Here is a 106,146-nt window from a genome sequence, read left to right on the forward strand (position 1 = left end):
CCCTTAATTGTGCAGAAGTGGGTTCTCTATATATGATGTGTTCATTTATTTATTTATTATGGAATTCAGGGGTGTTTGATTCATACTTTTGCATACAACAGTATTGCTATTTTGTGACTGTATTATTGTGGGTCATCACGGATTTCTAAGCAAGAGCCCTAATGACTAGAACTAGAAGGCTTGCCAAAGGTCATCTTGCCTAAGGATTTTTAAATATGAAATTACTGGTATGACTGTGAATACAGTAATATAGTTTAAAGAGCACAGTAGTGGTTGTTAATAAAGCAATAAGCCACAAGAGGTCGTGGCTCAAGTAGATTGCTTTTATAAAACGGAGGCCAACATAAAATATAAAATACAGGGTTTATTTATTAAAATTATTTAGTTATTGACATAAACAAGTATTCCGCCAAGAAATGTTCCTTTAGAGTGCGTGGTATCGTTGCTACGCAACCATGTATGGAATGAGGAGAAGCAGAGCCGGTTAATGAGGAGCCTGGCCACTCCCCTATTCCTCCCGTTATATCAAAAACAGGACTCTTAAACAGCAGAGGGCGCCCGCGAGTGAATCCTTAATGAATGGGAGTAAACGGAGCTCAACGGCTAAAAACGAAAAGTTATGTTTCTTATCACTCGCCCAGAACTTTCCTTTAATTTTAGAAAGTAGAAGGAAGTATTTCACTAAAAAAAACACAGAACACTCACCTGTATACTTCCTTTTTTCTACAGCAAACGGCTTTTGGGCAGCAGAAGGCGGTCATTACTGCTAGAGCGTGATGATTAATTGGTGAGCGGAGCAGCTCATTGGCTGTTCGCGCTCACTGACGTCATGGACCTGCATGAGGCGGTGTTTTAAACTCCTATAACTCGCTGTTCAGGAAATTATTGTATTATTTTACATTAAAAATGTTTAAGCATTTGTAGACTAAGATTTTGCTCAAATGCCCGAGTGGACTCACTCGGGGGCGTCCTTTAGCAGTTGAGGAAACCGGAAGACATCACAGAGTGGTAATTCTCCTCTCTACAAGTTCTCTGGGAGAATCTGCATTTTTCTTTTTTACTTTTTTTGTCCAAAACAATGAACATATGATAACACAGCACTGCTTAGTGCAAGAAACTGTCGCTTTATGAGTACGTGTTAGTCACCAAATTACCTCCGAGTCATAGTAAATCCCAATCCAGCAGTGCCCCTTTTCTCATGCAGGGGCTGAATCTCAAACGGCTCCCTGCTCCCTGCATATTGCACTACGTAGGAATTTAAATACTGGATCCGGCACTCCAAGGGAGCAAAATATAGCTAAGAAATAGTCATTTGGGACTCAGACACATCTGTACTGGATAAATGACGCGCTACATGGCTATAAGTTTGATGCTACTACTGACTAAAACATGAACGCAAAGCGTGTGATCCATTCAAGTGATATTTTTAGACTTTTATGGTAATTTTATGGTAATCGTACAGTAAGTGCTTTAGTTCAAGCCTGTGATGATGGAGTTGTTCTTTTAGCCTGTTAGCTAGCTGGCCAGCCTATTCTAGCATCAGATGAAGAACAGAGAACTGCAGGGAAACCTGTTGATTTTGTTCATCTGCCCTCAGCCTGTACATGGAAATGTACACTGACAAAGCCTTATTAAGGAGGCTGACAGTCTAATGACGTGAATTCAGTGCGCAGTAGCTTTAGCTCACATGTAGCAATATTCATATTTCAACTCTTTAGCGACCTTGTAATTCAGAGGATCCAATGTTATTCGAGAGAAAAATGTACACAGGACAAAACGTAACGGGTTCTTAACAATTTTATTAAACACAAGCTGTGATAGAGGCAATTTTTCGAAAGCCCTATTCATTCTGGCCATAGAGAAATGGAGCTTAGACCCGGAGTTCCTAATGTGGGCTTTACGAGGACTACAGAATGACGCAGGACTTCAGTGGTCTATATTGTGGATTTTACAACGGCTTTGAACGTGGCTCAGCCAATCAGATTTAGGACCAGAACTTTTAAAAGTGACATTCTTTTAAAAACTCTTTCTCTCCAACAAACACACACTTTGACTCATGAGCTCATCAGAAGAGGCTTTATTTTAGATGCGTTTTTGTTTCAGATGGAGAAGGGGCGGAGCAGCGCCTCCCTCTACCCCGCCTACTTCCCCGCCTCACTGGACATGTCTGAGTTTCAGAGGAGCGCACTGTAAACACGGACTTCTGTACAAAAACCAAAAACAACACCCAGAGATCGTAATTTACCCGCTTTTAAAAAAACTAAAAACAAATTCCAACTAAACCAAATACATGCTGTACAATTAATCAATCGCAGATAGAAAACAACAAAACAAAACAACCAAAGAAATGCAACAAAACCAGAAGATATATACAAGTCATCCACTATGGATAGGAACAAAATCAAAACTGCAATGCAACAAAACCAAGAAGATATGCTGTACAATTTTTTTTTCATTGCGGACATTAGACTCCGTCTCAATCTTAGTTTTTAAAATGTACACATACATTTTTTTCCTCAGATTTACAAAACAAATATTCTTCTTGAGTGTCCATCTCGTAGCTCATACATAAAATAGAGTCTTCATATTTATTTAGCTATTTACATGGCGTATGTACATTGAGGCTTCGCAGACCAGCCTCAGCAAAGGGCTCTGACCCAGGAGGAAATCCTGAGAGAGTCGCATCCAAGACAAGCTACCTCACACGGAACGGGCAGCAACAGTCAATTTGTCCCTGTGGCCATCTGAGATCAGTTGTTTTATAGCTTATGACGGTTTAGCAAAGGATTTGGGGTTAAATGTGATTTGGAGTAGATTAACAAGTTAACATACACAAGTTGTTCCAAGTACTAGTTCAAAAGAAGTGTTATATAAATACAAATTAACCAATGAGTCAATTAATTAATCATGTAATTGAAAGCAGATCCACAGGCATGTAACTTATTAATATACAGGAGGTTGTTCAACTACTAGTTCAAACAGAGTAGGTTGTAAACAAACAGTTAAATTAATCAATTATTATTTAATTACTGTATCAATTACAATCTTAATTAAAGGCTAAGGCATTTGACTGTAATTTGTAAGAGTTTTTGATTTGTAACAGGTTAAAAAAGCAAACAACAAAAACAAACACTTCTCATATACAGCTAGGATGAACGCTTAGCCTGCCTTACCTTAGGGGGTTTACTTGACGAGTTCAGCACTTGATAAAGTGTGCATTAACTCTTAGTGCACAAATGAAAAAAGTAGTCTAGGGCTGAGGGACTGACAAAAATTGCTGCATGAAGGAGCCGGTCTTGGATTAGAGACTTTCATTTATAATTTTAAATTAAATCATGGCTGAGAGTGTCTGTTTAAACACAGAGCTAAGGAGGGGGTGGTACAGTAAGTGCCTCTGTTGGCTGAGTTGGAGGGAAGGAAATAAGGGGATTGGGTAAAGTTCAAGAGGTCAGATTGTCTTATGTTGTAGTGGGTCTTTAGTGTGAGGTAAAATAGGTGAAGTCGAGACACAGTCAATGTTTCTGAAGCTTCTGGAGGAAAAGCAGGAGTGATGGGATTCGCTCTGATCACCTGATCCGCTATGATCGCGCTTGGTTCAGTTGGGCAGTGCAAACTAAACAGAGCTTGCAGATAGAATAGAAAGCAAAAGATGCAAAAGAGAGAAGGTAAACGTGGGGCAGATGTAGCCCATCAACGTCCAGGAAACTCTTGTTCACACTGATGCACAACACTGTGGATCGATGCAGATAGATATATTATTAATAGAGTGGATTGTAATGTAAGAAATGAACAAAGGTGCTCTATAACATTCAGCTCTGTCTGAATGTTTCACAGCGTCCTGAAGGTGTCCAGACTAATAGCAGCAAGTATTCCTGCTGTTCCTCCATCGTCACTGAGTTAAGGGCCAATCCAGCAGTCCAGCTGTGATGGAGCAGCAGAGACAGAGCGAACGGAGCTTCCAGATTGGTCAAAGTGCAGGTCAGGGGCGGGGTTTATGTAGAAGAGGGAGGGGCTTCAAAGGTGAGGATGGGAGATGATTGGCCCCGTTACATGTCTTTGGGCTCCAGCTTGCAGGACATTTCGAAAAGCAGGTTTTGATTGTCAATGACCTGCAACTGCCGCACATATGCCTTCGTCTGGAGGTGAGAAGGGGAGGGCTCTGCTTCCATAACTGCGAGAGAGAGAGAGAGACAGACAGAGAGAGACAGAAGATTCATTAATTAGAAGAACTATAACCATAAATGTACAACTACTATTCAAATATTTGGCATCACATCATTTTTTCAAATGAAATTTCCTTTTTTTGTAGAATTCCTACCATCCAACCTGTTATTCCTGAAATCCTACCAATTACCTGAAACTTGTTAAGATAGTATATTAAAAAGACCACAACATTAGAATTGTTTATAAGAACAACAACACTGATAATAATAATAATGGTAACACTTTGTTTGGATGGGCCACTGTAGATGCTTTGTGGCTGCTCAGTGTATTGACATTTAACCCAATATCTATTAAATGCAACTGAACTTAAAGTTGCATGTGAACGATTCCATTAAATCTGTCCCTAGACCTAACCTCAGGGCAAAACTTACACCTATTTTTAAACCTAACCCTAATTCAAATGTTGGTAAATAATATCATCTGGGGACCATCCAAATAAAATGTGACCTTTTACACGTTTGCCCTTGTACAAGTGTTCCTATCTCAATTTTTTTTTTTTTGCTGTTTTTCTTTTTTTCTTTATTTAAAATGTCTTGTTAAGGACAGCAGTGAATGAGCTATGCACCACACCAGCAGGTGGCACTACTTCACCTCTGAGTGATGCACCTGCAATGACTAGGAATGCTCAGTCTCACCACATGGTGGTGATGTTGACATTAGACTGTTTCAACACACACACAAACACGCACACACACACACAAACACACACAGGTCCAACTGACTGCAGGAGCTCAGCATCCGTTTCTAAGACATGCTCAGAGAGAGAGAGAGAATGGGCTGTGGCTGAGAGGAATGATGAAGGGAGCTATGAATAGCTTCACATTGTCCTCCCCTCATCTCCTAAAAAATACCTCTGCAAATCCATCTCTGCATCAGCCCCTGTTCAGACTTCACATACACTCACATGAGGTTTGGTCAGAAGTCAGCTACTTCAGAAGCTGCTGATTTACTTTATTCAAATGTGACTAAAATTTATGAGATATATTTAGAAGATACATTTTAAAACTGGTCTGAAAAGCTCAATCAGTATTCCCCAACAGCGAAATCTCCCTTTCTTTGTTTGCGGTCAGCAAGTGCACATTATAGAGGTGATTACAGAGCTATTAACTCCCACATCTGAGTCACAATTGAAAGTTCAAGCTCACTGAGGGTGAGATACAGCTTGGAAGTGCCCAGGCTGTCTGAAATGTCAATGGCCACAATTGCAGGCTTTTGACCGGTCTAATTGATGCTCTCTGACTTCCTTGCATCAATAACGTGCTATCAGCGGGTGCTGAAAATGTTGTTTGAAGTGGGCTAGTATGGCAAGGTGAAAATTCCCATGAGTGCCACAGAATGCTAACTTACATTCAGCCATGCGTATCGTACATAACCAAAAGGGTAATAGTTATTACACCTGTATACGGCTACAACCAATCTGAGCCTTAGACCTTTGACTTTGATACTAATATTAAGTGCAATGCCACAAAGCATGAACCAAAACAATACTATTAGTGTTGCACTGATCACTGAGTTGTATGACTGAATTGCAATTTCTTCAACACCAAATTAGCCAATTTTTGTTAGCAAGGCTTAACATTAAGCTTTTTCAGGGATTTGTCTGAAGGCCAAAATCCCTTGTCCACAGAAAATGTTCTCTATAGAAAATTAAGTTTATCATAAAAACACAATTATAGCATTGTGAGCAGATGCTGTGATTTGGGAATTACTTCTCAGCTTACTTCTTTGCAAGGTCTTTGGCAGGTACTTCTCAACCAAATTGTGGAACACATGACAGGTAAGGCAAAAACATCTCTTGTTCTTCATCACAGTCGACAAATGGACAAGTGTTGATGCTGAGTCATGGTTAGGCAAAGTAGTTTTTAAACAATAGGCAATAATGCAATTAAAGGTTACCTGGGTTTACATTTTACCAATTAATGCGCTTATCACTGATATAAAATACATATAATAAATAAGTGGGTAGCCTTATCACACGGACGGATGTGCACACATAACACTCAAATGTAGCAAACGTGTACACATTATTTATGACATCAAATCATAAGTCATATCAGCCAAAGTAAAAATAAATCGTCTACACATATAATCTGGCTAGGAGTAAATACTGCCTCATTGATCTTGGCTGATTTCTGTGGTGCACCCAAGATACTGTGGTAATTAAGTGGTAGATAAGTCACTACACAGCATTTTTCAATTCTTTGTAGTAGTAGTCATCCATATGGTTAGCCAAGCTGAAGCTACTGCTTTTAAAGGACTTGTAACACCTTGTGAATACTAGTTTTGTTGTGTCTGACGTCTGTCTGTCTTCAGTAGTAAGCATGGCAAAACCTTATTCACCATTTTCTTTGTTTGTTTTTTCATTTTTATGCTTGAACAAGTCTCATATCAGTTCCCTGCCTCTCTCTGCTCATCCATCAATTTGAATCTTCAGTAGGCACCCTACAATAACCCCACAATGTCACTGCAGCGCTGGCCTATTTGAAAAAGAACAGAGATTATTTGTTTACCATGCTGTAATTTTTCAAAAAGGCACAGAACTTAAAATATATTGTGAAACTGCAGAACAAACAGTATTCATTTCAGCACTAGACTGGAAGTGACTGCCTTTCTAAATTACCAGCAGCTCCCTTAATGAAAAGCAATAAGTATAATCCACTCAGGTGGATGAAGTGGGGGAGCACTCCAATAATTAAGCCAAAAGAACGCTGTGCTCAGTCAGAGGTATAAGGCAGTAATGAGGACAAATCAATAGAATCAGCTAGGTTCTCAGAAAGAAATGAAGTTTAGACCTAAACTAAACTATGCAGTCTTTGAAAAGATCATTGCTAATACAACAAAAAGCTTAATGAGAGAAAGTAAAACTATTCTTAATTTATTACCCTAAATTGATATCTTAATATTTTAAATGATTAAGGGGTTACAACACTGACACTGGAGAAAGACTGATCAGTGTTTGTGGGACCGATACTGATCGCCAATTGTCTTTTAGCACAATCATATGACACCTGCTACTGATCGAGAGCAGGGCTGGATGCTACATACGCGCAGTAAGTAATTCTGGAGAATTCTGGTTTTAGAACACTTTTTAGATTTTTGTGGCCAAAAACATCACATCACTGTTGTACAGATATAATGTCAAAGCGAACAATGACACAGTTTGTAATGTAACTAACATTAACTAGGGTGTGGGTTACCAGCGGAGCTAATTAGTTGCTATCACAAACATTAGCAACAACACAAAAATAAGTTAATGTTAGCCTTGTCAAACAGAAACAGACAAACCTTCTCTTTTTTTTTCAAACACAGTGAGTTTGCAATGAAATAGGAGCCAAATGTGTAATGCTGTAGTTTAATATTTTCAACTAGTGAAATAGATATGACGAGGCTGAGGATGGCTGACTATTTGTTGGGTTCTTGTTCAAATTTTTAATCTCAGATGAAATAAGCCACATATGTTTTATGCCACTTATCAGCTTTCAAAACCGGCTACGTTAGAGAAATACCAATGCACAGCCCATCAATCCTTTCTTTTCTAACTGACACTATACTGAATTTGTTGTTGGGAAATGAGCAATATGATCCAACTGCAAACCCGCATCCAGTGCAATGCAATGAATGTGATCCACTGCAAAGACAAATGGCAATAATTTGTGCGATTCTCATTTGTTTGCTGACTTGTTTATTGTCACAGCAGACCCATTCACCCTTCTACCAAACATATTATTAATGTGTTTCATTAAACAGTGGAAGGAGCACATCCCACCATCTGCCTAAAGTGGCAACACATAAAACAGACTTCAGCATCTGACTCACAGCGTTAGCCTGACTTACAAACCATATGACCCAGAACAGATTACAGTATTCAGACTTAAAACAACTACACTTTGAATGAAACCAATCATCATCTTGGACATTAAATGTGGATTAGAAAGGTGCTGTTTGAAGAAGTGGATCACAGAGTTTTCATTCTAAACACCTGAAATTACAGCTGGTCTGTCTTGTGTTACAGCAGATGATTTAAGAGAGATTTAAGATTAAAAGGTTTTGGTGATGCTAATAACAGCCTCTAAACCTTGAGAGGACTTCCATGGATATATTCTTAAAAGAAATATTTACTATGGGTGTGACCTTACAAAGGGTCATTATGGTGCAGTGGGCAGATTCAGCAGACAGTGTGACACTGTGGGTGCTGATGACTAGTTTCGACATTTCTGCCAGCGGTGATGTCATGGTTGCCATGGCGCCTCTACTATTGTTTGTTTGTCTGATTGGTTTGATTTCAAACGATGATACGAGAGTCAGAAATAAAGGTATTGAAAGCCACGCAGCTGCTCCAGATGCAAATTGCTCCTTCAGGCTTATCTAGAAATAACTTCCTGCTGCTAAATCCCACAATTAAGCATTACAAAAGAAAGCTGCAAAAAGGCATCTAACTCCAGAACACCCATAGTCATAAGAAATAGGTAATGCTAGGAGTAACTGACGATTATGACGATCAGATATGTGTGACAGCCGAATTCAAATCATCCGTGTGTGCATGCTAATGTATTAACTATGAATGTGTTCATGTGTGTGTGTATGTGTGTTTTGAAGGACTGCCTGCAGTTTTTCTGGCCCTAAGGGCTGTGCTGTTCAAAACAGATGGGATGTGGCAGGGTGGAGCAGAGCTCCTCCAAAATTAATACACTCAGACAGGTGTGTGTGTGTGTGTATGTGTGGCTATGTGAGTATGTGTGGATGTGTGTGTGTGCGTGCAGGTGTGTACATATTTTGGTGGGTGGAGTCTTCTACTTTTTGCAGTAATTCTTCATGACAGGTTTGAATCTGTCTTTGTGTGTGCGTGCATGTGTGTGTGTGTGTGTGTGTATAAAACCCTACCTAGCTGAGTACTCCTGTACCGCCTGATGCTCCGTACCATTTCTGCCACTTTATGCTGTGAGAAGAAAAGGAAAAAAAAAAACAAAATGTTCAAGACTTCTCACAAAATACTAAAGACCTTCTGCTTCATCAATTATGATATAAGTATAAATTAATGCATGCAGATAAGTTATATGTGTGCAAGTTGTGTGCATGTTTGTATATGTGTGACAGTGTTTGTTTTCCTTTTTGATTCTGTAGGAAATTCAGAGAAGATCAAGAGTAATCTACTTTAGCAGGACTAGCAAGTTGTGTCCTGACAAGATAAGATGCTTTTACAAAATGTTTCATTCTTTAAAACTGAAAATTCTTTCAAACCATTTTGAGTGGCTAACGTTAAGGTTGAGTGGTAGGTTTCGAAAATGTATATACATATTAGGGCTGTAACTAACAATTACTCTAATCTGTTTTTTTTCTGCATAACTGACTAAGCTAATTACGTTCATGTGTGTGTTCATCACTGTTGCACTTCTGTGAAATGCTACCTCCACTTACATAGTGTGCATTGATTGCACGGTGTGACCTTTGAGTGTGAGTTCATCTAACTTAGATGCTGACATCGTTCAGCCAAAAATTATTAATTTTTTAATGATGTAACAAGACGACAGAAGCCAAATGGCCACTGTCTAAATAGCATGTATAGAAATCCACCAGAACTGCTTCATGTGAACAAAATGGGGCTTTTTTCCAGTAAAGGATGTATCTAAAAAACACCCACCACAATATTTTTTATAATCAATGTAATCCATTTTGTTGGCCAGTCATTGCAGCCCTATATATAGAGAGACACTAACATATATAATACAGAAGGGACATATATGAGACCCCATGTGCTGATGCTGTATATAAACAAAATTGTGTGTATTTGTGCAAATTATGCATTACATTTACTTGACAAAAATGTGTACGATTTCAACATGAAGAAAATAACACCAACAAAGCTTTGCCAAATAAAGAAAAAGGCAAAACTTTGTTGATGTAATGTGTTATTCATGTGACATATACAATACAATAAAGTGAATTCAATGCATCAATTTTCCAGGGTGTGTGTGTGTGTGTGTGTGTGTGTGTGTGTGTGCACGTGTACACAAACAGATCTTGACACTCACCATCTTCTCAAAATTAACCAGCTCCCCATGGAAGGTCTTACAGCTCTCATGAAGGAAGGTCAGGTCTGCAGAGAGAACGGAGGGATTATGGTTAAAGGAATGGTTATGTAATGACATGTCAGCACTTGCTTAGCTGTGCGGCTTCTCCCCTGCAGAGCGTCAGCATGGCACTCACACACCAGATGAAAAGAGAGAGAGAGGGAGAGGGAGAGGAGGGAGACAGAGGAGGCTGGGCAGGTTTGATGGCTGCAGGGAGACTCAGCAGGCTGTGGTGTCTCTTCAGCATGACTACATTCTTCAACTGCAGAAGTGAAAACAGGAAGGTGAGACAGAACACGCTGAAACAAGATGCTGCATACCATTAGCAGGAAGACTCTGAATACAGGTGGTTCACATTAGAGGAAGCGTGGAGTGGAGGGTTGGGGGTTTTGCACACAGACAGAAAGGTCATTCAGGTTATAGGTAACTTCATGACCCTGCAAGGCCAGAGGTGGTAAACAAGCATTAAAAATGCAATGCTGAGTCATAAAAACAAGACCAGCAAGTTCCCAAAAGACCAAAATATCTGGAACAGCCACCAATAATTTAACAGCATCATCTGAGGGTGACTGCACAGGACACTCCAGAGAAAACCAATTTCTTGAAATGCTACTGATGTTTCTACTGATGTTGTCTGATAGAACACTTTAGCATGCACTTGCAACATTTTTAATTATATTACACTGTGATTAATATTAACAAAGGTATTTTAAAATACACTGATGCAGTTCAACTCCTTTTATATGTAATTATAATAACATTTAACAAAATACAGGCTCATTTTGGATACACATTACATTCTATGTCGTACCAAAACTCAGACTGAATCAAACATGAAATACGAGATTTCATGTTGCATTGAATAGTTTCTTAAAGAATCCTAAATGATCAGAATGACTGTAGATCCCTGTATAAATGTGTGTCTAGATGCCATTAAGTTAACAATGTGACCACTGGTCTCAATGACTTTGCTTATATGTCAGCGACTCAAATTTAATTTTCGTATACTCCTACATTCTCCCTCTCTCTCACCCTCTCTATAGCAAGGTCATAAAGTTTAGAGTTTGTGGAGAATAAAGTGCCCCTGACTTAAAGCGGGGATGAAGTTTGTAGCTGCCTGTTAAGCTCACTCAAAGAGTGGTTTTTGCAGTAGCAGCAGCAGTGAGAGGACAGCAGGACCAATGGTAACAGTTGCAGTATGCAGTTCACTGCCAGGTACAATCAGCAATTTCAAAAATATATTTTCAATATTATATATTTTCAATAATATATATATAAATATATATTTTCAATATATTTATATATTGAAAATTAAGATTATTACTGTATTACAGGTGTATAAAGTGGTATTTTACCCCAGCATGCATTTTCTGTTTATCAGCTCAAAATTTTGGCAACAAAGCAAAGTACTGTAAAATCCTATCTGAGATACTTTACCTCTGTTAACGTTAGTGTGTGAGTAGATTGAGCAGGTCATGCTTGGGTTTCAAATTTAGCAATACCAGTTGGGCCTGTTTGGGTCTCAAAGTCATTGATCTTGATTGGGCTTCAATTTAATGTCTGAGCACTCCTCTAGGCTGCTGACCACTAACACAGTTTTCCTCCATCTGCACTCCCTCACACTCCTTCAGCTTTCTCTGCTTCATTACTAACGCAGCTGTAACCATGCCAGAACAGTGAAACAACGTGTAGCTCGACTTACAGTTAGCTGATGTGTCAGCTTTAAAGAGCTACTGAAGGAACAATTGGTTGAAAAATCAAATATATACAACTTTTCCCATAAAAAAACATGTATAGTGTCTATAGTTTGTCTCTTTACACTAATACTAAAGCTAAAGGATGTAGCATAGTTAAAAACAGTAACAGCTGCCGTGTTCATCATCAATCATCAAACGTGAATTTCACACAGGACTTGTCCATTTTCACAGATAACCACTAAAGCAAATTAGTTTAAAATTTAAAAACAATTTAATGTGGTGTGTGGTACGTGATGATGTCTGTATGTAATCTGCATGACGCTAATTGGCTTCCACTACTTGTTAGCTATATTACTCTCACAGCTGGAGAGCAAAACTAAGAAACAAACTTTGGACACTAAACATACCTTGACTGATCAAATATATTTGGCCTAAGAGGATTTTTCTTTTTTTGCTGAACTATTTCTTTAAAAGGTTACATGCAGGTCACACTGATATGATAAGAGAACACACAGCACCAAAACAATAACCAAACAACAATGTTAGTGCAGAGTACAGTGTACACAGCCTGCATTTTCAAGCAGTGTAATGTCAGAGCCTGACCGAAACACTGTGCTGTTGTCAGCGCTGATCAGCTCTGATTAGAGTTTGATGCTAGAGCTGTACTGACAGCGTTCTGGAGAAGAGTCAGAAGGAGCTGAAGGGGAGGTGAAATGAGGCAGAGAGAAACAGAAAAAGAGAGATGGAAAGGGAAAAAAGCAGCAAAGTCACATCACAAAGAGAAGAGGCAAAAAAGGGAAAAAGTGGTTTGATTGATGGGAAGATGGCAGCTTGGCTGTGTAAGGGTCAGTGTAGAAGATGGAGAACGACGTGCACAGTAGGAGAGAAGGAGTGGAAGTAAAATTGAAGCACCAAAAAGAAGAGGCACCTGGAAATATGTGTGTGTGTGTGTGTGTGTGTGTGTGTGTGTGTGTGTGTGTGTGCGTGTGCGTGTGCGTGTGCGTGTGCGTGTGCGTGTGTCAATGGCATCCATGCATGCAGAAAAGCACGTTGTGCATGTGTACCGAATCACAGTGTGAGCACAGTAAACACTAGAGTACGTGTGAGTGTTTGTGCAATCAATGGTTTGGTAACTCTAGTTTTTCAAAATCTTTTCATTAAATAACCATGTTTTATTAATTAGTTTGCAATAATTTATCAAATTAAACAGACATTTGTTTTGCATTTTCTTTACCAAAAGGTGCATTTTGTGCACTAGTGTGGTGTCAGCACTCATTAGCACTCAAATGTTTCAGGTGTTCAAACGTGCTTTTAACAACTGTTTGGAAAAGAAACCACTTGAATCTTCATTAGATAAAACCTACCATTCATATCAATCAAGACGTTTGATGAATCAGAAGGTATTGGTTGCAAAATATGCCCTAAGTATTACTATTATTAGTATGTATTAGTAAATAACTGTTTTATGTTAACAAAACCTTTGTATGTATTCTGGAAGGGCTATATAATGAACATTACTGAGCTAAACTGTAACATTGTTCTAAACATACTCTGGATATTATTAGTACAGTTTTAATGATTTTGCATAACTGAATCATTAAGATGTAAAAAGTAATCCAGAGCGTTTTGATTTGAAATGCACCACTGTACAAACATAACAAGTCAGAACTGTTCACAGTGGTGGTGATACAAAACAGATGTCTGAAGTGTTTAAAGTCTGTAAAAGCTCCCTCACAGAAACTCTGATCATTTTGGACAGCATAAATAAAATGGCCATCTTTGCATTGTAGACATTGTGAGCCCTGGATTCTATCACCACCACTGAAAAGAAAGTTTCTCCACACTACACCATTTCATATCAAACACTAAGACTTCGTTTACATCTCAGTGATGAAACTGTGCAGCAATTTGAACAGTCATTGTAATTAACCTTTAATGAAAGCTTCAGAAGAGTCTCTTAAGCAATGTAGCTATTTAAGGTTTGCTTGACTGTCATAACGTAATTACAATGAATTTAACATGTAACTGATTTGTAGGAATATTGAATCAATGCACTCATATTTTTGTAGCATTTAAAAAAAATGGGGTGCATTATAAACAGAAGGGTGGTGTGTTTGTGTGTGCGCGCTGTAGCAGTAGTGGCCACTGTGAGGAGAAACGTGCAAGAGCAGAGTGCGTATTAGGCCAGAGGGGAGGGCGTCCGGACTCCTGCCTGCACAGTGAGCGGAGAACAGAAGGGTGTTGATTAGCCTAGTGGGGCCTCTTAGCCTGCTTAATAATCAGGCGGCAGCAGGACGGACGCAGCAGGAGTGGGCTTTATGGGAACACATCTGGACAGCAGCTGCACTGGGATTACTGAGGCAGGACCGCAGAGCTTCTGGACTACTGCACTCATAGTTGATGTGCTTCTGTATTGTGCACAGTATATAATATGTACTGCATAGGTGTCTGTGTGATATATAACATATGTACATATATGAATCAATAATGTGCATACATACTTGTAAGTGCTCATCACAGTAATGGGATATTTGGAGTAATGTTTAAATTTCTATATGAAATTTCTAAATGTCTGCAAAATATATTTTCTTAAAAAATAACACATTTGTATTGAAACCTTGAAAATCAACCAATATGAATCTGGTAATTCTTCTTTAAAATGAGCCATATAAGTCACATATTAATGTTTGGTTACATGTCTGATAAGTGCTTACAGATTGAAACTGCATTCTTAATGAGCTCACACACTCACAAAATAAATCTCAGTGACTCCAACAATAAGAAGCTTTGTGCATCTTTTAGACACTGACAGAAAACATTATAGCACACAGAACACTCCCAATTTTACATACAGGTATGTTTCACTGCAGTCAACGTGGACATGCACGTGCTGTAACTCCTCTGAGAGCAGATTTTTTTGCTATGAGCACAAAATCTTTTGGCCCAAAGGTGGTTTAACCGTTTAGGGTTGATACAAAAAATGTCTATTTCTGCCACCTAATCTACTCTTTTAATCTATAGTCCATCAAACAATAAATGAAGCCTCCTGCATATTTTATGTAGAGACAGAAGAAACAGAAATCTCCAGTTCTGCACACTGATATGCTGCACTTTGGCCAACATGGATGTACACATGCTGAAACCTCTTCAGTCACAGATTTAAACTAGTTACTGTCAAATTGCAGAATTGATTGCCAATAAGGTGGTAAAAGGTGATGAAAGGTGACAAAACATTTTGAAAAGCATGATATCGACAAACATTCAACAGGCAGTGTATTTTCGGGGGCTTACCTTTGAGCAGCAGTGGGGTGAACGGGATGAGTGGGGCCCTCAGACTAGCTAGCAGGTCCCTGTATGACTTGTGGTTTCTGGAGGGGTCCTGAGTTACAAACAAGCACATACAAAGTTAGAAATATGGTCATTCTAAGCCAATGTTCATAAACTTAGTGTAATATATGATGACACATAAAACTCACCGCAATGCTCTCAAACTGCTGGAACTGCTTTCGGAATTTTCCTGGCAAGCCCTGCCAAATGAAAAGTCACACTTAATGTCCACTTTTAATTAAAAAAAAGACATCTTTCTCAGTTAAAACAAAAAAAAGTGTATGCAATGTGAGCGGTATGTAGAGACCTGAAGCAGTACTTGTCAGTTGGCAGTGAAATAAAAAGGTGGGCTTGGGAAGTGTTTCCTTCTGAAAGGTGCTGCTTAGTCAGTTCCGTTGCCATGACAACAGCTAATAGGCTGCTGCCAGGAATAACACTCAGCTCTTACCAAACGAAAGGAGGCAAAACAGTGTGTGTGACTGTGTGTAGGCGTGTGTCTGCATGTGTGTGTCTATTCAGGCAAGGGAGTGAGAAAAAAGGAAAGACAAAATGAGTGAGAATGCAAGAGAGACAGCTGGTGTGTGAGCGCACAAGATCTACAGAGAGAACTGAGAGAGAAAGACAGCACTGAGAGAAAGAGGGAGACAGAAAGAGAGATATAAAACCAGAAAGCAATGAGAACAGAGAGAACAGAAAGAAAAATAGAGAGAGACAGAGAGAGAGAGAGAGCTGACCTCCCAGGTAAGGCGCAGGCGGCTAACTGCAGGGTTGTCCAGCCCCAGAACAACAGCAAGGAAAGACAGCAGGTCCTGCTGCTGCTTACACCTACAACATACCCAACACAGTCCATTAACACATGGGCTAAAAACCTAACATATAATAATAATAGTAACAACAGTGTCTCAGTTAATAGGGGAAAAATACTGTTATTCAAATAAAAAGACTGCAGCTACGTATTGCAGCCTGCAGCTGTGGAGCCAAACCTCACACTTCATTTTTCAGTGGTTCTAAAACTTGAAATCACAATTTAAAAGTCAAAGGTGTCAGGATGAATTTTGCAGTTTTTCGGATCACTTATTGCACTTTTGTATTTATGACACATGCACTGACTCAAAAAGAAGGTCCTACTTGATTAATTTGACACACTAATAATCATCAGATTTATTTTCTCAGAGAAGAGGTTCACACACAACCCATGCTGAAAGATGTGCTTCTGTATGTTGTGTGCAATTACATATTCACATTTTCACCAGAAATGTCTCCAAACCCCCAAAACTTACAAAGTGTAGCTTAAAGCTTCTTAATGCCTTGTTCATTGTTTTATATATGTTGTTGCTGGTCATTCTCTTCTTATTTTACCTCCAACTGTCCCAAGAATTAGAGCAATTATTGTCTATTCCATTTAATTGATTCATAATATGTCCAAAATTGGACATATGTCCAAAATAAAATTTTCGTTTGATTCTTTTGAGCTTTAAGTGAGAGATGAGAGTGGATTCAGTCGGGAACTGTTTGCTGCCTTTGCTTTCACCAAAGTTTAAAGTCATCAATATTTTTATTGTCTACCTTTTTTACTGTCCAGCTTTCATATCCATAAACACCCCAGACAGTTTTGATCTTTGCTTGTACAGACACACCTTTGCATTTGAAGATCAAGTGACCACATTGTTCACACTAAAATCAGAATTACTCAATTTGAGTCACAGGGTTAAAACTTATGATTGTACATCTCCATTTACTCTGAATTAGTCAACAAAAATGTATTCAATGTGTAAGACAGTCTAGCCAAATATACTTAACACACCCACAAATATGGAAACACGTGTGCTTGCACACACACAGGTACTCACAGAGCTGCTATCTTGATGAACTTGCGCAACAGCTGCACCCTTTTTGGCAGCGACTGACACTGCAGAATCTCCGTGGCGACCCAGTGCTGCACTTCACTGCATCGCTGCAGTACCAGCTCCAGGTTGAGGGGGCGCCAGCGAGCCTGCTCCCCATGGAACACGTAACACACAAACTCCACCTGTGTAAAAAAAACACACAACCAAAAACATAAAGCTCACATTGTCAGCTGCTTTTCTGTGACCAATTACTAGCAGACAGATAATGGCTAATAAGAGAACAAAAGGAAAGGAAATTAACAAGCAAATAAAAATGTAACAATTATAGAGACAGCGAGACAGCGCGCGAAAGAGAGAGAGAGAGAGAGAGAGAGAGAGAGAGAGAGAGAGAGAGAGAGAGAGAATAGCCCAAAATGCCAAAATGATAATTATAATAATAAAAAATTGTTTGTTACTAGTGACTACAGTCAGTGACTTCTGAATATCTACACTTTTTTACCTCATGCACACAGCTGAACAGCTCCCAGTCAAACACCACCAGCTGGTTGGCCACTTCCTCTGCACTCATGTCGTGAAGTTTGCTGTCCCCCGGTGACCAGTGAATCTCCTCGGGGAGGGGCATCTAATAGACATACAAACAGGGGGTGAGAAGCCTGGGGCTCTGCTAGAAGCCGCTAGTTTTTCAGGCCAAGCCAAACTTCATGGTTTCACCTGCGTTATCTGATTCTTAACAGCATAGCAATCACTCACTGTATGCCTCCCTGACTGATGATTATTGGAAAGGAATGTGTTAAGACCGAAAATCACAGGACATTCCAAGCATTTAGTTGAACAATAGCAATGACAAACAAATACACGATATCAGACCTTTTAGCACCAGTATGTACCTCAATCCTGTAAGTCCTGAAAAGTTTCTAAACGCCTGACGTGCGGCACGCTCTTATCAGTCCTTTACTTTGGTGCAGTATGGTTTTAAAGAAATAGTTCAGCCAAAATACCCACAACCCCAATAAGATGTCCTAAATAGTGTACAGTAAACTGCATGAAGTTATTTAGACCTCATGAGTGGCCTTCACTCAACTAAATTAGCATGTGATCTCATTTTGACATCTACTGTTGCAAGAAGTGATTTTTCAATTTTTCCAGTTTAACCTTATGTTTAAGTAAGTCATTCCACTGTTTCCAGTTATGGACTCTTAACACAACCTTTTTATGGGAAAAAACCTTCAGACTCTTTGTGAATGACCGTTCTTTAGATTGACCTATTTTTAATTTTTTCAAACTCCTAATTTAACACACCTGATTCAGTTAATCAAGCCTTCAAAAGCATCTAAAACGGGACAATCAGGTGGATATGATTAGAGCTGCAATAAAACCCTGCAGGATAATCACTGGGAGCAAAACAAATTAAGAATCAGTTACTTGTATACTACTGCTGCAGACATTTAGTGAAACCAAATAAAATTTTCTGGATTATTTTACATTAGTGTTGCCTGCAGCGTACGGTATACCCGATTTTGGTTGAACTACTCTTTTAAGCGAATTTCTTCAGAGGCGGCACTGTTTCCCCCTTGTAGTGTCCCATGCCCACAGCACTTCTCACCAGGCTCTCCAGCTCCGAGGGCTCACAGGCAAACAGGTGGGTGTTGACGCCAAGGGTGGTGAAGACAGCCTCATCACTGGGACGAAACACGGCCTTCTCTGCGCAAAAGCACAGATTGCAGCAGGGCACAATCGTTAATGTGGCATATGCAAATTCAACCCATGCTGATACGCGTACCTACAACACATCCCATCTACATTCCACTGCCTGCAAGGGCATGCTTGTGTCATTAACTGTATTTCTACATCTGCAATACAACAATACTGTGGGATTCCTGAACATCACCTCAGGACAACTAGTTGCAATGAATTAATGCCTAATGCAACTTTAGCTAACTAATATGAAACTCAATTGTACTTGAGCTACATAATACAAATCATCCTGAAACTCTACCACAAAAGTAGCAAGTGTCAGAACTTCGTAAATTATTTTTAATGAAACAGACACAGCCACAACACTGATAACAAATCATATGATCATTTCAAATGATACCATTTAAAAGAATGAATTCACCTGATCAATGTAATGGAAACTAAAACAGAATATGGTTACTGGACAATATAAATGGAGATCCTCCTGATCAATTTTCTGCAAAGTTAGTATTTCATTTTGTAAGTTTCCTAAGCCATGATAGCAAAAAAAAAAAAAAAAAAAAAAACTTTCTCTAAAATAGCGCTTCTGTGCACAACTGGTCAATGGCTGGTAACAAACAGCTGTTTAAGCAGCTGCCTAGGCCACCATTTATTTTCATATAGCTTGTTGTTATCCTGACCTACGTTGTTAAATTATTAATTAAAATTATTACAGGGAACAGGATGTGATCCTCAAAGAACTTCTTGTGTTTCTAAGATAAGACAAGTAAAACAGTATAACGCTTAATGTGTGTTTTACATTCATTTTTCAAAAGGCTTAACATGTGCACAACAGATTAATACATAGTAAAGAAACCTACATAACACCCCAAATAGATAAAAGATGCATATATAGACAGTGATAGCTTGGAAAAATGTATGTTTTATGGGGGTTATAGAATTCATGACATGGTGGACGTTATATAGCAAGAAGGATACAGTTAACTACTGGAGAAATCAAATGTGTTGCTTTGATAGATTTTAATTGTATCACATAACTGTCAAGTTGCATAGAATTATGAATGAAAATTTCACTGTATAAACCAGCCTTGAACTGTAGGCTTATTGCTCACTTCATAATCAAAAGCCTTATGATTCAACAAGTACAGTAAATAGTCATGTAAATACCATTAAGCTATATGTTAATTATATAGTTATGAGAGTGAGCTCACACACTGGCTTTTGCAGTTTTAGAAGTTATAGTATAGTTGTACGGTACGTGCATCTGTACACGCCTGTCTGTCTGGCAATGTGAGCCATGTTACCTCCAGAAGAAGTGACTGCCACCAGTATGAGGTTAGCAGGCTGGGTAGGTTGATCTTCACTGTACTGCAACTTCTCCCGCACCAGGGCCAAAATCTCTCCCACACGGCACGACAAGCGACTACGGATGGTCACATACGAGTGGTCCGGTGTGTACACCCTGCAAAAGACTATAAACAGATGCATTAAGTCTTAGAAGTCCCAGTTATCACCAATGATAGCAAAAGTTTGCTGCAACTTTATATATTTTTAAGTGGAACAAGTGGAGTAATTCTGTCGAAAATGTAGATTCTAAACTTGCAACTTTCAATCGATGCCATTTTTATGTTAATAAAGAGATATTTCGTTGACATTTCAATTTGCTACGTTTTTTGCAGTGTTTCGACAATGAAACAAACAGAAAAAGCACAGACTCAAAGCTGTTGATACATAATTTAAATTTAACTCATTACACAACAATGTGGTTACATCTAAGTAGTTAAATAAATGTGTAGTAAAACAACAGTAAAAATTCTAGGCCTCTAATAGTTAATGTCTTCATTACATTATCGAAAAAGTACAATGAGAACAGACTGAGCATCTTTTATGTGGATTCTTTTTCCGGTCACTAAGAAGAGTTCAAAAGAAACAAATTTTTGATCAATACATTGACTACCTGTCTGTTCTGCTGGACATGTGTCTACTCTAAAAATACGCTACACCAGGTCAGCAAGGGCAGTGAAGTCACCAGCTATTTCCTCTTTTGGATTAACTATTGATTACAGTCTGGAAAACCACATGGTTTGAGTCATTGGTTCAATAACTTAGGATTGATTCATGTGAATATGGTGCAATAACAACGTGGCAGACTTTAAGACCATATGACCTCATCATTGTTATAATTTTCTTAGCAATGTGAATTACTTTTACTGTTACTTTTTAAATAAATGCAAAGGTTTTATTAACTTCAAACAGTGACGCACTAATAATTTAGATATATTTTTAAACTCACACTGTCTTACTTCTTATGAACTGTAGGTAGTACCTAAAAATTATTTAACAGATGTCTTTTGTAAAAAGAGTTCTGTTTAATATATAAAAGTATTGCAAAATGACAAAGAAGGAATAATCATTAGGAATAATAAAAACGATAATTTTACAAATATGGATATTTTTTTTAAAAAGCTAGGCTAGAAATTTAATGCACATTTCATCACAGATTTCAGCAGTGATCAGTATATCTATATAATCTGCCAACTGGGGTGTTAACTCACTCTCATCTGAGCCACGAAAGGCCTCTCGAGGCTGCAGGCAGGCGTCAATGCGTCTGAAGTGGCGAAAGAGCGGACGCACCTGTTTCTTCCGACTCTCCTTGTCCTCCTCCGCACTGGAGACAGACAAAAAGCAGGTCAGTTAGGTGAGTGTACCCAATATATGGGGACACAACAATGCAGGGTACTGTTGACAAGATCGAACTATTTGCTGCACACAGTGGAATATATCCAGGGTCAAACAGCTTTATGAAGAATTACACAAGAAATAGCAGAAAATAATATGCAAACATTCCCTTAAATATAAAACAACAAACAAACATTAAACCTGAAGTGTTTCAGGTACATAACTTTTGTCAAGAGTTGCAGGTGAAATTCTCGCTGTCTCACAGTGTTTGATTGTTTTTAATTCACACCGTTTTCTTGTTTTTTCAACCAGTAACATCTATGAGTTTCAACTCAAATAAAAAAAAATAAAGGATTTACAGGATTTATTGGATAGCAGAGGGGATTTAACAACTCAGTCAAAGCAAAATCACATAAGGAAAGCATCAATCGCCGGGTGCAGTGATTTCCCCAATTAGCCACTTCACAGAGCCATGGCTTTGCACTTCATAATAGGCTACAATTTGTCCCCTGTTACAGGATTTATAGCTCGCTACCATTTTCTATTGAAAGGACTCAGGGACGTATGGGGAACTGCTCTCTACTTAAGTCTCTTTAGAACCTTGTCACGGCCTGGGGAAAGCCCATAAAGCTGGATTCAGGAGTTAACAAGCTAAATTTGTTTTTGGGTTTTGACTAAATTCACATTGCCATATGTGTGCCTGGTGGAATGATGCTTCGTCTGCTGCTAACATCTACTCAAATGAACAGAAGTGATATGATAAGGCAACTCACGGGTTATGAAGGATCTCGGTCCAGCGCTGGAGCTTTAGGACATCCTCCACTAGCTCAGGGAAGCGGCTGAGCTCTTGCACAGCACAGAGATACAGGTCCTGTATTAAGAGTAAGCAGGATAAGGAAAACAAATCACTCATATAAAACAAAGAGCAACCAAAACACTTGGCACAAAAAATGCATCTCCCTCGCTGAAATAAAAAAAAAAAAGATTACTGAAGATTACTTTAATGGGTGTGGATTACCTGGACAGAAAAGAATGCAATCTATATGTTTGCTGGAGGACAGTTGGACTGGGAAATACTTGCCAAAACAATTACCACCTTGAATAGCACTGCTTAGTCAGTTCTGTTGCCATAGCAAGCCTAATAAGAATCCCACCAACATCAACACTTGAAAGCACTAGAATGCTCTTCTGTTGGATGTATGTTTGTGTGTGCACCTTGGGGAAGCTGTTGGACCTGTCCCCCTCCTCCTGGAGCAGTTCTCTGTATGTGTCCAGGTAGCGGAAGGCCACACTCAGCACGGCCTGCTTCCTCTCCACTCCATCCCAGCTGGGCCAGCCTTCACCCTGCCTGCCCTCCGCTCCAAATCTGAGTGCACGGTCAAGGAACACAAAACTCAAGTACAGCATAACCTGTGCTATATATATATATATATATATATATATATATATATATATATATATATATATATATATATATATATATATATATATATATATATAAAAACATTTTACTGTGATTTGAATTTGATGAATAGTTATTTTCATGCACACAGTCTTGTTTTACCATGTGTTGCAGTTTTTGGATGTAAATCACTTAAGGTAGGGAAGTGGACTTGCACTGCACTGGAATGCTACATCAAATGCAGGAATGCTGTTACACCAAAATGGCTGACAGAAAGTGGCAGAAAGTGCTGCTCACACAGTGCGAACTAAATAAATTTGACCATCCTCCATTTTAGCTGTAAAAAAGGGTAATTAGAATAAACATTTTTATCAATAATAATAATTCTCAATTTCTAAGGATTAATTAGCTGTTTAATGGGATCAGGTGTGTCAGAGCAGGCAAAACATGAAAATACGCAGGAAGCATCTGATTAGAGGATGTACTTGTAAGAATAGCCTGAACTCAGTGATCGGCATGTGCCTGTATGTAACTCAATCTCAAATTTGTATGGGTTTGCCAACACACACACACACACACACACACACACACACACACACACACACACACAGGCACAGACACAAACAGGATCCAGCTGGTTTCTGATCACCTAACACAGACGCAAGGATGGAAAAACACAAACCGTAACATGTGGCCAGTCAGCCAACATAATTACAACCTCGAAGAAGTGGTGAAGCCAACGGAACACACCCAGCACATCCACACACAAACATGCTCACTCTCACACACACACACACACACACACACACACACACACACACACACACACACACACACACACACACACACACACTCCCTCCTCTTGTGTAGTTTGTTATTAACTGAGCTTTGCTATGGAACTGTGCGGGACTCCTTGCCCAACAGATTAAATGTTTTAAACAGCAAACTATACATTCCTACTGTATTTCCCCAAAGGCTTTCACACTATTTTTTCCAAGTCTAGCAGTTACAATGTTCTAGGACTGTTACTGTTGATTATATTTGTAATCCAGTGATTTAGAATTTATTTTGACAAAGGGAACTTGAGAGGTTTACAAAAAGACCAAACAATAAAAATGGCCATAACTAAGCAATAACAAACCATGTACAGGCTTTCACAAAAAGAAGACCAATAGACTAAAACAATAAGTGTCCAGGCAGAGCACATTCCACTGCCACATAGATATATGTACAATCTATGTGTTTTCTGAACATTCATGCAAAAGGGAAGTAAATTGAGGCCAGGCTGAAGTTTATAAGTCCTGTTTCTCTCCAGCTCTACTCTTCAGATCTATTTAAAGAATCCCTCCCTAACACCCCGTCCACATTTAAAAGTGCTATTCTTGTTCTAAATGGTGAGCCAGTGTACATGCACGAGCTGCCTTTGATGACATTCCACATCTAGTAACTTTATATTCACGGCCGCTGTAACTTCTGTGTTAGAATCCAAATAGGAGCCTAAGCCAATGGGCAGTTGCTGTGCTGCAATAGTGCTAGGGTTAGCCATGTCTACTGCCAGCTCTCAGCCTCCACGACAGTCTGGAGCAAGCCAGCTCACTGTTGCAGAGCACTGAGCCTATGGGCTTTGATCTCTCAGTCATTCACTGTAGAAGAGAGAGAAAGAGAGAGAGAGAGAGAGAGAGAGAGAGAGAATGTGGGTGTGGGTGTGGGTGTGGGTGTGTGTGTGTGTGTGTGTGTGTGTGTGTGTGTGTGTGTGTGGGTGTGGGTGTGTGTGTGTGTGTTGAGCTGACAGAGCCATCAGTGCTAAGTAAAAGAGAGGAGTTCTTTTTTATACATCTAATCCAATCAGAGGTGGCTGGAGGAAAGTGGGCCGAGGGGTTTTCCCTTTGTCTTCGGCCGCAGCAGGAAGCAGACGTGTTCTCACAACAAAAGGATCTGATTAGTGCTGGATTAGGGCCAGCAGCCGCCGACCTGGAGAGAGGCGTGGATGAGGTGAGATAAGAGGGACAGAAAAGGAGCGAGAGAGAAAACAGGCGCAGACACACCAAAAAGTAATGCACTGAATTTCCTTGATCCAATTGTGTACATCACTTTCACATGAAAAGAATATGACATACACATAATTTTGTCATGCAGTTTACTTATTTTCAACAATAACTGTCAAGTACATTCAATGCATTGCTTGTTTCAGTGAATGCAATGGTGGCACTCAGGGAAGCTTACTGATTAGTGGTATAAATCTCTGACCACACTATTCTTTAGGCAGTTATTCAAGGCATCAATTCAGTTTGAGTATTTTTGGATGATTCAATATGATCTACATACACAAATGTGACTCAGGAAACTATTTACAAAGTAATGGGTCTAGAGGTGGGTGATATGGCAAAAATGTCATCCCATAATACTTAAAAACATTTTCACAATACACAATTTGCATCACAATATTTTGACATGTGGATACAATGCACAGTGCCACATTTAAAACTTGGGCACAATGAGTTTTATTCAACGTTTACACTGTACTTAATCAAATTAAACTAAAATAATTACATTCTTGTTTTAATGAAATGTGGTTTCTTTTCATGGTGTTCTTTAAGTACAGACAATTTCCATGATTAAAAAATGTGTTAAATAGTAAATAATGCCATTACACTGAAGCTATTACTGTATCAGCTAAAGAGTACCTTATAAAATAATCAGATGATGGTGAGGAGGTGGACCAGCACAGCTGGGAGCACCACCACTGTCACCAAAACGTTCTTCTTAGTAACGCCTTATTAATAACGCCTTATAAATTCATACTAAATAAATCTCTTTTAAAATGATACCTAAAGGGATTTAAGCACAATGTTAACATTATGTATATACATGATAAACATGTTTCTATCATTCTGGCCACAAGTTCTACTGGTTTTGTGGCCATAATTGCCAGTGCAAATTTTGTATCTGTCTACTTCTGCAAATAATTAAAAAAAAAGAAAAAACCCAAGGATTTAATTTTGGCCAAAAAACTGCATACTTCAGTACTATTAAAATATCATAATAACTTATAATTTATTATGCACCTTCAGATACATTTTACACCCCTCTCTCTGAAGTCATGATTGCAGCACAAACATGACCCTCTCCCACACACATACACATACACACACACACACACATACGCATACACACTCACACTGAGGGTACTGTGAAAAGATGGGGTACAGACACGCCGCATTAGGAGCAGCGAGGCATGCAGGCCTCCCCAGGCACAGCTTTGTGCTGCGAGAGCAGACGAGCCCCCAGACACACTGTAGCTTACACTGAGGCTTCACTGTTGAGACCCCTCACACTGAGAATGTAGGTCATGCAGAGAGAGCGGGGGCACTGAGTACATTACTGAGGGGTGTCCTCTGTTCACGCACACAAACAAACCCCAAAAGTTAACTCTCCTAGGTCCCCCATGGCATAAACGCCTTTAAACCTCTCCTTCCACATTTAATTAGATCCCTTATGTAGCTCATTGAAACAAATGCAGAAGGTGCAGGCTCTAAACTTTCAGTCTGTGTCATGTTTATCTTTGTAAGTAGAAGAGGAGATTACAATCTGAGTTTGATAAAAAGTTTGATTGTTTTGCATACAGGCTTGTTTGTGGGGGTGGTGGGGGGGGGGGGGGGGTGTTTGCCATTTTTCAAATTGAAACAGAATTAAAAAGTGAAGTACACTCTCTAGCCTGTCAATACAGAATGAAAATAAGTATAAATTAGGCTTCAGCAATAGTATCTTGAACTGCCATCTATCACTGTCAATCTAGACAATCAAGACAATAGAGTTGAGCAAATTAAAAGAGAAAAAAAAAAATGCACCGTCCAAATTCAGTTCACGTGCACTGTGTGGCCTTTTTGACCGTGGACATGTTTGTGTATGGTAAACAATAGATAAAACTGTGTTTTTGATTTTGACATAGTGGTTACAGCGAAGTTACATCAAAGCTAATTATGGTTACTGATATCCTAAAACTAATAATAGGTGAGAATAAAAATAAAGGAAAACTACAATAATGGTAGCCTTTACAGTAAACTAACTAACTGTAATTATTTATGTATTAATGTAATTACATTTAAAAAGCAAAATGACAGGGTATAACACTAGACTTAAGAGACATGAAGAGTTAATGAAACACACCCAACAATGGAGCGTTGTCATCTGAATTTTGTGAACTGTCATATATACCCAGCCTCTGTGATCACACAAAGAAGTGATATTTAAAACGCAGCCTGCCAGGGGTAGACAAACACTTCGGGAGGAGACTACACAGACTAAAAGCACAAAAAAGCTGTTCTGCTATTGGAATGGGTGTTGGCTCCATTTCTGGCTGAAAAGCCTGTGTTTTTCTAGTCAGTGTTTTCAAGATTCACAACTGCTGCTTTAAACGCTGTTCCCTAAATGTTTAAATAACTCTGAGCCAAAGCCTTTTTTTTTCAAATATTATAACACCCACCACTAAAACTGAAAATGCTGGCCATAATAATGTAACTCCACACACAATAACATAAATAAACTAAAACTGTTGCTGTTAGCCAATCACCAAAATGCTCCTCAACTAGCAAACATACAGAGGTTTACTGTGGGTATTTCCATGGTTACACAACCTGGTTTCTAAGTGTGCCAGAAACATGGTTGATGTTTGGCACTGCGTGAAGGATACTGCTGAAGTAGAACCTGCTGAAACTTGTCGGATGCCAGGAAGATAGGGTGTGTCAACATGAAGTCATCCAGGAGAATTTCTGCAGAGGGAAAAAGAGAGAGGCGAGAGAATTAGTATTCTCAGTATTGTAAAAAAAAATGCCACTGCGATATAGCATGACTTACAGGTGAAAACAGAAGTTGTAAGCCTACAGCAAAGTCCTTAAAGGCATTACTAGACTTGCCAGACTGGTCACAAACATCCATCAATGAAATGTAGTTGGTGTTCACCAACTGTCACATTTTGTTTTTGAATCTCAAGCATTCCCAAATTTTTAATCAGCCACAGCAATCTAATATATATTAATTAAAGTATTCACAATTACCTTTGTGACTACCACTGGTCCTCAAAATAAAAAAGGCTTTTGAGCCGTCGCACATTTTACAGTGTTCGTAAAGTAAGATCTAGTTCATCAAAGAATATTTTTCACTGTTGCTGAGAGGTCAAGCTTATGCCTAAGTATCTGGGTTAGAGGGATCTGTAGCATATTAATCATTAATAAAAAATATGACTCTGACACTTATAAAGAACCAAAAAGGCAGCCTAAAAATGAACACATCAGCTCCTGAAAAAGTAGGTCAGGAGAGCAGACCGCTTCACAGAGTATGCAAAAAAACAAAGCGCTCATGAAAATGACTAGGATGGAAAGAGCTCCAGTCTATTACCCAAAGAGCAATGCACCATTAGACAGTCAACGTTCAACTAAAAGAGAAAACATCTAGTCCCAGTGACCCCACATCAGACTAAATAATGCTAGGCACTCATTAAAATTGCCAGGTCATAATCAGTCAGTGAATCTATTCCACTAATTAAGTGACTTCTCACAAATGTTAGTGCAGCAAAACAAACACGCAATGCCTTGCTAAAATTAAAGACGACTACTCTGCTACTGTGCTACTGGACATCATGTCTTGGCTCTGTTTTTTTCGTCTGTATGGTTCGTCTACTGCAGTTTTTGTTTGTGTCAGGTTTAGTCTTACACTGCGTAACAAGACTAAGCCCAAATCAGTGCTAAACAGAAATACAACAGCGCTTGTCAACATAAAAGCGTCACAGCTGACCCCAGATCAGCACTTGCTGTAGGTATGGTGGAGAGAAGGACAGAAGTGTATCAGACGTTCCTGGCTGGTCCAGGCTTGCCTTTTTTCTTTTGACGTCAAAAGGCTTCAGCTGTGCAGTTGAAAGGACACCAGTGAGCAGTTAAACACAGGAATAAAAGAGACAAAAGGATTAAGAGCTCCGTAACAGGGGGCTAAACGCATGGATTCGGTAAGCTAGGGGAAGAGAATGAACCTGTGAATTCTACATTTTTTTCTAGAAGAATGAAGTACTCAAGATTCAGCTTCATCTCAGCGTAAAGTAAATGAGTCCTGTTTTTCACGTTTTCACGTTGTGTATGCCTGTATATCTGGGTACCCAAGCATACTGTAAATGTGTGTGTGCCTGCGCCATGGTGGGTGTGTCAGCTGGGGCCTTGTCCACATCTTCGCAGCTGCAAATTTCCCATGGTTGCCAAGGCAACATTGCCTTAAGTGGCTGTGGGGTGACAAGAGACAGAGAAAGAGTGTGTGTGTGAGTGTATGTGTGTGTGTGTGTGTATATATATGTGTGTGTGTGAGAGTGTATGTGTGTGTGTGTGTGTGTGTGTATATGTGTGTGTGTGTGTGTGTGTGTGTGTGAGTGTGAGAGAGAGAGAGAGAGAGAGAGAGAGAGAGAGAGAGAGAGAGAGAGAGAGAGAGAGAGAGAGAGAGTGTGAATGAGTGAGTATGAGTGGGTATGAGTGGGAGAGAGAGAGAGAGAGAGAGAGAGAGAGAGAGAGAGAGAGAGAGAGAGAGAGAGAGAGAGAGAGAGAGACAGACAGACAGACAGACAGACAGACAGACAGACAGACAGAGACAGAGAGACAGAGACAGAGAAAGCAAACAAGCAAGAAAGAAAGAAGTAGAGAAAAGTAAGAAAAACACAATAAAGAAAGAGAGAGGGAGAGATTCAGAGCAAATCAAAGTGGTGCACACCACAGAAAAGCAAATGGGATGCAAAGTTGCAAGGACTCTCTCCCAAGTCAGTAGAAAATAGAAACAGAGTGGGTGTGAATGACAGGAACGGAGTGAGTGAGGAGGAGCGAATGAGGTTAATTACCACCTCTGATAGTCTCTTGTCCCTCAGAGTTTGTGTGTGTGTGTGTGTGTGTGTGTGTGTGTGTGTGTGTGTGTGTGTGTGTGTGTGTGTGTAACCACACACTCCCTGTAGTTCTAATTTAAACCTATCACTAGTGTTACAGTCTACTACAATATTAATGACATTGCATACAACACATAAACCACACTGCCTCTATATGAGTGTGTGTGTGTGTGTCTTTCAGGGACATTTCTGGTCACTCTTACTAGCCAAGCTCAGGCTGGCTATGAAAATATGGAAGGTATGGGTGCACTGGCTGATTGGAAGTAGAAGATGTGCAGGATTGGCACATTAAAACAGGGATGTGCACAGTACTTGAGCAGTCAGTTAACCATTCATGATGCCTGTATTCTAATACTGCTGTATTCAGGTATTTAATATGTCTCAACACAGGAAGACAGAAAATATAGAAACTCATGCTTTTAGGTTTTAACAGAACTATAAATTGTTTGTGAGTAATCACCAATTCAAAACATCAGTGACTAAACATGAACGCTGCCAAGGACGCTGTATTAAGGACATGACAGAGGAGGCAGAGATAGTACTGCTTTATCTATAACTAGGATAAGTAGTCTAGCTGATGTTAACTACGTCCAGAAACAGTGGAAATATATTTGTTTGATAAACTAACCTGTTGGCACATCATCCACTGAGGAGACAAGTTCTTGTGTAAGGCCTTGTGTATCCAGTGCTGTACCAGTTAGCTGCAGTTTTAGCTCACATCTGAAGAGATAGCATCTTTTTCAGCCAACATAAAATGTTTTCCCTTGGCATTTTTCAATTAAATATAATTAAAGTAAAAAAAAAAGGCTACTTAAAATTTGCCAAAAAATAATCCAAAATCAACAGACAATTCAGTTGTAAAGAAATTATAAATACTCACAATCAGTATATCCATGATGAAGGGGTCTAGCACAGATGTTAATATTAATGGAGGGCTCAAGTCCCACTCTAATACTGAAAGTTTAAACAATAATAAAATATAAAGTAATGTATACTTTGAATAACATGTCTCTACTTAAAAAAAAGTTAAATGCAGTTGTATAGGTTTCTGACAAACTCAAGTATCTCTGATTGAATGGTAAAAATGAACCTCACGATGTAAGGTTAGAATGAAGTAGTCTCTAAGACATAAGAAATGAAACCTTTCTGCCTCCCTCTCCGTGAAAAACCTTTTTACTGCCCCCGCACTCTCCATCTCCGCCTTTCATCCATCTCTCTCCTACCCACCAGTTCATGTTATGATGGAGCTTTAAGTGCAGTGAATCTCTTGCCCACTTTGGCACAAAGCACATCTCTTCAGGCTTCAGAAACGAGAGCGCAAGTGCAAATCCAGCCCCCACTGTTCACTTCACACATATATGTATATCACTGTTCTACAAACACAACCAAAACTAGTACCTAGCATGCACATCTTTATGTGCATTTGGAGGCAGACGTATGCATGCACATGTACTGTGACATTTAAGGCACATGAAATCCACATTCAGACGGGCTAAACTGATTTTTAGAGTGTAGAAAGAAAAAAAAACCTTCTTTTTCTCATGGTCAAATAATCATGGCCAACACACAGCACCACAAGCAAGCTACCGGGAGGTAGAACAGGGGAGGGAAAAACGTCTGAAGGCCATCTTTATGAACTTTGGAATAGACCAAGAACACAGCCTTGCTGTACTTCAAACCATAACCTCCTACATACCAGTCTATTTTACAGCCTCAAGGCTAAGCCGAGAGGTGTTCTTCTTATGAAGAGGTGCACCAAGTGTTGTCATAAGTATATGTGTGGGTGGCAGAGTAGGGGGTGAAGGAGTGCTGGTGCTTTTATCATGGTTCAACAGCAATGTCTATCTTACCCTCCTCTTATACTGGAGGTCAGAGAGTTCACCTGTTTAAGAATACAAAGACCCCTTCCATTCACACATTTATAGTAAATGAAGATCAGGATCAGTTGGTTAGCCAACATGGAGATTTCAGGGAGAGATTTCGGACACGTTGCACAGAGGACAGGATTATATAAATTGTGATAGACAGGCTGTTACCATGGAGGCCTTATCACATCTGAACCCCCTACTACCCACGCACACTCCTTTCTTTCTCCGTTTCTCTTTTCTGCATCTCTCCCTCACTTGCGTTGGAGCATTTGGCATGAGGCAGTGCGATGCGGAGACGGTAAAGCAGAGTATAAGTGAGAGTGAGGGAGAGATAGAGATAGGAGAAAGGTGCTTGTGAGGTTTCTGCAAATTCTCAAAAGCTGCAAGCTCTTGTTCATCTCATCTGGTTCATCTCAAGCCCTCTCCCAAATCTTCCTTGTTTGGAAGTTGCCCTGCACCCCCAGCCAGAAATGCTCACAAGTCAATTCATGCAAGTTGAGTCTCGAGTCTCTGAAGCCTAAGTCCAAGACCGGTCTCTGGGATGCAAGACTAGTCTCAAGCAAAACTAACCCTCTCAATCTGTCAAATGGTTTACAGAAAACCTTCAGTTTGAAGTGCAGGGCTGAAGTGCTACATGCAATAAAGAGACAAAACAGCTTCTGCCGTTTAAACAGCACATAAGCTAGATATCTATCACAATAACTAACCCAACTGAAACTTTAAAAAGTTTTAAATCAGTATGATCAATAACTTCCTTATAACTGACAATATCAGCTATAATACCTACAGTGTGGTAGCTAGCAAACCTGCTTTTCCAAACTACAAACCTTGAGAGGAACCAAGACTCAGGGACCCATCATCCTCCAGTTGACACTGGATAGCAAACAGTAACAGCACATTACACAAATGTGTAATGTGACCTGCTTGACTTACACTAAATACATATAATGATTTGACTGACTGAATCAGGGGCCTGTCTAACAAAACAAACTCAACTATGACATGATTCCTGAGTAAGTTTCAGCTTCACAAACCTAACAAATATAGTAGCAGCCAACTTATTTTACAATGGCGGATAACAACACTCGCTGTTAAACCAGGTTTAGACAGTTAAGACTAACTTTGTGTGAGTGTACAAGAAAGTGAGTGTGTGTCTCTGACAAACAGCCAATCGCCAGAAACACAAGGAAGAGTCAAAAGACTTGTTTTCCAATATAGGAAAAACAAATCATTATGTAAAGATGTGAAAAGTAAAGCATTTATAACGGTGAATAGCAACACTGACACAACTGCGTTAATGTGTACTAGAGTGAGCATTTCTAAATATTCTTTACATAAAGAATATAAAGAGTATAAAAGATTTTCCCTTACAAAAGATTACAGTAAAAGTACAACAGTGCAGAGCAATGGGATATTTTATGAAAAAGTCAGTAATCATATGTGGTTCAGCTGGTTGTTGGCATATTGACTTCACTGCAAAATCTAAAAGAACTGCTTGCTTCCATATTTTTAACAGTAGTGTGCACACATCTTGGACCTGGGCAATGTAGGTATACAGCAGGATCCTGCAGATAAGCAATGTGTGTAAATATCCAGCCAGCATGAAGAAAGTAAAAAAATCCTAAAATACCCTTAAGCTAAAAAGGCACTGCTCCTTTCTTAATATAGCAGCAGCTCGATTTTTGGCCTAACCCAGTTTGTGACAGCCTCTGGGGAGACCCTCCCCACAGCAGCAATCACGAACATCACTCCAAACCTCCTGTGTGGAGCACTGGGAGCAATGACTTGACACCTAGCAAACACAGGTATTACATAAGACAAGAACAAATACTATAAAGTTCTACATCAGTGCAATACAGGTTGACAGCATTGTTACAAACACACTGCAGGGAACACCCATGCAAATCAACCCACAGGTCTGCTTTCACAAACTTGTTTGCCTGCACAGGGCATGAACTTTGAACTCTCAGTGATACTGGAGCCTCAAGGTTAGTATTGATTGCACTCCCAGTTTTTCCACTATTCAGCAGTAAAATACAGCAAACATTTTCTCATAACATCTGCAGGCAAAAATAGCAGATACTCACCAATGAAAGGAAACATTTAAAACAACAAAAAGAGCCTACATGAATGACACAAAACCAAATCACTTTGAACCTCATCAGATCACTTTCACTTGACACATAAACTGAATCTACCAGCTTCAAACATACTCTAGTGCTGCACAACACACACAAGCAAACTTCTTAATGTAGCACATGTCCTACTTTCTACTTTACGTCCCCCTGAGGACACAAGCTGAAAGTGAAGAAAGATGTGGGCTCTAACGTAGCCTACGAATGATGACAGTCACAGCAGCCTCAGTACTTCAAAATCAACATCAAAACTAAGTGAGGCAAAATGTCTTTGGAATCATCAACACTTAATGTTGAATAATTTCTAATTTTGGACTAGCAATTCTTACACCATGCAAAAGCTATATATGAATAATGTGCAAATCAATGTCTGGCCTTGTTGTATACAAAAAATATTTGGAAAAGTTCCACAGCCTTTTAAAAAATGTCAATCAAAAATATAAGCTGTGGCACTTTAGAGTAGCAGAATCATCCATTATTCATCAATACCTCATAAGGGATCAGATAACACTATATAACATGTCTAGTCAATTCCACTTAATGCCAAGGATTCTCCAGCAACTCAGGGCAGTATGTTCGCTCAGGTGTAGTTTTTTTTTTTACACATCTGTATTCTGGATAAGGTGGAGAATATATTTTATACCAGTGTAAAGTGGCACCATCCAGCCACATACTTACGCAGCACATTAGACTTTTTACTTATGAGTCATGTTTTGCTAACATGCTGGCAAACTACTTTTAAACAAAACTACACAAAAATGGTTCAAATCAAGCAAATGCTTATGCACTAGCCTGGATCACAGAGACACAGGTGCCCTTATAATTGCACATATTGGACTGTTTCTTCACCACAGTGATGACTACACACTAATCACATCCCTCGCTTGCATTCGAGCCTATAGGCTGTTATTAGGGCTGTCTTTTGAGCCACAGATTGGGAAATTTGGGGCCATCTGTTTGTATGTGTGTGCGCGTTCGAAATGTGGCAAACCAAGTGGCAAAAAAAAAAGAGAGTAACCGCTGCTGTCCCTTCAAAGTGCCATCATGTGGCATATTATGCTCACCCTTACTGCAATGCTGTTTTAGCACAATGAGCATGTGAAAGCATGTGTGTGTCTGTGTGAGTGAGAGAGGCTTTGCAAGCACCCTCCTTTTTGTTATTTTAACCTGATGTGCACATATGTGCAAAAAAAGAGTGCATAAGTGAAAGAGTTAGAGGAAGCTAGGGCAAGCGAGGCACACTTTTGGAGCTGCCCTCTTTACTGCTTTATCAAAGCAGCGTTCCCTCTACACCCAAAGTCACTGCCCCGTCCCTGCAGACTACGCTTCACTCTCCACTCATCCTCCCTTCCCTTCCTGTTCCCTCTTCCTCCTCCTCCCTACAAGAGAGAAGACTGGTTGCCATGTGAACAGGTGCTGAGCCTAAAGAGAAGTGTTTCTGTGCACAGGAACATTTGCACTGAATACACACACATCAGAGTTGCATGATCTGGACAAAAACAGTAATGTTGTGATTATATTGCCTCATATTGCAATATGACTTGCAGTACACTGTCACTGTCACTATAACACCCCATGTATCTAAAATAGTGAGTAGAGATGGCAAGATACCACTTTTTTCCTTTCCAATACCAATATTGAAATCTTGATGATCAGACAATTTTCAATGTTCAGTGATATAAATATAAGAAAATGTTAACATTATAGAGAACACATAATTTAACACGATTATTTTGCACATTTTAATGCATAATTACAATCTGTTTGCTGAACTGAATATATTGTGTGCAAAATATATATATATATATATATATATATATATATATATATATATATATATATATATATATATATATATATATATAGTTTTTTTTCTCCAATATGTTAAAAAATTATTTGCACTCCAAACTTTGCTGAATAAGTTCAATGTTTAAATGTGTTCCCTGTATGGAATATCTTAACTTATTTTCACTTAGAAAATTAACAAAATGTAATTTGAGCCTTTTAACCTTTTAAATATCACTGTATGCATCAGACTATATAGAATTCTTTATACAAACTCAACCACTGATACACACAAACACTTGCCATGTTAAAAAATGAACAACAGTCACAAACACGCATGAAAAAGCATGGAAAAAACATGGAAAATGCCCCCCACACACACGCAAACATGCATTCATATGGCAGCATGAATGCACAAATAAACACATACACACACTCATGCACTTAAAGGCAACACACATTCATCCTGCACATGGTCAAGAGCAGTAGCCCTGGGGGGCCCCCCATTCCATCTCTTCAACACAGAGTGGCCCAGGTGCGTGGGTTATGCACAGAGTGGGCACAACCATTAAGAGAGAGAGAGAGGGAGGGGGAGAGAGAGAGGGAAAGACAGAGAGAGAGAGAGAGAGAGAGAGAGAGAGAGAGAGAGACAGAGAGAGAGATACCGATGTTATGTAAAGCCCTCTAAAGGGAGGCCAGTGAGTGGGCAGCCATTTCTTCCTAATCCCTCACTCTTTTCAGAAAAAAAAGCAACATTCCTCCCACACAGACCCATACCACCACTCTCTCACGTTGCACTTGTGTCTCTCCCCTTCTCTCCATCTCTTTCACTCACACTCTCTCCGCTAAGCGCCCTCTCTCTCTCTGTCTCTCTCTTGATGAAGACTCCTTGAAAATGTGCCTGAGGAATGCTTTGCCTTACGAAAGGTGGGGTATGGACGGCTCAGTAAATCTAACTCAACCAGGCTTCAGGCCACAGAGGGTCCACATGGTTTAGCTTGATTTGTGCAGTGGCGGATGACTCAGCCACCTGTCAAAAAGCACAGGTGGCTTTTAGCCTATGTCCACCTGATTAGCATCCTTCATTAGCATACTCCGACAACGAAGTTGAGCACACAGTAGTTTGTAGCTTGTAAGTGGAAAGTTAATTTAGTAGGCAGTGTAGTTAAAGTCAATCTATTTTCTGAATGCTAATGTGTTGGCGTGCACACTTTAACTGCAGCTGTCAGAGTCGCAGAGGATCTAACACTGAAGATGAACAGCATAAGCTGTAGTTGCAGAAGGCAAAATGGCTTCTTGATGTCATGCTTGTCCGTTAGAACACCTTGAGTGGAGTGTGACTCACACCTTAACAGTAATGATGACACACAGCAATCTAGATCCTTTCGGGAAACAAAAAAAAAACAGGAAAAGATAGGCATGCACTACAGCAAACTAATGTCATGTAGCTAATCAACAGCCAGATAGACCACTGCAAGAATTAGTTTGGGTACAAAAGCATACTTTTGTCCATTTCAATAAATGACTATGTTATACAGTGTTAGAAACTACATGAGTATGTCTAATTGAGAACACTACCACCTTAGTGAGGTTTGTGGCAAATTTGTGGTAAGCTTCCGTTACTTGTTAGCCACATCAACACTGCAGCTACACTGTTAAACTAAAGAAGCAAACTTATCTTGGCTGATTGATCGCATTGAGAGTAAAGGGGAATGCTGTGCAAATATAATTGCTTTTGAACTTATTACTATCACTAAATGCCTAAAAATGAATACATAGCCCTTCACCTGCTGTTAAAGTTGGCAGCTTTGGGTGGTTACGCCTTAGCCACAACACTCCCCCTCCTACACATGAAGTGTGGAAAGAAGAAACCACTCCTCTTTCACACAGTAAAGAGAATCTCCCTGCGCAGAACTGGCTTGTACAGCTAAATAAAGGGATTCACTCGCTTGCCAAACTGTTGTCTGTACCTTGTCTAATGTTGCCCTTTGAAATCCTGCCCTGACATGCTTGTGAAATGTGTTGTGCTTTCGGACAACAACTGGAAGTTCCAGAGGTAAGCACAATTACATAACAATCAAGCAGTCAACCTTGAGGGAACTGCAAAACATTGATTTCATCCCTTTGCCCACATTCCATCACTCACTGTCTGCTCTCAAAAACGTACCATGCAATGATATGGAGAGTTTCAGTTGAGAGTTTGTGGCCCAGAGGTGCACTGGCAGAAGTGAGACTGAGCTCCAAAACTGAAGATGAGCTTTGACTTTCATCACTGAGCATCGTTAGGGTGATTGTGGCCTTCTTTAGGTAGAAAGACTTGGTACTTGTTTGCGCTTCATCAGTATATGTTTTGTGTGGTACTGACTGGAAAGCAGTTTAAAGACTTTGGCAGGCTGATGAACTGGCCTCATGACCTGGGATCAGTAGACCACCCCAATCCACAATCCAAAGACATTGCTGCAGATAACAGGGCTGGATGAGACAGTCAATCTGGGGGACTATCGTTAGCTAATCCAGGATTAGCAGTGTTTTTTCAAATGTTCTCAGACCTCTGGAATTAGAGACAGTGCTGCAAATGACACCATAATATTCCAAGTAACAGGTTGGGCAGGAAATGCTCTCAACTCAACCATCAAATGTGTACAATCCATTAAGTCTATAAATCACTCTGGATATAGATCAGATAAAGTTCTTAAAGGGGATACCAAAGCAGATTCATATCCAACTGTAATAGAACTTAAAACAAACAGACTCAATTTTGCGCCGCACCTTGCTACTTGAATGAGTTACAAAAAAACTTTTTGGTATTTTCCTTTTTATAATTATTATTACATCTGTGTCAGACAGAGACCTTCTCTGACAACTATACCCCACATCACCAAATCTCTTCAGTACTAAAAGGACAAGGCAAAGAAAGCTAGCATGCTGAGAGCGATAGAGCTAGAGTATTAAATTCCTGACATGTATCTTGACATGGCCATGCATTGAGGGGTACAAGGACATCCAAAGAATGTGTTTACTGAAAAACTCCAACATGTGACCTTCTGCGGCTGACAATTTATTAAGGTGTTCTCTGCTGGCCGACATATTTCAGCTGCTGAAAGAGATGAAACAAACTTTTTAAGACTGCTTACCATTATAAGTACTCCAGGTCTCTTTTCCTGTTACCTTCTGCACTCCTTTTATACAAGTAATAATTTCCTTGGGTATCACGTTTCTTTAGGAAAAGGACATAACCTTGACCCTTAAAGACCAGTGAACTTGAGCATTATTTAGACAGTCATGGGACTGTCATGGTAGGGAGAATTTTGTCCAGGGAAATGCTATCTGCAAACAAGCTCCTCTATAAGCAAGGACAATAATACAGTGGACCACAGGAAATGACTTGTCAGTCTATTGATTTTACATACAGCACCATTCCCACAGACTGCCCCTTATGCACAGCAATACTTCTCAGGACCCTGTAGTTTCCATGGTTACTTCACAATAACACTTCACTGCACATGTGCAATGGCGGCCGCTGCCGCACCAAGGAGAATTATTACTAGCAATGAATACTGAAGAAATCATTATCGATAGCATTCTCAAAGTGCATGATGTTCATGCCTTTACGATGACACTGTGTTTAAGTGACTAAGCCCTTGTTAATCATTAATCTGGCTTGGTACAGTAGAAAACAAGTGCTGCGTGCCCTTTCAAATGAAGCTGTGCATTATAGAAAACACTGACTGACAGTTTTAACAGGAAGAACCACAAGGAAAGCACCTTGGAAATCATTTTCTTTGCCCAACACACAGCCTAAACAATGCAGCTTCCAGACAGGAATGCCCCAGCTGGAAACGAAACAGAATCTCTCTCCAGTCAATTCTCACCAAAGGCTGGTAATAAAGTCATTTTACGGCACCCTTCCAAGTAAATTGGCATCTGTGAAATTAAACTCATCATGATATCAACTACACGCACCACAGCCCTTTAATATATAGGACATTGGAGTAAACGGCCCTTAAACATTTCACATGATCATAACCAGCCATTTTCTACCAACACTCTCGCTGCTAAGCGAGAAACATGACCTCGTTTCTCGAATTAATAAATAAGCAGGCGACACACGACACGCTGTGCAAAGCCACTTCAGGTTGAACCACAGGCAATTCGAGTTCTCACATTCGTTGGGCCGATCCTAGCCTAATTAAATACTGCTCATGTCACCTTTGTCTTGCAAGGGCAGCCTATCAGCGCAGCTTTAACCCAAACTTGTCATTACTGGCTTCTTTATTTTGAAAAGGGGGAAAAAAGAGTAATGCCGTAATGACTGAATAACTCCCGTGTGATTATGTAACCTTAAGAGTAGTGTAGTGTTTTGGTGCAAAGGGGAGTGATTTCGCCCTGAGCAGTTTCTACTTCAGTACTCGTGTGGTAGCTTGGCCTATTTGCGTTGTTTCAGACATTACTGCGCGCTGCAGTTGTGCTCTGCTTGAATCTCTTTTAGCGCGCAATAAGCTGGAAATAACACAGACAGAAGCGAATTGTTATGTCTGCATCTTTAACGCTTTCATTTCAGCGTCCCACTCGCACGAGATAAGCGGGATGAGTGGGGAGTCACGACGGTGCTGCGGTTTGGTGACGATAATGCATCTGACAGAGGCAGTAAAGGGGATTTTATATTTATTTCTTTAAAAAAAACGCAGGCTCTTACCAGTGCAGTTGCCGTACCGCTTGCCCGCCACGCTGTCCAGCAGCGTCAGCGCCAGGTTCTCCGGCGTGTCCGCGGCCAGAGGCGTCCAGCTGGTGTCCAGGCTCGCCTCGGAGCTCTGCTCGTCGCTAGACAGAGACGGGCTCCTGATGTCCGCGGCGGCGGACGGCCAGCACGGTGCCTCCTCCGTCTCTGGGCTGAAGACGTCCCGCGTCGGGCCGCCCTCAGGAGAGGTCTCCCTGAAGAACGGAACCACCCGAGACAGACTGGCCCGCCGCCGAGACGCCCCGGTGCCGACCGCCTTGTCCCCGAAGCCCCCGGCGCGAGTGAGTGCGTTGGTCTGCTTCTTCAGAAACTTTTCCAGCGGCTTCATTCCAGCCGGCATTTTGGTGGGGATACACCGATAAGGCCTTTGCGTCGATCCTAATTAATGCTAAATTGCGAATTCTGACGATTCTGTAAATCTCGAGCGTTTACATTTTACCTCAGTTAGCACAAAACTCAAAAATACAAGGATATGCTCTACACTCCCTGCCGCGGTTGTGTCAAGAGAACCCGGCCATTGGTGAAATATAAATATCCCCGATAAAGAATGAACTGTCTCAGTAGGCTACTCGCCTACAAATGGACTGACAGGGTTCCAGTCTTGTTAGCCTACCAGAGTCCACAAGCAGCCAGGCTACTGCCCCCAAAACATGAAACCCCCCAAAACGTGCTCCAGCGCAGCCGCTCCCTGTCTCGCCGTCCTCTGCAGTCGTTCAGGTCGTGTGAGAGAGACAGACAGTTTTCCGTTGCAGTAAACGAACAGAGCACATGCCGCCGTGAAGCGCGGCTCCAGACGGCTAGCTAATCAGCACTGGTAGGCTAAAAGCGCGGTTAAAGTCAGAATCACGTAAACTACCAAGAGATAAGCGGTAGCAGCAGGGCCAGATAAACACGGCGCCGTTTTGCAGTGCCCTCGATGCAGTCAGCCTGTCAGAGATGCTCAACGGCGCTGGCGTTAGAGGCAGAAACCCTGCCTCCCTAATAAAGAGAACGGACTATAATGGGGTGGACAGATACATATCTGCTCGATTCAGCGACGTCCTTTCTTCGCCCACCTCTCTCCCGTAACGTCGTACGCTGTCTTCGATCGTGAGAAGTCTAGAGCTTTTCTCCTGCCTACAGGGGCTACAATGATACACACCCAACGGGGGGGGGTGTGAGTGTGTGAGTGAGTGCGTGTGTATGAACCGCGACGGTGGTTCAGTAGCGTTGTTTTTCCCCGCCCGTATTCCGACACTCCCCGCCTCCTGCGCGGTTATTGGCTGTTTTTGTGGAAGTCCTGAGGCAGGACCGGCCTTCTTGTGAAAATGAACGACCAACCAATCCTTACCTAACAGGTGGGACTTGTCGGAAAACAGGCGGATTTGCCTCCTCGTTTCGATGAAGAAGATAGGTAAATTTTAAAAAGGCGCCTTAGAACATTACACTGCACTTTGTTACTAAATACTTTACAAATTAATGAAAAAAAGAAATGAAAAAGTTACATAAAGTATAAAAGTATGTTTAATTTCTCATGGGGTGGGGTTACAATTACTTTTTCACAGGCCAAATCAAACGTCCTCACAGGCCACCTTTGGCCAGCCCTGCTCTATACAGTATTTTTTGCTTATTTTAAAAGTTGGACTAGCATACAATAGACTGTCTGTGTGGATATGTGAGAAACAAAAAAAGCTAACTAGCATAGTTATCTGCAAACACTGTACAAGAAGTTATGTTTAGTAGTTGACACCACCTGAACTGTTTGGCTCTTGATGATACCTCTCACACTTTCAGTCTTTAGCAGTCTATTTCAGACCAACGGGATCCCAAATAGACAAAAATGCTCATATATTCTGGAGACCCTCAGAGATCCCTGCAGTTCTACAGTGAACGCAAAGATTTCAAAGTTAAAAAATAGCAATTACTATTAGAGATGGGCAATATGGCAAAAATATAATATGGTGATAGAAATACATAAGATGTTTTCTTGATATATTACAATATTTAATTTTTTCTGACGTCTGATCAGAGAAAAAAGAACCAGTAGAGCTACATTTAAAAAAATACTACCAAACCTGTAAGCACAACATTTATTTAATATTTCACACTAAATCCAGTTTACAAGTATTGTACTGTACCTTGGGCCTCTCCTCTTTATCATTTATGTCTCCCCACTTGGTCAGATCATCTGCAACCATGGTTTTAACTTTCACTGCTATGCTCATGACATTCAAATTTATGTCAGCACTACTTCCCTCTCTGCCTCCGCCCAGGTTTTCAGTTCTTGTGTCAGCGATTTGAACATTTGGTTGCAAACGAATTATCTGAAACTAAACGCTGATAAAACCGAGGTTCTGTTAGTAGTCTGTTAGCTCATATCATTCCTATTCTTCGACAGTTGCATTGGCTTCCTATTAGTTCTAGGATTAAGTACAAAATCCTTCTTCTTACTTTCAAGGCTTTCATGGTCTGGCTCTGACATACCTTTCTGATGTCATTTCTTTATATTGTCCCTCTTGTCCTCGCCGATCTTCTAATGCTGGACTCCTCACAATTCCCTCAACTAGACTTTCTACTATGGGTGGCAGATCTTTCAGTGCTCCCACCCGCAAACTCTGCTATTCTTCTACCTGACTCTTCTCTGTCTTTCTTCAAATACCTGCTAAAAACCTTCCTTTTTTCCTCTCTGTAGACATAATATTTTTATTTATTATTTTTATGTATTATTTTTTTATGATGTAAAGTGTCCTTGGGTTTGTGAAAGGCACAATATAAATTGAAGTTATTATTATATTAAATTATATATAAAAATATATATAGTCACATTGCTCAGCTCTAAGAACTACATTTTCTTGAGTTGTTACTCCATCAAATTATCAATAGCTTTAATTAATGAGATTGGTTCAGCTTTTTGCGAGACCTGTCATTATAGCCAAGTGGTCCAGATGGAAGACATAACAAAACAGGATATGTATGCACAGCAATTTGATCTCTTCATGCTTGACTCCATAAATTGATTAAAATAATTACAGGATACGTCACTGGATGTAGACCCATAACAGGACTAAACATTAATTTGCCTGAGAACTGTAAGCCAAAAAGCAGTAAGTTGATGATTAGCATTATGTTGCCTTTTTGCTTCCTGTCGTTTCCTCAGAAACAGAGTGAAAGCAGTAAAACCTCTCATTTATCACTCGTCTCATGAAGGACACGTGATGTGTCTTGTCACATTTCCTGAATGCATTGGGGTGCTGGAGCCTATCCCAGGTGTCATCGGGCAGAAGGCAGGATACACCCAGGTCACCAGTCCATTGCAGGGCATCCTTCTAAATAGTGATTTCAACTACTTTAAGGTGCACCCATTGCTGACACAGGCATTTAATTGTGCATGTAGAATTCAATAGAACAGGGCACTCTAGAGCAGCCACACAAAAGCCTAAGGTCACCGTACCCAATGCCAAGTGTGAGATAGAGGGATATATAGCTCCCCAGCACTGGGCTATGGAGCAATGGAACAGAGTGATGGAGCACCATCGAGCACCTCTGGGATGAACTGTAGAGGTGTTTGTGATCCAGAACTAATCATCCAACATGAAAGATGTCAGTAGCAGGGGGGTGAGGGTACTGATTTTAATTAATTAATGTAGGCTCACAGAATGAACAGTAATTCTTAAAACAGCAGCACACAGAAAGATCCAGTATCAGGTACTGTGGCATTTTGCTATGCTGAACATGGATACACACACACAATAGATATTGATGAGTTAAAGGTGATTTCACCAAAGTGTCTGAATGTATTGGTGGCAAGACATGACGATTAAAATAGTCTCAGCTTCAAACACTCTGCCCACAGATGAACACAGACTGTTTGTTATCTTTTGCACACTAAACTGGCCACAAGTACCAGAAGTTTGTCAGATCCATATTGACTGGTTATCCACACTGCCATATGTACACACTTCTGTGCAGCAGGTTTTATCAATCTGACAAAAAAACCCAATGACTGTGCCTTTTTATAAGTACTATAGTCACTGGACTAAAAAAAAAGTTTGTGATCTTTATGGCATCACATTTTTTTGTTGTAGCCTTGTTTTGAGAATTGCCTGTCTCTACACATCATGGTCTGTGGTGTGTTTATTTGAATGCCAGTCAAATGGCCCTCTCCTGTCACTGCAGGTGGATTTTGGCCATATTAGGGTGAAATGCACCAGGCTCTCTGATCATAGATGATACTCTGGCTTGTGAGACTAGAATTAAATCAAACTGTTACATTCTGAAAGGGAACAATGAGACAAATATTGATAGGGCATTTAGAGTAAAAGGGAACTGCATGTAATTTAAAAACAGCACTTTGTCTGTGAAACAGGATAAGGTTGCTGGCATAGGAGCAGGCAGATTGACCTTAATTAAGTGCTGGAATGTATGCAGTCCTCAGGTCTTGACTGATGCAAAAATCCAACCTAAAATGATCCCAATACCCCCAAAAGGGTGTTGGTCCAGCACATTATGGGGATGTTCAGCACAATTAAATTTTATATCAACCACTTAAAATTAGAATCAGTAGATTCTTTTAAAATTATTTACTTGTAAAATGGCCAGGGCTACCCAAATAGTATTACCAAAACTGGGCATCAGAATGAATTACTGCCTAAAACCAAACATATTAAAGAATTCAAAAGAATTCCATGAAATCTACTTCTTACCTATTAAACACTCCAATACCAGGAAAATACTGTTGACCTCAACAAGCCAATAAAGAATCTATGCAAGATTGTTCAGTACATTTTACATGAAAAGCTGTAAAGAGAATGAAAAAGGCCTTCATACACTGTGTACATCATGATCTTATGCTACCATTTCACCAAATGCCAAGGGATTCTCCCTGGCACTATAAGAAAGATAGTACTGAAACATTCTACATCTAAATGTGAACTTGAAATAAACAGTGTCCTTTGACTTATTTTAGAAATTTACCTAGAGCTGGTGAAGTGAGAAGTGTAACATTACAAATTTAGGCTTATTCTCTGAGAATCCTCCACTGTCACCATGGAAATAATGCTTGAGAATGAAACCGTGACGCAGGAAGGTGTTGCATAGCACCCCGACCCTGCGGTTGACTTTTGGTCACAGCGCTAAATTAAGATACGGCGGTGTGGTGGTGTTTCAACACACTCACTGACTGAATAAGACGCATGCACTTGCTCTCACTCTCACCACATGATCCACTTCTCTTTCCTTTTAATGGCTTCCATTTTGCTAGACATTTTGAACTGGCAACTATCTTTTCTACCAAATGGCACTTGCATCACTTTTCTGCCAGCCTCTATGTTACTAATGATAGTTGTGACGTGTGAAAACCATGGCCAGTACACTCAGGAGCTCTGTGTATGTGTGTGTGTGTGTGTGTGCTGAAGACAAATGTGTCAGTGACTTGGTCAAGCGTCATATGTCAAATAACCTTAGATCATATCACAGTCTCTGAATTGGAAAATGTGACTTAATTTCACTCTACAACTGGTGACTTTAAGAAGAAAGTCCCTTTTTAGAGAAATGCACTTGACCTTCACGGTTACTTCTAGAGCATAAAATGCAAGAGAGTAAGATGTTGTGGTGTTCTTGGTCAAAATAATGCACTGATTTTAGTCATCTAAAAATTGTTTTCTATTCAATACATTGGCTTTGGGAAAAACATATATATTAACAAAACCTGGCATTCCCCTATACTCCAGCAAATGGCCTATGGTACCAGCAGCCCTCTTGTAAATTGAATGGAAATATACTGATGCTTATTTTCCCTTTTTGGCTCTCCAATCTTTGAAAAACGAATTTTTTCTGATGCCTCTTTTGCAGCATGCTCTGTTAGAAAGTTTTAGTTGTCCAAATAAGGGGCTTTTGTCCTTCAGTCAGGTGATGGAGGAGGACATGCTTAATGCTAAGAAAACTACTAGAGCACATCTGATGGTTTGGTTTAACATACATCAGTAGCTCTCGAAAGTCATCACTATCCACCATATCCTTCCCTACAGTTTTGCATACTCATGTGTGTTCCTCACACTGCTATGTATTACACTGTCTCTCAGAGATCATGGACAAATTAAATACTTTTCTTTTCATTTGTGAATATTTTCTCTCGATATGGTGCATAGGTTTAGTTGCTTTGTCCACTTGAATATGACCCAAATACCAGTACTTTTTGCTGTATGCTTATTTTTTAGTAGGTGCATCAAAACCAACTTTTGTGCCTTTTGTGCCCACGTGAACACAATTAAAATATTCCTTAACTTGAATGATAAATGGACCTATTCAAGTAGTAACCACCAGATATTGGGAATAAAATTTTAATAACTTTTTGAACTCATCACATTGGTAAGACAATTGTTTATTTGTTGATTAGTGGTTAATCAGTTAATCATTTACATATCTACTATCTACTACTCACTCACAGATGTATCTTACTCTTACAACTTTAACAAAAAGGGAATTTGTTTCATCGCACCATGGATAAGGAATGCTCTTCAAAGGTGCTCCAGATCACAGTATTTGGTACCTTTGGAACAGGACCTACCACTAGAGAAGTGCTTGGGAGGAGTGGTCTGGGGTTAATAGGAACATGGGCAACTTGGGACCAGTCAAATAGGGCCAAACAGGAACCATGCCTATGACTGTGTCTGAGGCAATCATGTTATTTTAGTCCACTGTCAAACTAAACTACTGCTCAAAAATTTTGTTTGCTAACAAACTGTGGGGTCATAACAGAGAGAGAGCTCCAATTCCCATTTGTCTTGATCCTCTTCTACTGTATGTGATGACCAAACATGATTCATTTTTTCCATTTTTAGCGTGGTGTGTAGATCTTTCTGTAATCCCCATCTAAAGGAAGGCAAGCAAAAACCAAGGAAGAAAGGCCTTTACACATCACTGAGCAGTTGTCTTGGCAATTGCGTAACCTTATCTCTGCTTGTATTGAATGTGACTCTTGAGAATGTGTGCACAGCTAAGGAGAACCCACTACACATGCACACAGACACACATGAAAACACAGATGACAAATGACCTCAAGAGCGTAACACACTGGCCCTGGAGTGACAGGACCAGAACACACATCTGTGATGACTCATCAAGTAAGTCTCCCCTCAACACCCCCCTCCATTCCATGCTGTCACAATGCTGTTCTTATACGGGCGTGCCAGCCCGCACAGTACACACAAAGAAGCACACAACACACTCAGGCACACTGTTTGCAAATTTTGCCATGTGCATGTACCCACAGTGTTCTGATGCCTACAGCTCATTACTGCTGTGCAGAATTCAAAATTCTTATTTGTGTGGTATTGTCAAATACTCCATAGTGAATATGAATTAGAATATGGCTTTTCATGTTATTTCATGGGTTAAGCTAATTTATGTCCCAATGTTTTGGAATTACAGTTTTCAGAGTCCACACCCCTATTTTTGGTGAGCGTAAGTACTGGGCTGACTTAACAAAGGCCTACTTTGCATACCTATTCTTTTCTGTAGCTTGTCATCGGGCCTTTCTGGCTTTGGTGCTGATGAGCATCTGTTCTAGCCTTCATAAAGTGGCAGTACATAGAGTTTCTCTCTGCTGATTTTCTGCTACCACACGCAGTTAGTTTCTAAAAATATAAAGTGTACAAGAGGTTTCTTTCCTTGTTTAAATCTGCAAACTACTACTTTACATTTAACTCCATCTACCCCAAATCAACAAAAAACAAATAATAATAATAATAATAATAATAATATAAGAAGTAGTAGGAGTATTATTAATAAAAACATCAAAAACTAATTTGTGCAGGTTTAAAAACTATTTATCTTGGCAATAAGTGTGTATTTGCTTGTACAAACACCATATATATTTTACAACAGATGCAACTAAACATAAATACAGTAAAAAGTAATAGTAACTTCTTATTTTGAAAACAGCAGTTGATCTAGTAAATTTGTTTAAAGAACAAAGGTTCGTTCTGGTTGTCTTCTCAGGGCCCAATACATCACATAGATTTAGTCACCATATAGATTTTATTTCCATCACTAACACAATTTACTTAACATATTGAAGCACTGATTAGTCAATTAAGCAAGGAATACTGTTCTGCCATATAGAGAGGTTTTGAAAAGGTCAGATGAACACATCTGTATACATATAATCACTACTCATTGTTTGTCACTTATTTGTTTATATAAACTGATTTTTTTGCTCTACAGTTACAGTTAAAGGGTATATTGCACTTTCCACTGTCGGAAATAGAAATCATATTTAACTACATACATTTAAATCCATGTTATATCTTCCCCCATGTTAGGTTGTGCCCAACAGAATGAACACTTCGGGGACTGAACTGGGAACTAAATTCAGCCTTTGACTTCTGTGTAGGCCAACCCACTACAACCACAATGACCTTTCCCCCAAACACTATCCCCAAATACCACTTTGGCCCTGTAGTTTCTTGCTCTGATTTACAAACAAATTGCATATGTTCATTTCTTCACTTCTTTGTGTCTGGTTTAACTAACTTTCTGTTTGTTTTATCACACACACCCTACCCCCACTCGACTTTTGGGACAGCAGTAGAACTATCATGCATTCCTCTCTTTCCCACTCTATCAGCGGCACACACTCATACTGACCTACCATAAACTGTACTGGCCCTCATAATGGCCAGTCCAATGATACGCACTTCTAGTGATTCACTTTCTAAAAGATCACATCATATTCACACATCATAAAGAGTCCTGACAAGCTGCCAACAAAACCTGTCCGCAGCCACATATCAGCCAAATCCAGGCAGACGTCACGCACTGTTCCACACATATACACTGTCAGAAAGAAACTACTAGGGTCTCCTGAGTGCAGGATCACAGTCTGTAGTCAGCTCCAGTGTGAGTCGAGAGAAAGAGAGAGAGAGAGGATGGAGTCGTTCCGCTCATAAGCAGATTATCTTTAACTCTTCAAACAGATTTAGCCTGCAGTGCAGTGATGTATGGAGCTCTCACCCCCAACCCTGACACCCACGCATGCTTTGGCGAACACATCATACACACTACACAGGGAAATGGCTCAAAAGACAGAAACATCCCTCTCCATAGCCCAGAAAAAATAGTAAGATCATGTATTCACCCTTGGACAATGTCTCCAACAAAGCACTTAAACTGTATTATGTTTCACTGTCATCCTGGGGCGTATCGCATAATTTAGCTCTGTGTCTTTTGAGAGGTGTCATCACTAATTGGATGTCTGATAGATGTCTTAATATAGTTTATATTAGGTAAGGCCTGGATCCATATGGGATCTACTCATTTAAAGGCAAACTCACTTATCTACAGACACATCAGACAAATAAGTAATGGCCAAACACAAAATGGGGTGATTAGTCTGCAGCAGCTGAAGTGTTGTTCTCATAAATATGGAGAAACAGGGATCTAAAATGAAAATATGGTGAATAGAGAAAGTTGGTATATATATATATATATATATATATATATATATATATATATATATTGAGAGAGAGAGAGAGAGAGAGAGAGAGAGAGAGAGAGAGAGAGATGGATGGATATATATATATATATATATATATATGTTGTATTGTTACGCTCCTAATATGCAACTACTCATATCTAATCAGAATTTTCGAGGCCTAATCCTAACTTTAACAAGAAAGAGTTTTGTCTTTTCAGTTAATAAAACAACAACAACTTGAAACACAACTGCACTTTTCAAAGACTGTTTCTAATAAGATCATTTAGAAACATTTCCTGAATATGGCTATGGAAACAGAAATTGTCTGTCATATTTTAGGATTGTCAACAACACTTTTTTTCATTCAAAAGTTTGCAAAATGTTGCAAAAAGAATTTTGTGTTTTAAATGGTATGATACAAGGAATTATGCTTAATATGACCAAAGGCTGAAACTATCAAAGTAAAAAAAAATCTATGAAGTGCAGAAGTGTTTAAGACAAAGCTGACCTTATGTTGCTTTTTTTTCCTTTACTGCATCAGTGTGGTGTTTCCGATGCACAACCGGGTGCAGGAACATCTGTGATCACACAACACACGCATGAAGTTTAGCAACCTCATCATTCGTCTCTTTGGGTGACGGCTCTCAAACAGCTCCCATGAATCATGTGCGAGTCTAATGACTGTTCAAACACATACACACACACACGTTTGGGGGATGGGGGAACACAGTGATATCATCCTCAGTGGCAGGCTGCTTTGTTTGGTCATTGTCGCCTTGTGATAACGCCAGAGGGGTCAGTCCCACCCCAGCAATGTGTCTTTCTAGAGGAGAACAATAGCAGAATGAGGGAACCCACTTAAATATGCAGAACCTAGCACCATCACTCATTAAAAATGCATCGTTGACAGAGCAGCTGAAAGAAAGACACCAATTAGACCTTCTGTAGCTTTTAAACAAGAGCCTCAACTGGGCCAACATCATGTTAAGCAATATTCAGCATTCAGGACTCAGGACTAATTACTCTGAATCTTTGCTTATTCACCAACATCTTCATGCATCAGTTTCTTGGATAAGAGATTTCTGAGAAAACTGATGAAAGATGTCTAAATTAGTGTGAATGTAAAGGCAGTCTGAAATTAATCTACTTTTGTACAATTGTTAGCTTAATTTCTGGACTAAGAGCAATCTGTGCCTATAAGACTTGCTCATGGTTGTCTAGTTCATGGTCAGTAGACCATGAATACTCATCTATATCTATGTCTAATTTACACTGCCTGTCAAAAGGTTCAGGATGCCTTGCTTACTTTCGACATGTACAAAGTAATGTTTTTCATAAATTTTCACTGCGTTCCTGCCCTAAATTTTGTCAGTTGTTTCCATTTCACAATTTTTTACAAAGAGAAACAGCAAGATCTAAACTTTAGAATTCTGGAGACTCTTTAACTTTCTACTGTTTATAACTGAAAATCAACAAAGAAAATTAGTTCTTTAATTAACATCCTTGTAAAAGGCAAACAAAACTTTTGATGCACAGTGTACATATTTTTGTTCTCAATTGTAGGTTGTGTCTGGAAAACTGGTAATTAGACATTTAGTCCCATATGGCTTGGAGGTGAGAGTATGGTATAATAATGAAATCTAATGCTCTGATAGTTTCACATGAGGCATGGATGCATGAAGTGTCTCATGAAATGCCAGTCCAGTCTCAAAATGCCAACCACGCATCCAAATGTCTTCATTAAGATATGAGCGACACACGTTGATCCCATTTCAGCACTCTCCCTCTGAGGAGCGTCATCCAGAGCTTGGAGTCATAAATTACTCTCCATTTCAGTGAGCTCAGACAGAACGCCCAAACAAACCCACGCAGCCATCATGTTTCATGTATCACCGGTTGTGTATGTGAGTGCAGATGCAGGGAACAGAACATGTGTGAGCACGCCTTCTCTCTCTGGCAAGAAAAAAAGCTGGGAGAGTATGTTGTATTGAACTGCAATATTGCGATGACAGAGAAAAAAAAAAGAAATAGAAGATTCCTCTGAGGTAGCCTGCCATTTGTCCATGCCCATCTAAATAAATAAGAGGGTGAGAAGACACAGAGAGAGAAAAAGATAAACAGAGAGAATTAAGTTATCAGTAAAGTTTAGACTTGTAGTTGCTGCTGGCATTTCACTATACATTTACTTCATGTTGCTTTATTATTTAAAAAAAAGATGACAGAAATTATTTATTTCACAGAACAACATTAAAAGAAGTATATCAGAATTTATTTCAGCATTTAGTTTGTCCCCATTGTGCCTTTATTACAGCTTCCACTCTTTTCAGGAGTCTTGTTTTCAGTTTTTCAAAGAAATCTGCAGTAATATTATTCCACACCTTCAAATCTGACAGTCTTACAAACTTGTCTCACATTTAAATATTCAGTGAAACTGAGCTCTGGGTTCTGAAGTGGCCGGTTTATTGTTTTCTGAGAACACTAGCAGCTTCTTTGTTTGATTTGCACATTTTTTTTGTCTATTTCCTTTTCTCAGTAAGAGCTTCTTGAATGCTACACATCCTTTCAGACTTATAGGCTATGACCGCAGGCAAATTGGACTTGCTTCTCAGTTCAGATTTTCTGAGATGACTGCACTGTTATTCACAAGTGATCAGATTGGATCCAATCGTCAGATTTGTGTTGAATTTGATTGGAATCGCATTTCAAACCACCTCCAAATGTTGTTAAAATACAATTAGCAAAAACTGGGTTTCATGTGGTTTTTGCTGTACAGACTATGAAAAACTAATCAACATACAATTTGGACATGACAGAAATATCCAAATTGGGCTGTCAATCTAAATATAGCCAAAGTGTCAGGTTATCTTCTCACAGTGGAAGGATGGATAGGAACATGTGGATTTTTTTCAGACCTGAAGCAAAACTGGAGCTTGATTTTCTCCTCTCTCTCAAAGATGAAAGCTTTGTATGCTGCTTTTCTGATGGTGACAGTTTTGGTGGTTAGGAGTCCCATTTCCTCTATACCTTTTAATCCTATTCTAAACTCCATTTTTGAAAACTCCTGGTTTTTTTTTTTTTGCTTCTTTTTCCTTTGAATTTCCCATTCCTTATGCAAGTACATTATCTTATATCTAATATTCTCTAAAATATCTTCTAAAAAATAACTTGCATTTTGACGGGAAACAAAATAAATGAAAGGTTGCTTCTGACTTTGGCACAGCACTGCATGTAATGAGTTACATTTACATTCAGAATACACCCTGTATTGACAGGATCAAGTCTGCACCTCCGATTTGTTTTTGTTTGTTGCAATGGATAAAAATGACAAACATAAAAAAAATTAGACTTGTTAAAAAACAACAATCATGAAATCACAATATCTCCTCTTCTACAGACCAACACACATGCAGCATGGAGTGAAATATTTGAATGCACACTTTTCATGTCAGTGAGCTAAGATGGCTATTTAGAGAAAATGTTTTCAATGGGGGGAGCTAAGATGGTTAAAAGGGTAGCCATGGCAGGGAATAGTGGACGAGAAAGGTCTGGGCCTCTGTAGGCCTACACAAGAAAAGAAAGGAAAATAATAAAAAAAAGATAGTGATTAGAACACTAACTGATGCCACAGACATTACCACAGAGGGATGCCAGCAGGAGAGGGAACACATTTTTTGACACATTATAAGTGTGAAATCTCCTTTAGCCAGACAGGAAATCGAAGAAGTAAGTATGGCAAGAGTTGCTCTTTTTTCTGACTAAACAAATCTGATTGCATAACAAACTTGGACACTACTTCCCTATCTCTCACCGAGCAGTGGCTCAGACCTGTCAGTCATAAAAAAATAAAGAATTGCCAGCATGTTTCAGCACAGAGCTGGTGATGATAAAGCAATGCTAAAGTAATGCATGTGTACTAAAACGTCTTAGCCAGAACATCACAGCAGCCTCTGCATTCCCTCCAGCTGCTATGTGCATGCATATTCATTGCAGGGCCGTCTGAGTGTTCTTTGGCTGATTGGTCAAGCAGATAACTTTGCGCAAACTGACCGCCATGCCAACCAATACAATCACCCAGTAGGTCTCGCTCTGAATCGGATGAATATTCATTATGTTATTCTGCTTTTCTGTGAATAAGACATTTGTGCGGTGGGCAGATGATTGGCGCTTGGCCCCGGAGGCCTGTTCTGTCAGAAACACAAAAAACAGAGAGAAGAAACGTAACCCAGCAACTGGGCTGAAGCTGTAGTTAAGACAGTGAAGAGGCTATTTCAGCTACTCCTAAAATGTTCCTGTAAAAGTGACAATTATTGTTTCACTTGTTGTGCATGATGTATGGCATATGGGATTTATATATGTATATACACACATATAGTGTACTGTAGTGTACTACTGCAATAGTGGACTGAGAATTAAACATAGAGCCTCTTGGATGTAGAGTCAGTTCTGCAATGCAGCTTTTAGTATGTGATCTATACTCCCATAGAGGTGAGAAACAGGTGACGAATCTTATCTGCAGTACTGTATTTCCATAAAAAAATAGTGCTCAGCTTGGTATTACAGTTTTATTGGTTTTACACTGAAGTAAATGGGCTTTAAGTGTTTCCTTCACAAAAATAACATTTAAAAAATCCATATTCCTAAATTAACCCATATTTTTGCCAGATATTTCATGCCCTGTGTGGCACTTGTATCTTAAAGGGGAATTTTTAAATAAAAATCTGCACAATTATATCAAAGAAAGTCATTGAGAGTGGCTGATGTGAAATGCTCCATTCTCACGACACTTATTCAAATTGCTCACAATGAAGGTGATAGGAACCAGACTTCCAAAAAGTTCAAAGGCTCTCACAGCTATAGTTCAGTTATAATGCACCGTTCTCTTCGGCAGCCATGCTTTTGTAATGTGTGCTGAATAAGATCTTAGAATAAGGCGTCCCTGGAAAAGATATCGTCTTGAAGGCAGCATATCTCAATGTACTTTTTGGCAATGACGGTGCCATCACAGAAGTGTAGGTTTGCCAAGAGCATGAACACAACAATCTGGTAACAATGCTGATAACAGTCTGGATTCTCCTTTCGTCTCTGGACACACGGCGCCCTGACATCCTGATTCATCTGACCACAGTACACATTTCCACTATGTGATTGTCTGTTTCAGAGGCCCAAAAAAGTTGATGGCGCCTCTTGACGCTAAGGCTAAGTTTTAACTGGTCCCATATGTATTGTAATATATTCAAAATACATTTGAAATACATTGTAGTCCATGTCGATATACATTCCAAGTACTAAAATGCATGTTAGAACAAACTGCCATATTAACCAAATATATTTTTAAATATATTTGCATTATATTTAAAATGCATGGAGAAATGTTAAACATAAAAATTAATGTATGCAAATACATCAGATACACCCAAAAATGTATGAAAATAGCAAAAATATTTATATATATATTTATATATATATATATATATAATATATAAATATAATTATAAATATAATATAAATATATATTATATATTATATATATGTCTAATGCACTTTACTGTTTGGAATACCTGTTGAACTACCTGTTTTGATTCCAACATCTTAATTTTAAGTATTAGCACATGAAGCTTAAACATGGCAAAAACAAGTGCTGTATGTATTAACACACTGTGAAATTACAGTTTGATGATCTGATCTTGTTCATTTGAAATACATTTTGTGTATCTTACCACATATGCTCATGGTTAATGCAAAGTCAACAACAAATACAAACAAATACATTTTAATATACATATACCTATTTTTTGCCATTTTCATACATTTCAAAAATATATGTGATAAATACATTTGAAGTATATTTTTTGTAAATGGCGCATTTGTGGATGTAACTACATTGTAGTTCTTGACAAAGGTTTACCAAAGTAATCTGAGCCTATGTGCTTGTGTTGCTTGTAGATGAATGACGGTTATTGGCACAGTTGTTCATCTTAGGCTTATGACCTTGCCCTTTACACAATGAATTTCCTCCAGATTCCTCCAGATATCCAAATCCCTTCCCATCTTTATTTGAGGAACATTGTTTTCAAACATTTCAATAATTCTTTTATGCATTTGTTGGCAAAGTGTGTGCACTTGTTTGCATCATCTATTTCAAATCACATCATTATTTAATCATTTTACCTCATTACTAACCCTAAACTCCACTTGTCCCAACTTTTTTTTAAACGTGTTGCAGGTCTGAACGTCAGGAATGGATGTATATTTACAAATGAAATTAAGTTGACCAGACAAAACTGGCTGAACTGTTCATAAATGCAAGAAACAAAGTTTAAGTTGATATTTGTAGCAGAAAAGTGTAAGTTGTATAAAAACTATGAATCTTGCTCAAACACCTTCAAAAGTATTTAACAAAAGACAAAATATGCCCAAAAGATTTTGTTTCATTCATTTCCATTAAAAAAAATTTAATCTACTCAGCAAATAATGACTAAGCTTTTGCTGTTCTCCATTTCACTCTAACGTTTACCTAGATTTTGTGCTCAAATTGTGGGTGTATTCTTGGGATGTACAGAAATGGGAATTCTGGGTCAATGTCAATATCCAATATTTTTATGTATAGAGAAATACAATATTTATGTCTGTTGCAAATGTAGAAATTTCCTCGCTACTAAATATTCCACAACCGCCAGTGGAATTATAACAAAGTGGAAGTGATTAGGAATGACAGCAACTCAGCCACAAAGTGGTAGGCCACGTAAAATGACAGAGCAGGGTCAGCGGATGCTGAGGTGCATAGTGCGCAGAGGTCACCAACTTTCTGCAGAGTCAATTGCTACAGACCTCCAAACTTCACATGGCCTTCAAATGAGCTCAAGAACAGCGTAGACGGAATGGGTTTTCATGGCCGAGCAGCTGCAAGCCTTACATTACCAAGCACAAGGCAAAACCATCTGGCATCCATCTGGCAATCTGGTGGATGGCTCTGGGTTTGGCGGTTGCCAGGAGATTGGTAATTGTCTGACTGCTTTGTGCCAAGTGTAAAGTTTGGTGGAGAGGGGATTATGCTGTGGGGTTGTTTTTCAGGAGTTGGGCTCAGCCCCTTAGTTCCAGTGAAAGGAACTCTTAATGCTTCAGCAGGCCAAGAGATTTTGTACAATTTCATGCCCCCCAACTTTGTGGGAACAGTTTGGGGATGACCCCTTCCTGTTCCAACATGACTGCGCACCAGTGCACAAAGCAAGATCCATAAACATATGGATGAGCGAGTTTGGTGTGGAAGAACGACTGGCCTGCAGAGTCCTGACCCCAACCCGATAGAACACCTTTAGGATGAATTAGAGCAGAGACTGCAAGCCAGGCCTTCTTGTCCAACATCAGTGTCTGACCTCAAAAATGCGCTTCTGGAAGAATGGTCAAAAATTCCCATAAACACTATCAAAAACCTTGTTGAAAGCCTTAACAGAAGAGTTGAAGTTGTTATAGCTGTAAAGGGTGGTCTGACATCATATTAAACCCTACGAATTAAAAATGGGATGTCACTCAAGTGCATATGCATGTGAAGACGAAGGAATACTTTTGGAATTGCTTCTATATCACAACCCATCAGTTTAAAATATCAAATTTAAACATCTATCCAATGCCAATAACTCTTTTTAAATCAGTCATCTGCTGATGGTGATACAAATCTTTTATTATGCGTCCCTAGTTTAACACGCTCCCTAAATGTAATGAGTTAATAATAACAAAGACAACAGATATCTCATCAATGCTAATTATAACCAGAAAGAGAACTGAGTTCCCTTTATACTTTGCTTTCATTGTGAACACTAAACGCATAGGTCAGTTGCGGCTGATTATAGTTCCAATTTAACAAAACTGAGTTTGGTTCAGTAGCTAAATAAGTTCTATGTGAAAAGCACCCTAAAACATATAGCAAGTACATGCCAGCTACATAGCTAACTACTAGTTATTAGTAGCGTACTATTAGTTGCGTACTTAGCGTTACTTACATGCAGTGCACGCTGAATACAAGCTAACGCTAATGCTAACTTAATGCTTGCTGATTTTAGTCAGCCACTACCAGACAAAGCCAGATTATAAGCATATTATAACTTATCACTCATCATTTGACATTTTTTCTCGCTATCACACCACTCTGTCCTAAACATTTCACAAAACAAAGCAAAGTAACAGCGCGTACAATAAATGCTAACCTACCTCATTATGAAATAATGCTGGGGTAGCTGGCTTGACTAAACAGAGATAGAGTAAACTAGGCCACAATAAACTGACATAAAATGAACTGAAGTTGATTCCCAAAATGATTTCATTATGATATAATTACATTATTGGTTAAAATAGCATTGAATTGTCCCAATATATTCTAAAAATAACAGCATTTTCCTCGCCTGTAGCTTTAGCAGCTCCGCTGATCCGTTGAGAATTTAGAATTTTGACGTGAGAGAGAGCGCGCGAGGGCAGCAGCTACTGACGTGCAGAATTTGGCGCTGATTAAACCACTTAAGTCAACTGTAAAGTTCAGTTCCACCGATTTTTCAAAATGTGTATTCTTGCATGTAATTTTTATATGCAATGTCAACATTTTGTATGTAATGATGGTAAAATAGTCACAAAAGGGAGGCGTCCAGGAGGCATCCTAACAAGATGCCCGAACCACCTCAACTGGCTCCTCTCGACGTGAAGAAGCAGCGGCTCTACTCCGAGTCCCTCCCGGATGACCGAACTTCTCACCCTATCTCTAAGGGAGAGTCCAGCCACCCTGCGGAGGAAACTCATTTCAGCCGCTTGTATTCGCGATCTTTTTCTTTCGGTCATTACCCAAAGCTCATGACCATAGGTGAGGGTGGGAACGTAGATCGACCAGTAAATCGAGAGCCTTGCCTTATGGCTCAGCTCTTTCTTTACCACAACAGACCGGTAAAGAGCCCGCATCACTGCTGACCCAGCACCAATCCGCCTGTCAATCTCCTGCTCCCTTGTACCATCACTCGTGAACAAGACCCCGAGATACTTAAACTCCTCCACTTGAGGCAAGAGCTCATCCCCGACCCAGAGAGGGCTCTCCACCCTTTCCCGCGTGAGAACCATGGCCTCGGATTTGGAGGTACTGATCCTCATCCCGGCCGCTTCACACTCGGCTGCAAACCGATCCAGTGAAAGCTGAAGTTCACGGCCTGATGTCCCCAATAGGACCACATCATCTGCAAACAGCAGCGATGTGACCCTGAGGTCACCAAACCGGACACCCTCCATCCCCTGACTGCGCCTAGAAATTCTATCCATAAAAATTATGAATAGAATCGGTGACAAAGGGCAGCCCTGACGGAGTCCAACTCTCACTGGGAAAAAGTCTGACTTACTGCCGGCCATGCGAACCAAACTCCTGCTCTGTTTGTACAGGGCCTGAATGGCTCGTAGCAAAGAGCCATGTACCCCGTACTCCCGAAGCACCTCCCACAGAATACCCCGGGGAACACAGTCGAATGCCTTCTCCAAATCCACAAAGCACATGTGGACTGGTTGGGCAAACTCCCATGAACCCTCCAGAATCCTGGAGAGGGTAAAGAGTTGGTCCAGTGTTCCACGACCAGGACGGAACCCGCACTGCTCCTCCTGAATCCGAGCGAGATTCGACTATAAGCTGGACTCTCTTCTCCAGTACCCCTGCATAGACCTTACCAGGGAGGCTGAGGAGTGTGATTCCCCTGTAGTTGGAACACACCCTCCGGTCCCCTTTTTTAAAAAGAGGCACCACCACCCCAGTCTGCCAATCCAGTGGCACCACCCCCGATGTCCACGCAATGTTGAAAAGGCGTGTCAGCCAAGACAGCCCCACAACATCCAGAGCCTTGAGGAACTCGGGACGGATCTCATCCACCCCTGCAGCCCTGCCGCCAAGGAGCTTTTTAACTACCTTAGCGACTTCGGCCTCAGTAATGGACAAGCCTATTCCTGTGTCCCCAGACTCTGCCTCCTCACTGGAGAACGTGTTGGTGGGATTGAGAAGGTCCTCAAAGTATTCCTTCCACCGCCCAATGACGTCTTCAGTCGAAGTCAGCAGCACACCATCTCCACTATATACAGTGCTAGTGGCACACTGCTTTCCCCTTCTGAGTCGCCTGATGGTTTGCCAGAATCTTTTCGGAGCCGACTTAAAGTCACTTTCCAATATATATAGTCACCAAATAGTCATAAAACTAAAAAAACGTTTTCTTTGGGGACTATTTTGCCTTAGAATATCCTTCGTGTATCCCTCCATCATGAATGGAAAAAAACAAACTTTTATGCCAAAACAGTGTCTCAGACATCAGGCAGGGTATTCATTTCATGTAACTTTCTGTGATGACGCTTTTAGAGGCATTTACGTAGTTTTTTTTCTTTTTTGTTTGTTTTATTTATTTATTTATTTTACAAACTACAGAACTACTACTTATGAATAAGCCATCTGCAGAGTCTTGGCTTCTATCTGCAAGTAGAAGAACAAAGTGTTGAACAAAAGCCCAGCTGTCTCTCACATTTCCACTTGAATTTGAGAAGCAGACTGTGTTCCCTTGTTTCTTTACACTGTCCCTGAATTATCGGAGAATTAAAGATTTTTAAGATTGATCAAGCACCGTAAGTGCGGCAAAAGTTTGGAATGAGCAGGATGATATAAATCAGAGGGATCAGCGCCTCCAAGTGGCCAAACCTACCATTTCCGCTGTTATACCAAAACTCTGCTTAGTAAGTATACACCTGTGTAAAACCGCTGCATTTACGCACATTTTATTCACAGCAATAAAAACGATGAATCAAAACAGATCTGCCTTGCAGAATACCTATATGCCTGTACGCAGCTTAAATCGTGGAAAGTCCATACAGCAAACCCATACAAATGCATTATTTATTTTTTGCATCAATGTTTTATAAACATGAATGGGTTGATATTAAGGCATCATTCTAGCCTAAGTTTAAATGTTATTTGTTGTTAAGCAGTGCCCTGCTGTGCAGCATCTCTCATCACTTTGACAAAATTCTCATTTTTCATTTCAGTTGTTTTGCATGCTGTATGTTTTGTGGTTATTGTGAATGTTCTCGGACTACAATGCCCAGCTTGCACCATACAAATAATATATGTAACAATTAGGAATCAAGGCAAATGCTGTTTGTCTTGACAGTTACTAGAGATAAGATATTGCTATAAAGTATTGTCCTCCTCCCAATAATGTTAGTTACTTAGCTTCCTTCTGCATTCACTAATGGGGGAGGAAAAAAAAGAATAAAAATAATCCACGCTGAAGGAAAGTTTTTGCTCCCACCTTCAGCACACATCATCATAAGGCGCTATTCCTAGACTTTAAACCAAAAAAAATCCCACTCTGCAGACCACTCCAGGATGCAAGTATGCGTGTTTACAAGAGATGTGTCGATGGTGAAATTTTTCATTAGGGCCGGGGTGAGCCTTTAAGCCGAAATAAAACGTAATGAGCCAAACAAATTCAAAGTCGCAGCGGCAGTACAGTCACAGCTGTAAGGCCCTGACTGTCCCTCGACGGCTCAGCAGAGCTCCACAGCTCCACGGTAACGGAGCGCTGTGGGCGGAACTCTGGCCCTCCTGCCTGGCCGAGATGGCAGCAGCAGAAGGCTGCTCGCTCTGCGCTCCTGGCAAATTCAGCACTGGCATGTGACGAGGGAACCAGAGAGTCACTAACAAATCTACAATCAGCCTGGTGGTTTTTTGCTCTGGGTTTCCGTTCTGGCGTCCTCAGCTAAAGTTCTGACAGAAAAGCGACCAGCTTCTTTAAAGACGAGAAACCCAATGAGGTTTCTCTGTTGACATTACTGGGGGGGGGATGCAGCCACCCGCACTACGCTGGCTTCCACAAACCAAGCAGGAGAACAGAGCGTTTTAACAAAACCTAGACGACTCACACTTTCCCTGCTCGCAGTGCCAGTGTTGATTGAAGTGACCCTCCCTCTGCCCATCATACAGCGTCTGTCCAACTGCACCCGCCACCCAACAAAACACGCAAAGAAATTACACTTGGGTCTTGTTTAATATTTCTCTTGACAAAATTGCTTCACAAAACAAACATAAGAAACAAAAATGAAACACTTTAATATATTCAAACACCTATGAAACGTACGAGCCCCTCACAGTGTTGGCAGGTCTAGTCAATCAGAACAGATATGTCAACCAATTCAACTTTTTAAGGCATATATAAAGTAACATCATCGGATCATCACTTTCTTATGAGCCACACTTAAACAACACTGAGAGTGCACAGGAGAGGAATTCAATTATACTGGCAGGTCATCAGGAACGAATAATAAAGGGAACCATTTAAGAGGATGCATCCATAACAGACCCCAGCGGGGTATAAGGTAACAGCCTCTCAGCCCCAGGTGCCCATCTAAAATTGCTTTCACAAAGAAATGTATCCATGTTCTCATGCATGCCTGTACAGTGCCTCTAAAAAGGAGAAAATGAATAAAAACTCTTGCATTCAGCATACCTAAAAATAAGTAGACAAACAATTTGTAATTGCAAATTAATCCACTCAGTTAATCCATTAGAAATGAGAAAGAAAAAAAAAAAAAAAAAAAAAAAAAAAAAAAAAAAAACGGGCTAGGTTTCCCTGCCGATTTTGTTTATGGTGACAGTTTTCCACTGATGACTACGAGTTTAAAGTATTAATGCTCTTTAAACCACAGGCTTCAATATACATTTATACTATATACACTTACATTAGGAAGCTATCATCAAGCAGTAGCACTGTCAAGTACGTCAGTTTTCAGGCAAGGTTAACGGTTCTTTTCTGGTATTACAGTATTTATTTCAACAGTACAATGTTAAAAATACAAAGATTTCAAAGGGTGCGGTCGTAGATGTGGGGAAGAGTGAGGAATTCACCCTTCGCTACACACAAAGTCTAGCACCATAAGGGTTGATTTACACTCCTACAGGTTGAGCACTCTTGAAAACCTGTTGCGGTGGGGCAAAGAAATAAAAATCAAAACGAAACAAAACCACCACAACCAGAACACTGGTATCAATGATTTAAAAACATGACCAATATCTGTTTGAGACCCACTCAGTTTATTTGAACAGTCTATGATCTAAATCATTATGAATGTCATGTGCTCCGTTCAACCCTGGACCAGGTGTATTACAAACTCCTGCATCCATACGCTTAGAGCTTTTTAAATCTATGGCTCGGTTTGCACACACAACTGGGAGGTCAAAGTACTTTTTTGGTCAATCAATTTGTCTACTGATGAAGATCATAGTTACACAACGCTCAATGCCCCCTGCTTTCTCAGTCTGACATGGAAACCACACTATCAGCTGACAGAGTGAAATGTATTGCCTTATTTCATAGACTAACACAAAGAGAGAGGGAAGAAGAAAAAAAAAAGCGCTAATGTAAATGCATAGACTGGCAGGCCAACTGCCTTCTAATGCTGAATGTGAATGCAAACTGAAGGCGCTACATGCAAGATTTGTTTTATCTTTAACTTATCTTTCTTTAACTTTATCTTTAAATTGCAACTACTTACTTGTAGAATTTTAATATCATAGTAATGTTACTGCAGCAGACTGTACTTCTGAATTCCACCAAAGTTGGATCATGCAGATTCAAGCTCTCTTTTATAAGAAGTATGTACTGCATGACTGGTACACATTTAATCTTACACGTAGCTCCTTTAACATCTATGACTAACCTAAAAGATTATACACAGTATTAGCTATTCTCTGCTTTCTGACCTGAAAAGGGTAGGTTTTTTTAGCATGATATTTGAAGACGGTTACAACAAAGGTTAACAGCTGCAAAAACCCCCCCGTCATGTCAGACTGATGGTTACAAGGCATTCTACAGTATGTTTCCTTCAAGGGCCAAGATATGCCTTTTTGAAAGAGAAAGTGATGGCATCAGCTGAGAGGCAAAAACACAGCAGGTCAAAAGAACTGATATGAACAAGAAATGACTTGCAAACAGGACCTTGCATGAACAGTTAATGTGGACAAGGCTGACCAAGTGAGAAATCAAACAATAAGGAATAAAAAACAAACAAACAAAACAAACAAAAAAAAAGACACTAAAGATAAAACAAATTCTATTTATCCACAAGTGGTGCTGGTCCTGGAAGGCAGCAATGCAGCCTCCGCTTCTGTCAGCAGCAGCTAGGAGCGAATCTCCTCACTGGGCTTCCTGCTCTGGTCCTGCAGCACAGCAAAGAAAACAAGAAGTTAATTTGAGACAACTTCTGAAAACCATTCTTCGCATTATACAAAGTTTAGAATCTTTAGCTGTTTAGGAAAACTCTAAAATGCACATCTTTTTTGCTTTCATCAGTAAACTCTTATTTAACTGACTTAATTTTAGAATGCAATTAGAGAATATACTAATTGATTTCATTACTTTTTTCCCTTATAAACTGTTGTCGCAAACAGCATTGCACAAGTTTCAAATATTAATCGGTATTTAGTGGCATTTCTATACTCATGCTCAAAAATTCCCCTTAAAGAAATCAACAGTAATATTTTGTAACTGACCATAATGTAAAGTGTCCTGTATATGTTAACAGTGTAAGCTCCTCAAATTCATTTTTGATCGTCTTAAGCTCCATTTCCAATAAGTTTAGAGAGAGGCAATTCAAAGTTGTTCAGAGGATATGCATCACTCCTGAGAAATTCCAAAAACCTGACCCATCTAGACCAGATCAATGCTCTAAATTTCAATAACACAAAATCATACCAAGTCAAGATTCCTTGACAAGAGGCACTTCTTGCTGTTGCAAGGAAATGCATTACAGTAAACCAGACTACGTCCTGGCCCCAAATCAAAGATCAGTGGTGAAAAATTATTTATAATATCCTTCCAAATGAAATTAAGCTAGTATACAAAAAGAGTAAGATGCTTTACAAAATATCGGACACGTTCTTTGATTACAGAAAGCCTACTGTCAGGATGAATCAGAATAAATGTTGAGCGAGGCTGCTTCACTGTTCATAGTGTAATTTAGAGTTTTTTATTTTTTTGCCATAATAAACAAGACTGGTCATTTGATAATTTGAGATAAAAGAATAAGAGGAGGAAGAGGAAGAAAATGGGAGAAGATGAGGAGGGACAAGAAATAGAAAAGGAAGATGAAGAAGAAGAAATTTTGGTTGTTAAGCATTACCTCTGGTGGGGGAGGTTTGACGGTGACTGGCTGGGAGGTGCGTCGTGGGGGTGAGGGTTTGGGCTGGGCCTGCTGCTGTACCGTGTCAAAATATGTCACACCACCATAGACCTGTGACTGCGCCTTTAGAAAATGAATAGAGAGGTCCAGGATTTGTTGAATTAACTGTGTGAGTTATTATCCCACACAAGACCCATATTAAAGAAAAAAGGATGCCACACAAGTTTAATCTTAAATGCACAAACTCTGATGTTTAACACTGTCAAAGTAATCGTCACCTGTGGGTTGGGGTACATAGGGGATAGTGTAGCTCCAGCAGGATAGGGGTAGTTGGTGTTGCTGAAAGTCATGACTCCAGGTGGGGGATAGAAGGGTGGAGGCAGCAGCTGCTGAGGGGGAGGTTGCCCAGGTGACATAGAAACAGGCGGGGCAGCATAAAGTGCAGGGTTAGGCATAGGCCCTCCTGACTGGTGTGGATGCAAGCCTGAAAGACAAAACTTTTTTCATTAAATAATTCCAATTATTTGTGAAATATAACTGGTAAAAGTACATTTAAATTCATGTGCAGGTAGCAGCTGTTAGAACCTACTGCACTTTCATCATGTTAGTAAACAGTCTGACAAAAATGCAGTACATGCAGCATGAGGAAAAAATAATCTGCTTTTGACCATAAGCCAACCATAGCTTTTGTGAAGCACTGATTTAAGTGTTGATGGAAATGCCAAGTGTGGAACATACTTTAGACTGAATGGAGTATAAGACTTCAAATTAAAGACAGAGCAGTTATTGCTCTGAGTCAAGCACATTTACTGAAGCCTGCAAGCAATGGGGATGTCTTTTTTTTAACTCCCTTTTCTTTTACGAAAGTCTTTTTAGTGCATTTGATTTTGCTATGTAGTCCTTCAACATTTAGTTACTTTCTGATGTCAGGACCACTGCCATATTATTATTGACATATCAAATATTTTGGTTGATGTACTATTCTGAATAAGACTACAGTTTTCAAGCCAGCCATCAAACATTATATATAATTTAAGAAGTATAATAGTTTTAATAAAATGTATAAATAAATTAAAAAAAAAAAAAAAAACCCACACCACACCACACCCACCCTCTCACTATATTCAAAGGCCACATAGGACAAAGGATTCACAGGAACCCTGTAAGCTTTTGCAGCACACAACTATTAAAGTGGTCTGAAAGAACCAGAAGGACTGAGGACACCAGCAATTCTCAAGTCTGGTCCTGGATGCTTCCTGCTCTGCAGATTTTATTTTTAATCCCTGTTTGAACAGGTCCACTTCCACTCAGAATGAGTTTGTTAGTTTGCTGATTAGTTGGATCAAGTATACAAGAACAGTGCAGGTTACACCAAGACAGGAGTTGAGAACCACTGGACTGGATCAGCAGAGATAAGACATCCAAAGAAGTGGCCACTGTCTCACCTGGGTGTGCAGGATGGGGAAGGTGCATCTCTGGCTGAACCAGCAGACCCTGCGGTGGCATGGCAGCAGGGCTGTCACCATGTGTGTAGATTGGTCCCTGGAATGGCACTTCGTAAAAAAAAACAAAAAACACACTTAACAAGCTACACAATGACTGTTAGATAAAATAACTGCAGGACTATCACCAACAGATGAAAGTTTTGAAAGAAAAAACCCACAGCGCCCTCTAAAGGCTGCCTTGGGAATGCACTTACTGTGTTCATAATAATGGCCCTCCATCACCCCTATATGCAGGGGTGCAGGCTCAGGCACTGGCCTCTGCCGCTGGGAGGAATACCGTTTGGCCCGGCCACCACCAACACCCTGCCAGACACATAAGTATTTGTAAATATCAACATAGGTTTCCCTGGTATTCTTCTAACACTCCAGATGCTTCTGGTGTTGTGTGGTCCAACATGCTCAGCAGAATTGTTTATGGTATTGTCTAGTGGCTAGGTACTCACCATGTCCTCAATGTTGCCATATTGAGGAGGACCACCTGCCATATGCATAGAGCTAGGGATGCCTAATATGGAGAAATAAGAAAAGAAATGCAGATTACACAAAACACTCCACTCCAGTACTCGTGAGGCACAGCCCTGCAGATTTCAGCATTCTGCCTCATTAAACACACCTGATTCAACTCATTAGCTAATAAGCAAGGCCCCTGTGAGCTGAATTCAGAACTTAAAATGAGGGAAAACACTATTGTCGGCAGGTACAAAGAAAGGCCGTTTGATATTCCTGTTATAAGATGCACTCTACTGCCTTTGAATTTCAACTAGGAGTAACCTATATCAACTAGTGATCAAACTTTTGACATCTCATGGCCTCAGCTATACTGAGAAGCAAGCCCATGGAATTTCTAGCTTAAGTATTTAAAACATGAATAATTGTGGTTACTCAGATATATAAACATCTGAACTAATCGTAGTATTTCAACAAGGCATCCATAATAACCAATAAAACAATAAACTAATATATAATGTATAGTTTAAATGAGCTGACAGATCATATAACAAAAGGAAATATCAGAACACAAATAACTGATTGCCTCTCATGTTGAACTAAATGGTGACCCAAGTCAGGATAACTCGACGTGTGTGTGTGAAACACCCTCTAGTGGTCTGTGGGCCTGTGCTCAGGAGGAGGCAGTAGTTCATAGTGGGCTAGGTAGAGAGGTTTCTCAGTGTGCTTTAGTTTGCTCGTTTTGACATGTGTCAACACTCCGCCCGTATATGGGACTGAATCAAACCGATTCAGTCAAAACCTGAGGGTCTCTGTTGACTAAACGAACCCTGTTCAGTTCACTGCTAGTATTTTTTGATGAAATGAGGGAATTCATCCATAGAGCTGGCTTTCCTCTTCTTCTGCCAGCAGGTTAGTGCTGTATACATAAGCTTATATGCTAACTGCATACATATGCTCTTATGCTAACTGCAGACAAGAAATTAAGTGTTAAGACATTCTTACTGTTAAAATATAATGACCTCTGATCTTTTCAATCTTAAACAGAAATGTCAAATACATATGAAAAACTACAGGAGTCAAAGAAATTATGCTAAAATAGACAGAACTAAATTAGACCTAAGAGTATGAGCCTACCCCTCATTTCAGGTGGCAGGTAAGAGGGTGGGCTTTGGGCCCAGTTTTGCCCAGCCATGCTGAGACGTGCCAGGTCCTGATCCAGTCCTGTCAGGCCACTCTGTGTGCTTGTGTCCCCCTGCCATGTTTCGCTCTTGACAGCTGTAGGGGTGGGCTGCAGTGACGGTGTCGAGTCCTCCAGAGATGCTTGCTTGCTGAGGTCTGAGGGTTTTGCTCGGGTCCTACGTGCAAGGGAGTATGATTTCTTTTCCACAGGCCTTTCTGGAGGAGGTGAAGACTCTCTTATTGGCCCCGTCCCACCTGCTGGTTCAGCTGCCAGACTAGGTTCCTGTCGCCGTGGTGACGGAGCCGTCTCTCTCTCAGTCTTGTAGTGGTGTGCAGTGTAGGTGGTGGTTACAGCGGGAATCTCACCCTCCTCTTCGTCTTCACTTTGTACGTCCTCTACCACCACGGCAGGGCTGCGCTCAGCAGGGGGCCCATGAGAGCCCTTTCCTCTCAGCCTGGGCGCCCGCTCGCCCTCAAGAGGCTGGGGGCGAGAGCTGCGAGGGGGGAGTCCCTCAAAGGGGGCCTTAACATGTCCCCTGATGTCAGAGCGGTGGGACGATGCTGGGCCTCTGCCTCCCTGAAAGTTGCGCACAGGCGGCTGGGAGGAAGGCCTGGCGTGGGGCCGGGAGGCTGCAGGGGGAACAGAGGGAGGGCCAGAGTGGAGGGTCACTGTGCTTGGGGGAACACTGCGGTTGCCAGGCGCTGTGCCCTGCCATGAGGTGCGTGTGGGCTTCTCACTGTCTCTGTAACGTTTGGGGTCTTGGTTTAATGACCCAGTGTGCCTAGAAAAGGGAAAGTGCAAAATCACAACCTTTTTCAGGATGTAGTTCACAATTTTAACAAACACACTAGAAAAATAAGAGATAGCTTACAACTGATTGAAGTGATTTGAGGTCACAGAAATTCCATGTGGAAATTCTTGTGAAAGATTAAGAACTGTACATAAGTGCACACGTGCACCAAATTAGTGACTCACAACCTTGGTCTATTATATTTGGTGTTTTCCCTGCTCCAACAAACCTAATCCAATTGAATAACTACTTAACAGGTACTTTGAGTTCAGGTGTATTTTCAAAGTTGGAGGTAAAGCACATAACACTTGTGCTTTAAACTAATGACCAAAATTAAAAATGCAGCACTTTTGGTTTTCTTCAGCCGTCTTAAGCAAATGCAGCGCATCATTAATACCACTGGCTTGGGAATTCACAGCAAACAGTCAACATCACTGCACAAAATCAAAGTTTTCTGTAATGTTTGCATGCTTCCAGTTGTACACTTGAGAAAGGATGTTAAATATCGGCCTGATTTTAGCCACAGAGTAGAAGAACCAGGCTTATGTTGACTTCTTATTTGCCAGATTATTTTTCATTTTTTTTCTGTGCCACCTTAAAACAGAACAGCAATTACAGTCTAGCACCTATAGAGTAATTGGCAGGCATGAAAACATCCTTAAGGCAGCTTTGCAGTAGAGCAAACAAGAGAATGGGGTCTTGCTGATCTCACCTGGGTTTTCGGGACCTGTACGGTCTGCCTTCGCTGGGCCCGGTGCCGTTTCGAATGTCGTAACCATACACAGCAATCAGCTCCTCACGTGATTTAGGTGCCTGTTCCTCCTCCCGGAACTTATCATGCTCCCAGCGACCCTCATCTTTCCACAACTTCCTGTGTCTGCCTTTTGGTCTGAAAATGAAGTAACAAGTAATAAGCACAGCAATAAGAAGACAGACAGATTAAAGAAAAACAAGAGTAAGAATGCAAAGATGTTTCCTTAGATTTTTTCTTGCAATACAATCAAAAACAATATCACTCATTTCCACTGGCCAGCACTGCAGCACTTAAACCTGTTGACACTTCCAAGCATCTTCTTTTCACCTAGCATTCTCACCTCTCTTCATCCTGGGCCTGGCCTCTCACATCATGCTCAAAGAACAGGCCCTTGCGGGGGATATAGGCTGGATTCTTCCGGTCCTCATCATCATCCAGCTTCTGACCTGCTTTACCTGTTGACTTATTCTCAGGATCATCTGTACTCTCCTGCAAAAAAAGTGTCACACTTATTACAGATGCTTTACCCAAAATAAACTACAGTCTTCAAAAATAATCAGCTAGGAAAAGACAGCACCTAGTGTCTATACAAGACAAGACACCTTTCACCAAAACATAATGGCAACAGTAACATCCATGCAGAAAGCAGAGATTATACAGATTACAATTTCTATGGAGGACAAAACCATAAGAAGAGCCGTTTCTTGTTATTGTACCATACCTGGCCATCTCCACTCTGTCTCTCTCCTGCCAGGTTTCCTTTTTCCTCTGCTTTTACTTCTTTTATCCTTCCCTCCTCTTCTTCCTCTCCCAACTCCTCTGCAGGAGCATCCACTTCAGCTTTCTGTTCTGCAGCAGGGCGTGCAGCCTCTTCATCACTGAAGTGTTCTCCCTCCTCCTCCTCATCTTCTCCACCCTGAGACAAAACAAGGTTAAATGGATGACTACCAGACTTCATGTGAGTTCGGTTGCTTGATTAACCCAAGCCATTTACATTCAGGCAGGGTTACATAACATTCTCTATAATTAATTAAGTCTGTGGCATGGTTCTATTAGAAGGAGACACCAGCTACACAGATTAAGGAAAAGAAAGCAGTTTGTCTAATCTGTCTACTGTTTGGTGCTGAGAAAATCCAACAGGTCAAAAGGTCTGGCTTCTAAGCTTTCTTAAAGCATCACACTTCAAGCAATATGGCTCCCATTTGTGACTAAGATTAGTCTGTGCCAGTGAATAAATATGGTCACATGTGCCATCAGCTTTGTATAAAACATCAACCTGTATTGTCACCCTGATCAGTAAAAGCATTTTAAATCAATACAAGGCTGTTTTCTACTGTAAATACCTGTGCTACCAATTACTTTAAACATCTGTGCAAGCAAAACTGATAAGATGGAAGCAAAAAGGCAAACAGGCTAAAGTGAGACAATAAACTGCAAGTGCAGAACTGTGGTTCATCTAGCCAGACAGTGGAGGACTGAGGAAACAGGGTTGCTAGGACACCCAGCAAAACGTCCGCATTGAAAAAGAGGGTATTTAGATTTAACTCAGCACATGGAGAACTGCAGCACACAATGTACAGGCCTTCTGCTCTCAAGCACCCACATAAAACAGCATGATTCAGAAGTATTCATTTTAGCTGTGATCATCAAGAAAAACACTGATACATGAAAATCAAATTAAACATCAAAACCATCTTTCTTATTAAATCTCTCTAAGTAATAATTTGGTGCACAACAGTCAAACACACATTGCAAATTGCTCATCATGAAGCCACAGTCAGCTGCAGCTCAAGCTAATGCACAATGAAACTGAACAAATCTGGTTCTTTTTTCACAAAGCAAAAGAGAAATCAGGAAATCTTAACAGCCAGAGACAGAGACCCTGTCCATCAAGATACTGAACCACACACAAAACACAACCAAAGCAAAGGCAACATTGCTAAACAACCTGTCACCCATACAGTACAAGCGCTATAACAATGCATAGCGACATTATGATATTGTGCTGGAAAATGTGGAGACCTTACTAAGCATCGCTGAGAATGGACACTGTACTAATTGCATCGTTTGAGCACCAAAGTTTGCAAACAACCAAGACTAGCATGTTCATTAGTAAGCTACACACAGCCAGATCATTGAATTATGTTCAAAATAGAATTATAATATTAAAATGTAAACACAGTGTCAAGAATCTAATTGAATCTTGGCCCAAGTGTCTCATTTCTCCCCTATATAACACTGATAAACCTTAAATACTCAACACCCAAATGCACAACATCAGTCCTGTACTCAAGCCCTGTATGGGGACAGATTTCCCTCACCAGCCCTCTAGTCTGGTGTTGCCTTGGTGACTCACCTCTGAGTGTGAACCATTCTCCTCCGGATCAGCACTGTCGTAGTCCGAAAGGACAGCTGCAAGAAAAATGAACCAGAATAAGCTACTCTGATCCACCATACAGACCATAATTTATTTCAGCACACCATTGATGCCAGCACTTCAAAACTAAAAGCGGAGAAAAACTCACCTTCACCCACACCATCCTCACTTTCCTACAAGAGAATGAAAAGAGTTAAACTGAGACTCCTGGTTAACCACAGATTCTGAACTGTTCTCACACAGCACTGGAGCATATATTTGCTTTATCTATAACACTTGACTGAACTACTTACAACTTCTATGATCATGAAATTAAAAGCAAAAACGATATGCCCAAAGACTGCTGGGATAGGCTCCAGCACCCCCCACGACCCTGACGGAGAGGCGGCTTAGAAAATGGATGGATGGATAATCCATAGAAAAAAACTCTACCAAGAGATACATGTACAAGAGGGTGAGTTTCTTGTTCTCTGGCAAACGCCATGATCAGGAGAACAAAGCAAAACGAATCCACATCTAACGACGTCTTAAAATAAGATCAGTAAAAAAATAAGAACATGATCTTTTTTGTTGGCAGGCTACAGACAAACCAGCGTCGAGGCAAACTACGCTTTCACACCCTGACGTTAATCGGGAAAACGCGTCAGCCGTTAATCTCTAAACACATCGCTTAACTGCAAGTCTAGAAGTGTCTAAAGTGGCCGATCGTAGACATTAAAAAGTACTAGGAAGGCAAACGTGCTCAAGTGACACGGCGGGCTCGACTGAAGCTGCGCCACATTACGGCTCTCTAATTCAGATCAGGTCCGACCCCTCAGTAAATGTGAACGTAGACGAAAGTCTATGAAATCGACAGCACATTACAGTTCTCTGATTCAGCGTCTCTCCTCCACTTCTGCTGCCCACCAACAGCTTTGGTAACCGGTTAACGGTCAGCGGACAACCAGAACGCTGCATCTCTGTTTGGGCATAATCAGGGAGGCTCCGCTGGGCTGTGGAGGTGCGTTTTCGTGACTGAAGTACACAAAAAACCGTGAAAAGACAACCAATTCCTTCTGACCGACCCAACAGCCACGGTCCGTTGGTTAATAACCCCAAACCCGTTTCTCCCGCCAGATAAGCCGCCGCCGGACACTCGGCCCGATCCTCCCGCCGCCGGAGCCCCGCTGGCCGCCCGAGACACTCACACACTCGGACTCCACGTCGCTTTTGGAGCCGCTGCGAACCGCCGGAGACTCGACAGGCTCGGAGACCCTCGCCCGGGTCTTTCCGCCTGGGGACGCGGAGCCAGCGCTGTCGGAGCCCGAAGCCTCCTCCTCCTCCTCCTCGCTGTCCTGAGAAGCGCGCCGCCTTCGTCGTCGCCGGTCCGCCATCTTAACTCACAAGGAAGGGGAGAGCGGAAAGGCGCAAGGCAATGTGGGTGTTGAGAAGTGCGTCATTTCCTCGCCAACCACTTCTACACCCATGCGCTTCTGCTTTATACGACATTAACGGGGTTAAATATGAATATACTTACTGAATAAACCATCTGAAACACTCAATAAATAATTATATTATAGGTATAATAAATGTGCTTAAATACATAGATCTGAATAAATCTGTTTTAAAAATTACAAATTAAAATTTGGTTAAGCCCAAATGGCAAGCTTTAAACTTTTAATGGTCTTAACAACAAATCGTCAGTTTGATTTCTTTAAATATTAACGTCTTATAGCATAACTTACAGAGGGTCTTTCACAGAAATACAGTCAGTATTGTTCCACTCAGCACTGATGGCTTCAAACAGCTGAAAAACACTGTGAAGCTAGTTTGTGTTTAATGTGAGACCAAATATTCTCTATATGTTTTAAATCTGGACTAAAAATCGATACAAACCGTCAGTTTAAATCATTATAAGTACTTACTATAAACAGGTATAAACCATTTATATTTGTGTTGTACCACAATTGTTCTTCTTTTTAAGACGCTAAAGACTCGATGATCCATTACTTTATTAAAACAATGTTGATTTGAACGATTTATCATTTATCTTGAAGGTGTTATATGAGGGTATATAAATATTCTTTGCTAATTAACGGATTTTAAAAATTGCACGTGAATTAGGTGGAGTTTTGAGTGGAGTTTCAGCCAATCAGAGTGCAGGAGAAAAAATGTGCTAGACAATTATAGCAATGGACGAAAAATCAGAGCACAGGAGGCCAACTGTATCCAACTGTAACGCTAGAAGGAAAACTGAGTTCGTCTAGTTGTACTAGCCAATCTGTATTTATCAGAGAAAACTATACTAGTTAATCAGACTGAAGGATGAACGATTCATCCATCCATCCATCCATTTTCTAATGGATGGATGGGCGGTGGGGGGCGTGCGCTGGAGCCTATCCCAGCGGTCATCGGGTTTATCTACCATTAATACAAAGCTTTTTAGGTCAGAATTATAAGATATATCATATCATCAGATACATATATTATAAAATATATCAGATGTATGAATATATCTTTCTCCTCAGAGTCAGTTCAAGGAGGTGCAAAGGAAGTCCCAGCAGAGAATCCAGGAAGAAGAACTAACTCGGGCTCTCCTCCAGTCGGCCGGCAAACGGACCTCCGTCTTCTGTATACTAACAGTGCTCTGCACAGGCAGCAGTGGCTGACGGTGAGAGGACCTTTACAGAGTGAATCCTCTTCACTGAGCGCTCTTCAAAGCACTCTGAGGTAACGGAGCTGATCAGAGCTCAGGAGATGGCTGAAATGAGTCAAACTCCTGGAGAAACTGGACTGCTGATCTAAAAAGAAGACCCCCTCAGCTCTCACATACAGAGGATCACATTCTTTTCCTCCAGATAAGAGTCACTGGTCTTTAGGGGGAATAGCCTCATGGGGCTAGATGCCATCTCATTAGATGCAGCAGTTAAAATAATAATTACCCCAGAGGCAAAGACCAGAGGGGACTTTCTGCAGTGTATCTGGAACACACACACATAATGTGTTGTCTTAATTAAACATACAGTCATTTAGTTTAACTAAACATATTATAAAACAAACCCATTTGTTAAAAAAAAGCTGGGAAAGTGAAATTCCAGTGAAAACAGATTTTTTTATAATTATAATTGAATTAACAAAATTAGTCCTGTTTAACTCAATTTAGAGCAACACAGTCTGGCAAACATTAAATAAAAATCATTGTGTTCATACTCACTAGTCACTTTATTAGGTAGGTGCTAGTAAAAAGGTTGGACCCCCTTTTGCCTTCAGAACTGCCTTAATTCTTCATGGCATACTTTCAACAAGGTGTTGGAAACATTCCTCAGAGATTTTGGTTGGTTATTTGAGTTGCTGTGGCCTTTCTATCATCTCGAACCAGTCTGCTCATTCTCCTCTGACCTCTCTCACATCAACAAGGCATTTTTGTCCACACAACTGCCATTCACTGGATATTTTCTCTTTTTCTGACCATTCTCTGTAAACCCTAGAGATGGTTGTGCGTGAAAATCCCAGTAGATCAGCAGTTTCGAAATACTCAGACCAGCACCAACAACCATGCCACGTTCAAAGTCACTTAAATCACCTTTCTTCCCCATTCTGATGCTCGGTCTGCACATCAGCAAGTTGTCTTGACCACTTCTACTTGCCTAAATGCATTGAGTTGCGGCCATGTGATTGGCTGATTAGCTATTTGTGTTAACAAGCAATTGAACAATTGTACCTAATAAAGTGGCCGGTGAGCGTAGGTTTTGACTGCTTTTTTTCTGTGCTCCAACTGAGCAGATGTCTGAAAAAATAAGTATTGTGACATATCACATATCACGAAAATGTTTTTTGATGTATCACAATATTATACAACCCCAATTCCAATGAAGTTGGGACGTTGTGTAAGACATAAATAAAAACAGATTATGCTGATTTGCTAATCCTTTTCAACCTATATTCAATTGAATACACTACAAAGACAAGATATTTAATGTTCAAACGGATAAATTTGATTGTTTTTTGCAAATATTCTCTCATTTTGAATTTGATGTCTGCAACACGTTCCAAAGAAGTTGGGACAGGGGCATGTTTACCACTGTGTTACATCACCTTTACTTTTAACAACACTCAATAAGTGTTTGGGAACTGAGGACACTAATTGTTGAAGCTTTGTAGGTGGAATTCTTTTCCATTCTTGTTTGATGTACAACTTCAGTTGCTCAACAGTCCGGTGTCTCCGTTGTTGTATTTTGCGCTTCATAATGTGCCACATATTTTCATTGGGTGACAGGTCTGGACTGCAGGCAGGCCAGTCTAGTACCCGCACTCTTTTACTACGAAACCACGCTGTTGTAACGTGCAGAATGTGGCTTGGCATTGTCTTGCTGAAATAAACAGGGACGTCCCTGGAAAAGACATTGCTTGGATGGCAGCAAATGTTGCTCCAACACCTGTATGTACCTTTCAGCATTAATGGTGCCTTCACAGATGTGCAAGTTACCCATGCCACGGGCGCTAACACACCTCCACACCATCAGAGATGCTGGCTTTTGAACTTTGCACTGATAACACTCCGGACAGTCCTTTTCCTCTGTGGCCCAGAGGACACAACGTCCATGATTTCCAAAAACAATTTGAAATGTGGACTCATCAGACCACAGGACACTTTTCCACTTTGCGTCAGTCCAACTCAGATGAGCTCGGGCCCAGAGAAGCCGGCGGTGTTTCTGGGTGTTGATATATGGCTTTCGCTTTGCATGGCAGAGTTTTAACTTGCACTTGGAGCAACGAACTGTGTTCACTGACAGTAGTTTTCTGAAGTGTTCCTGAGCCCATGTGATAATATCCATTACAGAATGATGTTTTTAATGCAATGCTGCCTGAGGGATCGAAGGTCACAGGCATTCAATGATGGTTTTCTGCCTTGCTGCTTACTTGCAGAGATTTCTCCAGATTCTCTGAATCTTTTGATCATATTATGGACTGTAGATGATGAAATCCCTAAACTCTTTGCACATTGAGAAACGTTTTTCTTAAATTGTTGGACTATTTGCTCACACAGTTGTTCACATCCTTGCTTGTGAATGACTGAGCCTTTCAGGGATGCTGCCTTTATACCCAATCATGACACTCACTTGTTTCCAATTAACCTGTTCACCTGTGGAATTCCAAACAGGTGTTTTTTGAGCATTCCTCAACTTTCCCAGTCTTTTGTTGCCCCTGTCAGGGCTATCAAGGAGGCGAAGGACAAATATAGGAGGAAGCTGGAGTGGAAACTCCAGCAGAACAACATGAGGGAGGTCTGGAATGGAATGAGGACCATCACCAGCTTCAGGTCCAGCAACAACGGAGGAGTAGAGGTCAGTGTGGACGGGGTCAACAAGCTAAATCTGTTCTTTAACAGATTTGACACGGCAGGCTCTGTCCCCCAAAGCCTGACTCCTCTGCTGACGGTCCTCAGCAGACCATTCCACTCACCCCCCCTCCCCCTCCTGATAGCCTGCCCCCCTCTTGTGACTGTCCATCTCACACCTCCATCCCTCCCCCACCCATCACCTCTACAGTGAGTCTCACTGCTGACCAGGTGAGAAGACAACTGAAGAGACTTCCACCCAGGGTGCTTAAAGCCTGTGCTGCCCAGCTTTGTGGAGTACTTCAACATGTCTTCAACATGAGCCTGAGTCTCCAGAGGGTCTCCATGATGTGGAAGACATCCTGCATTGTTCCTGTTCCAAAGACACCATGACCCAGTGATGCCAAGGACTACAGGCCAGTGGCACTGACGTCTCATGTCATGAAGACCATGGAGAGGCTCGTCTTGGATCAGCTTCGACCCATAGTCCAGCCTTTTCTAGATCTCCTCCAGTTTGCCTATCAGCCCCGCCTGGGAGTTGAAGACGCCATCATCTACCTGCTCAACCGTGTATATGCTCACCTGGATAAGCCAGCCAGTTCTGTGAGGGTCATGTTTTTTTACTTCTCTAGTGCATTTAACACCGCCTGGCCTGCTCTTCTGGGTGATAAGCTAACAGTGATGCAAGTAGATGCCCCCTTGTGTCCTGGATTGTTGACTACTTGACTGGCAGACCACAGTATGTACGCCTGCAGCACTGTGTGTAGGACAGAGTGGTCAGCAACACTGGAGTTCTGTCCTCTCTCCCTTCCTCTTCACCCTCTACACCACGGACTTCAGCTACTGCACAGAGACTTGCCACCTTCAGAAGTTTTCTGATGACTTTGCAATAGTCAGATGTATCAGCAAGGGAGTTGAGGACGAGTACAGGGTGACAGTGAAGGACTTTGTCGCATGGTGCGAACGGAACCACCTGCAGCTCAATGTGACAAAGACAAAGCAACTGGTGGTGGACCTGAGGAGGGACAAGGCACCGGTGACCCCTGTGTCCATCAGGGGGGCCAGTGTGGACACGGTGGATGATTACAACTATCTGGGTGTATATATTGACAATAAACTGGACTGGGCGAAGAACACTGATGCCCTATATATATAAATATATATATATATATATATATATATATATATATATATATATATATATATATACACACACACACACACACACACACACACACACACACACACACAGCTAAAAAAATAAAGGGAACACTCAAATAACACATCCTAGATCTGAATGAATGAAATATTCTCATTGAATACTTTGTTCTGTACAAAGCTGAATGTGCTGACAACAAAATCACACAAAAATCATCAATGGAAATCAAATTTATTAACCAATGGAGGCCTGGATTTGGAGTCACACACAAAATTAAAGTGGAAAAACACACTACAGGATGATCCAACTTTGATGTAATGTCTTTAAAACAAGTCAAAATAAGGCTCAGTATTATGTATGACCTCCATATAACACCTGGGCATGCTCCTGATGAGGTGGCGGATGGTCTCCAGAGGGATCTCCTCCCAGACCTGGACTAAAGCATCCGCCAACTCCTGGACAGTCTGTGGTGCGACGTGGTGTTGGTGGATGGAGCAAGACACGATGTCCCAGATGTGCTCAATTGGATTCAGGTCTGGGGAACGGGCGGGCCAGTCCATAGCTTCAACGTCTTCATCTTGCAAGAACTGCTGACACACTCCAGCCACATGAGGTCTAGCATTGTCCTGCCTTAGGAGGAACCCAGGGCCAACCGCACCAGCATATGGTCTCACAAGGGGTCTGAGGATCTCATCTCGGTACCTAATGGCAGTCAGGCTACCTCTGGCGAGCACATGGAGGGCTGTGCGGCCCTCCAAAGAAATGCCACCCCATACCATTACTGACCCACTGCCAAACCGGTCATGCTGAAGGATGTTGCAGGCAGCAGATCGCTCTCCACGGCGTCTCCAGACTCTGTCACGTCTGTCACATATGCTCAGTGTGAACCTACTGTCATCTGTGAAGAGCACAGGGCGCCAGTGGCGAATTTGCCAATCCTGGTGTTCTCTGGCAAACGCCAAGCATCCTGCACGGTGTTGGGCTATGAGCACAACCCCCATCTGTGGACGTCGGGCCCTCATACCATCCTCATGGAGTCGGTTTCTAACTGTTTGTGCAGACACATGCACATTTGTGGCCTGCTGGAGGTCATTTTGCAGGGCTCTGGCAGTGCTCCTCCTGTTCCTCCTTGCACAAAGGTGGAGGTAGCGGTCCTGCTGCTGGGTTGGTGCCCTCCTACGTCTCCATGTCTCCTGGTAGTGCCTCCAGCCTCCAGACACTACGCTGACAGACAGCAAACCTTCTTGCCACAGCTCGCATTGATATGCCATCCTGTATGAGTTCCACTCCTGAGCCACTTGTGTGGGTTGTAGAGTCTGTCTCATGCTACCACGAGTGTGAAAGCACCACCAACATTCAAAAGTGACCAAAACATCAGCCAGAAAGCATCAGTGTTGCTTCCTAACTGGACAGTTTGATTTCACAGAATTTTGATTTACTTGGAATTATATTGTGTTGTGTAAGTGTTCCCTTTATTTTTTTAGCAGTGTGTGTGTGTGTGTGTATATATATAAAAAATTGTTTCTTTTGGTCTATTCCTCATGAACTTTTCACACAATGTAAAAGGGGCATTTTTACAGGAGCCTCCAGTCAATTCAATTAAGGCTAACTACATTTCTACTTTCAGCCTTTCATTTGAGGACAAATACTTGCCTCACACTGTGCTCGTATCCTTAATATGTGATATGTAATATGTGTACCTTATGAAAATTAAAATATATAACTTAATATAAAACAGAGTAGGCCACTCAGGAAACAAGTGAATGATCTTAGTAGCATTCTTGAGACAGTATGATCATCCTAACGTAACTGTTTAACTACTATATGACAAACATGAATTATGATCAGCTAATGAAGAGGGTGGCAAAAAGCTGCAAATACAGCAATTTAAGGCAGCAGGTTTATGGGTGAGGACAATTTAAGCTCAAAATTAACACTGAATGTGGGCACATGGAGAACATAAGGCTGAACATACAAACAAATTAACAATTCATTTTAAACTTATTTTAATATTTGAAATATTATCTTTAGATGCATTTAGAGTATCTTACACTTATTCTTTGAATCAACACTATGTTACAAGATACACTGTTTTCTTAGATAGACCCATTCATTCACAAAGAACAGAAAATGTAAAAGAAAAAAAAAATCCTGATCCAGTCCGACATTGTTAGATCTCATTTCATTAGGTGAATTTTGGTCCATACTGCTTCTCTGAACGCTAATCTGTATGGGATGATGCAAAAGCGAACAGAGAACAAGTTTTACAGGTTGCAACGTTGAAACAACCATAAACATGATCTTCTGAAAGCTTGATTTTCAGCCATCTTGACCGCCACATACTTTCCTCAAAAATGCCAAATAAAGGCTTTACGGAGGATCAAAATGACCTCATAGTCCGCCTAAAGATTAAAAGTGCAACCAAGGCAATCGCGTATGCTGAGTGAGTGCATATCGCCAAGATGATCCTACAGCACACAGGACAGTACAGCTGAAGCAGCATCTCCACAACATGGGAGATGTGAACAACCCCTCTGCCTCTCTCATTCGATCGCTCCTGCAGGACTGTTTCACTTGCGGCAGGTCCGATGGGGCGTCTTCTTTTTCGACACTTCTTGGCGGCACCGGCTGCGTTCATCCAACCAAGGTATATCAAAATTCCTGTACAAAATTGGAGAAAATAACATTTGATTACACAGTAAATACTAAGAGGAAAAAGTCAACTAAATTATAACATGTTAATGTTGGTAAACAAAAGCTCAAGAGTACTTTCTTTATCTAGATTAAGAATCAGTGCCAATGTACTATTAAATGTATGTACGTATCTGTGTTTCAGAGTAGTGTAGCAGTGTCTCAGAGTACAACGGCACATGGATATGTGTTTAGGAATGGCAAGAGCAAACTTACTGTTGTTCAATGTTAGGGAGAGGTCTACCAAACGCCACCACTGGAAGAAATGGCGTGATCATTATAGACTCCACTGGCAGGAAAAGAGAAACAAAAATACTTAGTTAATCTGCACTGACTTTCAGAACAAAGTAATATCCCTTACAAAACATAGTGAGCCGCAGTAGTTTAAAATGACATACCATCCTCAGCTTCAGGGTAGAAAGAAAGTAGCTCTGGCTCACTCTCCTGAATCACTTTTTGCTTGTTCATCCTCTGATGGAGTCGCTGAAACATCCGCTGCTCCCTAATACGCTGAATATCCCACCTGAGATAGACAGGAAATTAGGGACTTTGTGGAGGGGGAAAAAAAACAAAAAAAAACAACAACAATCGGTTCAAAGACAGCTAAAAAGGGATTCATCATTTTACCTTTTTCTTCTCTTCTCATCCAGCTCCAGTTTCGCATGCCGCTTCAAGAAAACACCGTCATCCAGACACTGAATTAAATAATTTTAAGGTTACACTATAGTTCAGTTTTCAGATACAAAGTATCAGACTCAGAATGGAGAAATAAAACTCTAGAAAAAAAATAAAATAAAAATCACTCCTACAATTTTATTTTTCTGGTGCAGCCCAAGAAGTCAAATACCATGCTGACAGTCTATAATATACACTTAAAGTCCGAGTATTAACCCTTTACAATTAAACTACTCATTCAGTGAATTTAATAGCCATATTATGCCGTTTTGTGGTTGTGGTGTTTATCAGTCTCTCTGCATTGATAGGTTTCTTACCTCAGGGATGTCTGTCGCTTTTTTGTCCTCCAGAGGTTCCACAATAATTTCACACCAAGAAGGGACTAAAACAAGAAAGAGGGACGTTATTATCCAAGACCTTCTTCCCTGCCCAATTATCACCATTTCATTTCTCTGAGTGATTTGCATAAACTAATTGTGCTCAAGCATTTTTGCAGGCCTGACTCAACTCACCAGCAACTGTGTCCTCCTGAACAGGAGATGGATCTCGCCATGGTGACGGTGGTGGCTGGTGCCAGCAGCAGAGGTACATCTCAGTTGTAGCCAGGTAAGGCTGTTCTTCCGATTCGACAAGGGAGGAACCATGCGACTTAAACTCAGGACTTGCCTCATCCTCAGACTCCTCCTTCAAAGCTTGGCTTTCCTTTGGAGGGGACGTTTTAGGCTGCCCATGTCTAGACCTGGCCATCCTGGACTCTTGGAAAAGGAATCTTCTATAAATGCAAAAGAACATCTAGTCATGTTCCTGTCCGCATGGATATTTCACAGTATGAAACAATTTAGGTTAGCAACATTATTTTCATTCCAAACACTGTAGGTTTTACACTTTGCTAAACCAGAAGCTGAAAGAGTATTCAGAAGTTTTTAAACTTCTACCTTTTCAGGCCCTTGCCACCCCTTCCAAAAGGCATTTGTCTGGGGGTGTGGCTTTGTCCCTCAGAGTGCCCCATGCCTTCTGCTGAGACAGGCTCCACAGTCTCCCTGCGGCGTGGAGTCTGAGGTGGCCGACTCTCAACTCCATCTTTCTTTACCACCTGTAACCGCCGTTCCATTCGTTCAATGCGAGCAATCAACTGTATGGCAACATAGACAAAAATCAACTTAGGCAAACTGTAAAAGGTGAAGGCAAGAGCTAGGCTAACATTTCGGTCTACGATGCATAAAAAATGTTTACTTCTAACTTGCATTGAGTTGTTTAAGCAAACTATCTCTCTGAAAAGGTCAGATGTTCTGATTTCATTAAACAGTAAATTCCCTGTGTTAATGTAACAATGTAAGACCAAAAAAGGATATAATCTTGTGCATACCATCTCCTTTTCAGCTTTGAGGTCATCTATTTCCTTATTCTTGTTCTGCAGTTGCTGCTGCTGCTGTTCAATCAGTTCCAGCTGTAACAGCAGGATCTGTCGGATGCAGCTAGTCTGTGTGGCAGTGCCCTTCACCACATTTCGGCGTTTTCCATCAGGGCCATGGTCTGGTGATGGGACTCCAGGTATCGCTACTCCACCAGCTGGCCCCGCCTTCCTGGGCTGCTTGCTGCCGTTAGATGCCACTGGATCCATCTTGCCCAAGTGGTTGTGACTGGCCTGTCCGAACAGTGATTTGCTTTTTACCGGGGTACCCTCGGCCCCCATCTGCTTGGCCAAGGGAAGCGTCAAACCCCCCAGGTTCACCCAGTTCTCCTCTTGCCCCTTCCTCACTGTTGGAGACTGGCCAGGTCTGCCCACTGCACTTTGACTGCTTGAGAAGATCTTTGCTTTGCTGTGGAGATGCTGTTCGCTGCTATTGTGAATGGTGCTTAACACAGCTGGAACTCTGACAGGGTGTTCACAGCTTTCCTTCTTGAAGCCAGGCTGAGATTCAGCAGCTATCACTTGTTTTTTGCCTTGATCACTGGCGTCTGTGTCCAGCTTGTTTCCTCCACTTGCAAACACAGTGGAGCGCATAGTCATGGCGAGTGGCGGTCGCTTACCAACACCCACCGCTGCTGTTAAGGGGGGCTCAGTGAGAGAGTGTGGTGTAGTTGAAGCATCTTGCCCACATCCTTTCTAAGAAATGAGGAAGAAAATAAAAAAATGTTTTATTTTCCTGTAATAATGAAATAAAGCGCAGGGTAAAGGTTTAATCTATGACTCCACAACTCCTCGCTGGAATGCAGTGCATGAGAATACTAAAATATTTTAAACTGCTGCCAATTTCTTTACTGTTTCCCTTCAGCTGATCAATGAAACACCGATAATCACTACTGTGACCTCTGCCATTGCGATTTAAAAGCCAGCAACTTCAACAAGAACATGTTAGACCGTTTTTTCTGTTATTCTTTAAACGTGGCGTGGCGTGCGGGCACACCAGCGTTGATATTTCAAAACTGTGCAGCTGGGTAACGTTAGCTAACCTGCTAACAGGTCAGTGTGTGCATCTCAAACGGTTGTGCGTTACTACTTCGTTACTACGTCCACGGCTTTAGAGGTGTAATGACTCCGTAGCTCTTTAAAAACTGCACGAAACAACAGCACTTTACGGCATATAAAATCAGCGTCATGTCAGCTTGCACTGCCTATGCAGCTGTGTCCACCATTTTAGATCTTCAGCATAAACAATGACAGTCACTTCTAGCCGCGTCTTCGTTTGCAAAGGCTAGTGGGTGACGCCATTTTAGACCATGCGACACAGTGGACAGTTTATTTCAGCACAAATCCTAGACAGTGGCTGAACACTTGGAATTAGTTTAAAATAACCCGCTGTTTAAACCGCCCTGTCCCCGCCCGAAAACGCCTCGCGCCTCACTACTTACCCGAGCTTCTCCTGTGTTTTTAAAATACAAATAGCGCGCATGCGTTCAACGCGCCGAGCTCGAAATCTGATTGGCTACTGTCCGCCTCGCCGACCTGGAGCTTTACTTGGCCCGCGCGGTGGTTTTGCCCACCTAGCGGCGCCCTCCGGTATACTGTAATCATTAACTAGGCAAAGATTCATTTAACAAGATGCAAATTTTTCATCGCGCAATCGTTCGACGTGCTGTAGCTTTCTTTTTAAAGGAACAGCTGACCAAATATTAAACAGTCCAGTAGGCACCAACTGGGACCCCACCTCGTTTCATGAGAGTGACTGGCTATCCCATTGCATAAGCTATTAGAAGCACTGGTTCTTAGAACTATTCTTATATATCTATCTATCCATCTATCTGTGTCTGTCTGTCACACAGCTTTAGTGTGGCTGAAACATCCTAATATTAAAAGTTTTCCACCTTTTTTGCATAACTAAGATGTAAATAAAGCCATTCATACTAATTGGATGAGAAATGTTTGATTGGAACCAGAGCCAATGCCCTACATTATTCTTGTGTCTTTTCCTATGAGGTCTGCATATAATGTTAGTTTCAGTTTATGTCTACTAGTAACAATAATGACGACAATAATAATAATAATAATAATAATAATAATAATAATAATAATAATCTCTCTACAACAGACTAGCTCATACCAATCACTCCGAATGTGTATATATGTGAAAAAAACTGAAATCAAGCAAGACAAAACAAAACAATCGGAATGTTTTAATTAAGCAGAAATGCTGTAAAAAAAGACAGATAGAACCATTAAAACCTGATGAGTTTGCTTTCTAATGGGAAATGGCTTAATGAGACCACTAGTTTATTGTAGGACACTTATAGAGCCGATTAGAAAACAATCAAATGCACCTGGAAACAGTCCCAGAACATCTGTTAAACGTTCATAATCTTTTACACGATATCAAGCCATCAGGAAAACACAGAATACCATTAGTGGTTATTATAGTAACCATATAGTGGTTAACTTTGAATGGCTTGTATGCGCTGGGCTATCTCAAAATGTTTTTCAATGAAATGGTTAAGAATGCAGGCCTATTTACCTCACTTGAAATATTGCTTTTTTTTAACCTTTCAGTGCGTTTTTTTTGGCCTGTTGGAGGGATTGTAGGCACAACTCAAGAGAAAGGCACTCTTAAGAATGAACATGTAAAGGTGCAGTTAGTGTGCATGTGGTGTGTGTAACCACTAGAGGGCGTCCTCGACTAACTATCCTTCGCCCATTCACAAACGGTTGAAGATGTTAATGAGGAAGATGTCGATAACTTTTTCAGCGCAGCTACAAACAGCGAAGTGACAGTATTTCATATGGCCATGAATGATGATAAAGGACGAGTAGAGAATCACGTGTGCTCGATATTTGGAAGACTGGGCGATGCTGTAGCCTGAGTGCAGCCTAAATGACTCTCAGCTCACCGCTGTTTTTAGGTTGCAAGAAAGACGCTGTGCGAGGGAAATGTGATTCTGTAAGTAGCTTCTCGGCTGTAATGTGGAGTAAACTACACATTAAAATGAGTGACATGAAATAGACCGAGCAACAGATACAGCGACAAATGACAGCAATTACATAGTTAATAGGAGGAATTTTATCAGGGAGGTAATTAAACCTGTAATTTACTGTAACATGGAAATCAAGAGCAGTGAAGAGAAAACCGTGGGTGATTTTTCTGGCTGTCAGTACAATCACAGAACAGAAGTCAGATGTTTTATGAAAGCATCCCAGGCTACATTTAATTCCTCTCCGTGTAGGTCAGCCTTAAGAACTCGACTTCTTATGCTTTGAAACGAATCTCTGTGAACAGGAGTCAATGAGAATAGTACCCTGCGACCCCACCCACCGCGCACACGGCCGCTTTCTGTGTAGGTACGCCGACCGCGATGCTGTTTCCACGAAACTAGAGCGCCCGGTCACCGCCCACTTGGCTGCTCCACATCGCGCCGCTGCGCTCGTAACAGCGCCCCCCTCACGTGGACCGGCCCGGTGACCGCGGCGCTTCGTGACGTCACGCTGCGCCGCGCGCAGCACTGTCCTCGGTACTGGAGCTCTCACATGGCTCACGGGGACCCTGCCGCAGAGGCGTGGAGGAGGAAAAGAGCAACACACACTCTAGATAGGCTGCAGTCGTTGATCGACGGGTTTAGACAGACCAGACAGATCGCCTTTCATATTACATTTACTCACGCGAGGCAGTTTATGATTTATAGTCTACTGAAAACCCAACAGTAGTAGGTATTACAGGCAGTATGGGACACTTTAAATGTCCATCTTAGTTCCAAGTGCTTTTTTAGTAGGCAATAGAAAAGGCTTGTCTCAGAAGGAAGGCATTAAATAGATAAGCTGGGTGTGAGGAATCCAAAAATATCCTTATTGCTCATTTAAGGGCACTGAATGTAAACAGACTACTGGCAGAGGTGTCCAGTATCTGTGAATCTTTAAAAAACAATACCTTGCGTTTTATTGCGAGCAGCTGTTTTCCCGTATACCAAATTAAAACATTAAACATCTTAATGATGGACTTTTCTTACTTATTGTTATTTACCATTTTAATTGGCTCACGAAAAACAACCGTTGTTATGGGAAACCCGGCCCTGACAGGACGCATAGATTTTTTTTTCTCCTTCTCCGTTTATGGCTGCAGTCTGGCAAACTATCGACAATGTGTCATAAAATAATGACTAACAATAATTAAAACTGACTTATGTCGAAATAATTATTTCCTCATAAAACTCAGTGCGTCTCTAAAGTAGTCATACAGAGGGACCCATACATTTTTGAGATAACTAGTCAATATTTTTAAATACTAAGTCAAAAACAGAATGGGGAAAAATATGGGAGGATCTTTTTCTTCCTGGCGGGAATGAGTTTCCATCCTTGGCTGAGGTATTTGATGGTGCTCTCAGAACTGACGCTCCCTCAGTCACTCATGTTGGGACACAAGACTTTGCTATAATGACTCTGTGCCAGGACCCAGTCTGCTGCCCAAAAAGGGTTTTGCTACATTCTCGACATGAAACCGCTGCTAACTCCGATCTGACCAGTTCCTTTACTCGTGTAGCGTAAGACTGAACCAGCGGAGCACAGCGGCGGTCTGAGCTGCAGCTGAGAGGCTAGCTCATGAGATTATGTTTAGCTTGGCTTCGGCGTCCGAGAAAGTCTTCACTGCAGCCTACTGACTCACTCGGACAGTAGGTTAGGAGGCGGCTTAGCTCGGAGAAATGACCCAGATTTATCCGAAGCTAAACCTCCGTCGCACCGTTTCAGTTAAGCAGCGGTAGCCTAAAGAAAGTGCTTTTCCCCCAGCGACGCTTTGCTCGGTTGGGTTATGCTAGGCTAATACGGCGCGTCCGCTGTGTAGTCGGATATGCCGAATAAAGAAAGACGGTGGATTCCCGCTTCTCCTTCATGCTGTTCATTGTCATTTTGGTTGGTATTGATTCATATTCATACCTTTAGGCTTTTCGCTAAAGTGCGAAATCATTTTCAGCAGGACAAAGTCAAAACCATGTTCATATCTCAGTAGTACTTAAAGCTGCTGCGCGGTGGGATGTCTTTGTACAGAGTATAGACAGAGCGCGAGGCTTTCGTTCCCTCCTCACGAGGACAGACACGCGCGCTCAGGGCGCGAGTGCGCTTGCTGAAAAGAGGGCACATTACTCACGACCACGGGCGATTAGACGAACACATTCCGGCTGTAGGCACACTTGCAACTTATGAGGGTTAGTCGAAACAGCGAGTAGGCTCTCGCGGGCTTTTGATTGGCTGGTTCTGGCACGTGTTACGGGCGCGCGCGAACAGACATTTAAATTTGAAACCTAACATGTTTCTCTAAATATAGTACGACACCCACATCGATGCGTTTACATAGAGACATACAGGCCGGCCATGAAAAAACCTGCACACGCAATTCTACAAGAACTGATAAATGGCCTTACTGAATTTGGTGTTTGTATTTGAAGTTCATGAAATTTAAATATCACAAAAAACAGCCTTGCTTTCCTTGAGTTAAAGGAGGTATGTACTGTTAAATTGTCAAAGCATACCGCTCACTCCCAGCCCATACAGTCCATACACTCCATACATGGGACATATGACGTAAAACAGCTTGTTTAGAATTCACTGATTCTGAGACGTCACAAAAACGAACACATTCATCCGCCTATTCAGTCTGCAGCAGTTTAGCCCCGCCCATTGAAGTCATAAGAAGTGTTTCAACCTGGACTGCTTTTTAATTGAGGAACAATGCAGGTCAATCAGAGCAGAGAACATTTTCATACAGTCAGGTCCAAGTGTTTGGACAGTCACAATTTTGCTTCTGTACACCACCAAACTTGATTTGAAATAAAGCAGTCAAGATGTGATTAAATGAATTGTTATTTCAAGAGGTTCAACAAAAACATTGCATTAACCTTTGATGAATTACAGCCTTTTTTACATAGTCCCTCAATTTTCACAGGCTCAGCAGTAATAATGAACAATTACAAGGTTTATTTTTAATACTTGGATGCAAATCCTTTGCAGTCAGTGAATGCTCATGGACATCACCAAAGGTAGAGTTTCCCCCCTTGAGATACTCTGCCAGGCCTTTGTTGCAGCTGGCTCCAGTTGCTGCTTGTTTGTGGGTCTTTCTGCCTTCAGTTTTGTCTTTCTCAGTTAGGTTGAGATAAGGTAACTGACTTGGCCATTTAAGAACATTTACATTGTTTTCACTGAGAAGCTCTTGAGTTGCTTTTGTTGTTTGGGGTCATTATCCATCTGTACCTTAAAGCTCCATTCTATCAGTTTTGCAATATTTGACCAAACCTGGCCAGAAAGTATGCCTCTATATGCCTCAGAATTCACCATGCTACTTTTATCAGAAGTCACATCATCATTGAAAATAAGTGATTAAGTTCTGCTGGAAGCCATATATACTCACTGCCTCAACCATGTTTGGCAGATGATGCTTCAGATCATGAGCCCTTCCATTCCATCTCCATACTTTTCTTCTCCCATCTATTACAGTTTGATTTTGGTTTCATCTGTCCAAATAATCATGTTCCAGAACTGAGCAGGCTTTTTCAGATGTCTTCAAGCAAAGTCTAAGCTGGCCTTTCTATTCTTGAGTTTTACCAGTGGTTTGTATCCTGAGGTAAACCCTTTGTATTTACATTCATGAAGGTGTGTTTTGATTGTAGACTTCACAATGACATGCCAATCTCCTCTAGAATGTCCTTAACGTGACTAGATGTTGCGAAGAAGATTTTCCTCACCACAGACAGAATTCTATGATCATGCACCTTGGTTTTTCTGTGGTTTTCCAGGTGTTTTGGTGTTGCTGAGCTCACCAGTGCATTCCTTTTTTTAAAAACTAATTCCCCTCATCAAAATGTACTCAGCATCTGGTGATGTCCATGGGTTCCAGACTTCAGGCAGTCATTGACTGCAAAGGATATGCATCTGTAAGTATTAAAAGTAATCTTTATATTTAAAATTGTTAGCTTGTCTAATTAATTTTTAGGCTATGAAAATGGAGGGACTGTGTAGAAAATGTCTGTAATTCCTAAATGCAATATTTTTGTTAAAACCCTTAAATTAATTTCACACTCCAATCACATCTTAAATTGCTCCAGTTCAAGTCCGTTGTGGTGGTGAACAGAGGCAAAATTTTAAAAACTGTCACTCCACATACTTGACCTGACTGTAGACGTGTCTTAAAGGCACAATAATAGAAACAGCATGTATAATTTTAAGGGATGAAGAGAGGTTGGAATATCATCAAGCCAAAATAAATCATGACTGTTTTTGGTACATAAAACCACACAAATATTATAAGTGCATCTCAAAGGAAAGAATAAAAGAAAACAAAAATGTGGAATTTGAGCCCTTTAAATGTTGATATTAGCTGCTTAGCGTATGCAGTTGTTTCTGTAACTGGTGCACATGTTAGGGGGCTATGAACGTGTTTTTGAGGGAAACTAAGAAACAGTAAAATAACAAAAATATTCAAAATATTTCCAGTTAAAGCTGTTAAAAGCAGACTTCAGTACCCCATATAAATGACTTTCACTGAATAAAACAATGACATATATTTTTCTTGTTTACCTGATACTATTAAACAAGTTGATATTCCCAAGGCATGCTCCTTTGCACACTTAAAAAGATGGTTCTTCAAGGGTTCTTGAAAATGATAATGAAAATTGGTTCTACATAGAATCATGAACACTTAAAGAACCGTTTCCATGATTAAAGTCTTCTTTGCATCATGGAAGCGTTCTTCAGACTGATGGAAAAGGTGCTGTAGATGGTGCTATGTAGAACCTTTTTGAAAATGGTTCTATATAGCACCGAAAAGTTTGTTTCTATTGTTACAGTTTCAAGCTTGTAACAACAAAAGAATCATTTTGGGTGCTATATAGAGTCCTTTACAAAAAGGTTTTATATACAACCATATATAGCACATTTACACACAATCCACAGAATTCTTTCATGATGCAAAGGGTTCTTTTAAAATTGTTCCATTGTACCATCGGAGCATTTGCTTTGCTAAAGAACCTTTGAAGTACCATATTTTTTAAGGGTGTACCCACCATCATCTAACGTTTTACTTATCATCTAACTAAAGTTTACTTTATGATTTTTACTCTTTATGATTTCAGAATGATAAATAGTGAATATATGTTGCAGGTTGTGAAGGATCCATTTGAAAAGGGTTATCATGGATGTGACATGTTATCAGTTAGTGAGAGATAATCATGGGTGTATAATTGTGTTGGTTTCAATATGAGGGGCAAAGATTTTAGGGGGCCGTGCCTCTGTGGGAACATTTGCACCATGCCACCAGTGCATCTTGACCTACGTAAACACAGAGGACAGAAACTGTGAGATGAACCCCAACAAAAAATAAGGCAAAGTTACACTGTTAGAAGTCAAGGTACCATGCAGGTACATGATTAGTTCATCAAGGTACAAACAGTGTAATGTTCCCTCAAAGGTGCAACAGTGGTTTTAAGGTCCAATTGTGTACCCTAAATATGTTTTTCCTAGGGGAAAAGTAGACATTTGTATCTTTTTATAAACTAATGTTTTAAAACAGAACCATTTAATAAGATAACAGGAGACAAGATGGGGTGCGTGGAGTCAGTACAACTTAGAAAATATCATTTCAGTGGATTATGGTTCAGTTATGTTCCCTGACTAAAGGTACTGAGATGTATCCCTGAGGGTACCACCCCAGTGACAAGAAGGGTACTGCCCCAGTGACACTGTTGTACCTTTTTTTCTGAGAGTGTACTCTCAATTTTCCTCTCTGCATTGAGCAATAGAACATTATGGCACTGTACAACCTGATAAGTCAACTTAAATGGTTTGAGGAAACCAACTGTTTTGAATGTTTTATGCTAAATAACTCAAATCTGAACTCAAAGTGTGAACAAAACACATGTCTATTGTTGTATGCAATTAAGTAACCTGAATAAACTGTACTAACTCCATTTGTTTTGTTGATGTTTAAATGATTGAGTATTTGGAACTTATAACTATACTAACTCAATACAATTAAGTAAATGGAAATAAATTCATTTCTTGGCAAAACTAGGATATCATTGTAACAAGTTCATATTGTATTGCAGGGACATGATAACAATAGCCAATAACAATAACAATAGATAATAATAACCACATTCAGCAGCTGGTGGAGACGCATGAGCCTAATGAGGATTTGTGTGGGTTTTATGATCAAAACACTACAGGTTTTGTCGGGACGTCCACTTTAGAGCGATCGCCTCGTGCGCATCGCCTGGCCTCGTGGTGTTTAATCAGGTATCGTGCTGCACAAACGTGACAAAAACCTGAGCGGGCTCGCTTATCCGCGTTTGTCCCGTGGCCTTGATACATTCTCGCGCTAAACAAACAAACGCCCGCGGCGAAAACATCCGCCGTGCAACGAGGCTGAAGTAGGCTACCATTTAAGGTGGAACGGAAAGAGATTGTCGCGACAACGAAGGAACTTCACCTTTCTCGTCAGCCTGGCATATCGGAGGAGGAAACAGTCTAGATGTCGGGAATTGGTCACCTTCAGCTCACCTGGAGCGGCGTGTGCTGCTGTCAACAATAACAGAAACACGCTCCGCGAACGGGCGGCGGAACAAACGCGCTCAGCCTGCAGTCACGTGCGCGACCACGCAGCGCGACTGAGTGAGAAACACCAACAGACTACAGTAGCTTTAATATTAACAGCGCGCGTGAGTCAACAATGTGAATGCGGACTCAAAGGGAGTTCATGTTTACAGCAGTCTATCGCTCTGAGACCTACTATTTCCGAAACAAAACACCACGTGCCCACGCCAAAAAAGAGGACAACGGTCCAGCGAGCCTGGTCAGCCCAGTCTCAGTGGACGCATCCCTATTTAGGGCACCTGCTCGACTTCGTTTGGGGGAGAAACAGCCTACAATACAGAAATAGCGCCTGAATGCGTGCTGATTGTGTCTCTTTGCTTGGACACAATACACGAGTAGCAGGAAGTCTGTGTACAGCTTATCACTTAAAATACGACATGCATTACAGTCTATTTATGGGGGTACAACCACAATAGACTATCAAGAATGGAAATAACGTTTCCTTAAATAAAAGCTCCATCCACCAGAAATGAAATGTTTTGTTACTGACAGCAGATTTCATAAAGGTCATGAGTAAAAGCGTCCATGTCCATTCAAATGAACACCCAATAATTTGGGGTTGTCATGTAGCCTATTCAGCTCCCCCCAAATCCTGTCTATTTGTATCCAGTCTATTTCCGTATGAATATGTTAACTGGCTGCAGGTTACTCACCCCAAACAGAGGCGCTGGTTAAAATGATGTTGCTCAAAAGTCATACTCACCCAATTTTTCTTCTTTTCCTCAAATGTATTTGATCAGCCACACAAAACTGTAAGGTTTGGCACTGAATGAATCATTAAGTCCTAATTACAACTGGAGGCAAAACTCATCATTTCACTCACATATACTGTTGAATGAGCATGTTAAAGAAATAGTTTCACAACTACATTTCCCACAAATGTGAAGACATGACTGGCATTCAGAGTTTCCTTCTTTAGATTTGCCCTGGAGCTACAAGGCTAACATAGCTAACAAGTAATGGAATTTATACCTTAGCATTGCGCAAACTCCTAATATCTGAATCATCACAATTTTGCCCTAAAGCATGTTCAATTAAGTAATATAACTTGGTTATGTACATTCTGACACTGCACAATACACTGTTGTCTATACATTTAAATATCTATGAAGCCAGACATAGGCTCCAGCACCCCCCCCCCCATCCAGAAAATGGATGGATGGATGGATGAAGCCAGACAAAAGTAAAGAAAACAAATCAGACCTCAAGATGCTGCAACTTTTAGCTACACTGTTCATTTGATAAATAACAGTACGTCATACAGTGTTGGAACCCATACAAGCAAGTCTATTTAAAACTACTTAACAACTAGACATGTTCCTAGGCAAATGTTATGATTTAAGCATGCAATTACTTCTTAGCTACATTAGCCTGCTAAAGTGGCAAACTCTGGACAACAAACATGGCTGATTCAATGCATTAAGGACAAGAGGAATCCATCGTTTTAGGTGCACAATTTGCCAGATTAGTCTTGAGCAGCTTAAATCAAGATGAGTAAAACTCAGACCAAGGTCAGGTTTATATAGCCTCAAATCACTATGGAGCCTAAGGACTTATATTTGGTTTGTGCAGCCTCCAGGCTGAAGTCGGCCTAGAACCCTATTGAGCCAGTTTGTCGATTTTTTCCAACAAATCTAGTAGGTTTAGCCAAGACCTTCCAGAAAACTCCTAGTCAATACTAAAACGTGTTTTTGATGCCTTTTGATTGTGATGCTTTTAATTCTTGAGTGCTCCATAATGGTTTTAAACATGTGAATGTAGTCTCCCAGAAGTGTTTAAACCAACTTAAACTACACATAACACGTAAACTAGTTTCAATAGTGGAAATGAAAAGGACTGGATTTTGAAAAGAGCAAGACAAAATCCTACACTCACAATTTTCCTCTTGCCACATACTCACTATGCCAAGAATCTTTTGGTGTCTTAAGTTTTTTAGCTTTGCACTGGAACTATGAGACTATTATAGCTACCAAGCACTGAGTTGTTGGTAATCTAAACCAAACTTCCTTATTTGGTTAACAGAACAGAAAAAATACAGACAAATATCAGGCTTCAGGATAGTTGCTACTTGGCTACGTAGTGTACTTGTGACCATTTTTAGATTAGAAAGCTGTGTGACTTCTTCTCGGGAGGCTAGGGGGAAAACTAAATGATTTTTTGATTAAGCACTGCTTTAAGTAGGGTATCAACAAAAAAAGTATTTTGTTTCACTTTGGAAGTTCATTAGATTTTGCCCCTGCACTGTACAGAACCAACTCAGTCAGTCAGGCAAGCAGGAATTGCTTTAATATCTTTATGAAACATGAAAACCATACTAAAACATTTTTAAACCTATTTCTTCAAATATGGAAAGTACTATAGGGATACAGCAATGTAACAATTGTGGGCCAAGGCTTATATCTGATATTTTATTTTCTATTGCTTGTTATTACAAGTTTTTGTTTCTAGGTTGAAAATAAAAAACCTAATCTTTACTCCTTACATTTTAATTTGCACTTTCAAATAAGGCTGGTTAATATGACAATATTTATTGTTATCGTGATAAATTTGATCACAATATGCTTTTCTGAACATACACAGTAAAATGCTCAGAGCAACCTAAAAAATGACTTTATGTAGTGACGAGCAATCAAACTAGTTTTATTCAACTCAAAACATTACAGTGATTAAAAGAATTGTTCATTCGGAATATTCGATTAGGTTGATTAAACTTGTTACCACATGAAGCAATTTGTTAGGTTGGACTAAGGAGCCATTTTTACGGTGCATCGTGGGTTTTTTCAGTACTCACGAAACACTTCCCAAATAAATGTATGATTACAAAGAGAGTGCAATTAGGCCAGGTTAATTGGATTTAGTGTAGCACAGCATGTAAAGTGTTGAACACTCATAATCATTGCTGTCACGGTTAAAAACGCTCATCAGTTCAATGGAAATTCTTTGAATTAAGAATTCTTTGAATCAGTGTACATTTTTGTGTTAAATAAAACTAATTAATTTGCTTGATACCATATGAAGTCATTTTTACATTGAACTGACGAGTCATTTTTATGGTGTGTGGCACAACTTAACCCATTCCATTGTATTGGATGTGAGAAAAAATTTATATTGTTACATATAACAAGTTTTGTGGTATATATTACATACTGCAGCTCTACTTTAAAGGTACTTGTTACAAATGTCATCAGATTTTTCTCTTTTTTTTCTCTTACCAATCAGTCAAATTCATTTTATAATAATTTCTTTATTAGTTGTGTCAAGTTATGTCGGTGTAAAATGAACCTGCCCATAATTACTAGCCATTAGTCACCACATCTCAGCGTTTACTGAAGGGCTAAAGACAATTCATATAGGCTTGTCTTAGTTAGACAGTGTGATCAGCTCAAACCTATTACTGTAATGTTAAAATGCTATGACTTCTCATTTCCTGTTAAAACATTCATTTCTAGTACAATTTTTTCCCACTCCTGCTTCTTTGCAGCCTCTTCAGAGGCTTTTTTTCTGAGTCATGTTAAGTCTTCCCTAAAGAGTCCACTCACGCGATGAACTACAAATCCCAAAAGCCGAGTGTTTCGAACGCGCGGGGATCTTCAAAAAGGCCCATGCGCTGCAATGTGTCCGCGAGAAAGTGTGTCACTGGGCCACGAGGCCCTCCTCGGGGTCACATGGACACATTTCGAGCCTCGTGCGGAGCCGCTGGAGCCGCCGCGCCTGCGCCCAGCGCGCGCGCGCATGTGTGTTGGTCTCTGCTCGGCGCTGAGAGAGGCGCAGCAAAACCGGGCCGTTCTGCCAGGGCACTTCACACACGCACACAGACAGCGCGAGTGAGAGCACCGGCTCACCGGGACCCCTTTCACTCACACAGAGAGCTGAACCTACACAGTTATTAAGCGCACTGCAGCTCGGGGCTGCAGCCTGCGACCCTGAACAGCGCGCATCTATCCACATTTAAACTGCAGCTACTAAACAGCGTTAAAGCGGAGGGGCTGAGCAGGCACGGCGAGCTTCTCCTAAAGCAGAGCTGATCTCCCGCTAAGGGAAAGCCTGCGTTCAGAGAGCACTCTTTTCCTCTCATCCACACTTGCATGACGATACTGGATGACAAAATGACGACCACCATGGACACGAACAACAACACAGGTAAGACGCGCTGAGTATATATATTTTTATATATAAAAGTCCTATAAGTGCCCTAGTTTTGCTTGTGCATCCCTGTTTCATCAGTGTTTTAAAAACAATGGGAGATGGGAATTGGTGTTTTATTTTCTAAAGGGGGTCTACCATAACTGCAGCTCAGTGGGAATTAATAGGAACTGGGTTCAGTAGGATCTTCGTAGCTGTTCATGTATCTTGTTATAGTTATACAGCGACTTAAGAGTTGTAGTATTATAGCAGTGCATATATAGAATAGCTGTGATCGGTACATTGTCGAGTTTAACACATATCAGGTGATGAGTACGCACGTTCTGAATTCCACACGTTTCCAGTCTTTAAATGTTTAAATGTGCTGCGCATGAACGAAGCGAAACTGAGGGCGACTAAGTTTACACTTTGGCTTAATACGAGCCCCCTGTATAGAAAACTGCAGAAAAGCTGTGGGCATTGCGCGGGGTCGAGGACGTGACGGGTTAAACCACGGTGTTCTCGTGGAGTTCGGGGAACTAGGTCACGTCGTTGGAGAGTCAGGTGGACGGACATCCCTGTGATGCAGGCGCTCGGCGCCCCGCATGTTCCTTGCCGCGTGCACATGGACCGCCGGAGCTGGCCATGTGCGCTTTGTTTTCATTCCGCCTCTTCGCCTCCGCCCATTGGTACGCGCCTCGCACGCGTTACATAACGCCGCCTAGTCCTGGGCGTGTGACGTAGCCGCTCGCGGCCATGTGCGCGCGCTGATTGGCTGAGCGAGGAGCGACTAGTGGGACGCGGGCGGGACCTCATGTTAACCCACGTTCGCTTCAAAACTAGGACATGAAATCAATCCAAGGCAACGTAACAGTTTTTTTGGTTGCTTGTTTCTCTTGACATGAATATACAGCCAGCGGACTGCATAGCCCAGATCAGAACGTAATAATGACTTAATCGGTTGATGTGGAAAATAAAAACACACAATGTGGCTTGAAAGTGACCGCATGTGCTGGCCATTGATGAAAGTCAACCGTTTACAATACATTTAATATAATATTCCACTTTGTGCATTGTTTCCGTTGAATAAACAAAAATTCAACACATTTAAACTTTCCAGTAGTTTTGTTGTATTGGCACTAGGCTTAGTTCAAATCTTAATAGGTTAGGACTAAAGCCTCACTCTCTGAATGTGTCACATACTAAACGTGTGATGGACTTTTTTACTTTAGCTACTATTCCTGAAAGAAAAGAATATTTGCGGGATTAGGGTTAGGGTAAATGAGACATTTCAGCTTAATAGTGTCCACACGATGAACTTCATTGCCCTCAAACATTCAACTCGTCCCCTGACCAACAGTCACGTAAGCAGTGAGTGGCAGCCTGCAAAGACATGAACGGAGTGAAAAAGTATGAAAAACGTGCAGCTGGATTGAATGTCCTGAAGGCGGGTCTAGAGCAGCCAGTCTCGTTGAGGAGCCGTATGTCTACGGCGCACGTGGAATGGGGGCGTGCGCGGATGATGCGCTCGAGTCAGCCTACACGGGGACACGGTGTGGACACACGAGTCTCCAACGGAGTCTCTCTTCCAAAGAAAACATGTTGTTTAATCGGATTATGTTAGTTATTATATCAGTTAATATGAAAGATGAAAACAGGCACTGATCACGTGGCTCAAGTAGTTCCGAAGACGGATAAGGGCTTTAAGACGCTGCTTCGATGTTCCGGAACGCAGATGTCAAATAGTGCGTTTAAAGGGTAGGAAAAAAAGGGTCAGATTGTGAAAGAACTGGGGGGCACAAGCAATGCACGTGTTTCTGTTGTGGTTCCACATGACACAGTGACCCTTTGACTTTTTGTGCTAGTGTACAACGGTTATATAATGCTTGGAGCTTTCTGCCACTGGTTTTTACTGTTCTGAGGAACAGCGCTGGGAGGATAAAACGCCCACTTTGTCCTGGTTACCAAAAGTTTATGTACAGTAAAGTTTATTACAAAAGTTACTGCATCCAGTGCAGTAATGCAGTCTTTGTTTCAATGGATTAACAACAGTTTGGGAACTGTTGCAAAGTAGGAGGAGGACAAAGAGGAGAGTATGGAAAAAGCAGAAGACAAGTGCAGGTGAAAATAAAACAGGCAAAAGATGATATTTCATAGTACACTTGTAATGTTGTGGTCCATTCACATCCTATTAGTGTCTTGCACTCAGCAGAGCCACTACAGTTTGCTTAAGAGCAATCAGGATGTGACTGCTATTACAACGTGTATAGCGCATGTGCATGTGTGCCGAGATACTAAACAAAGATCTGGATGTGAATTATAGCTAGGAATGAGCCAACCACATTGGCACACAGGAGTAAGATAAGACAAGTGTTGCTTGAACACGTGGCTTGACACTGCCAGCAGCAATCATAAACATAGAAAAAAAATCCATGCACATAGCACACGTTTAAATGGCCTTGAGCAGTGAACAGCAGTTCCTAGAAAGTGGCTATATTTTTCAAACATCCAGATCCCCTCCCTCTTCCCTGCTGCCAAGTCGCCGTGTGTGTTGCTGAGGTTTCTTGTGTAACCACATACAGTAATTTAGAGACCATTTTAATAGGGATGTGGCCGGAGCCTGTCTGCTAAGATGAAAAATAAACAGGTGTTCAAGTCTCTGTGGACAGCTTTCTCTTTTTCCACCCCATGGAACAGATGAGTTCAACCCAATACACGAAAGATTACCATGTTTCTGAAATGTGTTTCATTCTTTCCTTTCGCTAGGGGGAGTAATCTCATACATCGGCTCATGTGGAGGCTCCCCAAACCGCACCAGCCCAGTATCAATGTACAGTGAGAATTCCAACAGCAGTTCTCTGTCACTGACGCAGCCGTGCTTCGGCTCATCTTTCCCACCTTCTCCCAATGGCTCCCATGATTCTTCACGCATGTACACCAGCAGCAGCAGCAGCAGCAGCTCTGGCTCTGGCGAGGATGGGAACTCATCATGCTCGGGAGGATCCCCAAGGGGTCGCGATGAAGGCACCAATGCACGCAACTCACCTAACAAATCAGTTGCTACGCTTACAAGTGAGTTATAGTGCCCCCTGTTGAAAGTCATAAGAAAAGCATACATGATTTCAAATACTAACTATTTTTCATATCTACCAGAGCTGAATGGGATGGTGTTACTCTGTAAGGTCTGCGGAGATGTGGCTTCAGGTTTTCACTACGGTGTCCATGCTTGTGAAGGCTGCAAGGTAGAAATTTTTTTTGCAACACGTCACATGGAACCTTTAACCCCCCACCAGAAATACTTAGTCTTTCTTTACTGTTGACAGGGGTTCTTCCGTCGGAGCATCCAGCAAAACATTCAGTACAAAAAGTGCCTGAAGAATGAGACCTGTACTATTATGAGGATCAACCGCAATCGCTGTCAGCAGTGCCGTTTCAAGAAGTGCTTGTCTGTGGGCATGTCTCGGGATGGTGAGTTGCAAACAAAACCATCAGATTGAAACAATTTAAAAAAAAATAACAACCTGCCGAAACTGACTCAATTTTTTATTATTTTTTTTATAGCTGTCCGTTTCGGCCGCATCCCAAAACGTGAAAAGCAGCGCATGCTGGCTGAGATGCAGAGTGCCATGAATAACATGGTGAATAACCAGCTGCAGAGTGAATTCCAGCTGGCTAGTATCAAATCTGCCACCCCATCCTCTTCGTCATCTTCATCCTCATCACCCTGTCCAGGTCTAACTGTGGCCCCTCAGCCCCAGCCTCCTGCTGTGCCTATTGCGCCTTCCCCCTCCCCTCCTGCCCCTGCCTCCCCTCTAGCTCAGCCAGCTCAGAGCCCTCCTCTGATTGCCACATCCCCACCTCCATGCCACAGCCCTGGGGTGGACACCACCATAACTGCTATCACCCGAGCCCACCGTGAGACCTTTGTCTATGCTCACGATAAGCTAGGCCCAGCAATACGACCCCACAATAATGTTGATCTGGGTGACCAAATTGGCAATCGTTGCTCAGCTGGCTACCATGTTAATGGCCACAATACAGTCTACCACAATAATAATGCAGGCCTGCAGTGCAATGGCTTCGAAGTGGCACCTGATAATGGACATAACCTCCAATCCTCACCAGTTTCCATTCAGCACCATCAGGGGATACCACACCAGAACAATGGGCGACGCCTCCACAACAACAATTTCTTTGGGGATCATCAAGGCAAAGAGACCAGCAACAATATCCAGTCGCAAAACTGCCCATGGAAGAACCGCAAGGACATTCTTCTCGTGAGTCTAATTATCATCACAGGCAATTTTCCTGTACAATGAGAGGAGAAACTTTGTAGTTCTCAAAGGTCCCAACCTTTGCATAAACAGGGACTTGCTTAAAAATTACCTTGCCAATTGTATATAAATGAAACATTCTCTGAAGTCTGTTTACCTTTCTTTTTTCAGGCTTGTCCAATGAATATGCATCCTCAGGCAGATCCTAACAAGACACCTCAGGAGATCTGGGAGGACTTCTCACTTAGCTTCACACCAGCTGTGCGTGAGGTGGTGGAGTTTGCCAAACACATCCCAGGTTTCAGCTCTCTATCCCAAAATGATCAAGTCACCTTGTTAAAGGCTGGGACCTTTGAGGTAGGCCAATCATCTGTTGTCCATCTAATCTAAATAATTTGATGAATTAACATACTTTGTGTCAAGGGTGTTTATGAAAATAATAAATTCCGGTCATGAAGCTGAAGTAATGCTCATATTGATGCAAGATGTACAATAGAGGTCTTTGTAGTCTTACTTAAAATCCATAATCCAAAAATCCAAGTCTTCATAATGTAGACATTTGAATAATGTTTGCTATATTTGCATACAGCTTTACTGTCAGCTTTCTTAAAGCTCCTACTTTAATTTGTTTTACAGAAACCTTCAGTAACTGTTCTCTATCTCTTTCCCTCTGTTTTCTTCCACAGGTGCTAATGGTGCGTTTCGCATCCCTGTTTAATGTCAAGGAGAAAACCGTAACGTTTATCTCTGGCACAACCTACAGCTTAGAAGCTCTAAAGAACATGGGAATGGGAGATCTGTTGGGAACCATGTTTGACTTCAGCGAGAAACTCAATGCCCTTGAGCTCTCTCCAGAGGAGTTGGGACTCTTTACTGCTGTGGTGTTGGTGTCTGCAGGTAAGCATAATGGACTTTTTTGTTTGAGTAAAATCTTAACTTTTGTTCTTTCCCAATAATAGCAGGACATATAAATGGCAGTAGTAATGATGTCCTGTGTAAGTTCTAACGATATGATCAAAAGTTAATTCTTTCTCATTTTTTCCCTTTACTATCTAGATCGCTCTGGCATTGAGAACATCAACTCAGTGGAGATGCTCCAGGAGAGCCTGATCCGAGCCCTCCGTGCACTTGTCAGCAAGAGTGCTCCTGGTGATGCCTCACGTTTCACCAAGCTACTGCTCAAACTGCCAGACCTTCGCACCCTCAATAATATGCACTCTGAAAAGCTTCTCTCCTTCCGCATTGATGCCTGAAAGGCCCTAAAATGCTGCAATTACCAGCCAGCTGAGTCAGAGTTTGTGGGTAGTGGTGGGCTTAATGGAAGGCTTTGCAAAATGAGCATTGGTGCTCCTTTCAAGAATACTCCACCAACAGCTGACTGACACTGATGGTGCTCAAAGACTTGAACATTAATTACAAAATTGAAGGAACACACAAGCACCAAGTGCTATCAGAAGAGTCAAATGACTATTTAGGGTTTTTGAGCTTCACATGAAATGGTTGATGAAATTCAGCCACCAAAATCAATCCCCTGATGTTTCATACTGAAGGACAATGCAAGGCATGGACTCAAAGATCCAACCAATCTGCAACCTCCAGTCCAGTGGGAGCAAGCCATAGGGAACAAGTGCAAAAAAGCCTCTGGCAGGAATGCAGTCAAAAGGCTCAGAAAGAGGACAGCAGATGTCAGATACTGGGTCAGTTATTCCAGTCAGGCTTGGGCTCCTCCAAGAGGCTGCCATACTTAAGACAGTGACCAGGTTGTCTCTCTCAATAATGCAAAACAAAACAGATGACTTATCCCACATGTATACATCCCTGTGACTTGTGTAAATATGTAAATAAGCATAAATCTATACATACTTGAAATGTTTCAAAATGTATAATATATTCTATATATAAATATATTTTTTTGTAAAGTTTAAACACTCAATGAAAAGTTATATGTGGGCACAATTGTATAAGATGTCAAGTGTATGCATATTATAGAACAATATTCAGACATGTATTTCAGATGTGTTTTAAATCATAAAGACCTTTTCTGAAACGTGAATAACTTTTGTCTTTTTTTATTGTTAATGTGGGAAGTTCTCTACTTTGCTGGCAAGTCAGTGTTCACACTGGAGCCATAGTCATTTATTGCTCCCTCCTCAAATATCCTCAAAACCAAGATCACAGAGACTGAAATTACTTGGACTTTCACACTCCATTATTACAAATTAATATTACCTCTGGTGCAATGAGGCCCTATTACCAACTCCGAGACTAATTCTAGTTATAATGTGAAAAGAGCTCTGAATAACAATAGGTTACATGCCATGTGTAGAGTAAAAAAACAAAAAATCACAAGCCAGGGTGAAACAGTAACGAAAGTTACACAGAAAAAAAGAAATCCACTTTCCAACAACAAAGCTTTATCATAAACTAGTAAATTTCACTTACACATTTATTTCAATCTGTGAAGCAATAGGAACAAATAAAAACCTGTGTGATATTCAACATCTTTAACTGCTGTTTAATCTGAACCTTTTGTTCATTGCATCTACAAACTCACTTAGAATGCCCTAAACACACATTTTCTTAATGAAAATGTTCATCAAAACTACAGTTCAACTGAAATAAATGAAACACTTCAAAGCTTAAAATATCTAGTCATGAACAAGTGATAAATGACATCAGTTGCTTTGCTCACCCTTTATGATACTGAAATGAACCATACGTTCTGCCATTGTTCAGTGTTGATGTCCTGATTCTGTCATCTTTCAGCAGAACAAGGGTTTCAACAAAGCCTGCACCTCCTAAAATAGTTCTAGAACGGGTACAGACAGTGACTCTGAGCAGGGCAAAACACAGTCCTCCAGAAAAGAGCCAGCAGTTTTACAAGATGATCTGGTCCTGAACCTGAATCACTGAAGGCTGGGATAGATTTAATGACCTTGTCTCAATCTTAGCATGGCTGTACTACCAATTGAAAAGAGAACCTAGAATTTATATTTTACAGGATGTTGAGGATGTGATACAAACATGGAATAAGGTTCCAGGAGCTCAAAAATCAAGTCTGGAAACCATAAAACATTTCAACACCAATACACTGTGGACAGACAGCTAAAACAACAAAATTGTCCAAATATGGACCTGACCATGTTAAAGTTCATTTCACCACTAACAAAGCATATGAAAGAAAAAAATAACTTGCAAGTGCAAAGTGATGTTTATTTTAGGAAATCAGGCATTTTTAAATGTCTATATAGACAGCAAGTGAAGTTCCGTCTCAAATATTACGACAGTTACATTAACTTCAAACTCCTGCCACACTCAACTATGTTTCCACATTAATATATAAAAAATACATAAACTGAAGATATACATTAATTTGACTAATCATTTATCAATCCTTGATTTTTACTTTACACTCAGTCACACCACCTAAGTCAGCCATAAAAATAATGAAGTCATAATAAGTGATAGGTTTGCTTTTAGTGAATATTGATAATTTGTTTTCTTCATTATTGAAAGGGTCCATAAAGCATAGCATATCCACCATGTCACACATTTCTTTAGATGAAATTTTTAAATATTTAGTATGTTTTTGCCACAAAAAATAATATATCATTACTGAACTGGCAAAGTCATTTTTGCTGTTGTGAAATCAATATATATTTGAAACCAGGGAGGACAAAAAAGAGTGACTAGTTAACATGGAAGAAAAAAATGACCATGTCCAATAGGCACCTCTCTCATTAAATGACTAAGGCTAAGCAAACATTCATGGATGAGCCTCAAATTTTTGTTAATTATATATTGCCAAATCATGCCTGACAACATACCTACAACAGCCTATCATCCCTGCTTCTCCTTTTACATAATCCTTGTTGCCTGCCTTTCTTGTCTTTTCTGCCCTGGGGTGGTTCATTAGTCTGTCTGTAGGAGGTTAACCTGCACAGATCATTCAGTCATTTAACAATTACAAACCTATTATTATCTATTACTCTTGCGCTCTAATGATCATTAAAAGGTAGAAAAACATGAGTCTTGTAGTTAAAATATTCACAGGAACAATAATAAATCTAAGCAGAATCATAGACAAAAACCTTCGACTCATTGATTATTTCAGCTGGAAACCCCAAATATACTGAACAAACACAAGCCTAAAAAAAACATGATGAATAGAACCTTTTCAAACACCAAAGAAACATTAAACAAACATCTAGGGAAAAAACATCTATGTTACAATTAGTTTAAGATCAAAGTCAATTGTACTGAAAATTGAGGTGAAATAAAGACAACCTATAATGAAAACAAAACTGCCTCTTTTCAGAAATATCTCACTCAAAAAATGTACACAAGACTGGTCCACTCATGGCTCTCTGCATGAAAGTAGGTGCTGACTGAAAGAAGCCTTAGCTAAAAAAGTCAAGGATTCTTTCGTGAGAGGCGACAACAGCCATCAGGAATCCAGCGGTATTTTAGTTTTTTCTTCCCGAGACACAAAATCTGATCTATGAAGAGGATTACCAAACGCACCCAAAAGCCTGGCCCCTTCCCATCGCGCACAGAAAGGGAGCAAATGTGACAGAGGAAGTGGAAAGGTTCTCCTCCTCACACATGGACTGCAGAAGTGGGTCAATCTGCCCTCATAACCAACTTTTCACTGCCTCTTCCCATTGGCGCAATCAAGCAAAGGCCTCACATCTCTACTGGCCAATGGGATTCAAGCTCCTGCCAAGCGGAGCAGAGAGGGTGTGAGCTTGAAGGAGAGTCATTCTTAAGGTGTGGAGCAGCGACGA

At 40.7% G+C, this 106,146-nt stretch overlaps 4 protein-coding genes across 9 annotated transcripts; 1 reads left to right on the forward strand and 3 right to left on the reverse strand.

The window, feature by feature from the left end:
• Positions 1-2,062: 2,062 nt before the first annotated feature.
• Positions 2,063-41,576, reverse strand: rapgefl1 (Rap guanine nucleotide exchange factor (GEF)-like 1). The gene is made up of 15 exons (XM_017685216.2): positions 40,334-41,576; positions 27,630-27,708; positions 22,753-22,903; positions 22,311-22,408; positions 21,414-21,526; positions 20,163-20,330; positions 18,767-18,864; positions 17,663-17,785; positions 17,167-17,345; positions 16,051-16,141; positions 15,466-15,516; positions 15,281-15,368; positions 10,254-10,318; positions 9,106-9,160; positions 2,063-4,171 (listed from the first exon to the last, which is right to left on the reverse strand). The coding sequence occupies exons 1-15, from the start codon at positions 40,713-40,715 to the stop codon at positions 4,047-4,049; spliced, it is 1,866 nt and encodes a 621-aa protein (XP_017540705.1). The 5' UTR covers positions 40,716-41,576; the 3' UTR covers positions 2,063-4,046.
• Positions 41,577-61,854: 20,278 nt separating this feature from the next.
• Positions 61,855-73,459, reverse strand: casc3 (casc3 exon junction complex subunit). Its single transcript, XM_017685226.2, has 13 exons — positions 73,247-73,459; positions 72,208-72,232; positions 72,039-72,094; positions 70,404-70,598; positions 70,023-70,171; positions 69,641-69,817; positions 68,093-68,919; positions 66,952-67,013; positions 66,703-66,811; positions 66,449-66,556; positions 65,282-65,487; positions 65,004-65,126; positions 61,855-64,041 (listed from the first exon to the last, which is right to left on the reverse strand). The coding sequence occupies exons 1-13, from the start codon at positions 73,430-73,432 to the stop codon at positions 64,003-64,005; spliced, it is 2,262 nt and encodes a 753-aa protein (XP_017540715.1). The 5' UTR covers positions 73,433-73,459; the 3' UTR covers positions 61,855-64,002.
• A 7,065-nt stretch (positions 73,460-80,524) lies between these two features.
• On the reverse strand, positions 80,525-92,822 carry msl1a (MSL complex subunit 1a). Of its 5 annotated transcripts, none has more exons than XM_017685267.2 (9): positions 92,800-92,822; positions 83,268-84,008; positions 82,837-83,033; positions 82,414-82,673; positions 82,219-82,283; positions 81,854-81,921; positions 81,625-81,749; positions 81,443-81,515; positions 80,525-81,196 (listed from the first exon to the last, which is right to left on the reverse strand). In XM_017685267.2, the coding sequence occupies exons 2-9, from the start codon at positions 83,910-83,912 to the stop codon at positions 81,106-81,108; spliced, it is 1,524 nt and encodes a 507-aa protein (XP_017540756.1). In that variant the 5' UTR covers positions 83,913-84,008; positions 92,800-92,822; the 3' UTR covers positions 80,525-81,105. The 5 variants fall into 5 exon arrangements, with proteins under 5 accessions (XP_017540756.1, XP_017540763.1, XP_017540728.1 ...); XM_017685274.1 differs by lacking the exon at positions 92,800-92,822 and adding an exon at positions 88,468-88,543 and having other exon boundaries at positions 82,414-82,670; XM_017685239.1 differs by lacking the exon at positions 92,800-92,822 and adding an exon at positions 88,468-88,543.
• A 3,883-nt stretch (positions 92,823-96,705) lies between these two features.
• nr1d1 (nuclear receptor subfamily 1, group d, member 1) lies at positions 96,706-103,412 on the forward strand. Of its 2 annotated transcripts, none has more exons than XM_017685288.2 (8): positions 96,706-97,103; positions 99,852-100,157; positions 100,239-100,327; positions 100,409-100,553; positions 100,647-101,362; positions 101,531-101,716; positions 102,046-102,256; positions 102,416-103,412. In XM_017685288.2, the coding sequence occupies exons 1-8, from the start codon at positions 97,049-97,051 to the stop codon at positions 102,610-102,612; spliced, it is 1,905 nt and encodes a 634-aa protein (XP_017540777.1). In that variant the 5' UTR covers positions 96,706-97,048; the 3' UTR covers positions 102,613-103,412. The 2 variants fall into 2 exon arrangements, with proteins under 2 accessions (XP_017540777.1, XP_017540785.1); XM_017685296.2 differs by lacking the exon at positions 96,706-97,103 and adding an exon at positions 98,636-98,843.
• Positions 103,413-106,146: the final 2,734 nt, after the last annotated feature.

Source organism: Pygocentrus nattereri, chromosome 14 (assembly GCF_015220715.1).
Source record: "Pygocentrus nattereri isolate fPygNat1 chromosome 14, fPygNat1.pri, whole genome shotgun sequence".
Taxonomy (NCBI): domain Eukaryota; kingdom Metazoa; phylum Chordata; class Actinopteri; order Characiformes; family Serrasalmidae; genus Pygocentrus; species Pygocentrus nattereri.

Coding starts and splice junctions, on each gene's coding strand:
- rapgefl1 (XM_017685216.2), bottom strand. CDS start 40,715: ATGCCGGCTGGAATGAAGCCGCTGGAAAAGTTTCTGAAGAAGCAGACC. Junction 17,786..18,766: donor CCTCGGAGCTGGAGAGCCTG/GTGAGAAGTGCT, acceptor TATGTCTATTAG/ATGCCCCTCCCCGAGGAGAT. Junction 15,517..16,050: donor GCCTGCGCCTTACCTGGGAG/GTCAGCTCTCTC, acceptor TTCATTTGGCAG/GGCTTGCCAGGAAAATTCCG.
- casc3 (XM_017685226.2), bottom strand. CDS start 73,432: ATGGCGGACCGGCGACGACGAAGGCGGCGCGCTTCTCAGGACAGCGAG. Junction 72,095..72,207: donor TGAGGATGGTGTGGGTGAAG/GTGAGTTTTTCT, acceptor TTTTTCTTGCAG/CTGTCCTTTCGGACTACGAC. Junction 69,818..70,022: donor CAGGCCCAGGATGAAGAGAG/GTGAGAATGCTA, acceptor CTTCATTTTCAG/ACCAAAAGGCAGACACAGGA.
- msl1a (XM_017685267.2), bottom strand. CDS start 83,912: ATGACTATGCGCTCCACTGTGTTTGCAAGTGGAGGAAACAAGCTGGAC. Junction 83,034..83,267: donor TCAAAGCTGAAAAGGAGATG/GTATGCACAAGA, acceptor GTTGCCATACAG/TTGATTGCTCGCATTGAACG. Junction 81,516..81,624: donor CTACCCTGAAGCTGAGGATG/GTATGTCATTTT, acceptor TTTTCCTGCCAG/TGGAGTCTATAATGATCACG.
- nr1d1 (XM_017685288.2), top strand. CDS start 97,049: ATGACGATACTGGATGACAAAATGACGACCACCATGGACACGAACAAC. Junction 100,328..100,408: donor ATGCTTGTGAAGGCTGCAAG/GTAGAAATTTTT, acceptor TACTGTTGACAG/GGGTTCTTCCGTCGGAGCAT. Junction 101,717..102,045: donor TAAAGGCTGGGACCTTTGAG/GTAGGCCAATCA, acceptor TTTCTTCCACAG/GTGCTAATGGTGCGTTTCGC.